Raw genomic sequence first — 106645 nt, forward strand, 5'->3', positions numbered from 1 at the left:
TAACTTGAAGATGACACATAGACATTTTTTATAATATTTGTCTTCCTTTCCAGGAGCATAATATACTATCAATCTTCACTCATTCAAATCTTTTGTTTTAATTTTCCATAAGTTTGTACTGTCTCTTCACAAAGCTCTTGTGTATTTTTCTCTCAAGCACTTTGTGTGTGTGTTTTGCTTTTGGAAATTGGCCTCTATTTGTAGGGTTGGTTTACTATAATTACAGATAAAATGCTATGGACATCACGTGTGTGTGTGCATGTGTGTGTGTGTGTGTGTGTGTTTATGCTTGCACCCATACAGTTTCTTACATTCCATACAATATCCAGCTGTTTCGAGAGCGAAATGCTTGGCTTGCCCAGGTGCATATATAATCATGTTACTGGGAAATAATGGCATTTTTCATTTCTTTATTTGCAATACTTAAATAACCCACATTAAACTAAACTGGTTTAATGGGTCTTGAAACTAGTTACAGCATGGAGTTATCCTACTAAAAATATTATTCTGGCTCCTAGTTAGTACTAAAAATAAACTAAAATCCTCAGAGAAGTCTTTTTTAAGATTACCAAAGGGAGGCTCTCTCCTCCTCCCCACTGGACAGACAGTCTCCTCTTCTGGTGCTTTGCCAGCCACATCCCTGAGACACAACAGGGAAGCTCAGAGTAAACGGATTTGGCCATATCAGGCACCCGGTCATCAGGGCTGCTTTTAACTCTGGCAAAGTGAATACTGTTGCCATCAATGACCCCTTCATTGACTTCAAGTACGTGGTCTGCATGTTCCAGTATTATTCCACCCAGGGCAAATTCAACGGCGCAGTCAAGGCTGAAAACAAAACACTGGTCATCCATGGAAAACCCGTTTTCACCTTCCAGGAGTGAGATCCTGCCAACATCAAATGGGGTAATGCTGGTGCTGAGTATGTTGTCAAGTCCACTGGGGTCTTCACTATCATGTAGAAGGTTGGGCCTCACTTGCAGATGGGCCTCCTTGAAGGTTATCATCCCTGCCCCTTCTACTGGTGCCCCCCACATTTGTGAGGGGTGTGAGCCATGAGAAGTATGGCAACGCCCTCAAGATTGTCAGCAATGTCTCCTGTACCACCAACTGCTTGGCCCCTCTGGCCAAAGTCAACCATGACAACTGTGGCATCATGGGGGTCTCATGGCCACGGTCCATGCCATCACTGCCACCAGAAAACTGTGGACGACCACTCTGGGAAACTGTGGCATGATGGCTGTGGGCTCGCCCAGAACATCGTACTTGTTTCTACTGGCACCAAGGCTGTTTCTCCTGGCACTCAGGCTCAACCCTGAGCTGAAAGGGAAGCTCACTGTCATGGCCTTCTGTGTCCCCACCCCTCCCACGTGTCACTGGTGCATCTGACCTGCTGCCTGGAGAAAGCCGCCATATACAATGATATCAAGAAGGTGGTGAAGTGGGCACCAGAGGATACCTTCAAGGGCATCCTGAGCTACACTGAGGACCAGGTTGCCTTCTGCAACTTCAACAGTAACACTCATTCTTCCACTGTTGACACTTGGGCTGGTATTGCTCTCAATGACCACTTTGTCAAGCTCATTTCCCGCAATGACCACTTTGTCAAGCTCATTTCCTGGTACGACAATGAATTTGGCTATAGCAACCAGGTGGTGGACCATATGGTCCACATGGCCTCCAAGGAGTAAGAGCCCCCTGGACCATCAGCCTCAGTGAGAGCAAGAGGAAGAGAGAAGTCCTCAGCTGCTGGAGATTCCTTGCCCCAACTTATCCCCCAACACACTGAGAATCTCCTGGCCTCTACACAGTTTCCAACCCAGACCCCCCTGAAGAAAGGGAGGGCCTTGGGGAGCCCTCAATGAAGTGTACTGTACCATGTAATCATCCATAAAGTGTACTGTTCCAAGCCCCCCCCAAAAGAATACCAAAGAGAGAATACAAATGTAACAATAATAAAACTTAAAAAGATTGTTTTTCTCTGTTCACTTCCTATCTAATATCATCTTACACAAGGAGCTGCTCTTTTCTTCATCTCCAAACTCCTCTCTCTACCCCAAGTTCTTCAAATCCAGCCCACAGAGAGCTGCATCCTTCCCTTCCTCACCAACCACCTAAACTTTCCTGGGTTTTCTAATAACTCTTGTCATTATGTTTCTATTAATATCCCCTTGCTGGCTTTCCCAGTCGTCTACCTCACCATGACCCTACTCAACACAAAAATCTCCCCAGCAGCAAATATTCAATTGAAATGAACTTAGAATGAGGTGAGGTTGGGGAAAAAGGGATTCAGGACATCTGCACCTACAATTAAGTATATTTATTGAACGAATGACTGAATAATGCTCATTAGCTAAGAAAATCTAAATATTTTCAAATCCTGTGGTTCTCTAAATGCCTAAAAACATTATTTTTATTGCATTTTATAATACATGGAAAATTCTAGAAACCAGTTTCTGTAAAATTGTACACAATTTTTAAACTTAAAAAGTTTGAAAGCGGCTATTCCATGCGTTGCTTGGGGATACTGACTAATGGCCTCCCGGGATCAGGAAAATGCTTTAGCGCCATCTGCTGGCTCCTGGAGATATACCAGGCACTTACTCCAATGGATTGACTGATTATTTTTTTCCCAACTCTTAGCTCCCTACCACTGCATTTCAAAATAACCAGAAAAATAATTGTAACTTCTGGGGACAGCACCACAAGTGCTCAAGTTCATAATAATTTAAATGGCTTTGACTGGGACGTAATGGGAAGAACCAATACTTAACTTCTCAGTCCATTTACCAAGTCATGTGTTTGTTGCCTAAAGTGTCGATTTCCCAGGCCGAATTTACATTGCTCATTTTATACATCTTGTTTCATCTTTCAACAATAGATATATTGTCAAGTATCCCATCAATTGTGACATATGATGCAAATAATGTGCAAACGAAAAAATTTTGAAGTTTCTGAATAGTTTACTTTTGTTATAGTTAGAATATCTCTCAGTCATTCCTGTCACCATACTACTTTCATTCACTTACATTCTGATGTACGTTTCTTGAATAAAAAGAGATACAGACAGAAACAGCTTATACACATTTACATTCGTTCACTTATTTGTTCAGCCAAGAAATATTTATTGTCAACCATGTCCCAGGCACGTTACTTCCCAGCACAGATCCGTTAGTAAGCAGTAGAAAGCCCTGTCTTCAATACCACCCTTGGGCCAGAGTAAGGCCTGAATTCATATCATGAATACATTTAAAAATTTGTTTAAAAATGTGGGAGCCTGTCCCTCAAAGTCTGCCTTTTAGCACTGCTGTAGCATAACTTGAACATCCAGTCTCTGATTTGTGTGTTCAAACATCAGGGAAACAGGTCTCTTGTCCTGTGTCCTCAAATAAAAGCAAACCCTGTTTGAATGCTCTGAAGGTTTATGAGTCGTACTGGCCTTGGACACTGTGTCAGAGCACAAGATTTGTACATAAAAGGGCTTTAGGTGAAAGACAAATTGGTTAACTTGTCACGTTCTTGCTTTCAGACTGCATGAACACAATAGATTTCTGCATGATGTATTGTTATTCCCAAGCAGTTCCAAACACGTACTTTCTCGTTTCCTTTTGTTTCCCAATTTATGGGTTTGGATGTACTCATGAATTAGCAAAGTATTCCCAACAATTGGACATGGTAGCTGAAGATTGTTTCCAATATTAAATAATTCATGTGACTCTTAATTTGAAAATAGATATAGATGTAACATGAATGAAAGGTGATACTGATTCCTTACACTGGCAACTCGATGGACATTGAATGACAAACTTGTGAATAATTTATTTTTTGTGAAAATATTTAATAGGGTAATAACATTTACCAAAAAATAAAAAAGTTCCACTTTAATTTTATTTGAAAGTTTGTCATCAATTATAATCTATTTTGCCTTCCTAAAAGAAAGACAACTGTTGAAAACCAGTGAAAAATAAAACGTATTGACTTTTTAGTTAATTTCCATTTTTATGAAAATATATTCAAGTTTTGTATACTTTGAATATAATTAAATTTTTTTTAATCTTTTTTATCATTTTTGTCAGTGGAATGCCATTGATGAAAATCTGGCTTAAATAACATAACCGGTAATTTTGCTGAAATGAAAGCAGAATTTTTATGGGATAAATATATAGGGAATGTATTAGCTTTATATGTCTTTATTTCTCATCCAAAATCATCAATCAACATTATACCCAGACAGGTGCAATAATTAAGTACTGTCATCTTTTATATTTTGCTGTCTTTCATTCATATAAAAACGTTTTTATTTTATCATAAATGTTTACTTGTCAAAGTTGGAGGTTATCCCTCCAACTTAACGGTAGAGGAAGAGGAGTTAACGGTGTGTTAGGTTGACTCCTAACTATTTAGACTGATAGTAGGTCAGTGTCTATTTGTACACTTGCCCAGCCCCCCTGATCTTAGGGGCAGGCTTCATGCCAGCCTATATGAAGACAGTATTCAGGTGAGAAGACACAAGAAATAAGTAAGCGAACAGATGAGATCGATCAGGTAGTCGTAAGCGCTGTGCAGAAAATAGAAGCTTGGTGTATTTGATGGACAGAAAGAAGCTCTTTCTGTGACTGGAATGGAGTAAATGTCAAGATCAGTCCTGTCGGGGATGATCTCCGTATTGTCAAGAATTTGCAGTCAGGTCTCAGCTTAAATGTTCCCTCCTCAGAGATTTCTTCTCCAACCACTCAAACTAACGATGTCTTTTCTCTGTCACCCCTATCGTATGGCTTTGTAGCAGGATCACTAGAGTCCTTCTCACCTTCCTTGATGCTTTTCTGGTTTATCTTTTTGCTTACAGTTTGTCTGTCTCTTCCTGGTGGTATGTGGGGTCCATAAGAGTAGAAAGGCCAGCTGTCTTATTTACCACTATATGCCTAGCCTGGCTTAAAGGACACATGGAAGGAATCAAAGTATCATTACTACGTATTAAAAGGGGTGGGGTGAAGGAGGGAGACTATCTTTAAAAAAAACAACTCGTGGAGCACCTGGGTGGCATTTAATCCAATTGAGCACTGAAGTCCCCTTTGACAGTTCAGTTTGCAGTGGTCAAAAGCTCTAGGGGTGCCTGGGTGGCTCAGTGGGTTAAGTGTCTAACTTCAGCTCAGGTCATGATCTCATGGTTCGTGGGTTCGAGCCCCGCGTCGGGCTCTGTGCTGACAGCTCAGAGCCTGGATCCTGCTTCGGACTCTGTCTGTCTGTCTGTCTGTCTCTCTCTCTCTCTGCCCTTCCCTGCTCACACACTCTCTCTCAAAAAGAAATAAACATTAAACATTTTTAAGAAAAAAAGAAAAAAACCCAACTCATTTATTCAGAGCACTCTTAGAATTGTGGGGGTGGAAATAAGAGTCCTTGCCCTGAATAGTGATTGAAATGAGGAACAAAATTCATTGCTCTGCCATAATGACATCCCTCATCAGATGAAAGAACATATGGTTAAAATTCCATCTCTGAAAGCCATGTTTATCCTTGCATCAAGAAATACGTATCAGTCATAGCTAAAATTATGGATTTAATGAATGTAAAAGAGCAAAAGCCATGAAAAGAATTTTTAGGTAGAAGCAATGGAGAACAACACACACCGTACAACTGATATTTTAAATTCAAATAACAACTGCAAAAGTAAGTTTGCTCTGTTCCTCAAATGAGTAATCAAACTGGGAGATGGGCATATAGTCACAAAATTCAAGGAAGAGATCATCAGAAAACAATCAGGAATATATCCAGAGAATTCTTCTAAAATGGAGAAAAATATCTAATTCAAAATCACAGTATATTTTAAAGTAAATGCTTTTTAAAAATATATATATGTATATATACATGTTGTGTATATATATCATACATATATATATTTCATATATATATATATATATGAAACTTTGACTTCTTACTTTCCTAGTTTACGTCCAAAGTAAAATTCAACATGGCACCGTATACCGTTGGAACTGACATAAAAAGGCATAAAAGATTTCAACATGGAGCAAGCCAGCCGAGCTAAGCCTAGCTCTTTTAGGCAGGGTCGAGAGGCCAGAAAGGAGGAAGACTTTAGGCACGTCCTCACAGGAGGAACCATGAACTTTTTGCCAGCTTCAAGCCTTCAGCCTGGACTTCACTCCCTCATCACCATGACACCTGGATCTTTCCAATTAAGGAGGCAATTCAATTTGACAAGTTTCAATCCCTCATTTATCTATTAATCCAACCAATCCCAGTTAACCTACTTTTAATTCCTATTTTGCATAGAGGACCTAAATGAAAACTGTACTCGTGACCTTTCACCTTTATATCTCTGCCCCCTCTTTGTCTTCTTCAGAGTGCAATTCAGGTTTCTATCTGACTCTGTCTTCCAAATTGCAATTTTCATTGCCCAAATAAATGCCAAGTTGCTTAAATTCTCAGTGAATTCTTTCTTGGTAGATGAAGAGTTGAACCAAATACCTGTAGCACTTTTTCTTTTTAACATTTTCATTTTGATAAAGCTTTAAAAAAATACTCAGAATTTTTTTTAAAGTGGAAAAGCAAATATGCTTTGTGGATAAACTGGTACTGGTTTTCATTTTTTTACTACTTTAACTTCTCCCTAAGTTGATTGCTCTTGTTAAGCAAAATTCTCTTGACACATTAGAACAAAAAAATTCCTTTGAGAGGTCTGCTTGGTTGGGTGAAATAGATATCACCAGAAGTTAAAAAGATCATGTTATTTTCCTAAGGCAATTAACACCACATAGTTATTATTGTAAAAGATTATTAACTACCTACAGATATTTTGGAGGTTGTTTTGAATGCTGTCAAAGCAAAACAGCAAAAGACTGTGCTAATGGGGCACCTGGGTGGCTCAGCTGGTTAAGAGTCGGACTTTGGCTGAGATCATGACCTCACAGGTTAGTGAGTTTGAGCCCTGCATCTGGCTTGCTGCTGTCAGCAAAGCCAGTTTGGGATCCTCTGTCTCTGTCTCTCTTTCTCTCTCTCCTTTCCTAGCTTGCGCGCCTCTTTCTCAAAACAAAACAAAAACAAACAAACAAAACAAAAACAAAAAACCATTAAAAAAAAAAAGACTGTTAATAAAAGGCAGAGAATACTTGTTAAGTTTATAAGCAGGGAACCCCCAAATTTGTAACTGTGTTTCCAACAATCTTCAGGGAAAAGGGTGACTGAAAGAGTGACATCCTGGTGCGGAAGAAAGTTCCACCTCTTGAGAGTAATGAATGCATCCAGAAAAAGATGTAGGATATCCAATTACTCCAGCGACCTGGGGATAGCTTCTTGGAGAGACCACTCCGCTCCCTTCTGTAGTACCTACCACCTGCTTCGGAAACAGATGGTGGTATAGTCATGTTATTCAGCACCATTAACCTATATATTAAGAATATTATTCAGCAACATTAACCTATAATGATGCCAAGACCAGTGGTTGCCTGCGGCCAGGAGTAGGAGTGGGCATCACAGCAAAGGGGCAAGAGGAAACTTTTGGAGGCAATGGAAACTTCCTATGTCTTGAATGGGGAGAGAGTTACATCTGCATTTGTTAAAACTCATAGAACTGTTGAACTGAGTTGGGCAATTTGGTTTGTATATTGTATCTCAACAGGGTTAACTTTAAAATAAAATTTAAAAAATTAAGTATGCGTTTTCCAGGAATGCAAAGTGGTCGGTGACAAGATGGTCCCCAAGATCCAAGGCGGTGGCAACCACCATTCATAGAGCGGCTCGCTTCGTTCGATCAGCAGCTCACCTCATGAAATTCTCAGCCTTTCCCCACTTCATAGAGAAGGTAACAAACTCAGATGAAATAATTCGGTGGAGCTCAGGGGCGCTAGCGCCGGGATTTGAGCTCACTCAACGTGACTTCATAGCTCACATTTTTAACCGCTGGCTAATCTGCTGGTACACAGTGAAAGCTGGATAAACGTATGTTGAATGAATGGTTCCAGCTACAGATCCCTAACGCTCACAAAAGGCTAGCCCTGAGACTGAAACCCTAAGGCACAAAGCCGGGCGCAGACCCCCAGCCCCAGCACAGGAGCCGGACCCAACCCAGACCCAGAGCCTGAAATCTGGCACGGCGAGGGGGCGGGGCTTCGACGCAGGGAGGCGGAGCCATCGTATCGTACTTCTGGCAAGCTTGTACCTCTTCTCTTGCCGTAGTGCCTGAAACCGGAAGCTCCTGTGAAGCATGCTTTGAATTTCCGGGCGAGAGCCGGCCGCTTTGGTAGCATGTGGGAACTGCCGTGAAGGCTGGTCACTCCGGACTTGCGTCCCGAATTCGAGCTCTCGGTGAGCAGGAGCTGCAGGGGAGTAGACGGTATACCAAGGGAGGGTGAGATGTCCCCGGGTTTTCGAGTCTCTCGTGGTCGGGGCTGAAGAAAGCCACGGCGCGGCCCCAGGAACCTGCGTTAACGCTGTTGCTGTGGCGTCTGTACCCTGGGGTCCGTGAGTCCCGGGGCAGCCGGCTGTGTGTCCGTGACGGCGCTGAGTGCGAAGAAAGTTACTTGTATGCGAGGCATTAGAGGCTCGTGGTTCAGCCACCTGTGGTTTTCTAGAGACTTCTCACAGTGTCTTTGTTTTTTAGCCTGTGTTTTTAGAAATCCGCCTGCGTGGGAGATGACGTCCTTAGCCCAGCAACTCCAACGCCTCGCCCTCCCTCAAAGTGACCGCAGTCTGTTATCGAGAGATGAAGTTGCTTCTTTGTTGTTTGACCCCAAGGAAGCGGCCACCATCGACAGGGACACCGCTTTTGCCATTGGTGAGCTAACCGTTAATTAAGAAAATGTCTTCGAAGCACCTGTTTTGGGGATGTTGCTGTATTGTTTTCTCTTCTGACCCTCCCTCTTCCGTTAAGAGTTTCCAATTTGTTGACTTATGTTGTTCAGAGAAAGAGGATAACAAATAACTATGTGCTTGATGCTTGAAACGTGGCAGTATCTGAATTTCACAGATGAAGAGACAAAGGTTGGGAGGTTAACTAATGTGTGGAGTGGACAGTCAAAAAGAGGCTGGAGGCGTGGCTGGGGTAGAGGAGGCGTCTTCCCAATTCCTATGGGAACTGGCCCTTATTGCAAGGGATTTTTTTTTTTTTTTTTTTTAAAGAATGGTACCTGCCAGGCAGAATTTTCTGTTCTGGTTGGGGAGATGATTTGTTTTTTATGTTGAAAACTAGAAATCTATGTTTGGGACTGTATTACAGGTTATACAAGATTTTTAGGGATAAATAAAACTGTAAAAGAGGGGTGAGAGGAGTTTGCTTGCAAAGAATTGTTAAAAATAAACTGTCCTTTTCCTAGGATGCACTGGCCTGGAAGAGCTGCTCGGGATCGATCCTTCCTTTGAGCAGTTTGAAGCACCGTTGTTCAGCCAGCTGGCAAAAACATTGGAGCGCAGCGTTCAGACCAAAGCTGTGAACAAAGAGCTGGATGAAAACATTTCATTATTCCTTATTCACTTGTCCCCTTACTTCCTGCTGAAGCCAGCACAGAAGTGTCTGGAGTGGTTGATTCACAGGTAGCAAATTAATTTACAGAAATAACTATGGGCTAACAACTGTGATCTTTTTTTAAAAATTAGGTAATGAGAATACAAGCCAATTTAAAGCTGAGAAATTAGGTCTATGAAGAGGTTAACACGATGTCTGTAAGATGACATAAGCTTGCCATTCTGTTAAACTCCTTTTTGTTGACAGAAATACAACTGCTGGAGATCTTGAGTTAATAGACCAACTATATTAGTTCCAACGAGCTCACATCACTTTGCCACTACGAACTGTTACCGCATATTTGGACCAAAGGATATTATTAAACTTCTTTCTTGCCAAAATAACAAAACCAGTGCTTTGGGAAGAAGCAAACAGTATCCTCTAAAATACCGTAACTTAAGAAAAACAACAATAGCTAATGTACATTGAGCATTTACATACCAGGTTCTGTGGTAAGCACTTTGTACGCACCGTCTCAATGCTCACAGCATTCCTACGGGAAGGTACGTGTGTTATCCCCATTGTACACTTTACAAAATTGAGGCATAGAGGGGTTAACTTACCTAGTCACACAACTAGTGATCTGAGATACAAGACTGTTTCCAAGGTTTGACTCTTTGGAAATTGTCTTAGTAAGGATATTCAAGTTTATTTCCTCACTGAATTGGCATCACATCACAGCTTACACACTTTTGTTTATTCTGCCATGTGTTGTATGTTTTAAAAGTAGAAAGAGCTTTATTTCATTAATTGGAGACATGGGGACAAAGTGATTTCCCTTCTGGACGCAAGTGAGTCATTAAGAAAACGTTAAGTTTAACTTGGGTCTTCTGATGATCAGAACACTAGAGTCATCAGACAGAAAACAGCAATTCTGTAATATTTCCCTTTTTCTTCTAGCATTTAATTCCTTCCCCCCAGCATTAGCTGGGATCATTAGCATAAGGAGTACTTTTTTTAATTTATTCATGTAACTTATTTATTAAGTAAACATTAGATTCAACACAAGGTTAAATAGGCTGCCCTTGGTTATTGTTTTGAAGTAAAGGTGTTTGCAAAGTTTGGGGCTGTTGTGCTGCCTGAAGTAGTTGAGGAAAGCTTCACGAAGAAAGTAGCATCTTGGCGAATAAGTTTAACGTGTAATAGAAATAAGAGGAATCACTTCGCTGGGAGAATCAGGAAAAGCATCCTGAACACGGAAGCATTTGAGCTAGGTCTTCAAGGCTAGAAAGGATTTAATGTAACTGATGTGGCTAATGAGCCTGTCTTACTATGGTAGAGGGACCCATACAGAGTTGTGTGAAGTTTAGGGACAAATTATATATAATTGTAATCTGACAATTTATTCTAATTCAGAGAAAGTAATGTGATTTTAGTCTTCTGGTTTTAGAATTCTGATAAGCTGAGGAAGCTGAACTTCAGAGCATGGAGAGGAGCCGAGCATTGCTGCCTAGTTGACCAGTTGGTTTTCTGTTGATTTGACCACAGTGGTCCCACAGTTATGTTAATTTAATAATAGTGTTTTGTTTTTTTTTTAAGTTGAGAGAAAGTGAATGGGATGTAAATTTTTATACTGAGTAGTAAAAACTATTACAGCATAAGAGTTGACGGACCTCTGTTGAGAAGTACTTTAATGCAAAGTAGAGGCTTATCACTTGGTGCTCTTTATCTTGGGTATCGTCATGTACTTGTTTTTACTGATACTTCTGAGTAGTTCTAGCTCGTTGATAGAGAATCTGGACATGGAAGGAAATACGTGCTTGCAGGTTTTGTGTCATTTCAAATTGCTTGCTTTTCTCCCCCCAGGTTCCATATCCATCTTTATAATCAAGATAGCCTCATTGCTTGTGTTCTACCATACCACGAGACCAGAATATTTGTACGGGTTATACAGCTTCTGAAAATTAATAATCCAAAGCACAAATGGTTTTGGTTGTCACCAGTTAAGGTACGATTGTTGAATGACATGTGTCTATAATCATTACAGATCTTGATTAAGGGATACAATTTGGAAAAAATGAAGTCCTTAGTGCTCCTACAGGTAGTCCAAGTATTACCTCCATCACTTTTATTTCGTAACTTCTAGTTGAAATTAGCATTTACTTGGCACCTGACATTAGGCTAGGCAATTCTCATTATATTATCTTGGTTTGTCACAAAACTATTTTTACAGATGAGCACAGGCTAAGAGAATTACTTGCCCGAGTTCAAATAACTATAAAGTGACAGTTAGGATTTGAATTTAGATCTGATTTTAAAGTTTATTATCTTTCCACTACACTACTGTCTGACATTTTAGATCTTGGAACTGAATTGCTTTAAAAAAAAAATTGGAGGTGAAGAAAAGAAAAATACTTCAAAAAATTAAAAGGATAAGGATGATGGACTTAAGGAAATTATTAAAATTGATTAAAAAAAGATGCTATCATTTAGTCTATAGATGATTAAAAGGATGGTTGCCTTACAGGAAGGGTCTGGTAAGGATCAGTTAGCATGGTTTTGTGATAAAATGACTGATTTGGCCGTTTTCACTTTGTTTGCAACATACAGTAGAAGAAAGTACATTTATGTTGACGAGAATTTTACTGAATATTAAGTATGGCAATTCAGGCTAGGAGGAACACAGATGGGGCAAAAGTAGACTAACAGACTGTGGGACCTTGAAAAGAGTTAATTTGATGTGTGATGATAGTGAGTCCAGTGATCAGAATTAGTAAAAAGAAAGGAATGGGAACTTTTAATTGGAAGTACAGTTTAAGAGTTTGGATGTAAAGCACTTGAACCAGCGAGTGTTCAAGAAGAGAAAGACAACCCATAATAAAGCTTACCAAACTACTCCCTCTGCTAATATAACACCAAGGTCATTTTTTTTCCCCTACTCTACACACAGACGCTGATGCTCTCTAGACACATTTGTTTCAGGTATGCAACTCCACTCACCTATTAAAGTTCACTTCAGATTCTCCTTTCTTTCAGTTATTCAGTGTTTATTGAGCACCCCGTACATGCCATGTGTGGTGTAAGCGGTGGGAATAGCAGTATAAGGTTTCTGGGTTCCTAGTCTATTTCTATTACTAGTGTTCTTGTAAAGCCAAGACAACCACAGCACATTGGCTCAAAAACCCAATCTAGGGGCGCCTGGGTGGCTCAGTCGGTTGAGCGTCCGACTTCAGCTCAGGTCATGATCTCACGGTTTGTGATTTCGAGCCCCGCGTCAGGCTCTGGGCTGATGGCTCAGAGCCTGGAGCCTGCTTCCGATTCTGTGTCTCCCTCTCTCTCTGCCCCTCCCCCATTCATGCTCTGTCTTCTCTCTGTCTCAAAAATAAATAAACATTAAAAAAACAAACAAACAAAAAAAAAACCCAATCTAACTAGTAGAGTTCCTAAGAATCTAGAGAATCCAGATTTAGATAAATACATATGAAAATGCAACACATGGTAAGTAGGCAGTATTCACTGAGTACATCTACCCCCATTGCTGACCTCTTTTGGATTTCTAAAGTTTGCACAATTTTATATGTTCATTTCCTCTCTACCACCAGCTATATGGAGAGACTGTATTTTGTATTAACTGCACCAGTACAAAGTTGTACTGTGGTAGGTACTTTAAAAAATGATCAGTTGATCAATATCCCTAATGATGATTGGTTCTTTCTGTCTATAACAGCAACATGGAGTGCCCTTAGCTAGGGGAACTTTGATTACCCACTGCTACAAAGATCTTGGATTCATGGATTTCATTTGTAGTCTGGTGACAAAATCTGTGAAGGTGAGTAGTATCTGGTTCCCTGACTCTCTGATTCCATTAAAAGATTGCTTGCTTTGAGTGAAGAAAGGCATTCCCTGATAACTGTACTTAGAAGAAGTTCCTTTTGTTAAGCGAACTACTGTTCTGGAACATGAGCAGCTTGAATCAGTCTTTCGTCACAAAAGGTGTTTTCCTACAAAAATAAATTACTCTGTTTCTTGTCAAATTCTATTTACAGTGACTGTTTTAGAGGGGATCAGAAGTCAGGATTGTTCATTCTTGTCATATTTAATTGAACCGTTGCATTTGTGTATTTAATGTTGTATATGGTAAACATAAGAATGTCAGTCTGAAGTAGTTGAGGGGAGCTGTAAACATTCTTATATGTTTATCTAATTGGCCTTGCTTTTGTTTTTTTTTTTTTTTTTTAACCTGTGCTCTGTGTTTTTTTGTTGTAGGTTTTTGTTGAGTATCCTGGGAGTTCAGCTCAGTTGAGAGTGCTCTTAACTTTCTATGCTTCTACCATCGTGTCTGCTCTAGTGACTGCTGAGGGCGTATTGGATAATATAGTCGCCAAGCTATTTCCATATATCCAAAAGGTTGGTCCTGCTCGTGTGTAGAGTAGATTATTTTGTACTTGAAGGAATTTCCTGGCTTTATGAAAATTTCACTTAGACATAACTATTTTTAAGTTGACAGCATAGTTCAGATGGTTGGCAAGATTTAATTTTTAGGTAAAAAAATCTGACTTTTTTGTCTTAAAAACTTGCAAAAGTGGGATCTTATTTAGGGCTCATTAAGAATAAATGTTGGCTATTTGGCCCTGACATTACCTTTCAGATTTGTTTTCTTAGCAGTCATCTTGACTCACTGGAAGCAGAATGGATTAGAAAGTCTCCATCAAGGCATATGCTCTTACTCTTTTTACAGTGACTTCCACTTCTCAGTGTTTCTTCTTCCCAGGTGCCTTGTTGCCTACCTACCACCCTCCCAGATTCCCTGTGGAGGTACCGCTTAGGTATTGCTTTCACTTCCTGCTGGTGTCCCAAAATTACTGTCTTTGTTTTTTTTTTTTTTAATGTTTATTTATTTTAGAGAGAGAGAGAAACAGAGCATAAGTGGGGGAGGGGCAGAAAGAGAGGAGGAGACACAGAATCTGAAGCAGGCTCCAGGCTCTGAGCTGTCAGCACAGAGCCCGATGCGGGGCTCGAACTCACAGACCGTGAGATCATGACCTGAGTCAGTCGGACGCTTAACCGACTGAGCCTCCCAGGCGCCCCTATTGTCTTTGTCTCTGAAGTCTCCTTTACACTGGTGGGTGTTTGCCCATAAAAGAAGAGCCTGTTGGGGCGCCTGGGTGGCGCAGTCGGTTAAGCATCCGACTTCAGCCAGGTCACGATCTCGCGGTCCGGGAGTTTGAGCCCCGCGTCAGGCTCTGGGCTGATGGCTCAGAGCCTGGAGCCTGTTTCCGATTCTGTGTCTCTCTCTCTCTGCCCCTCCCCCGTTCATGCTCTGTCTCTCTCTGTCCCAAAAATAAATAAACGTTGAAAAAAAAAAAAGAAGAGCCTGTTGGCCCTTGTTAGCATATGTAGTGGATTTTCAAGTTGGGAGACCTGCTGAGATCCCTCCTCTCATCCAAGAGACTTAACCTCATCTCTGTGTGCTCAGGAAAAGAGGCTAAATTCTGAAGAGTTGTTGACTCTTCAGCGTACGTTAGGTAGTATTAATCTCTCATTTATGGCATTTTTAATTTGTCAAGGTAAAGTAACATTTTAAGTAAAGTTAAAAGATATAGCTTATCATTTTTCCTTGTATCTTAAAAAATATTTAGGGGTTGAGATCATCTTTACCAGATTACAGAGCTGCAACGTACATGATAATATGTCAGATTTCTGTGAAAGTGACAATGGAGGACACCTTCGTCAATTCGTTGGCTTCACAGATCATCAAAACGTTGACCAAAATTCCTTCTTTGATCAAGGATGGATTAGGTTGCTTAATAGTGCTCATGCAGAGACAGAAGCCAGAGAGCCTTGGGAAAAAGTACGTACGATTGAATTGGGAAATGACGATAAATACAGGAGAATGAAAGTATTTTGAATAATTCTTTTCAAAGATAAATTGTATACTTTTTTTCAAATTGCTATATATTATCTGACTTTTGAAGTTAGCATTTTATGTACTTGTTTCTTCAAAGGCCATTTCCTCATTTGTGTAACGTTCCTGATCTTATTACAATACTTCATGGGATTTCTGAAGTCTATGATGTCAGTCCTCTTCTGCGTTACATGCTTCCCCATCTGGTTGTCTCCATCGTTAATCATATTACAGGTTCGTGGTTGTATATTATGTGTCCAGAAGCGTAACGTCTAAGATTTGATTCTCTTAAAATTGTTAATATCTGTAAGATATTTCAAGTTTCTGCTAATTGTTTTTGTGTAATTTTTTTTTTTTTAATGTGAAAAACATTTGAGGTGGGAATACATTGTTTGAAGGAGATATTTGTTAATTGATATGCTCAGAATTCTGGTGTGTCTTTTTAATGTGTGTTCTATTTCAATGTTTATTTATTTTGAGAGAGAGAGTTTGTGCACAAGTAGGGGAGGGACAGAGAGGGAGAGAGAGAGAATCCCAAGCAGGCTCCACACTGTCAGCGCAGAGCCTGACACAGAGCTCCATCCCATAAACTGTGAGCTGTGACCTAAGCCTATACCAAGAGTCAGATGCCTAATCGGCTGAGCCACCCAGGAACCTCTAATGTGTGTTTTTAAACAATCTCTTCGTTAAAAAGGCTATGGAATTATTTTAAAATGATTAACATATGTTACCCAGTAAAACTTTCCCTTCTCATTTAGATATTTAATGAACTTCAGTGACTCATGTACGACAAATACTCAGTTGCCAAAAAAGTTTTTCTCCTTGGAGTCAATGAACATAAAAGTCCTTTGAGTCACTGAACATGAGAGACCAAGAAAATCGTATACATAAAAAACCCAAATTTTGGGGTGCCTGGGTAGCTCAGTCTGACTTAGGCTCAGGTATGATCTCATGGTCCATGAGTTCAAGCCCCATGTCGGGTTCTATGCTGGCAGCTTGGAGCCTGGGGCCTGCTTAGGATTCTGTGTCTCCCTTTCACTCTCTCTGCCCCTCCCCCACTCACGCTCTGTCTCGATCTCTCAAAAATGAATAAATGTTAAAAAACAACCACATTTTTAAGAAGCCATAAAAACGGTTATTAAAAATGATTATTTCCATTATATGCTTTTTATCTTTCAATAAATAGAGAAGTACAAGAAGAAATGTTTGGTCCTGTTGCCACTTAGACTAAGAAAAACATACTAGGGAAGACATCTGTAAAGTGTGTCAGTTTATTGGAAAATGAGCTTTGCCTAACCAGATCTTGGTTTAGATATGTGTCAGAGATATGAGTAGCATGTATAAAAGTATATTTTTCCTATTCTGGTGGTGATGTGGTCCCAATCTTTGAAGGCAGGGCTACCAGCTGATTGATAATATATGTGCAGTAAATGTGGAGTAGAAGATGATGGCTCAGTTCAGTAGGGCGCATCAAGATGCAAGCTGAGCCTGCTTTCAGAGCTAGTTTCCTGGGCTCTAAGCTTGGGTCCCAGCTTCAACCACTTGTAATATGACCTGGCACAACTATGTTTTGGACCTCTGTTTTATAAATAAGTCCTGGAAAACTTGTTTTTAAAAATGTAGAGAATTTCAGGTAAAGCATAAGTGAGGGTAATGTATACAAAAATGTAAAAAATATACATAGCTGAATAGGTGAGATACACTTTTATAAACGGGTAAAAAGCTGGATACCAATATATATGGTTTAAAATGATTCCTGTAGAAGACTTTTCTGCTGTAAGTAAATTTAATAATGTAGGTGCAAAAGAATTTTTCCCCATCAATTTTGATTTATGTTGTATGCTAAGGTGAAGAAACTGAAGGGACAGATGGTCAAATCTACAGGAGACATTTAGAAGCTATACTTACAAATATATCACTGAAGAACAACTTAGACCATTTGCTGGCTAGGTAAGCTGTTATTTCTGACATGCTTTTGATTTGTATCTTTGGGGCTTAGTATACTTTTTAGAGTTGGGTAACAGTCTTCCAGTTTCTCTTTATGACGCATTTCTTGATTTGTCCATATCATTTCATTAATTACTTAGTGCAATAATGATGGCAGTAGAAGGAAAAAGTAATTTGTGTTTAATGCTTAAATGGGATAATGGAAAGTTAATAGTTAAGCTAAATTTGGGTTATAGCTACATGGAACTAGTGGTTGATTTGAGATTCCTATTAATAACTGCGTCAAAATGCCTGAAACAATGCATTGCAGTTAGTATTTAGTAAATATCAATTAGAAACTTAATATTGAGGGTGTGAAGTGAAAATTCTTTCTTTTCTGTAAAGATAGGTCAGTCTCCCATTTTCTTTTTTCACTTAAAGGGCACCTTGATACAGTGAAAAGAATGTAGGCATTACAGTCAGACATGGGCTTGAATCCTTCCTCTCTCATTTCCAGGAGAGTAGAGTAGTAAGTTCTGAAGGTCAGACTGCCTGGATCTGGTTTTGCTGTTGTGTAACATTGGCCTGTCTGCTGCTGTGTGTCATTCGTGCCCCTCGCTCACGGAATTGGCTTGTGGATTAAATGAGAGTAGACGCGGGAAGTACTGTTGAGAGTGTGGGCCCCGGAGTCCAGCAGGCTTTGAGAACCTGCTCTACTGTTGATGGCACAGGAGGGCTCGCTGAGCATTGGCTGCGATGGCTGTCCTCTGATCACAGGCAGATTACAAGAGTTCTCAGCCCTGGTTTTTGCATATGTAAAATAAGAATGACTGGTACCGGGGCGCCTGGGTGGCGCAGTCGGTTAAGCATCCGACTTCAGCCAGGTCACGATCTCGCGGTCCGTGAGTTCGAGCCCCGCGTCGGGCTCTGGGCTGACAGCTTGGAGCCTGCTTCCGATTCTGTGTCTCCCTCTCTCTCTGCCCCTCCCCCATTCATGCTCTGTCTCTCTCTGTCCCAAAAAAAATAAATAAACGTTGAAAAAAAAAATTAAAAAAATAAAAAAATAAATAAAAAATAAAAGAATGACTGGTACCTTGTGGAAATATGGCAGAAGTATTTCTGAAGCATCTGAAATATAATGGGTGCTCAATAAATAGTAGCTCTCATGTCTGCTGATACTTGTTTTGTTTTGCAGCCTTCTTTTTGAAGAGTATATTTCATATAGTTCACAGGAAGAAATCGGTCCTGATAAAGTATCTTTGCTTAACGAACAGTTTCTTCCACTCATCAGACTTTTGGAAAGCAAGTAAGTTGTGTGTTTCTGCCCTTGTTGAATGTGTGTGTCTTGTTTTATTAAAAGAAGATTCACAGGTCACATCATAACATAGGGAATGAATTGTAAAGAGGCTGGTTTTCCCCCCCACCTTTAGGAAGACCGGTATGGGATTAAGTGTGTTTGACCTATACTTTCATATAGGAAATAGGGGCCATTTTTGTATAGAGAGATGTTACTGTTGGAATACTTCTAAGGTTTTATTTGTATCTTTTTTATACACGTATCATGTGTGTGGTTAGTGACTTCGTTAAGAATAACTAGCTCTTTATTTTCTTCCCAGATATCCCCGAACATTAGATGTTGTATTAGAGGAACGCCTAAAAGAAATTACAGATCTAAAAAAACAGGAGCTTTTTCATCAGTTTATCTCTCTTTCTACAAGTGGAGGAAAGTATCAGGTAAGTTTTTCTTCAGAGGAATTACTACAATTATGGGTATATTTGTGTGGTTATTTAAGGAATTCTGGAGATAAATTGGCTAGTTCACTCCTTTCTTTGCAACTTTCGTGGACAGGTGAGATTTAGTACAGTTTCCCTAGTTCCCTGAAGGGAAGCTGTGAGGCCTCAACTCAGTTATGCATTGAATTGTTGGAAAAAGGCATGGCAACGTAAATCACTGCATGTGATAACTTCTTTCAGGAAAAATATGTTTTGGAAATGTTATTAGCAGTCATCAAAAGGGGGCTTCACTCAGGTTTCCAGTGTGTCCTTATTTTTTTTGCTATGTGTGCACTAGCCGCATGAGGCTGTTCAAGTCACTGGTGAGAATAAGGGAGGCAGATTTTAATTTCATGATCATGTTAGAACTTCAGAAATTTCCTGTCAGTTCACCCTAGATCGACTATTTCTACTAGAAGTTAGACATTTGAGCAGTTTTTACAGTGAGCCTTGAAAATAAATGTTATGAGGAGAAATGTGATTGTTTAGGTTTCTCTCTTTTGTAATTAGACCTTCATCTTTAATTAGTTTCATTTCCAAAATTAGGATAATAGATTTCCTTTTTAGTCTTTTTACATAAGTGAGGTAAGTTGTCATTAATTTGACTGTCATTGTTTTATTATTTAGGTGAGTTGCTTTCTGTGTTCAGTGACCAATTTTTTAATTCATATTTTCATTTAGGTGCTAATACACTGATTTATTTCAGGTGTTTCTCAGTCTGAAGTTAGAACCATATAATGAATACAAAGTTACTTCACAGAATTGCTTCACTAAATAAACCTACACATAGACACAAGTGTACTCTCAAAATCACAACATTTACAATGCTCATTTTTTTCATCTATTGTAACTCATTACATTCTAGAGACAAAGATTTTACTTCTTGGTTTCTGGATTTAGATGGTTGTTATCAAATGTGTTGGGCATTTTAGGGCAGTTTTCTCTGGTTTTTATTCTTGATCAGATGCTCATTTAATGGTGAAATCATTTGGTGATTGTGATGAATTCTGTAGTTTTTAGCAGATTCTGATACGTCTTTGATGCTCAGTCTGAACCATCCACTTGCTCCTGTGAGACTTCTGGCTATTAATCATCTGAAAAATATCATGAAGACATCAGAGGTTTGTTTCAGATAGCTTCATTTGTGATATTTTTATCCTTAAAATGCACAGTGTAATTCTAGAAGAGGAAATTGGAACTTACCAACTACAATTGATATTATGTAATTACAGACACAAGGCAAATATCACAGAGAGTACATTGGACCATACATGCCAGTAGCCACCATTTATTAGAGCAACCATGCTCTAATAACCTCTATATTCGTGTTTCCACATTGCAGATTATTACTTCAGTGTTTTTCAGACTATGATTTCTAGATCATTTACAGAGGTTCACCAATTATCTGAGAATGTTGTAGTTTTGAAATTTGACTTTGGTACTCTTAAGTTCAACATGAGTGTATTTGGGGACATTGGAATTACAGCTTTTGGAACACTGTTCCGTGATTTCAGTACCTCCGGTTATATTTGTTTCAGATTTTGGTGGCTGTGAATAGTAAGTACGAAGGCTAACTTAATTTGTAAATAATGTCTTTATACCAAAATGGTATTTTACCAAGACTTTGCAGTAATTGAAATGGAGCAGTATTTTCTGAGCTTCAGCCATTCACACAATTCTGTCACAATTTTTGCTGTTCGAGCTTATCACTAATACTCTGTTTTTAAAATTTTTCTCTGGCTTTCAAATGGACTAATTTTTTTTTTTACATTGTTGTCAAGTCATGAGTTTGAAGGGTTAACTGGTGTAGACATTTAGTGTAGTTACTATAAAGGAAGAGTGTTCATCTGTGTGATAATCTAAATCTTCTCATGTAGTACTATTGCATATTTGGAACATTTCTGGAAGAGAAAAGTCCTAGAGTTGAGTGTCCTCATGGCACACCATAGTATGAAAATGCTGAACTTGAACTTGTGTCATGATAGCTAGAGCCAGATTCATATCACAAATAGAATTTAATTTCAGAGTGCAATCATAATTACCATAGTAAATTCATTTCAATTTGAGTTTTTTGGTTTTGCAGGGCTTTGTGATAGTGGGCTTAAAATTTTTTGGTTTATATTTATATTATTTTTGGTTTACTTTATATTTTTGTGTTACTTCGTTTTAAAATGATATGTAAATAATAATAGCAACAGTAGGATCTGGGAGGATTTTTTTTTTAACATTTATCTTATTTACGTATTTTTTGAGAGAGAGAGAGAGACAGAGACAGAGAGACAGAGCATGAACGGGGGAGAGACAGAGAGAGGGAGACACAGAATCCGAAGCAGACTCCAGGCTCTGAGCTGTCAGCACAGAGCCCGATGCAGGGCATGAACTCATGAGCTGTGAGATGTGACCTGAGCTGAAGCTGGATGCTTAACTAACTGAGCCACCCAGGCACCCCAAGAATGTTTCTTTAAAAATGGTTGATGTAATACTCAAATTTATAATCTGTAGCTTTGATTCATTTCTGATCTGGCATAAATTACGTCTCACAAGGTGTTGATAGGTTTGCGTTAGTGATTTGCTGGATAATTAAACCATAGCATACTGGTCTTCATTGTGATAGGAAGATCCCAGTGTCTAGAATGAAAAAAAGAATTCCTAGAAGCTCCTAATATTATATCTGAAGGTGTTCTTGTCCTTCTTTTAATCCCTTTCTTTTCTGTCCACTTCTGGATTTGGTTAGTGTTTCAATAAAGGCCGTTGTACACATTCACCTTTTAGATTTAAGCATGGTTAACTGTCTTCAGATTGGGATATTTGACTACTTGCTAGCTGTTTAGAAAATTTTGGTGATATTTGCTATGTGAAAGTTGGACTTCAGTTTGTGAATTCTAGAGATTTTAGTTTTATCTCCCAACAGAGTGCCTTATTGTCTTTTGTAGCATTATTTATATTTTTTTCACCACCCATAGATAAGGATATACTTAGGTTGATTTGCGATCTTACCTTTTTGTTACTGTGAATGATTACGTGCTTTATTTTCTTTTGTAAATGAAAAAAAAATAATCTTTTTGGCAGACTGGCTTCGCAGTGCTTGTCCTTACTCTTGTAAAAATCTTGATAATAATAGCTGACTTTAATAGTGTTTACTACGTAAAAGGCCTCGTTCTAAGCACTGATGTGTATTGTTTAATCTTGTAGCAGTTCTTTGGAGTTGGTACTGTTACTAGCTCTGTTCTCTGGAGGAGAATAGTGAGACCTGGAAAGGTTAAATTACCCAGTCGGTCGCACAGCTGGTAGGTGGGTAATGCCAGAATTTAAACCTAGATGTTCTGGTTCTTGAGTCTTTGCACTCTCAATATCCAGGCTCTGATTTAACAAGATGAACTTCTTAATGCAAAAATTATATTTGAATTATATATATTCTATTATATTTTCAGTAGAAACTGGAAAAAGTTTGTACCAAATAATTACTCATCTATAAAGGCCCTTTAGCATTGAGGAGGGCACCTGTTGGGATGAGCACTGGGTGTTGTACGGAAACCAATTTGACAATAAATTTCATATTAAAAAAAAATAATAAAAATAACAAAAAAATAAAAAGGCCTTCCAGAGATTATCTAGTTCAGTGCAGGTATGTTTAGAGTGTTTGAATTTGCATCTGGGCCAGAGCCTGTATTTCTTACTGATAATCTGGAGTGCTTTTCACAAAATCAAGCTTCCTATCTAGGGTAAAATCTTAGGAGGTTTTAGCAGCAACTAAATATATTTTTTTCTTATTTAGGAGAATGTCGATGAGTCTTTCATAAAAGAAGCTGTTTTAACCCGATTAGGTGATGATAGTTTAGATGTTGTTTTGTCGGCTATAAATGCTTTTGAGGTGAGTGAATTTGTTGTTTGTTGAAATACACAATTTGTAAATATTTTCTCCTCATGTGATTCTCTGCTCTAGGCAGGAATACATTGGAAATTATTCCTTCATTGGAAATTTGTTCTCTTGAGAGCATAGACTTAAGCCTGGTTAAGGAAAGCTTATGGGAGAAATCAGACTGCACAACTTCATATTACATAGAAGTTCTTCAAAAGGGAAAAGTGTTTTATAAATTGTTATCGATAGTAAATACCTTGGGATTGTGGAAAATTGGCTCATGAATGCCACTTTTGAGAAATAGCTCTCATAAAGCCTTGAAATAGTTCAAGGACTGTTGGGAGACGAATTCTTTACAATTCATTATTTTTTTTAAGTGTATTTAACAAGTACCGTATGCATTTGAAGCAGGTGAAAATTTACTTATGGCCATTTTTTCCCCTTTAGATTTTTAAACAACACTTTAGTTCAGAAGTGACTGTTTCAAATCTTCTAAATCTCTTTCGAAGAGCAGAACTTTCAAAAAATAGGGGATGGTATGTATTCATACTGTTTTGAATTGACAAAATTCTTATACCTGTTTCATTTTTTGTGTTTACATGTTTGCATTTTCTAATTTAGTTATATGGTCATGGTAGTGGAATGAATCATAATGTAATTCTTGCATTATGTAAAGAATTAGGATTTGTGTGGCTTCATTATACTATTCTCTGAAATTTTTTCTTCATAAAATGGTGAGAGTCTATAATGTGTGACATAATACTGAAATCTGAGAAGTAGGGTAGTAGGGAGTTTTAGTTTTTATTTGAGTTTATTTTTTTTTTAATTTTTTAATGTTATTTTTGAGAGAGACGGAGTGCGAGTGAGAAAGGAGCAGAGAGAGAGGGAGACGCAGAATCGGAAGCAGGCATCAGGGTCTGAGCTGTGAGCACAGAACCCAATGTGGGGCTCAAACCTACGAACTGTGAGATCATGACATGAGCCGAAGTCGGATGCTTAACTGACTAGCCACCCAGGCTCCCCGGAAGTTTTAGTTTTCTACTTTATATAATTCTATTTGATTATTTTTTCCCAGGATAGTGTATTACTTTATAATGAAACACGAACTTATGAAAGGAAGCTCAGAGGCACATGGTTACCTTCTGTACTATTTGATGAGCTCATTTTTGGCATTTAAGCTTTTTTCATGGAAAAATGACTAAGTTCCTTAGAGGAAGAGAGCATGTCTTGCAGGTTTTTGTTTTGTATCCATCATATTTAGTTCTTAGCACATAGTATGTGTTCAGATTTTTTTTAAATTATGAGTGAGTCTGTGATTTCTAGTGGAGTTATATATAGTGTGACGTGTTTTATGTTATTATAGTTAGCCTAATGATTTCTCAAAAAAAAAGATTTGACAGAATTAGTTTAAAATTGCTCTCCCAAATAACTCACCTTTTGGCATGGATTTTAAGTGATTGTGTTGGCTGTGTCTGAATAATATGTTTGTTGAGACCAGGATGATGTCAGCTGAGCAGGGACAACGCAATGATTTGGGGCTGAATTTAAGTTTCCTAATGGGTTTCTCAGCCAAATCTGTTTGTGTCTTAGGTACAAGGTACTTGAGGTAGCAGCAGACATATTAATTAAGGAAGAGCTACTGAAAGAAAATGATCACTTGTCAAATCAGGTGGTGGTACATCTGCTGCCGCTTATGATTATCATCAATGATGACATGGAATCTGCAGAGATGAAAATTGCTATATATTTATCAAAATCAGGAATTTGCTCTCTGCACCCTATATTAAGGGGCTGGAAGGAAGGTAAGAAATTCAGTTGCCTTGTAGAAAAAACACTTTAAATACTTAAAAAAAACAATAGCAAATGTTGGCTGTAACTTATTTGAAATCACATTTGCTCTGTTCTGTGTCAGCAAGATTGTTTAAGATCAAAAATCTAAGATCAAAAACCTGCAATCCTTGAGCAACAACAGATTTGAACTGCACAGATTCACTTAAATGTGGGTATTTTTCAATAAATACTGTACAGTACTCTGCATTTTCTCTTCCTTAGAATTATTTAAATAGTACTTTTTCCCTTCTAGCTTTATTATGAGACTACAGTATGTAATACATATAAGATACAAAATCTGTGTTGTTGATGTTATTAGTAAGACTTCAGGTTAACAGTAGGCTATTAATGGGTTTTTGAGGAATCAAAACTTATATGTATATTTTCAGCTGTGTTGGGAAGTGGGGTTGGTGCCCCTGTTCCCACGGTCCGTGGTCAGCTGGACAGTGGAAAGGAAGCTGACCCACACACAGATTCAGAATTGGACAAAAGGGAAAATACAGAGCAAACCTTCATAGGAAAATTATAAAACTTTTGCCTAAATTTCTTACTCTGTAGAATTCTTTAGGTGAGTATTCATGATATAAGGGCCCTATGTTCATTTTTTTTTTTTTTTAAACAGCTCTTGAAAATGTGATTAAAAGCACAGAGTCAGGAAAGCTAATTGGTGTGGCAAATCAGAAGATGATTGCGTTATTGGCTGACAATATAAGTTCAGGGGATCCTTCTTCAATGTTAAAGATGGTAGGTTTGCTGTCAAAGAACACCCCTGGATTTCTCAGTGTTTGCTTCACTAGATTTTTTTTAAATAATGTTTGCATTTTTGACTAAGTATATTCTGCAGATTGTTTTATATCTTTTACGTTTTATATAAATTTTTTATTGTGGTTTTATATTGGACTAATAAGAATAATATGTACCTTTTTGCCTCCCTGTTTCCTTTTATTTAAAATATGAAAACCTGGGGGCGCCTGGGTGGCTCAGTTGGTTGAGCATCCGACTTTGGCTCAGGTCATGATCTCGCGGTCTGTGAGTTTGAGCCCCGTGTCAGGCTCTGTGCTGACAGCTCAGAGACTGGATCCTGCTTCATATTCTGTGCCTCCCTCTCTCTGCCCCTCCCTCGCTCATGCTCTGTCTCTCTCTCTCTCTCTCTCTCTCTCTCTCTCTCTCTCTGTCAAAAATTAAAAAAATAAATTAAAAAAATAAAATATGAAATCCTGTTTTTTGTTAAAATAGCAAAATATCAAAAAGGTTTTTTTTTGTTTTTGTTTTTTTTGCCTTAGCAAATAAAGCTTTGTCAAGGCATTAGGTGTATAATTTTAAAGCATTTATCTGGTTGCCAAGTGCAGTTATTTATGTTCATTATAATTCTGAATTTTTTCATTTTTTTAATTACTTAGAAGTCAGTGCTTACTACTTTTTAAAGGCTTTGTATTTGTCATCTCACCTTAAATGTAATACCCAGATAGGTCTGGGGTAGAGAAAATTGTTTTATGTGAACTAAGAGCTACCAGTAATGGAGAATGTTTTTGTTTTTCAAGGTGGAGGATTTAATAAGCCTTGGGGAGAAGGACTGCTTTAGTCTGAAGCAGAAAGTGACTTTTCACCTGGTCACGGCTGTGCTGGTTTCTTGCTGTTCATCTTTAAAGGAAACTCACTTTCCATTTGCAATAAGAGTCTTCAGTTTGTTGCAGAAAAAAATAAAGAAGCTTGAAGGTGTCATTACTGCAGTGGTAAGTAGTGCAAAGTGTCTGGAACATTGAGTAAAGTGGCAGTCTGGCTTGTTAATCACAGCAAAACTGAAAATTGGGGGCTGAAACGCTGAATCTTTGGATACTCAGGGCGAAGTGTGAAGCAGCCTTGGGTAGCAATCGATAGTGAATTAGAAAAGTTAATTGAATTACAGAATGTCAAGGTCGTGATGTTTTATACCTAATGGTTGACTGTCCCCTTTATTATCTTTATTGGGTAGTTATCTGAGTTATGCATAACTATCCTTCATGATGAAGAATTCACTAGGTATGTCAGTGCTTGAATAAAATATTACTTCATTCTGTTGTTTCCTAAGAATTGATCTTTTGTCTTTTAATGTTACATCAGATTTGGATCTCACCAGCTTACTCTTTGTCTTTGACAGTATCAGCTAAGAAACGTGTTTCAGTTGTTTATATTTTTACCTAGTAACGTATCTTGAGGTAATAAGATTATTTCTTTTAATATCTGCCCCCTGTAATAGTATTTAGTTTTTATTTGTTCTCCATCATTCAGAGGGCTCTTCATTTTAGGATTTGCAGAATGAGTCAGCATCGTTTTCACATTTACATATACCCTCAGGATTTTACAAGTTCTGGTCATGGTCATTGTTACCTAAAATCATATAAATTTAAAAAGAGTAATAAATTTTTGTATTTTAAAAAAGTAGCCCAGATAAGCCCTTTTTGAATTCTTTCTTTCTTATCTTTTGTGGATTGTGGTAACCTGAAGGGTGTTTGCCCTTGGTGTTAAAAGTGTGAACAATTTGGGTATATATATATGTATACATACACATACACGTATGCAGATAAAATGCTTTATATTTAGTACCCTTTCTGGGAATCATGGGCCTCTTTCTGGCTGTAGCAGCATATTGAGTCAGTGAAATCCCTCCAGAGAGACGTTCTCTTAGAAGTCTGGCTCTTTCTTTCCAGGTTACTGCTGTGTGCTCTCCTGTACAAAGTCTCATAATTTTCCTTCATATTTTCTCCTGCTTTTTAGTATCTGCAGTATAATTTCTAAACACCTCACATTTTGCTGCTTATTTGCAGAATTACCTGCAAGTTTGGAGATTTTACTATGTACCCTCTTCAGATTACCTGTAAAAGCGGGGCATGAGAAAGGTCCCATTAAGGGTCTCTTAGAAATCCAGCTCCTTTCTGTGTAGAAATGTGTCACTTGATAAACACAATATATGTGACTAACGTTTGTTTTTAGATGTGTGTGTTGAGAAAATACAGGTAACATGAAACTGTGGATAACTTGAATCTTTTTTTTTTTTTTTGTAAATAGTGATTGATGGTTGAATCTCTTTACAAATGTGATTAAAGCTTTTAATTCTCTCACATAAATATGCACATAGAGACACAATTTTGCATATTACCCAGACATACACATCCATTGCAGTTCTCCTGTGTATAACCCATGTTCAGAACCCCTTGTTTGTGTTGTCTTTGTCTCTTTTACCATTTCAGGAAATCCCCTCAGAATGGCATTTTGAGCTGATGATGGACAGAGAGATACCAGTGGAACTGTGGACACATTACATAGAACAGCTCAACACCGCCCAGAATATTGCTGTGGAGGATTCAGTTTTACTCATATTTTCACTGAAAAATTTTATTCATGCACTAAAGGCCCCTAAATCCTTTCCTAGAGGTAGGACAGAGTGTGACTTTCGAATGCGATACTCTAGAAATGGAACTAGTGTCTTGAGTGAAAAGTTCGCACCAGTGTGTCCACGTAAGTTTCTTTACCGTCTCTTTGTCTCCATGTCCGTGTAGAGGACGTGTGGTGGGACCCCGAACAGCTGCGAGAAGACAGCAGGGCCTATGTGCGCTTGCTCATTGGGCTCTTTGAGACGATACTCACCGGTGCTGATGCCGTTCATTTCAGGGTCCTGATGAAACTGTTCATAAAGGTACGAAGCTCCTCTTTTTCAGGCATACTCTTCCCTCTAAGAAGATAACGCAGGGCATTTTAGTTATGACGGTTTTAATGAAAATGAAAATAATGTGTGCTGATGATGGGGAAGAGTGTGCGCTGATAAACATGGCCCTGTGAGGTAGCGCTGTCGTGACACCAGTCGGTAGGTAGGACACAGGTGCACTTTGTTGCGTGCCTGCTAGTGTGCTAGACCCGTTAATGTGTTTCGTAATCACAACAGCCCAGGCTGTTTGGTCGATGAGTGCCATTACCAGTGAGAAAGTGCTGTTCACAGGGCTGATTTAGCATATTCTACTCAGCTAAGAAATTTCAGTGACCTCCAGTGGTCGAGGCCTTTGTTCTTGGCTTCTTGCCCCTCCACAGCATTTGACACAGTTGGTGATGCTGACTCCATCTTTGAAGTACTTTCTTAATGAGGCTTCTACAGCATCACTCGTCTTGGTTTTCTGCTTAGTGTTCTCATTTTGTTGTTGTTCGGTGTGTTCAAATGTAGAGTTGTAGCAAGTCCTTTGAATTCATTTGCATCCTTCTCATTGGTTAAGTGTAGAAAATTTTAAGTCATGAGACAAAGCAGCAGAACATTGCAATGAAATATTTGTTTTCTGTAATTACACACTAGTGAAAAGAGGATTTGGAACCAACCGAATGTGAGTAAAAATTAAACTTCCCTGTTGTTGATTTGTTCAATTTAGGTGCATCTACAAGATGTTTTTCAGTTCTTCAAGTTCTTTTCTGTTTTATGGACGTATGGGTCTAGCCTTTCAAATCCACTTAACTGCAGCGTGAAAACAGTGCTGCGGACCCAAGCTCTTTATATAGGGTGTGCGATGCTCTCTTCTCAGAAAGCACAGAATAAACATCAGCTGGCATCTGTCTCTTCTCCAGGTATTGTGAGTAGCCTCTTACGTTCCGTCATGACCAATTTTAATGCTTTCTCTATATGTAGTTTGTGTGGATTGTACTTTGGAGAATTTCTTTTTAATTTGTTTTTAAGTAGAATGCTCATAGGGGCGCCTGGGTGGCTCTGTTGGTTGAGCAACCGACTTCAGCTCAGGTCATGATCTTGTGGTCCATGAATTCGAGCCCCAGGTTGTGCTCTGTGCTGACACCTCAGAGCCTGGAGCCTGCTTCAGATTCTCTGTCTCCATCTTTCTCTGCCCCTCTCCCGCTCAGTCTCTCAAAAATAAAAAAAAAAAAAAAAAAGAGTGCTCACTCACATGTGCATGCACTCTCACTCACGTGCTGTGTATACATGTAATTTATGTAGATGTGTGTGAACTGCTACATGTGTATAATTTTTTTATTAAAAAAAAATTTTTTTTTTAACATTTATTTATTTTTGAGACCGAGAGAGACACAGCATGAACGGGGGAGGGTCAGAGAGAGAGGGAGACACAGAATCCAAAACAGGCTCCAGGCTCTGAGCTGTCAGCCCAGAGCCCGATGCGGGGCTCGAACTCACAGACCGCGAGATCATGACCTGAGCTGAATCGGACACTTAACCGACTGAGCCACCCAGGCGCCCCTACATGTGTATAATTTATATACATATATGTGAACTATATGTGTGTATGTATAAACTACTTCTAATCACCAAAACATAATAAAAATGGCAGATGATTAGTCATAGGTTGTTAATATCCTGCTCATTTTCTGAGTTTCAGCAGTTACAGGGTTATCTGGGGAAGCCAGATCATTTAGTATAGTTCCAATATTCAGCTACTTATAAAAAGGTCTCCACTCTGACAGCCTTCTTGGATTTGTCTCTTCTATCAGGTATAAGTCATTTTTAGGTTGGACACTCACTAATAAAACACTTATATTAAATTTATATTTTGTGATAAAGTGAAATTTGCAAATTTTGTAAAAGATGCAGAATTTCCTGAAGTTGATGAACGTGATACTGAAAAATAGATATTTACAAGCTATTGACAAATGAGAGAATCTGACAGAATTAGACCCTGTAGTGATTAAAGATGAGGAAATTGATGAGGATGATGGATATGATTGATTCTTCAAACCAGAAGGATTTTAATGTCAAAGGAAAAAGAGTGGCTCTTGGGAAATTTGATTATGTTCTTGATTTTTTCTTTTTTTTTTATTCTAAAATCACTCCTTATAAATGTTCTGTGAAAGCAAAATGAACGATATATGCTTTTCCCAGAACAGTTTCTCAGTGTTTCTCTTTCATTAGCTTTGTGAAAGAGCACATAATTAATCATTATAATCAAGGTTTCATTAAATACAAGGTGAAGTATGTATTTAAATTTAAGTTTTTACTTGTAGAATAAAATCCCATGAATTATTTCATTACTACTTATTATAAAATTGCAGTCCCTGATTTTAGGTGGACTTAATTTAAGAAGGCTTTTTCAGGTTTTGTTTTGTTTTGTTTTTTTCCTTTGGATGAGAAAGATTTACTGCACATTTTTAAAAACTTTAATCCTTTAATTAATATGTTATAGGTATTGTTCTATATTATTACTTAGTAAACACAGAAACTTATTTACTTGCAAATGTCTGCAGACTATTCCATTGCATGGAAATAGCCTGATTTATTTAAATGGTTATTTTCTGTTAAAGGTATGTATATTTTATTTAGAGGTCATAACTACTTTGATTTTCTAATTAAGTATAAAATGTCTATTATCTTTTGATATCAAAGGCAGAGGTTCCTGAGGGATAGATGTCTCTTAGTCTATAAATAGCAGGACCAAAAGACTTCACTTTTCCCCAGAATTGCTGCAAGATCGGCTCCCTGTCTGCCCCTCTGCCTTGTCATCTGTCACCTCCATTCTTCCTAAAGAACTTCTGCATTTATGCTGCTTAGAAATGTCCCAGTAGTCCACCGAAACCAGGACAGGTGCACCTAATTCCCCTTGGAAGCTCAAGGCCTATGCACTGGAGTCCTGGAGGGCCAGTGTGGAAGGTCACTCAGTGCCCCCAGCCTCCGGGCACCCACTCCAGTGCACAGGGAGCTTCTGTCTGCACCTGCTCTGTAAGGACTCTGGGAGGTGCTGGTATTTGTTTTAATCTATTAAAAATGTGACACTGTTCAAAAGAAAAAGATACTGCAATATTAAAATATTACAGTACAGTATTTATGAATTTTTGTCAGTGGCTTAGGAATCTAACCAACATTTATTACTTTCTGTGGAGATATGCGTTCCAGCTCAGTCTTGCATATAGCGAGTTTTGTTAAATGAATGAACATTTAACATCATTTGTAAAATGTAGACTGCCTTTGGTTTTTTAATACTTGACCAATATAGTAAATGTATTCATAAGTTTAAAACCAAAGCTCAGTATTTTTTTCAATCTTTATGTAAAATATCCTATTTTAGGGGCGCCTGGGTGGCGCAGTCGATTAAGCGTCCGACTTCAGCCACGTCACGATCTCGCGGTCCATGAGTTCGAGCCCCGCGTCCGGCTCTGGGCTGATGGCTCAGATCCTGGAGCCTGTTTCCGATTCTGTGTCTCCCTCTCTCTCTGCCCCTCCCCCGTTCATGCTCTCTCTCTGTCCCAAAAATAAATAAACGTTGAAAAAAAAAATTTTTTTTTAAATATCCTATTTTAAATCTAAATAAAATGACTTGGGAAAACAGAGTCACATAGACTTTTAAACGGAAGAAAATTCCTAAAAGCTGATAGTTTTAAATATTTTATTTTTTTTTTTATTTTTTTTTTTTTAATTTTTATTTTTGGGACAGAGAGAGACAGAGCATGAACGGGGGAGGGGCAGAGAGAGAGGGAGACACAGAATCGGAAACAGGCTCCAGGCTCTGAGCCATCAGCCCAGAGCCCGACGCGGGGCTCGAACTCACGGACCGCGAGATCGTGACCTGGCTGAAGTCGGACGCTTAACCGACTGCGCCACCCAGGCGCCCCTAAAGCTGATAGTTTTAATAAGGTAGCTTTTGCTTACTGTGAGTTCTAGTATTTAACTTGAAGGTGGTAACTGTAATACTTAGTACTTTGATTTGTTTTTGCATTTGGATTTTTCTGGAAGCTCTGTACCACTATACAGGGAATTATAGCAAATAGTGACTTGGCCTGAAGCTGCCCTTTGTGTGAATTGAAATTTCCAGCTGTTGCTGACTTTATTTTATAAATTAACCTTACAGAGACTAGGAAAGATTGCCAGCCTTTACATGACCTTCTCAGAAAAGTTTGACAGTTTGTTGAGCTCTTTCTTAGCATTCCAGAAATGGAATGTATGGAATGGATCATTAGTAGCAAAATGAAAGTCACCACAGTTTGCCCCAGTAGATAGCATGGAATAAAGCTTAAATAACACTTACCGTGAGAGGAATTTAGGAGTCTTTTTATCCCGGGGACATAGTTTCAAAAGACTTCAATCCAGTTGATCTTACAGATGCATTCTGCCAGATCTTGAAAGCAGGTTTTTCAGTGCTGTTGGACTGAGCAGGGCATAAAACAAAGGAGAGCTTCCAGATTCTTTGTCTAAAATGAGTATAACACTGAAAATTGACAACACTTAGAGACAGAAACAAGACAACAGGCCAAGTTGCTTTGAATAATAATGCAAAATTTCTAAATAAAATATTTGTAAATTGAGTCCAGCATATTCTTAAAAAGCAAGTATCTGCCCAAATAAAGTTCATTCCAACAATATAAAATTGGTTCAAAATAAAGAACTCTCAATTGGCCATATCAGTGTTAAAGGATTATCATTTTCCAAGAGTTTAAAAGGCATTCGATAAAAATCAGTAATTCTAATTTTGTGGCAGCAAAATAGGAGTAATGAGAAAAATACTCAAATCAAAAGCTAGCATCTTCATAGCAGAGTTGGGAAAACAAAAGCATTCCTGTTGAATCCATCACTATACTGGACACGGCGTTAGAAGTAGTAGTTGGCAGAAATAGCTGTTTGAGACACTGATGGAATGTATGAGTGATGAGGCTGTGGGATTCTTAGGTGCGTTATTAGGACATCTGAGGCTAGCTGTTTGAGAACATTTAAATAAAAGTTGACTCCATCCTTATTTCCTTAGACAGAATTTCACATGAATTAAAGATTTCACATTAAAAAAGAACAACGTGGGGCGCCTGGGTGGCGCAGTCGGTTAAGCGCCCGACTTCAGCCAGGTCACGATCTCGCGGTCCGTGAGTTCGAGCCCCGCGTCGGGCTCTGTGCTGACAGCTCAGAGCCTGGAGCCTGTTTCCGATTCTGTGTCTCCCTCTCTCTCTGCCCCTCCCCCGTTCATGCTCTGTCTCTCTCTGTCCCAAAAATAAATAAACGTTGAAAAAAAAAAAAAAAAAAAATTTAAAAAAGAACAACGTAGCTCTAGTGTTAGAAGAAAACATGGAGTGCGTGTGGCCTCTCATATTTAATATAGATTCAGACACTTGAACAGCTCAGAACAGGGACGGCCTCTCTAAGCATCATACAAAATTAGAAGAAAAGTGGGACTGAAACTTCTACATTATAAAAAATTCCAGGGGTGCGTGGGTGGCTCAGTCAGTCAGGTATCTGACTCTCGATTTTGGCTCAGGTCATGATCTCATGGTTTGTGGGATCAGGCCCCACATCAGGCTCTGCGGTGCTTGGGATTCTCTGTCTCCCTGTCTCTCTGCCCCTCCTGTTTGCGTGCGTGTTCTCGCTCAAAAGAAATCAACTTAAAAAAAATTATAAAATACAATTAAGGACAAAGTATTTGCAAAGTATGGTGCACAATGAGAAGTTTCCTCTGCACACTTACCAAGACATATGTATGGAGATGCTTGTCGTAGCAGTTTTAATGCTGAAAGACTGGAAGCAGCTGAACTTACCAGTAAGATAATGGTTTAAATAATACAGAAAATGCTATGGAGAACAGTACAGTTTTAAAAGAATGATTTTATATACATACATAAACACACACACACCCTCGGGTGGCAGTCAGTTCCAAATAAATTTGAAATGTGATAGTTCTTGAAGCAGGGTGTGTGCATATGTACACCCCTGTGCTCTGCTCTCATTTGTGTGTTTTCAAAAGGGTAAGCTCGCATATATCCACGGTAAACATAATTAAACAGTGAATGGTCTTGAGAGAGAATTTCAGTGGGGGGGGGGGGGGGAACTTCAACATATACCCTTAGGTGCTATTTCAGTTTTGTACTGTTTCAGTTTTTTAAATTGCTACTTAAATTGTTTTCCCTTTGGTTTTAGTGGTGACATCTCTACTCATTAATCTGGGAAGCCCCATAAAAGAAGTACGAAGGGCCTCCATTCTTTGTCTCCAGGCCCTCAGTGGAGTGGTGTCTCATTTCCATCTGGTAATAGATCATTTGGTTCCTAAAACAGAGGAGATCACCTCAGATGCCACCTATGTTACTCAGGTAAATTCCTCCACAGAGAAGGTTGAATGTGTGCACTCCTGTATGGACACACGAACAGTTTCCTCCTCCTTTGACGTTTTGCTTTATAGGGATTTTGATTGACTTAAGTCACTGAATTTAGAAACTGATGGCGATATCCGTACATCTTTCTCCTCCCATTTTTAAAAGATAGGAGTACAGTGTTTCATTCGTTTCTGCTCTGCTTTCTTTGGCTAAAAGGCCAGTATTTGGCTTTTAATCATAAGCTAACTGAGAGGTATTGGTACCCTTTCCAGGGGAAATGAAAAATGATAAGTAGCATTGCATCATTTGAGAAAGAATCTGCCATATTTAACACATTTAGCCTTTGTAGTTCCTTCGCTCTTTTTCATCCAATTTTCTTTTTGGTGCCCTAGGATTTGGCTGCTTTATTTGAAGAACTGCGGAGAGAAAAGAAACTAAAATCTCATCAGAAATTATCAGAAACTTTGAAAAACCTACTTAATTGTGTATATAGTTCCCCATCTTATATTGCAAAGGATTTGATGAAAGTACTTCAGGAAGTCAGCAGTGAGGTATGTGCAGTTCAGGCGGCTTGTAGTTTTGTGTTCTTCCTAAGCACTATTGGAGCTGCTCATCGTATCTAGGAAGATGTGTCCAAGAGTTAAGCAGATGTGTGCAGCACACTCAGAAGTGAAAATTCTCTTACTCGTTTGGGAGGGGGAAGCATTATAGTGTAGAAAAAGACACAGGATGCAAAAAGCAAATATTGTGGGGGTTTTTTTCCTTTTTAAAATTGTGTGTTATCCCTACCTAACCAGTTACTTGATTTTAAGTGAATTTAAAAAAACATGGGGGGAAACACTGAAGAGGCACTGCTGAAAAAATTGTTGGTTTGTGTCTTTTCTTCAGGTGAAAATCCTCCACAAGGTAATAGTTTTAGACATAAGCCTGTGAACATTCCAAAATCGTTTGTTCATTTTTTTAAATGTATGTGGTTGACCATTTTTCTGGGGGGAAGGTCCATAGTTTTCATGATGTTGTTAAGGAAGCCTGTGATCCCAGTGAAAGAGGTTGTGAAGCACCTGCTTCTGTGAAGGAGCATGCTGGTCAGCACAGGAGAAGCTCTTCATCCTAGGGTTCCAAAAATGCCTAGATGCTTCGCCAGTCTGGGACTGACGACAACGTGGAGAACTGAAATGGGATAAAGTGGTGTGGAAACCACATGATCAGATTTTCCTGGTGGGAACAAACAGATGGCATTTATCAGCTCTGTGTCATCCCTGGTGTAGTTTAAACTAGGAATTGATGGGGCACCTGGGTAGCTCAGTCGGTTAAGTGCCTGGCTTCTGGTTTCAGCTCAGGTCATAATCTCACCGGTTCGTGAGTTCGAGCCCCACATCAAGCTGTGCCCTGAATCGCCTGCTTGTGATTCTCTGTCTCCCTGTGTCCCTGCCCTTCCCCTGCTTGCTCTCTATCTCTGTCTCTCTCTCAAAATAAATAAATATTTTAAAAATATTAAAATAAATAAACTAGGAATTGACAATTTTGTTCTGTAAAGAACCAAATAGAAATATTTTAGGCACTGTAGGCTACACAGTCTTTCCTGCAGGTGCTTATTAGCTCTGCCATTGTATTGCGAAAGCCATGGTCACTTACATAAACAAATGAGCATAGCTATGTTTCAGTAAATAAAATTTACAAAAATACATGGTCCTCTGGATTTGGCCCACAAGCCATAATTTGCTAGCATTTTGGTTTAGTTTTTAAAGGCTTCACATATATAACATGAATTAATATTATATCAATTTGGAAGCTCTGGGGGAAACATGCAATGTTTTAGAGAAAGCTAAAACTTCTTTTTGTGTCCTAAGACTTTAGTTTGTATTTCCTGTTTTCAGAAAGTCTTGGGACACTCACAAATGATTCATCTCTGAAGGGTTTAGAGCCTTTTTTTTTGTAATGTATTATTTATTTATTTATTTATTTATTTATTTATTTATTTAAATTTACTTATTTTGAGAGAGACTGCGTAAGCGGGGGAAGGGCAGAGAGAGAAGGGATCCAAAGCGGGCTCCTTACTGACAGCAGAGAGCCCAATATGGGACTCGAACCCACAAACCTCTGAGATCATGACCAGAAGTCAGACGCTTAACCAACTGAGCCACCCAGGTGCCCGCCCCTGTAATGTTTAGTTTTGAAAGAGAGAGAGAGACAGACAGACAGAGCATGAGTGGGGGAGGGGCAGAGAGGCAGGGCTCAAACTTATGAACTGTGATCATGGCTTGAGGAGCTGGATGCTTAACCGAGTGAGCCACCCAGGTGCCCCTAGAGCTTTTGGCCATTACAGAATGAACTTCAGGGGAGACTTCAGTGCTTAATTGGATTAAATGCCATTTCTCATGTCTAAGAGATCATCTTTATTGGGGCTTTTTTCTCCAGGCTGTGCTCCCAGTCTTGGAACATCATCTCTTTGGATGTCTTTGTAAAGCAAGCAAAATTATATATCAGTAACTGTTTACTATTGAATTGCCCAAACTTTAGATGGTGCTTTCTCAGCTGTTGCCTATGGCTGAACAACTGTTAGAAAAGATCCAAAAGGACCCAACAGCTGTCCTGAAAGATGAGGCCATTATTTTGCAACTCACTCTGGGAAAATATAATGAATATTCAGCATCCCTTTTACATAAGGACCCAAAGAGCCTAGATATATTTATAAAAGCCGTGCATACAACAAGGGAACTTGGCGCAGGAATGCCAACCGTTCAGATTACAGCCCTTGAAAAGGTCAGTGATTTTTTTCAGAAACTAAAATATGTTCAAGCTTTTAAATTTTGTACTGTTTTACTTGGAGAAGCTTAAGTGGAAATGTTTTAAAAGGAATATATTTGATATGTTTTTGCAAAATTGAGTGATGTACATGTGTGTCGAAAAGAACTGCATTTTAACTGACAAAATGAGTAATGATTTTACGTTGTAAGAGAGAGTGGCTTTAAGGTCATTTTTGGAATTCATGTTTGTTCGTTGAGCTCACTTGCCTTTTTTCTATTCCCTCTAGATTACAAAGCCATTTTTTGCAGCTATAGCAGATGAAAAAGTTCAGCAGAAGCTTTTGCACATGTTGTTTGATTTATTGGTGAACTGTAAAAATTCACATTGTGCTCAGACCGTTAACAGTGTTTTTAAAGGGGTAAGTTGCAAACTTTCTGTAACTTGTTTATTAACGTTTGTTCTCTCCAAGGGACACCATGTTTAACTGTCCTCTGATTTCCACTGCATTTAGGAAGTCAGATGTTAGCGTCAACAAGAATCCTGGACAAGAAGCTCATAGAAAAGTGCAAAATCAAAATATAAGTTTTCATCATGATTTTTATTGTGTGAAATACTTATAGTGTTAAGCAGGTAGGGTATGTATGTTAGGTTGGATCTTACTCATATAAATGGGATCTACCTGGTTTATGCAAGGATGTTCAACTGGGTATAGGCTATACTTAATTTAAATAGTTGTGTAATGACATAATGAGACTAAGAATCTGCTTGTTGATTTATGTGTATATTAAAACATAGCTGTACATCAGAATAACCACCTGGTTATTCTGTGTTTGTTTTGCTGTTAAAAAATAACTTAGAAAACAAGTTCACAAAAATAGGTAGTAATATGGGCAAGTTCTATCCAGTTTTAGCAGTTCTCAGAATTTTGACATATTTTCTTAGATTTCTGAGATGCATTAAATGAAACAAATTAAGGTACAGAGTAGTGTGTATAATACAGTCCTGTTTATGTGTGTGTGTGTGTGTGTGTTTTAATATTTATGCAGGTGTTGGTATGTGGGAAGTACATAAGGTGTTTGCCTTTGGGGATTGATTTGAGCTCTAGAGTCATAGGAAAATGTAAAAGTGACATGGATGTTTTCACTGTAGCTTTTTTTTGTGTGTGTGTTTATTTTGAGAGAAAGAGTGTGAGTGGGGGAGGGCAGTGAGAGGAGGGGAGAGAATCCCAAGCAGGCTCCACACTGTCAGCTCAAAGCCTAATGCAGGGTGCATTCTCATGAACTGTAAGATCATGACCTGAGCTGAAATCCAGAGTAAGTCAGCGTTTATTTCTCTGATGTTATCCCGTGCAAGTGTATCATCGACCATTCTTCCTTCATATTTCAGATTTCTGTTAATGCTGAACAAGTCAGAATAGAACTGGAGCCACCAGATAAAACGAAGTCCTTGGGCACAATTCAGCAAACAAGAAGGCAAAAAATGCAGCAGAAGTAAGAGCTATGTGTTCAGTGAGAAAGTGCCCTTTGTTCCCCAGGCCTTAAATGTTATGAAACCATTACGATTTTTTTGATACCTGTCAGTTTGGCGTATGTGGGTATGATCATTTTTACTTAGCATTCATAATGTTTACTTTTCTAATATTTTCTTACCTGTTTCACAGAAAATCACAAGATCTAGAATCCGTTCAGGAAGTTGGAGGTTCTTACTGGCAAAGAGTAACCCTCATCCTAGAATTACTGCAGCACAAAAAGAAACTCAAAAGTCCTCAGATACTGATACCGACTCTTTTTAACCTGCTAGCAAGGTAATGACACTTGCCTTTGCCTTTGATCTGTGAGAGAATAGGATTCTAATTCCTGCATGTCTTCTCTAACAGTCTGTTTTCAACAGTCTTTTTTTGTTTAACTAGTCTGTAAAATAAAGCAAGTACTGTAGTTGAAAGATGAAAGGTTTTAGGTACCCTTTGCCAGTTCCCCAAATTGTGTAGTAAGTGACCACTCCTCGTATAGCCTACTTTTTAACTTTCAACACCACATCTCTTGGGCATCTTTACTTGTATTAAAAGACACAGGGTGAAACTTGCTATGTTTTTAGGTGTAAATTACTAGATTGATAGTACTGGTATATGCAACTGTAGTGTGGATATTCTCTTTTACTGTCTGAAAAGCAGAGTAATTTGCAAGGTTGTCCTCTAAGGTTTCAAGTAAGTTCATGGAAAATACAACAGAGGGTTTGACATTAAGCACCTACCTGCATGAGAAAAAAATTAGCATTAGAATCTTACATCTTGTTTACAGTCTATGATGTTAATATTTTAGTTATTCCTAATGAAGTATGTGTTGTGGACAATGGTCTTTAATGTATCACTGAAATTGTGTAACTCTTTGATTTCCCATTATGTTTTTTTTCTGGGGGGTCCTGAAGGAGCTTAGAACCTTTGCCACCAGAGCAGGGAAATATGGAATACACCAAACAATTAATACTTAGTTGTTTGCTTAACATCTGCCAGAAGCTCTCTCCAGAAGGTGGCAAAATACCAAAGGGTATGTACTTTGTTGGAAGGAAAGGGTGGAAGGACTCACTGCTCTGCGTGTGAATGTACCTACCACTTAGAGAGTTTTTTCTTTTTCATCACTGTAGATGTTCTAGATGAGGAAAAGTTCAATGTGGAATTGATTGTCCAGTGCATCCGTGTTTCAGAGATGCCTCAGACCCATCACCATGCCCTTTTACTTTTGGGTACTGTGGCTGGAATATTTCCTGTAAGTATTAAGTTTGAGACTTCAGCAGATATTTTAGGTATTTTCTTTCTTCAGTGGAAATAACCTAAGTGCTCACTGGTTTGAAATCAGTGGACTTTGGGTCTCATTGGCGGGACTCTCAGCCCTGTCTCGTAATAGCTGAGACAGTGTGAGCTGTTTGATCTTGCTAAGCTTCGGGTCCTCTTTTTGTAAAGTGGCAGTAATAGTAACCTTCTCGTAGGATTATTGTGAGGATGTGACTGGGTAGTTTATGGTTCGCACAGAACCCAGCACAGTGTAACTGTGTTAGTGTTATTTGAAAAAAGTTAACTGTCCTGTTCTCCTCAGACAGCTTCAACCAGTGACTTGAGAAAAGTAGTTGGATTATAAACTGCCTTAGTTAGAGAAATCATGTCCGTTATAGAAATATATCTTTTGAAGAGATTGAAGTTTTTTCCTATCGGGGATTTAGGTCACGGGTTCTTAACTGGGGTTCTCCATGAGCTTCAGTGGTCTTTCTATACTAACATCATGTGCTAAATTTTATGAGTCTAGGATTTTTTTTTCTTTGAAGAGAGTCAGTAGCCCTCAGAGGAGTTGATAATCCAGCAACAATTAAGAATCATTGATATTTTTTCTTTGTTTTTATTGAAATATAGTTCATACACCATTAAATTCAACCATTTAAATAGTTGTACTATTCACTGGTTTCAGTATGTTCACAAAGTTGTATACCCATCACTATTATCTCCTTCCAGAACATTTTCATCATGCCAAAAGAAACGCCATGCTCATTAACTGTCACTTCTCATTCCATCTGTCAGTACAGTTTCTGCCCTGGCAACCATTAATCTACTTTCTCTCTATAGGTTTGCCTCTTCTGGACATTACCTATAAAAAGAATCCTGTAATATGTGCCCTTTTTAATGTCTGAAACATTAAAGTGAAAACACTTAAGCATCATACTTTCAAGGTTCACCCATGTTGAAGCTTGAATCTATTCCTTTTTATGGCTGAGTAATACTCCACTGTATGCAGATACCATGTTTTGCTTATTTGTTTATCAGTTGATGGATATTTAAGTTGTTTCTACTTTCTGGTGTATACCTAGTAGTGGAATTGCTGGGTCATAAGTTAACTTTAATATTCTAAGAAACTGCCAGACTGTTTCCATAGCATCTATAATATCGTTTTGTAACCACCAGCAGAATATGAGAATCCTAATTTCTCCATATCTTCACTGCTAGTTGGTACTGTCTTTTTTTTTTTTTTTTTTTTTTAAGTTTATTTTTGAGAGAGAAAGAGTGTGTGTGAGCAGGGGAGGGGCGGAGAGGGAGTGAGACACAGAATCTGAAGCAGTCTGCAGGCTCTGAGCTGTCAGTACAGAGCCCGACAGGGGGCTCAAACCCACAAACTGAGATCATGACCTGAGCTGAAATCAGATGCTTAGCTGACTGAGCCACCCAAGCATCCCTTACTTTTTTTTTTTTTTTTTTTTGGTCATCCTAGTCTGTGTGAAGTATCTTATGATATGGAGTTTGCATTTCCCTGAACAACTGATAATGTTGAGCATCTTTTCACGTGCTCAGTGACCATTTGTTTAATCTTTGGAGAAATGTCTTTGGAAATCCTTTGCCTGTTTTTCAGTGGGGTATTTCTTCTTTTATTACTGAGTTATAATGAATCATTAATATTTGGTATGCTTAAAATAGAAAATGCTGAAAGGTGTGTTTCCTTTCAGGATAAAGTTCTACACAATATCATGTCTATTTTCACATTTATGGGAGCCAGTGTCATGCGTCTAGATGATACTTACAGTTTTCAAGTTATTAACAAGACAGTGAAAATGGTTATCCCAGCACTTATTCAGGTAAGCTGTTTTAATACCATTGTTGGTATTTCTTTTAATTTTATAATTGTATATAGTATGAAACCTAAGTGACATTACAAGCCTTTCTGAAATGCTCAAGTGTTTGTGCTTCTGAAATTTTAGAATGATGGAGCTAAGAATGAGTCTTAGTAACAATGTCCTTTCCAAAAACATGAACATGCATCGCTGGTTCTGCTTTGCTGGGAGGGCATAACTGTACACATGTCTTAGCATTAATCTGACAGAGTGAATTTACATTTGCTGTATATTTCAGGACATTGCAGTTGGATAATACCCTTACTCATGTCAGTGAAGATAGGACATTTTAGAGCTCCAGTGGCAAATTTGTGAATACGCAATTTCAACAAACATTTTCCAAATGTTCTCTAAGAGCCAGGTACTCAAAGAGATGATTGGGTCTCTCTGCCAATTTGAAAAGCAGCCTTGAAGGTGAAAGAGCTTGGTCATCTGCTTGAGTTTTCTGTTTACCCCTACTTGTTGTTAATGCCTTTCTCACATTATTGACCGTTCCAGGAATGACAGCACCGTCTCCTTTTAATCTTGGTATTTGGTTGATATTGTCTGTCCAACAGGTCCCAACAAGTAGGGGACACAGATCTAAAAAAAAATAGCTGTGTGCACAGTAGCATGTATGCCGGTAGAATAGATGAGTGGTGAAGGGTTCAGAATAGAGGATGGCACATGTCGGCCCCGAAGACCACAGTTTCAGAAGAAATAGAATTTGAACTGGCATAAATGAAGGGCAGGATTTGCTCGGTAAAAAGGCGAGGTCTGGGAGCATGCACTGTGTGTGTGAAGAAAGTGACGTCAGTCAGTTCGTGGAGTGCAGCGTTGAGACAGGGAGAAGTGGAGGGCATTGGTTCATTTGTTCATTCGTGCAAGAGGTTGTTATTCATTCTTTAATTCAACAGCCGTGTTTGAAGGATCAGTACCAGAGTTAAATGGTTTGAACTTTATTCTGAAAGCAATAGGGAGTTGTTGGCCTTTCTGTACTCTGCTTATGTAGACTGTACCCGTTCTTCTTGGGGCAGAGCACAAGTCCTGCTTGATATGTACAGCCTCCCAGTTGGCCTGAGAGCAGACCTGTTGTAAGTGCCCCATACTTGGCATCTGCCATTCATTGCCTGCTAGTGTTCTCTTCCCACGTGTGAGTCTTGTTTCATACAGATGATGTCTTCGGGGCTGGGCTCACATCCTACACCTTGTATTCTCCTGGGAGCCAACAGTGCCTGGGACACCGTCTGTACTCTTTGAATATTTATTGATAGGTCTTTGATTATTCAGATTCTTTTGATAACTTTTTTTGGCGCATCTGAAGGCCGTGGACATTCCGTGTCCACTTAAAAGCTTCTTTTGTGGAGGGTTGTTTGCTCCTACTCACTGTCCCTGCTTGCTGCTCTGCAGTCTGATGGTGGAGACTCGGTGGAAATCACAAGAAACGTGGAAGAGGTCGTGGTGAAAATCGTGAACGTATTTGTGGATGCGCTGCCCCACGTCCCGGAGCACAGGCGCCTGCCCATCCTCGTTCAGCTTGTCGACACACTGGGTGCAGAAAGATTCCTCTGGGTCCTCCTCGTCCTGCTTTTTGAACAGTATGTCACGAAAACAGTGCTGCTGGCTGCCTGTGGAGAAAAGGTCAGAGTACAGAGTGGGGTGATTAGAAGGAAAATGTTCGTGTTTATGAAGCATGGGGCTGCTGGTGCTCATGTCGATTTAACAGTCCTTGCTCGCAACCGTTTGTAAAGAGGTTTTTGACGTTCTTTACAGCTGCTTTCCGAGGCTGTGGCACTCTGAATATCCTCCATAGCAACTGATATCTGCTGTAGGTGATTCGACCTAAGAACTGGTCTAGTACGATGCTGGGTGGTTCTGTTTTCAGCCTAACAGCACAGCTGAAAAGTGATTAAACTGTGTCTCTTGAAAGTGGTTTTTAAGGCGTTTCTTGGGGGAAGGGGAGGAATGTCTACGTCATCAAAATGGTTACAACATGGTGGTGGTTTTGAAGAGCCCTGTTTGGATGGATGAGGGCAGAACTTACAGGCCGAGGACTGCTTTTAAATGACTTTCTAGACACAGGATCTGGGAATAGAGGTAGACACATTCTGAGTAAAAGGGTATGTTCAGTTCTGCTAAAAATCATAATGCAGATTATCCTGGAATAATGCCAACATTCTCATAAATTGGCATTTTTAGGTAAGAAGCTCAGTAATTCATTCATCTGGTGATACATGTGACTATAAGGAACAGTATGTAATGCCTTTGCATGCCAAGAAATATTTTTCCAATACTTCCATCATTTGTACTTAGTTACATAAATTTGATAGGGATAGTTACATAAATTCAATATCGAATAGGGATAAATTCAATAATTTCTTTTCTCTATACAGGATGCTATTTTAGAGGCAGACACTGAATTTTGGATTTCAGTCTGTTGTGAATTTAGTGTCCAACATCAGATACAAAGCTTGATGAATATTCTTCAGTACTTAATGAAGCTGCCAGAGGAAAAAGAAGGTCAGTCGTAATCAGGTGTTCATTGTTGAATCTGAAAGCTCCACAGGTGCAGAAGACCAGACGGGTCATCCTCAGAGCACATGGTACATCTTAGAAGGGATTTTATAAGTAACTTAATAATTTTTATGTGATGGGGTGCTTTCTCAAATCCTTACAGAAAATGGTAAGTAGGATTTCTCCTTGCCTCTCCTCACACATTGGCATTGACTTTTTTTGTTTAAATTTATTTATTTAAATTCAAGTTAGTTAACATACAGTGTAGTATTGGTTTCAGGAGTAGAACCCAGTGATTCATCACATATATAACACCCAGTGCTTATCCCAACAAGTGCCCTCCTTAGTGCCCATCACCGATTTAACACATTCCTCCTACCCACCTCCCCTCCAGCAACCCTCAGTTTGTTCTCTCTTTAAGAGTCTCTCATGGTTGGTCTCCCTCTCTCTTTTTATCTTATTTTCCCTTCTCATCCCTTTTGTTCACCTGTTTTGTTTCTTAAATTCCACATGTGAGTGAAATCATATGACATATGTCTTTTCTCTGCTTGACTTCCTTCTCTTAGCCTGATACACTCTAGTTCCATCCATGTTGTTGTAAATGGCAAGATTTCATTCTTTTTGATCACCCAGTAGCATTCCATTATGTGTATATCTACATCTTCCTTATCCGTTTGTCAGTTGGACATTTGGGCTCTTTCCATACTTTGGCTACTGTTGATAGTGCTGCTGTGAACATTGGGGTACATGTGCCCCTTCGAATCAGCACATTGGCTTTTATACGTCTGTCCTTTTGTGTGGATGTGTTGGCTGTGGAGTATTACAGGTATATCCAGGATGAACTGTAGTAAAATGACAGCAGGTTAGCAGCAATGTATTAGCTGTGTCTTAACTTCTCATTAGAATATTGGCGAAGACGTTGACAGGAAAAAAAAAAAAACAGGTGCCACAACTTTGGTAACTAAATATTAAATTTTTACCATATATGTGAGTCTTGAAAAAAATTCCACTAATTGCAGCACCAATTAGACTGGTTTAAGAAAGGGTTTGATGTGTTCTTAGTTCTCTGCCCTTTGAAACAGAGCAGCAAGGAGCATTGGAAAGAAGATACTAAGGACCCCATGGAGACTGTTTTCTGTGTGGCCAGCTGTTTGGCCGGGCTTGTGGTCCCACAGCCTGCTTAGGTTTGGCAGGGACAGACCAGGAGCCTGGAGAGCCGTGTGTGGTGACTGCTTACGGGAGAAACCTTCAGTTTGAGTCACTCTCTAGGACAGTGAGTGGTTTTTAAGTGGCCCACTGTGGACTCCCCAATCACTGCACCCTCAAACCCTTTTATATTAGATAAATTTGGATATAGGATTCTACAGAGTTTTAGAACATACATCTTTAAACTTTGAGAATTAAATGTTGAAGGCTAGAGATGACCCTCCTTCAGACTGTTGTGAGCCAACACGTAAATACTTCTGAGGCTTCAGAATTGGGAATGGAGGCAACATTTAAAGGTTCCTTTTTAAATGTCTTTGTCTTTCATTTGCTTGTCTCAGTTGTCCTGTTTTTTGTTTGTTTTTGTCTTATTCTCTTCTCTGGGCTCTTGGATACTTTGTTGGTAAATACGCATCTTTCGCTAATTCAGGAGAGGAAAAGCGGGGTGTGACAGATTCACAAATTCCTCGCAAGATCGTATCCCTTTTACTCTGCTCATTATGTCTGTATCTGTAAAGATTCTGCTTGAAGATGAGTGACGTCACTTGTCCTTGTTGCTCTTTTTCAGAAGCTGTTTCCAAAGCAGCATCAACTAAAAGTGAATCACAAGAAGAGGTGCTACAGATTTTTAATATAGACACTCACACGAGCAAGCAGCTGCGGCATTTCAAATTTTTGTCCGTGTCCTTCATGTCTCAGCTCCTGGCTTCTAATAATTTTATCAGAAAGGTGATGTGTTCTTTTAAATGTGTTTATGACCAGATGATTTTGCTTTTTCTAAAGGAACTATCTTTTAAACTAGTAAAAATAGATTGGCAAATATGAAAACATGAGGCATGCCTTTAAAGATAATAGAAAAAAATCAGGGGTGCCTGGGTGATTCAGTTGGTTAAGTGTCCAACTTCGGCTCAGGTCGTGATCTCACGGTTCTAGCCCCACATCGGGCTCTGCTGACAGCTCAGAGCCTGGAGCCTGCTTCGGATTCTGTGTGTGTCTCTCTCTCTGCCCCTCCCCTGCTCATGCTCTCTCTCTGCCTCAAAAATAAATAGAACATTAAAAAAAAAAAAGATAATAGGAAAAAAACAGAGCGTACCTGAACCATTTGGCATGATCTGGTGAGGCTGTACATGTATCAACCCTGCGACTCAATAATTCCATCTCAAGTGGTACACAGGCATATTGCACGTTTTACTGGGCTTCGCAGATAGTGTGCGTTTTACAAATCATAGGCCTGTAGTAACTCTGCATCAGGCAAGTCTCCCAGCACCATTACTTCAATAGCAGTTAGTCATTTCATGTCTCTCTGTCACCAGATTTTTTCATTATATCTGTTACGGTGATCTGTGGTAACTGATTATGACTTGCTGAAAGCTCGGATGGTGGTTAACATTTTTAGCAATAAGGTATTTTTTAAGGTACATAACATGGGTTTTTTGTTTTTTGTTTTTTTTTGATATAATGCTATTGCACATGTAATAGGCTATAGTTAGTGTAAATACAACTTTTTTTTAAAGTTTATTTTGAGAGAGAGAGAGCGCGAGTCGGGGAGGGGCAGAGAGAGAGGGAGAGAGAGAATCCCAAGCAGGCTCCATAATGTCAGCTCAGAGCCCAACGCGGCGCTCGAATCCACGAACTGTGAGATCGTGACCTGAGTTGAAGTCTTACACTTAACTGACTAAGCTACCCAGGTGCCACTAAATGTAACTTTTGTATGCACTGGGAAACCAAAAAACTTATTTGACTTGCTTTATTGTGATACTCTCTTTATTGTGGTGGTCTTGAACTGAACCTGCAGTGTCTTCAAGGTATGCCTGTATACCCAGCAGAATGTATGAGCATAGGCACTAAAAGACGTCTACAAGAACGTTCATAAAAGCAGTATTTGTGGTAGCCCAGAACTAGCAACAAGCCAAGTGTGTATCAACAGTGGAGTGGATAAAGGGTCTGTCATCAAAAATGGACATGAGTGAATCTCATAAAGGTAATGTTGAAAGAAGACAGGCAGACACAAAAGAATATACCCTCTGATTCTAGTTGTATAAACTTTAAAAACAGGCAGAACAAATCTAGGGTTGTAGAAGTAAGGACAGTGTTTACCTTTGGGAAGGAGGGAATAAGCAATAATGAGGGTCCAATAGAGGAAGGATTCTGGAATGCTTATAAGAGCCTTTAATAGGCTCTTTTCTTTACCTGAATATAATGAGGTCTGTATGTGTGATTTGTATGCCTTCCTGTTTGTGCGTTAAACTTTAAACAGAGAAGAAGGAAATACAGAAAATGAAGACCTAAAGAAACAGAGAAGGATCAGGAACATCAGAATGGTTGAACATTAATAAGAAAGTCTGAGTTGTGGTCTCCTGCGTGAGCAGGTCAACGGGAAACCATGTGATCATTGAAGTATTTGTAGAAAAATAATTAATAAATTCAGTACTTATGATTTAAGGAAAAATCCTCTTAGCAACCAAGATAGATGGGAACTTCCTAATGAAGTTCTGGCCTAATGAAGATACCAGAAACTGCTTTACATCACCTTTCATAATGAGACAGACTTTATAAAGTCTGGAACAAGGATATCCTGTCATTGTTTCTATTCAGCAAAAGAACGATGTGTAAGAATCCAAAAACAATCAGCAAACTCCTAGAACAAATGATTCGTTCAGGTAGCTTGCTTGAAAGGGATAAGTGTAGACCCTGCTCTGTCTCAAGTGAGCTTGCCAAGGACAGTGGTGGTGCCAGGTCAGTCAGGGGGGTCAGTGTGACCGTGTCCGGTCTGTCTAGACGCATACCCTGTGCACATGGAAGAAATGCTTTCATGTGGAAGGGACATTACAGAGTAGTTAGGAAAAGAGAACTGTCCAGTTACTAGAATGGGCTTGATTTGTTTTCCATGTGGGTAAAGACTGGCCTCATACCACATACAAAAGACAATCTTAGGTAGGTTAAAAAATTACTTCAGTGTGATTTTAGATAGATTAAAAAATTACTCTTTCAGTGTGAAAAGGAACACTTAGAAGGAAATGAGAACATTGTTACCAGAGGAACACAGAGGAATTTCTTTAAAAGTGCATTTCAACAAAAAGCCACCATAAACAAAATGAAAAGAAAGCCACAGACATAAATTAAAAAGTATCAGTTCCTATGAGAACATCTGGCAAAGAACATGAATTCACAACAAACGGCTAATATTAACCTACAACAAGGTAACCTCTCTAGTAAGGAAGGGAATTGCAGATTAAATGTGATGCCACTATGATGTCCTATCAAACTGGCAAAAGTTTGAAAGCCCTTAATAGCAGGAAGTGGCAAGGCTGTGGGGACACAGTTATTTGTGTACCCCACTGTGGGTTAGGTCTCCGGATAGCCGCTTCAGAAATCGAGCAGTCAGCGGTCTCCAGTCAGGTTGGAGATGCGCATCTCTTGTGATCTAGCCGTTCCCTTTCTGGGGTATATGCTCTACAGAAAAGTGCCTGCTTGTTCAAGGAGACATATAAAAATGTTCTTTTCTAATGTCTTTACTGACAGAAAAATGGACGTAAACTAAACATCCATAGTAAACAGATGGATGAGCAGATATGCCATGGTGTGTACCATGATGTATGCAAGGAGTGTTAAATGAACACTAGAACGACATACATCTCTGTAGATAGATCTCAGAACTCTGATACTCCCAGAAAAGCATGTTGCTGACTGTGGTGTAAACTCTGACATTTAACGGCAGGTTCAAGTTTGTGGGGCTGGGGGCACTTAACCAAAGGAAGGGATGAGAGAGGTAGGGATTACGCTGGTATCTGTAACGTTCATAATGTCATGCAGTTAGCTAGGAGCTAATGGAAGCATTTCATAAAATTAGTGGGTAAACGAGTGTAGATGGCTGTATTTTTCTGAATCTTTCTAGTACATTTAGAAATCACAGGTATCTATAGAGTATAATCACTCTGAGTAGAATAACGAAAGGGAATAGAGTTACTACAGTTTGATGGGGAAGGTCTCAACCTGATTAAATTATACGGTCAGAAAACCGTCCCTGGGAGGTTTGAATTGAATAGTCTTACAGATGAGTTTCACTGTATATACTTCAAATGATTTTTTTTTATATCTAGCTTGCATACTGCTCTGATGATGTTTTCTTTAAAAATTAGGTGGTTGAAAGTGGTGGTCCTCAGGTTTTAAAAGGCCTTGAACAGAGGTATGTTACTTTTTAAATTTTTTAAAAAATTTTTATTTGGAAATAATTTCCAACTTTTTAACAAAATGCTGGAAGAATAGTGGACAAAACTCTCATATAAGCCTCCTTTGTTTTAGGTTGCTAGAAACAGTTCTTGGCTATATTAATGCTGTAGCACAGTCCATGGAGAAAAATGCAGACAAGCTAACTGTGAAGTTTTGGCGGGCACTGCTTAGTAAAGCTTACGACATGTTAGATAAGGTAGGCTTCCATTTCTCCCCATCCACTGTGTTTTGCTGTTTTTATGTCATCGTGAAACTATTTGATAGAAAGTTTTACTTTAGGAATAAACTTAGTGATAGTTTTTCTTACCATAATGCAGCTCACATTTTTCTCGGAAAAGAGTCTCTTGATGGCTGGAGATAAATTCATCTGAAAATGATTATTTACCTACAAATTATGAGAGCATGTGCTTCACTAAAAATGATACTTTAAGATTGAGTCATCTAATACTGTATAATATTCTACTTTATGCAGTGGAATAGAAGAAAAATAGCTTTTTAGGTAGAGTATGTGGGATATTAGAAATATCACTGGCCTTGACATTAGGATCCCTGTTCAAAAGCTAGCTATAAGACTTTGAGCAGTTCACTTAGTCTTAGCATCGGCGTTTCTTGTTTGTTTGCTTCTTTTGTTTCCCCTTTAAATGTGGTTAGTAATGTCTACCTGAAAGGTTAGTGTAAGAAGTTAAAAGGGCATAAACTGCCTGGAACCTAGAAGGTATGCAGCAAATAGAAATCAGTCTTAATCTGAATGGATCTTCCCTTTTAAAAATTTTCTTTGTTCAATGTAAAACTACTGTCTAGGTCAATGCCTTGCTGCCCACGGAAACCTTCATAGCTGTGATCAGAGGGCTGCTGGGTAACCCGCTACCATCTGTCCGCCGGAAAGCACTGGATCTTTTGAACAACAAGCTACAGCAGCATACATCCTGGAAAAAGACCATTGTAAGTGAAGACCGTCTGTCATACCCACTCACCACTCTGCTTTATCAAAGAGCTGCATTTTAGCTCCCTTGAGTTTGTCGCTTCCCTGAGTGCTACGATTTAAATAAGTATAGTAGTATTTGAATATGATGCCAGTAGACGTGTTTCTAAAATGTGATGTTAATTCTAATAGGAATTGGGATAAGAGTTCTTAGAATGGAATCACAGCCTAATAGAGTTGTTGCTAATTTGGACCCTACGTTGTCTTAGCTTTAGCATGATCTAATCCTCTTTTACTCCAGACCAGTGGATGCGTTACTTAAATACGTCCCAAATGGGTCACAAGCACATACGCTGGCTCAGTGGTGAAGAAGGCAGATAGAGAAACAGTTGCTTGTGTATAATTGTGTGGCACAGGGCCTCAGGCAGTCGCAAGCAGTAAAAAATGGAAAAGACGGACTAGTATGTTTTTTCTGCAGCTCTAATTATTTAAAATTTTTGGCTGACCTCTTCAGGTTTATCGTTTCCTAAAACTGGTTCCAGTCCTTTTGGCCATTGTGCAGCATAAAAAAAAGACGGAAGAACAAGCAATAAACAGACAGACAGCTTTATATACTCTAAAGCTTTTATGTAAGAATTTTGGTGCAGAAAATCGAGAGCCTTTTGTCCCCGTGCTGAGCACTGCTGTGAAACTGATTGCACCAGAAACCAAAGAAGAGAAGAATGTCTTGGGAAGTGCCCTGCTGTGTGTGGCAGAGGTGACCTCCACCCTGGAGGCGCTGGCCATCCCTCAGCTTCCCAGGTATGCTGATTAGGACCTGGAACAAGAGCCATCATGTGGGGTTTCTGGTACAAATTGAAAAATAATACCTTAGCAATTTTTTTTTTTTTTTTTTTTTTTTTTGGCCTCTCAGTAGAGGTTACATAAGATTAGATTTGTTAAAGATTTAATTTTTTCTTCAAACTAAAAACCACTAATTAAAAACTTTCTAATTTCCTTTATGATGTTTGTTGCCTTCCACTTTTCACTCCCCCTTGGCCAGCTGTAACTAGGAAACAAGGGGTGAAGCCCCGCGATGGGTGTTCCATCTGTTTGGGCAAAAGCTGCCTCGTGCAGCCCAGGTTCAGAGTTGAATGCTCCTGACTTTCCCCCTTGGCTTTGGTATTTTCTAGCTGTGCAGCCCTGGGCAGGTTACTTGGTCTGTTAGAGCTTTGCCATCTCTAAAACTGAGACCAGACCGACTTCATGGGATTCCGGTGGGGGGTGCACGTAAGGCTTTTTGCACAGCGCCTAACACGTAGCAAGCATTAAATTGAAAGTCCCTGTTATTTTTTAAAATGACTGAGTAACTATTGCTACTGGGAAGTTTCTTGCTCTGAGTCTCATAAAATGTGTGGACACGTTTTGTCGGCTGTGACATAGCATGATGTAGCGGGCACAGTTATTAGGAGTTTTGCATAGTGACTTCTCCATTCTCTGTTCTTAAAGTTACTCTAAAACTCTTGCTTTTTTATATCTAGCCTGATGCCATCATTGCTGACAACAATGAAAAACACCAGTGAGCTGGTTTCCGGTGAGGTCTATCTGCTTAGTGCTTTGGCGGCCCTGCAGAAGGTTGTGGAGACCCTCCCACATTTCATCAGCCCTTACCTAGAAGGTGTCCTGTCCCAGGTGAGCCACAGTACCTCAACATGCTATGCCCGTTTTCTCTCCCATCATCCCTCCTGCTTGGTCATGACGTTGAAATGGTCATCGCTTTCTTCTTATAAGGCTCATCTCTTTTTTGATTTTGTAGAATGTGTTTTATTGCCTTTCTCTCCCCTCCATGAGATCGTTCGTGTTGGGCTGGAGCTGCCTTTTATTACTTGTAGAAACTTGTGTGTCCTATTTGCTTCTAATGTAAAGGGTTTTTTAATCCTAAGGTGTCTTTCAAAATCAGAATCCCTCTATTGCTGTTCAGTGGTTACTTGGCACATGGGCAGTGGGCAAGGGGCATTTCTAACTGACAGTGCCCAGGAACGATCCTCACTCTGTTCTGTTGTACTGGTCATTTGCCATTATGAGGTTAGGAGCTTCAACTGCCATGATGAAAATAATTTAGCTGATTCACACACTCTTGTAGCCAGGGCTTGAAGGTAGACTTTTTATAGAAAGGGACCCCTACATCTGAGGAGGTTTGTAGATAGATTTTTTAGCAAGAACAAACACACTTGACTCTTCTCATGGTCTCTGGATTCCTGTCCTCTTTAAAAACAAAAAACCCATCAGTCTGAGTGCTCTGTGTTCTTCTGCCTTCCACCATTTACCTGCATCCCTGACTCCACTTGGGGAAGAGGCATCTGTTCATTTGTATCTACAGATGTTCAAGACTGCTTTGAAAGGAATTCTGTGACGCGATAGTGCTCCGAGCTTTCCCCAGCCGCTAGCCTCTGGGTTGACTTCTGTAAGTGTGCAGACATCGTCAGTGAGTTCTCATATTGGCTTTGGTCATGGTTTCTGTATTCCTATAGGTGGTTCATTTGGAGAAAATCACTGGTGGAATGGGTTCTGCCTCACAAGCTAATATCCGCATCACATCCCTTAAAAAGACACTGGCTACCACACTGTCACCCCGAGTCTTACTGCCAGCGATCAACAAAACGTACAAACAAATTGAGAAGAACTGGAAGGTTAGATCATACTGGGTTTTAGACTTTGGAGAGGGGAGATGTGGTACTGAAATTTCTATTAAGTTTTCACTTAAAGAAGAGATGGTTGGGGCGCCTGGGTGGCGCAGTCGGTTAAGCGTCCGACTTCAGCCAGGTCACGATCTCACGGTCCGTGAGTTCGAGCCCCGCGTCAGGCTCTGGGCTGATGGCTCAGAGCCTGGAGCCTGTTTCCGATTCTGTGTCTCCCTCTCTCTCTGCCCCTCCCCCGTTTATGCTCTGTCTCTCTCTGTCCCAAAAATAAATAAACGTTGAAAAAAAAAAATTAAAAAAAAAAAAAAAGAGATGGTTATTTAATTGATAAACGCACTAATGAACTCGGAATATTTAAAATTGGCATGTCTCTTTACTGTGTTACTGGTAGAAGCACATGCGTCCATTTATGAGCATCTTGCAAGAGCACATTGGGGTCATGAAGAAGGAGGAGCTCACCTCCCATCAGGCTCCACTAACCGTGTTTTTTCTGGAAGCCCTGGACTTCCGAGCACAGCACTCTGAAGTAAGCTTATTTCCACTTCCCCAGATTCTAAAGTTATCTACTTGTTTAAGAGCCAGAGAAAAATCTAGCTGTGTAATCTGTTTTACTTGCCAAAGTTATTTAGAGCTACATGTTAGTAATCTGGCTAATCTTCTGTTTTTCAGGATGATCTGGAGGAAATTGGAAAGACCGAAAATTGTATCATTGACTGTCTAGTAGCCATGGTGGTAAAACTTTCTGAAGTCACGTTCAGGCCCTTGTTCTTTAAAGTAAGCTTGCTCCTTCCACGTCTCCTTTGTACCCATACATAAATGTTACAAGATATGTAGAATAAACTAATATTACTTTATCTTTTTAGCTGTTTGATTGGGCTAAAACAGAGGATGCCCCGAAGGACAGACTTTTGACATTTTACAACTTGGCAGATAACATTGCTGAAAAACTTAAAGGGCTTTTTACTCTGTTCGCTGGCCACTTGGTGAAGCCTTTTGCTGACACCTTGAACCAGGTGAACATCTCCAAAACAGGTTGGTAGCTGACTCCAGTCGATACCTTTGCTCTGTGTACCTTACACAAGGCACAGTAGGTACAGTAAGCATAAGGAGGGTGAAGGTTTTACTTCATAATCAGTCAGTAGGCATTGAAGTCTTTGTTTGAGCAGAATGAAAACATGTTAACAACAGTTGACCCACTTAGAAGTAAAAGTAAGGTAAATGGTATGTGCTACTCTAAGTTATTGGAAGTAACTTTAAAATGTTAAGATTTAAGATTGGTGTTTTCTTTACTGCTCATAAGCAACCCACTTGATAAGTGGTAATTTAACTTGCCAAACTAAATGATCTAAACTGAGAATCTTGACTCCTGCAGGAGCCACTTACCCAAGAGCTGCCCATTTTATGTCATGTCTTCATCCTGATTTTCTGTATTGTTTTAGAAATATTCTTCTGACTGTAGTGTCAATAGTGATTTGAATTTAAACATTGGAGGTTAAATTGTGAAAATCAACTGTTTTTTCACTTTTACTCTTCCCATCTACAGATGAAGCGTTTTTTGACTCTGACAATGACCCTGAAAAGTGCTGCTTGCTATTGCAGTTTATTTTGAACTGTTTATATAAAATCTTCCTTTTTGATACTCAGCATTTTCTCAGTAAAGAGAGAGCAGAAGCCTTGATGATGCCCCTGGTGGACCAGGTAACCACATGGAACCCATCTTTTTGGGAAACGATGAGGAAATTGCCATCACTGTTAAATTTTTTTGTTAATTTTATTTAAATCCAAGTTCGTTAACATATAGTGTAATAAGGTTTCAGTAGAATTTAGCGATTCATCACTTACATACAACACCCAGTGCTCATCCCAACAAGTGCCCTCCTCAATGCCCATCACCCATGTAGCCCATCCCTAACCCTCTTTCCCTCCAGCAACCTTCAGTTTGTTCTCTGTATTTAAAAATCTCTTATGGTTTGCATCCCTGTTTTTATCTTGTTCTTCCTTCTCTTCCCCTGTGTTCATCTGTTGTGTTTCTTAAATTACACATGGAGGTGAAATCATATGATACTTACCTTTCTCTGACTTCTTCCGCTTAGCATGATACTCTCTAGTTCCATCCACGTTATTGCAAATGGCAAGATTTCATTCTTTTTGATTCACTGTTAAATTTTTACTAGATTTATATCTACTAAAATTAGAGCTTGCTGGGCTTTCTTCTCCAGGCTTTTTTTTTAATGAAATTTTTATTTCAAAATTTTGTTATTTTTAATGTACAGAACTTATCTTCATAGTGGCATACACCAGGGTTTACTTTTGAAGGTTTCAAATGGAAGGCAGGATATAAGGACTCATGGTTAGATTTTTAATTTTCTAAAATTGGATTTATTGAGAATGTTTTAGGACTGGGCCGCCATCTGGAAGAACGCCTCTCAGCTGTTCTCCTGGAGGGAGGGGTGACGCTAAGGGCCATGACAGTCTGCCTCGGCTCCAAAAGGTGGTAAATTTGCTCTAGAGAGTGTTAGAATTACACACCTGGTCATCGAGCCTGCTGATATGAAAGAGTAAACAAGTTTATTTATACATTGGGAATTTTTCAGACAGACAACTTGTTGCTCAGAGTCCCTGTCTCCCTCATAGCTAGAAAACAGGCTGGGAGGAGAAGAACGGTTCCAGGAGCGAGTGACAAAGCACCTCATCCCGTGCATAGCGCAGTTTTCCGTGGCCGTGGCAGACGACTCTCTTTGGAAACCACTGAACTACCAGATTCTGCTGAAGACGAGAGACTCCTCACCCAAGGTGGGCGCTGTGGTCGACAGGCACTGAAGCTGCGTGCGTTCCCCATATAAACCAAACAGTCCCAAAGCGGTCGTGGCTGTAGGCCCACGGTAAACTAGCTGCTTGTCTTCTAGGACCGGAGGTTGCTCTTTTGGGCAGAAGTTTGAGCCTGAGAAATGTTTGGCTTTTACTTAAAGGCTATTTATAAATAATAGAAGTCCTCTCCCCCACCCCCACGGTGTGTTAGACGCAAGTAGTGACATATTTAAATGTCTTTGTGCTCCCAGAGACTGTCTTTCAGTCTGTTCACAGAACATTCCTTTGAGCTAGAGCAATGGATTATCTCCGTCATGTGTGTCAGGCTTAGGATTTTGTGAAATAATGGAAAATAAGGAGTGGTGGACACTCACTCACGTGGGCGAGGATGAACGAAGTTACAGTCCCCTGCCTGCGTCTCAATTTCCAGTCACCAGTTCTCAGTCTGATTAGCATACGAGAACCTCAGTGAATAAAGCAGACCGAAGCAGAATTTTGTCAAAAGATTTATTACTTGAAATATATAACATTTATTACAGGAGAGAACAACGAGGCTATTTTCATGAACCCCCAGATTTTACATTGTAGGTTCTTACAAGCTTATAGCATTAAATTTGTCTTAATGTTTTGTTTTGAATGTACAATATCAAAAAGTCTGGCTTGAACATAGGTAGTTCATAGGCTTTTTAAAGAAGTCATTTTGCTTTATCCAAATATTTTTTTTTAATTGTCCAAAACCAGAAAGAGGATTAGTACAGCTTTTGTTTCAAAGGGAACCACTAACAGAGCCAGACCACTGCTTGCATTCCATAGACCAGAAATATGAGAGAATATATGAATTAGGTATATGAAATAGGAATAGAGAAACACCCAGACTTTTTTTAAGTTCCCAGATCCGGAAGTCACAATACATTATTTTTAATTCTGTGCTGAATGCCTGGCCCCTCCCACCATTGTAGTCGGGAGGGAGGGGTCCTGCCTGAGGGGGCCAGGCTGGCCTCATCGCCCACAGCCCAGCAAGCCCATGAGCTTCAGTGCACATAAACTTGATGACATGCTTGAGTCTGTGTGTGCCTTTTGATTGTTGTTTTTAAAGGAAAATGTTAGAAAAAGGTATTCACATTAAGCCCTGCAGTACTGTAAGACACTTTAAAAAACACTGGTTTGTATAAGGTTGCCCGTATTATAAACAGACCCCAAGTCGTTAAATAAATTGGTGTTCCAAGATGGAAGTGGAGTGGACAGAGGGGGAACCAATTCGTTTAAAAAGTCAGAGAGCCTGTCTCAAGTTAGACGGTTGTGAGATGTAAATGTAGCAATGCTAGTCTTGGGCGGGGGAGGGGGGGAGGGGTTAAATCCTTTCTTTACCTTTTTCTCTTTCAGGTTCGATTTGCTGCTCTGATTACAGTATTAGCACTGGCTGAAAAACTAAAGGAGAATTACCTTGTCTTGCTACCAGAGTCCATTCCTTTCTTAGCTGAATTGATGGAAGGTAATTCCTAAACTACTAAGAAATAATGGCAGTAAAATTCTGTGAAAATGTGCCCAGTGATCATGGAAATTTGGATAGAACCCCCTCCTCTGCCCCCTCCACATCTCACACTGCAGACAGGAGGCGGGGTGCTTGTTTCGAGTAGGGTTGAGACGCCATATTAGGTGGCCACCCCGCGATCATCTGAAACTTGTCTACAAGGAAATCTCCACCACCTTTACTTTTGTGTTCATTGATGTTTCTCATTATCCTCATACATTTATATGATTATTTTAGTCCCCATAGATTTACTGTGTCAGAAGTGCCAATAAGATCACAGTAGATTAGCTGCCTGTTAATACCAGCCAACATTTCCTCCATGCTCTGCCTGGAGGATCTCATGCAGTCCTCACGATGTGTGTGCCATTATCCCTGTTTTATAAAGGAAGAAACTAGAGGCTTTCAAAGGATTTTGATAAACTAACAAAGTGAGTGTGACGGGTGTTCAGGCCAGGTTTGCAGAGTTCTGGGCGTGGCGAACGCCCTGCCACCAGGCCGCACGAATCAGCAGGGGTGAGGAGGCAAGCAGACAAGTGCTCGTCTACAAGTACATGCCCCGGTGTCTCTTGCGGCCTAGAGCAGGGGCGTCACTAGAAGTTGGGATTCCCACTGTGTACCGCTCTTTCGGGGGCTGCAAGGAGGGTGCCGTGCTTTCTGCTTCGTGGGCAGGTTTCATTTCCGTCCTTTGAACGGTGGCCAGACGATGCAAGAGCTGAAGAATTAGACTAACGGTAACTGAGGCAGTTTTTTTCTTGTGTTTAGATGAATGTGAAGAAGTGGAGCGTCAGTGCCAGAGGACCGTCCAGCAGCTGGAGGCCGTACTGGGGGAGCCACTCCAGAGCTACTTCTAAGACTCCGGGTTTCGGGGCTTTCTTACTCTGTTCAGAGGTCGGATTTATTCATGTTTTTATTTGTGGGTGTTTGGTACCATATTACTTTTGGCGCCCTCACCCCTGCGCGGACTTCTGTATGAAACCAGCTGGCGTGCTGCCCTCCCGCCCCTTGTAGGAACTGCAGGAAGAGTAAACGATGCCTGTTTTTATACAGACTGCTGTTTGCCTAAGCATTTGTCACAGTCCTTTCTGATCGATGTTATGGACCTCACAGACCTGGTTAATTTTAGCACTCAAAGGTAAAAGCACCTCATCTTTAGACAGTCAAAGCCTTACCTTTTCCCGTAAAGGGCTATCTTACGTACGTGGTATCCATGTTGGATTTCATTCAAGGTGGCTCTTCGAGAAAGTGACAGTTACTCAGCACCAATGCTTTGGACTATAAAGCTATTTGGAATACTTTTCACATTTTGGGTAGATGATACTTCAGCCATAATTTTTGTGCGTGGCCACAGTGGGAATTAGTTCTGGAATGCATTTTCTACTTAGGACTGTGATTGTCTTCTGTACCCTTCAGTCTTTGGTGGGGGCAGAGGCAATAGGCTCTCAGAACCCACAGATAGAAAAGGCCCAGAAACACTAGGTGGCATGGCTCCTCCAGAATTAGAAATGGTCAGACTTCCCCTGATGGTAATTCAAGAATTACTTGTATGAGAAAGTATCAAATTTTTTTTTCAAACTTTATAATATATACATATATATATATATATATATATATTTTTAATGTCTACTTTTGAGAGAGACAGACACAGAGTGTGAGTGGAAGAGGGTCAGAGAGAGAGGGAGACACAGAATCTGAAGCAGGCTCCGGGCTCCAAGCTGTCAGCACAGAGCCCAGTGCAGGATTGAACTCACGAATGAGATCATGACCTGAGCCAAAGTCAGACACTTAACCGACTGAGCCACCCAGGCACGTTGGAACTTTGAAGTTTTCTAATCCCTGATGTCATGGTGAAAGTGAAGGCTCAAATAAACTACCTTCAGTAAAGACAGATTTGTCTAATTTGTGCCTTAAAAATAAGTTTAAAATATCTAAAAACTATCCCATGGTTTTAGTTTGAAAGCCTTTGTTCTAATTTAGTACAGAAATTTCATGCCAAATTGTGACAAAGAAGCAAAAGGCTGAATTGTAGCTGTAGAGATATAGCTTGCTAGGAATGCGTACTCCCTTTTAAAAAATGTTTTGATAAGATTAATAAAATGCTAATAGCTTCTTTTCAAATCACATCTTATTTTGTATTCTGTCAAAGAATCAATCTTACGTCTTAGTAATAGCTCCACGTAAAACAAAAAGTGAAGTATGTTTAAGAATTAGAGGAAACAATGTATGTGGGGTTTTCCTGAGTGGCCTATAGTCTCCATCTGAGTCACGCCCTCTGATGGTTTACATGAAGGAAAAAAAAATAACCAAAACCCTGGGGGATTCTTTCTTCAAGTCTCCCAATGAAAGCTGGGACCCCACTCCACCTGCCGTGAGCTTGGCAAGATGTAACATGATAAATTAACATGAATAGAAAAGAATCACGTGCCAGAATCTTCTACACTGAGTACTTTTAAAAAATCAGATTGGTAGTAGTATTCTTTTCAGTATATGGGTACAAATAATATCTAACCAAAATCTGTAATGAAAATAGTCCTAAATCCTGGCAGCATATTCAGCGTAGCAATTTAACATGATAAAATGATCAAACTAATTTAACTTTTTTACCTCCCCACTCCCAAGCCTTTGAAATTTCCTGTGACAAGATCTGACCTGTAAGAATTCTATAAAGAACTTCTGCCAACTCACTTCAAAGAATAATGAAAAAATTACAGAAATGCAACAATTTAACTTGCTGATACAGGTTTGATTTTAATCACTTAAAGTAGAACAATGTTTTGATCTGCCTTGTTAATGATGAGGGACTAATCTTTAGAAGAGCGGAGAGGTGGGGTTTGTTTGCATGCAGACAAGCAACAGATTTTTATACTGCTGCTCTCTACCTCATTGGTCTCAGTGTATTTTATTTTCTGATAGTGTGTGCCTATTTCATGAATAATCATTAAATCTAATGTTGACAATTGCTTTGTTACACCCATAAACGTTTTACAAATTGCAATCATCTACCTTAAACTTTCTAGTGCAGTGTGTGTAGACCTCTAACTCCAAGTGCAAGTACTGTAAGCATTTACTGGTATAGACATCCATGGCCTTCAGACTGACATCAACTTAACTTTCATGCCATTTGTTTTGCTGCGTTTTTTTGACTTTGCGCTGTGTCCGGATAGCAGTGTTATTTCTCTGGCAATGCTTGTAGCTAGCAGAGCTAGATATTTAGCATGTTAAAGAAAATTGCCAAATGTAAGGGCAACGTCGATCCTTTCAGTTACGGGATATGATCGAACTCTGGTTACGAAAGCAATGGCTAGAGAAGGAATAGTGTCTTGTAAATTCGTGCCTAGGTGACTTAACAGTTGAGTAATTCTTCTAAGTCTCTTTATACAATTAATGCCTATAGAAAAATTGGTGACACGAGGGCAGAGCCCAAAAGATTCTGAGCTCAAGAGGGAGCAGAGTGGTATTATGTTCCACTGTATACACATATCCCCAGCTTCTAGCGCAGTGCTGGCAGGAAATAAGTACTCAGTGTGTTAGCTACTGTATTACTAGCTACTTATTGATCTGAATCGCATTTAAAAAAGGAAGCCAAGGTGGGAGAGAGAACTGAAAGGCCTGAATAATGGCTGTCAATTGTTGTTGCCTTGAATTTCCTTACCCTGTGGCTAAAGCCACGCTGCGTGGCAAGACTCAGAACACCTAAGAGGACTTTGTTATGCAAGCGCATTTTAACAATATAGATAAACAAGAATAGTGAGATGCACTTTAGCAAGGCCAGTGTCACATAAGCCATTTTGTATTTCAGTTTTTGTAGCAAGCATGTCGGCTACCAGCTTCTGACTTCCAGTAAGTGAATATCTCCATCAATTTCCAGCGTGTCAATATTGCTAAGCTCTTTAAATCTGTGTTTGTACTCCAGGCTGTGTACACCATTTATGGCAACCTTGAATTCTCTAACGTCACAATAAATTATCATCTGGAAGGAAAGTACACACAACATTAGTGGCTTCCCTCGGTTTAGGCAGTTCTCCCAGCCCGCTGGTGTTAACGTCCCTTCTTACTAAGATTCTAACTAAAATGCATCCAGTAGTGGCACCTTCTGCCTCATCCCACTTGGGGAAGGGACTCTGAGCATGCTTGCAGCTTCACACTGTCCCCAGGGCCCGAGGCCTGCCTTCCCTCAGCACCCTCCATCCAAGGCACCTTCTCCCAGCGAAATGGGAAGTTGTTCCCTCCCCACACCCCCCTCCCTTCCCCGTGTCTGGGAACCGTAATGACGTAGGAAAACAGCCACCTTGACCCTTACAGAGGAGCTGACTGCAAGTAACAGGCTAGAAACCAAGGGACCTGGATCATGACTCTTCGGCCTTAAACCCCAGGATCTTAGACAAATGCCACAGTAGAGAATTTCAGAGCTTTTAGGGCACTCGCTGGGACTGCACAGCCGCGTGGCAACCTTGACTCCATTTCCACCCCAGCTCCGCACATCGTGGTCTCCCATCTGTGTCTCAAGCTCAGGATTCTGTGGCTCTCTGGAGCAACTGGCCTTCTGGCAGAGTGAGTTCACGTCCATGGCCAGTGTCAGCCTTCTGTGCTAGCCTTTCAGAGCTGTCTCTGCCTAACACAAACCCGTGAACATCAAAAGAAACTACAGTCCTTTTAAATCACTTTGACACGTCAGCCACATACTTCCCGCTGCCGGCCTGGCCACCACGCTACCGTGTATTCTCCAGCCACACCGCAAAGACCAGTCTGGTGAACCTGCACCACGAAGCTTCTGAAGAGCAGCTCAGCCTGCCTCGCACCTGGCTCCACCCCCGAGGGCCAGACGGAGGCAGAATCTGAATCTGCAGAGAAACAGGTTATTTATTCTGCTCTGACTGGTGATAAATGGCTGCTGGGGGCGATTCCTTGGATAAAACAGTGAACGGACAGAAACAGGCTCTAGGTCTATGTAGAGAACCGAGGAAAATACCAGTAACTGGAACCACATTATCCTCACAACAGTGCTGGAAATCCCAGTTTCAACCAGGAGGAAGGGACCTTTGGTAACATACATTTAACAGAAATCTCAACACAAAACAACAGCCTCATGCCCAGAAGGGAAAACAAGCTGGCATCAGAGGCATGTAGTGGGAAGGTCCGTCAGTCACCAACGTCGTACGACACAGCAGGTGCGGCGCCCTGCATTACCGATGGAAAGGAAGGGCACGCGGCCTGGAAGATGCACTCCTGCAGGACAGATACTATAACCATGTGCAAAAGACAGTCCCAAACCCCCCCCCCCACCCTCAACTATCCGATGTTACAGAACAGCTCGTAAGAACATGATTTGATTAAAACAAACAAAACTCACAGATGAAGTTACAAGACAAAAGTATTTTTTAAACGACTAGCTGGAACTGATAAATGAATTTGAAACAACAGGGAACAGAAGATAACTGGTTAAAATCAAAGTAATGGCATAATGGGAAAATCCAAGGATCTCAATAAAAGCATATTAAAAAGGCAGGAGTCTGAAGCAGAGAAAAATTGATCACTACAGAAACTTAAAAATAATCCAACATGAGGTAATGACTGTTCCCGAGGTAGAAAACTAAGGAAAAGATTTTAAAGGAATTTTTGTCCTTTTCCATTTTAATCCAGTAGCAAACATGGATGGGGCCCAGATCAAAAAGCAGGTTAGTCACTGCTTTCCTGTCACCAACCACAAGGATCCACTTCCTTCTGGAGCAGTCACTTCTGTCTCCCTCCAGTGAGCCCCAAGTGGCCTCTTATACCTGGATTCTTGCCAAGCCGACAAACCCCTGTGCTGTCCTGTGCTGCCCTCCCCACCTCCAGTGACTTGTTCAAATCATCCCCTCCATCTGGAAAACCCACCTTTAACTTCACCCTCCTGCATGCCTCTGACTTCCAAACCAGTATCCACAATTTCCAGGGACCCTCCTATGATGAGGTCACAACTGTTACCCCACATACCGGAACTTAGGAATACACATTCATGTCCAGCTGCTGTCTTTTATTCAGTCTTGGTGTTCCTGCTTTTTAACAACTGGTTTTGATGAGTGCTCAAAAACTCAACCTACTGGTCCAGAGCAAGTGACAGTTTTAAAATGTAGGAGCAGGACCCTAAATCAGTGACCCTAAATGACCACGGGAGGCAGTACGTCACCTCAACTAGTGACTGAACCTAGCCAACCACCCAGCGTCCGTGTCAAAGAAACTACTGTCTGTGAGCATCCAGAAACGTTTTCGGAAAGGTTGTGTCACCATAATATTCACACGTTTGGGGGACCCGGGACAGTATGTCCTCAAGTCACACAACATGAGGGGCCCTAAAAAAGTTACCTGACCTTCGAGTTCCAGGGCCTAAACATCTCTTTCCTTGAATATATACAAACGGGACAAACTCCCTGTAAGAAAGGACTGCCACCTAAAGCTATCTATAACCAAGACGCCACGTGACGGAGAGTGCAGGCAGTTTTATAGTTCCTGTGTGCTCATGTACACGGGATTATCCTAAACGTGTTTTTCCAGTCCTGAGGCAAGGCTCCTGTTAAAATTCCTATTCCTCAAATTCCTATGAACTAATACGGGCCACACAATAAGAATCCCAGGGCAAATAATACAGTATTCTACTGGCTGTGCCATTTAGACGGATTGTATTTTGAATGCCCCTTTTATAATGCAGACAGTCTCCACATAAACAAAAACTACGTGCTATCTCCACATATTAAGCTAGGACTTGACGTAAGTAGACCATTTATCCCACCCCTCCTCCCAGGATTCTTTTTCCTGTCCCATAAGATCATCTTACCTCAAAGTACATCCCGGGACTAAATGGGAAACAGGTAATATTTCTCTCTTCTTCTCCCCAGGACTCGTGAAGAAAAGAATTTCTTACAAATGCTTTAATATTCAGGCGTGGGTTCAAGTGGAGAGCAATATCCTTGGATTTTCCTGATATTAGGTCAACATTAAAGCTTTTGAGAGAATAAAAAAAAAAAAAAACCCTAATTAACCAAGTAGAAGGAAGTGCAGTTTCTGCCATTTTAAGAATCAGAATTGAACTCTGATCACGACACAAAACACACATATGCACACAGACAGGAATGCAGATGAAGGTAAAATTTTAAATTCAGGTATCGCTCCACTGGTGTAAATACATTCTTTGCAAGATAAAAATATAAAAAAATTTATAGTTCTTTAGCCTCAGTGTTGAGGCCACAGGTCTGGTTGGGAAGCAGCTGAAGAGCAAGTAAACCACACGCCTGTTACTTTAGGCTGCAGGGGGATGGGGTCCTCGCAAGTGTTTTGTTCTTGCAAATGTACTATTTTCTAGGAAATAGCTAATTTCAAGCTTTCAGAAGTCTGAACATCTCTAGGAAAGGTCGTTAAGTCACATGCGGTGAGGGGGCCCTAACCAACATTACCTGACCTCGCAGCTGCCCTGGAGTTCTACAAGGCAGGCGGGGGTGGGGACAAAAATGCCACCCCCTTGTCTGGCCACAAAAAGCCTAGCTCAGAACACTGGGCCTAAGTCCTGGTTCTGCCCCAACCAGCCGTAGACAGTCTGGTTAGCGGCGTGACTTCGAAGCTCTTGCTCTGATGGTCTCGGTTTCCAGGTGAGGACTGGGACACGGCTCCCGCCTGTCCCACAAGACTGTCTGGGGTCTAAGGCAACGAGAGAGACACGTGCAAACTCTTCGCACCATTATTGGTAACAACGGTACTGACCCTTTGGCATTTGTATTCACTTCTCCTTTAATGACGACAGTTCGTCCAGGGCCCATCGAGGAGTTCAACCTCGCAACGAATGGCAGAGTCTGTAAAGAGACCACAAGTCGGCACCAGGAAGCATGCAGAAAGGGGTCTCATGGGACAACTGTCCGAAGACACGTTTTAACGTTTAAAGGCCATGACCCTGTAAAACCCCAGTGGTCGGCGCTGCCTGGCTCACAGCAGAGACTCGCCGAAAACGGTTCACGCGATGAAATGGGTTAACGGGACACGGGACCTGCCTGCGTTGGGGACTGCAGCTGGGCCACACGTCCTGCCTGAGGGGAGACGTTAAGGAAGCACACTGCTGGCTCAGAGACTACGCCCGGCCAACTCTTATCTGTCCAGGATCAGCACAGAAGTGCAAAGTGGCTCCTGTGGGTTTCTACTGAGGGTGGAAGTTACATATACCAGCTAATTAAAACTTAATTTGTTAAACAATTAAGAAAATTTTTGGCTCTTCAAACCTTTGACAAACAGTTGGTAGGTAGTATTTTGGCGCAAGTCAAACTGTGATTGGCAGTCGAACCTTTGCTCTTGGTGTAGACAGTTCTGGGTACGATTTTAGAAATGTCTCCTCTATTACTAGGCTGTTGGGGAAACAGTTCTGCAATAAGGTGTGGAAAAAATGAAGCTGGCTTCCAAGGTTTAAACTATTCATTTCCTGGGCGATTCTATAAAACATTCCATATATTATAATCTAGGCAAAAATACTTACAAACTGTGATGTGCCAGACTTTTGTACCTATTGGAAGAGAAAGTCAAAATGAAGACATCTGAAAGGGAAAAATTACAACACGAGCAGTCAGATCTTACTGGTTGAAATGGCCAGAGCCCGGGGTAGTAGCACCCGCTTGGCCTTGGATGTGACACACAGCGGCCTATGCTTTCTGACGGGTGTGGTATCGGGCTGTGAAGGGTGCTCAGGCTGGGAACACGGTCTGATAGTCCTACAGTCCTAGGACCACACATGAACTTTACACATGTTTTACTTGTTCTTTCCAAGGGGCTCCCAAAATGCTGAAATTATATTCTCTGAGGTCACATGCTCTGAGATCAGTAAGATGTAACTTTTTCCATTAATGACAAAGACTCAGTGTTTAGATTGTACTTGTTCCTACAGGGGAGAAGATACATGTGGAAGTTTGCTTCCCAATGCGCCGACTGTGTTCAACATTTATAAATACTGTGAGACAGTTTACTCAACAGTTAAGAGAGAGGTTTTTTACATAAGAACGGTGGGTGGTGGTCACAGACACTGATGGCTCAACCATCTGCAAAACTTCCAGTGCCTGGTCCCACAGAAGTAGATGCCTTAGTCTGCAAATGATTACTCCCACCTTCTTGATATTAAAAACAATTTTTCACAAGTTAAAAACATAACTTTGGGGGGCGCCTGGATGGCTCAGTTGGTTAAGCGTCCGACTTTGGCTCTGGTCATGATCTCACGGTTCATGAGTTCAAGCTCCATGTCAGGCTCTGTGCTGACAGCTCGGAGCCTGGAGCCTGTTTGGGATTCTGTGTTTCCCTCTCTGTCTGCCCCTCCCCAGCTTGGCGTCTCTCTGTCTCTCTCAAAAATGAACGCTAAAAAAAAAAATTTTTTTTTAACAAAACTTTTAAAAATTCAGCCTGCCTGCCACCTGATTTACTTGACAACTAAAAGAACATTTTTAAACTGGTGGTTATTTAAAAGATTGAATATTTACATTTTCTTTACTTATCTCTGTCAGTTCCAGAGTAGACGTCTGGGTACTTCTTAAATCCTAAAGACAAGATTAATTTTTGACATCCGTCAGAATTCTAAATATAACCTCCCTGACATCTCAAAAAGAATTACAAATAGTGTTAAACGTGAAAATAGGCTTGAGAATCATGATCCAAAAATGCACTTAACATTAGGGTCCTCTGCCCCCTTATCAGATGGGCAGACCTCAAAGAGCCTAAGAACGAGTGTCAAGAGGAATGTGACAAATGGGCACAGCTGCTGAGACTGCACACTGCTAGAATCTTCTTGAAGGGCAAGCTAGCAGTATCTGTCATAACTTAAAATGCAAATACCCTCTCAAGACATTCCGCTTCTAGGAAGTGATCTCAGGAGAAATCCTCCACTGTTCTCCTGTGTCAGGGAATTAGCCCCTGTTCCAAAGGTTTTTGTTTTTTGTAATTACTGTTTGGGGTTTTTTATTGTCATTGTCAGAACCATACTAGATTTAAGATCCTACAGACATTAGAGCGCTAAATGGCGCACTACTAGCCTGAAAGCTTTGTTTCTAGGAAATTAACATACTCATGATGGAGACATTTATAGTATTTTTATCTTAAAGGAAGATGTTAATTAAAGATACTTGCTACCATTTCATCAGAAAACATCATCAAAGACCCCAAGCTATGGAAGGGTACTCACCGAGCTGAAGCTAAAACCAACTGAGTGAATATTCACTTTGCCATAAATGCCCAGAGTGTCTATCTTCCCCGGGCTAATCCTGTGGGCATAGAGCAGGATATGCTTCCCATTTACCGCCACCTAGATGGACACAGAACACCCCGCCACCCCCAGAAAAAAAAAAGTTAATACGTTAACGTGTCCAAATTTAAATCCCGTTTCCTTGGGTTTCATTTTATACCTCTTCCCCCAGGTCTGCACATTACATGTCTGATCAGACTGTGACTGAAAGCATCCATAACACTAGTGGTTCTTAACTTCCTTTGAGCTCTGATCTGATTAGTCACCATGGACCCTCTCCCTCCACACCAATTAGGCATTCATGAATATATACATGCATGTGTGCACCTACGCGTGTACACAAGGCATCCGGGGTTCAGAGGTTCCCCGGATGCACTAGGCCTGTGAACCCAGGTTAGCAATCTGCCCGGCAAGCTTGCCCACCTGCTCTCCTTGAGGACCACACTCTAAGGAAGAGGACGCTGCACGTGGCAGGCTTTCAGTAAATATTTGTTGAATCCTGAACGAACGGACATGGGCAAGCTACTCAATTTATCTGCGATTCCTGCTTAGAGCAGGACAAAGCTCTTCCTGAAGAAAGGGCTGCTGTTGTGATCAAGTCACTCCCGTGAGTGCCCGCAGCACATTGCCTGACGGCAACCCACTCCCTGTCCCTCCCTCCCAAATAGGGAATGTCGGGAAAACAAGCAGGATACGAAACGGTCTCGGACCTCAAGGAGCTTAAAATCCCCTTGGCACGTAAAATAAACACAGGAAAACGCACAACAGGACAGGAACAAGAGTTTTAGAGGAGGATACAGGTACAAGCGCCCAAGAAGCCGGGGAAGGGAGGGAAGAATGGAGTCCGCGCCCGAGATGGGAGGTTTTCACGCTAAATTGTGCGAATCTCTCTCTAGTCTGGGGGGCTCGAGGTTCTACAGGGCTTGCGGGCAGGTGCATCCAAAGCTCTAGGGCCACCCTCTCCGTCACATGTACGCACTATAAGCACTGTGTCTAGACCGCTCGATGAAGCCAGCGGTGGGACTTCTAAGAACTCGGGATCTACAATCTCACGATCCTGAAGGACTTGTGGCAGGATTCCCCATCCATCTGTTAGTTCCAGATTCCCAACCCCCACCCCAGGTGACGGTGACCACAGTTTACTCTCCCACAATTTATACAGCTCTGCGCCAAATCAGAAGTAAGCTCAGCTGTGCAGCAGAAATGCCACACACAAAGAGGTCTGGAGGCCCCGGCCCCACAATTCTGGATGCCACGAGGCGCAGGCAGAAGCTGCGCCCCAGCTCACACTTAGGTATCCGCCGCGCCCCTACTTCAGGGCAAAACGATACGGCCACTCTTTCTCTAGACTTAAGTAACGTAAGGGCGCAAGCCTGACTTGGGTGCCGCTCGCTTCTCATTACCTTCATTCTCCCAAACCTACCTGGAATTTGTCTTTCAACACCATAATCACAATTTCAAAAGATTTTTCTTTTTTGAAAGGCGTGTCGTAGGTGATCTCCTCCCATCCCCATTTTTCATTTTTCAGAGTATTGCAGACGATGCAGTCAGACCACTTGAAGCGTGGATTGAAATGAAAGGCCACGTCGGCGCGGGGCTTCACGCTGCTGCCGCACTGCAGATCCACCTGGAACCTGCGGGAGTGAGGAGGGAGGGTCGCGGGCAGCCAGGGGGCGGGCTGCAGGTGGAGGCCTGGCGAGCTGAGTAACCCGCGACTCACCCCCGCGCACCCTCCCAGCTACCCAAAACATGGAAGCGAGGGCCGGGTTTCTAGCTGCCGCGAGCCAGGAGAAACAGGAAGGACCTCGCCCTGGGGGCAGCAGAACGGTGACCCCGAAGCCTGCTTCTCTAGATGACAGTCACCTGGAAATGTCTGGGCTTTCTCCTTCAGACTTCACTTTCACTTATTTAAACCACTGTTATCCGGGCATCAGCCACAGAGTGCTGGCCCGGCCCTGACACCGCCTAGTCCGCAATTTGTGCCCAAAGCAAGCCTCAGACAAAACAGCCCGAAATCGATCTTCAGAGATGCCGTGGGGGTGTTAGACGGCAACCAGACCTCGTCCCTGGCATCTGACCACAGTCCCTGTCATTAACCGTGTATCTGATCATATTCCAACCACACTTCGAACAGTAAAATGAAAAACTCAAGTTTTTTGATTTCGGTCTTCATTCCAGTCTCCTCGGCACCTTGGCCTCAAGAGTATCAAAATGGTCTCCCCCACGTCAGTTTCTGTGGTTGTTCCACAGTCACGAGAAGACAGCTTAGTCACTTCCTCCATCTCACACCATGGTTTTTACCTGTCCGAATCACAAGGAACATGCCCACGTATCACAATCAAAGTTCCAGGCTCCAACTGCTCAGGAATCGTCCCGACATAGGGGATTACCTAGGAAAAATGATTTTAACAAATGTACGTTTACATAAACAAAACGGTAAGACTACATTTTGAAAGTCTGCATACAAATCTGCTCAGAATCTGGCATTTTCCAAATCACTGTTCAAACAGCTGAGATAGTGACAATATCTATACACCTGAGTTCTGTGGGAAAAGACACAGCTAAAAGTTCACAGAACATTTTATTTGGCCGGGGGCTTTGTGAAATAAAATACTTAATAGGACAATTATGATCTAGAAAAAACAACGTGCTGGAAGTCAGGTCCCCTCCCCTTTTCCTAACATTCCATGGATGATCCCGACGGCAGGACGAGACCGCACCAGGTCCCGTGCCCACACTGATGGAGACTGGGACACTCACCGGGCGCTTGTAGAGGGGCACCAGGTGAGCCCCTCCCCCACACCTGGGATGGGGGTGTCTAACCCCTGCCAGGCCTCCCACCCGCAGCTCACCGGCCCTGCTGGAAACCAGAACCACGAGACCTCAGGGATGACCCTGGGCGCCTGTGGCCTCTCCGGACGCAGCACCCCCCGTGGCCTGACCCGGTCCCGGCCACAGGCTTGGGTTCGACACGGTATCCGTGTCTCCTCTTGCCCCCTCATCACCCGGAGCCCCACCTCTTTGTCTGGGGCCGGACACACCATCAGATCTTGTCGCTCTCCTTCCGCAGGGGTGACCCCACCACGCTCCCCGTCCACCGGCTGCGTCCGCGGCATCACAACCCCCACCCTCTTCCGCTCAGGAGCGTCGGAGCAAGCCAAGCCGGCCGGACCCCATCAGACCTCCCGCCAAGCTCCCCCGAGTTGTGACACGCATGCTAAAACCTCTCCAAGGTAGCCGGTCGCCAAGAGCTGAGGCCTAAAACAAGAGAGGGCACATCCAAGTGGTTGCGGATTAGTCGCTCCTAAGCTGAAATTCTCGCCTCAAGCGCGGTCTCCTCCGAGGAGCCCTTTCCGGACCCTGGGCCGCGGCACCGTACACCCCGCCCGGCCCGTGAGCTGCACGGGGCGGGCCGGCTCCTTTATATCCCTAGGACCGAGGTCAGACGAACGCGCTCCCGCCAGCCCGGTGCCGGGGTTCTGGCAGCCCCACACGCAGGACGAGCAGCGCGGGTCGTGGCCTTAACCAACGAGCAGAGATGAACGAAAACTGGAAGTAACCGAGGCCGGCGGGCATCTGGCATCACGGCAGACGCAGCGGGCAGGGCGGCTGGGATGAGCAGCGCCCGTCACACCCAAGAACACCCCCCAGATGTGCACGGTGTGGCCGCAGCCGCCCGTCAAAGCCGTGGGTTTTGTGCAGAGAACGTGGAAGACCCTCCGCTCGCACACTCATCTTCCGGGCCGCGGCGGATTCCCTTCCTCAGCGTAAGTCTCAATAAACTGAGACCTGCTTTTGTAGCTTCAAGTCTTACGCCTGTTCAAATTCTATTGATGCAGAATGTTTAATAATGCAAAAATGTTAGGGATAATATCAGTGAGAAAAGAGCCTACAAAACTATACACGGTTTGATCCCAACTAAGTTAATAATAAACATTAAAAAAATAAGCCAAAATGTTAATAGTTTTCTTGAGGCACGGGATTGTGTTTTTCATCATGTATTTTTATATTTTCCCGAAAATAAGCGTTTATATTTTTATAACCGCAAGTTTTGTTGCATAATTTTAGGGTTGGAAAGGGCTTTCTGTGACCAATAATCTATTCCCATCACTGTTAATACGTTCTTTGCAATCGTTACTCAGTTGTTCCAGTCTAAGAAACAACAGCGCTGAACATTTTAGTCACTTGCTGTTTTCGGCATCTGGACGAATGCTTTCTGCTTGGGAGAGCACCCTAAATGATGTAACTCTCGAGGGACTTGGGCCACGTAACACAAAATGCCCTGCAGCCCACAGACTCAACTCAAAACTGCTCCTGTGAAAAGCGAGAAGGGCATGATTTTGTAGGCAACTTCAAGCTTTGATGCTTCGCAAATAATTTATGTGGAAAAAAATTAAAACACAGTTACGATCGCTCTGGAGACGATACCAGAAGCTTAAGCCCCACTCGTTGAGTTTAGTGTTTTCTCCCAAAACATCCTGACTCATCCCGCTTCGCCTGTTTCAGGGTTACTTATTCAGTGTCTGCTCCACACGACGGTCGTGGGTGGACTCCAGCTAGAAAGACGCACGACGGCCCATCCGTGAGGCGCTTCTAGTACAGCCGGGAAGAAGTCAGATACCCGTGGAAGGAGTAGAGGAGAAACATGACCTTCTGGCTGTTCAGAATCACAGTCTCCTTCCACGACTGGAAGATCCTCTCCACCTGGCGAACATTCGGCCTCATCCAGACTGCAGCGAGCGGCAAGGGTGTACGACGAAACCCTTGTCACTCAGTAGCCCCGCCTCAGACTCGAAGTTGGAGCCAGGGCCGAGAAGCCGCAATCAGGCGGCGTTCGCTCCGCCAGCGGGCAGCGGCCACGCGCAGGCACAGACGAGGCGCTGGCGGTGTTGCCAGTACCACCTGTGTCCAGGGGTGGCGCCAGAGGTCTCGGCGGAAACACTTCAGGCAGGACTTTGGACTTTGGACGTTGTCCGTGACCAGGCCTTGCAAAGTCCGGTTCTTCAAACCTACCAGCGATCCGGAGAACCACGCAGTATCATTTGATAAATCTTAGTTTAGCAATTAATAAATTAGTCATCTCTGCTTAGAGACTGGCTTTTATGCTCGCAACTACAAACCACGACTGACTCAACGGCTTAAAATATGGGGTGGTAAACCAGTGCCAAATCAGTGCTTCAGAAAAGTGTATAAAGAGTTCCGAGCTGCCCAGAGACACTTTATGGTGGAGGTGTGATTTGAGCTGGGAGCTTAGGAGGAGAAAGCCAGTTCGGGTAGAAAAGTCCATTTACAAAAGCAGAGAGGCAGGAAAAGATAAAACATGTCTGCTAGAGAGTAAGCAGCAAGGGAGCAGTGCCAGACAGGCAGGGTCAGATTTTAGAGAGATACAACGAGGGGTACCTGTGTGGCTCAACTGGTTAAGCCTCGGACTCTTAATTTCCGCTCAGGTCATGATCTCCCGGTTCATGGGCTCGAGCCCCGCCCCAGGCTCTGCGCTGACAGTGGTGGAGCCTGCTTGGGATCCTCTCTCTCTCTCTCTCTGCCCCTCCCCCACTCACACTCACTCTCTAAACAAACATGAAAACAATTTTTTTTAATATGTTAAAAACAAAAAGGATGATATAATGAAAACGGGGTTTAGGAACAACAGTCCAGGGGGGTAAAAATGTGCCGGAGGGCAGGGGTTATCTGGGAGACTGGCTACTTGCAGGAAGCCTGGCATAAGGAGAAAATATAATCCAGGCTGATGGAAGCAGACACTGCATGCGGGGAGAGGAAGAGCGAGGTACGAGAAATATTTCAAAGGAAACCATCTATATCGGGCCACCAACTAAAATGGTGAAACTGGGGAGGAAACTGATTCAGAAGGATGATGAGTTTAGTTCTGAACGCTTCCCGTTCAACGGCTCAGCAGGACATCTAAGAAAGAGCCTGTATGACTGAACAGAGTGGGAGATTCAGCACAAGTTAAGTGAAGGGCCAGAACTCATGCTCTAAAGTCAGAGCAGAGGTGATTATTAAAGATATGCAGGTAGATAAACTGAGAGGAAGGAAAAGTCAGGGGCAAAGCCTCGATGGGTTTGTAAAGCGAGGGAGTGTGCAGAAAAGTGAACAAAGCAGAACTGACTGCTGTCCTTGAAAGGTGGCCTCCTTACGAGGTTGGCCCTTGGCTGGTGTCTAGGAACTTGGATTTGGGGACAGCACCCACCACCCACACGGAAAAGGGTGGTCTCCTGTTCGCAAACTGTGTGCAAACAATCCAGTTTATGCTAAAAACCTGCTCTCCTTCCAGGAGTCTGGAATTTCGGTACGTGCTAGGCAGAAGCAGTCTGCGAGACCGGCTCCAGATACGATCTCCCGGCAGTGAGTCTCTGATGAGCTTCCCCGGTAGGCGACGTTTCACATGCACCGTGACAGCTTGCTGCTGGGGGATTTAAGTCCATCTTGGGTGACTCCACTGAGAGAGGACCCATGGGACCTTGCGCCTGGTCCCCCTTAGACTTTGCCCCAGGTGCCTCTCCCTTTATGACTTTGCTATCACTTCACTACAGTAAGTCACAGCCGTGAGCAGGACTGTGCCAGTGAATCATCACAATGGGGTGTGTGTCGGAGACCTTGATGCAGCCAATGAGAGAGAAAGGAGAGAACGATCGATCGGTCAGGCTGCACAGTCATATCAAGGAAGTCCTTTCGATACGGGAAGAATGTCAACATCTCGGACACGGAAAAATAAGGAAGATTAAAAAAAGATAATGAAATGGCAATCCTATCTTTTGGCCCAGTGATTCCGCTTTTACAGATTTATCCGATAAAATACTAGCACGTATGCTTAAAGACGCATATACTGGGATGTACATCACAGCACTAGATACAATCACAAAAGGAAACAGTCCTTTAATGGAAACTGGTTAAAGGAGTTATAGTATATCCATACAGTGGCCCAATTATGCAGCCATGAAAATAAGTGAGAAGCTGTAAGTGTGCCAGTCTCTCCAAAATGTATCAAATGGAAAAAAGCCGCATACACAACAGTTTATATACAGGCATACCTCGGAGATATCGTGGGTTCAGTTTCTAAACCGCTTCAATAAAGTGAACACTGCAATAAAGCTATTCAGATAAATTTTTTGGTTTCCCAGTGCATAAAAAAGTTGTTTCGGGGTATCCAGGTGGCTCAGTCAGTTAAGTGTCTTTTGATTTCAGCTTGTTCTTGCAGTTCGTGGGTTCGAGCCCCACATCGGGCTCTGAGCTGACTGCACAGAGTCTGCTTGGGATTCTCTCTCTCATCTCCCTGCTCCTCCCCTGCTTGTGCATGCTCGCTCTCTCTCTCTCTCTCTCTCAAAATAAACTTAAAAAAAAAAAGTTATGGTTACATTATACTGCAGTCTGTTAAGTGTGCAATAGCATTATATCTTTAAAAGAGTGCATTCCTTAACTTAAAAATATTGCTTAAAAAAGCAAACCATCATCTGAGCTTTCAGGAAGCTGTCATCACCGATCGCCATAACAAACATGATAATAAAGAAAAAGTCTGAAATATTGCCAGAATCTCCAAACTGTGACACAGAGACATGAAGAGAGCAGAAGAGAGCAAATGCTGTTGGAAAAGCGGGCTGCCACAAGCCCTCGCTCCGTGCGAAGCACTCGGTAAAACGGGGGATCCTATTGTGCGACCCAGATGCGGAAGCAAACAGGATCTATGAAGTGATACACACAACACGCACGCTCGGACACTCACGTGTGTTCTCAGGAAGGATCTACAAAACCTGCTGAATGTGACTGCCCTCAGGGAGGGGAACTGAGCATAGGGTAGATGGCAATTTTATGTGTTCGTGAAACCCTCAAATACTCTTTGAATTCTTGCAAATGGTTTACGCATACTCTCTTCGGATTTTAAAAACGATGATAAAGGAAAAGCCACTGACGTTTGACACAAATGAAATGAAATTCTGAACGCAGCTTCTGTTCAAACTATGCGGGGCTTGGCGGCACAGGAACAGCAGAAGTTAAACAGCAGAAAGACACGGACAGAAACGGAAACAAACCCAAGAGAGGGGAGCTGATCCAGGGAGGAAGACACACGACTTTGGTTTTGAACGAAGTCTAAGAAGCGGGAGCCTCAGGTAAAAGGCCGGAACAATTTATACACTGTGTACACGCTCAAAAGGTCTGACGATGATCAGGAAAGACACAAAGAGAAGGCAAAAGACACGACTAGTGAAGACAAGAAAGAAATTAAGAAAGAGTTGAAAAAAATTTAAGAAAGAGTAAAAAAACAACAAAAACAAAAACCAGAGGGCAGAGCTGTGGTGAGGACATCAAGTCCGCAGAAACAGACGCTGACGCTCTCAGGACGGGGACCAGCAAGGGAAGAACAAGGGAACAGAGGCTGGAAGGGACCTCGGAGGTTAAAAGATTTTACTGTTTTGTTTTAAGGTCAAATGGTAAGGGACAAAGGAGGAAAAGATAATGTGGAAGCCAGCTTCCGAAGGAGAGCGGAATGGTGAGCTTTTGAGCGCCAGGTGGAATGAATGGTTACAAGTGGCCTATTAACTCGCAACAGCCAATCCGAGCCACCGCTAAAATTCCTGAGATTTTAAGGTAATCAGCCGGGACACTGTACGAGCTAGCCTTCAAAAACACTACTTTCTTGCGTTATGGTTATTTTGTTAGTGATCAGTCAAAACCCTGAGGGAGAGCTGGAGCCGAGTGTGCGTGCTCAGTGCTGTGAGTATTTAAGAAATGAAATTTAGGGGCGCCTGGGTGGCGCAGTCGGTTAAGCGTCCGACTTCAGCCAGGTCACGATCTCACGGTCCGTGAGTTCGAGCCCCGCATCAGGCTCTGGGCTGATGGCTCAGAGCCTGGAGCCTGTTTCCGATTCTGTGTCTCCCTCTCTCTCTGACCCTCCCCCGTTCATGCTCTGTCTCTCTCTGTCCCAAAAATAAATAAACGCTGGAAAAAAAATTAAAAAAAAAAAAAAAAAGAAATGAAATTTAAAGACAGACTTCAATGTCATTTTTGCTATTCAGTTCAATCTTTCTACCTCCATCCTTTTCTGCTTGTGAGAAGAGACTATACATATACATATATATACGTACATATACATATGCCATCTGCCAAAATTATTTGCTTTGGGACACTGTCACCACGAACCATGCTCAGAACGGCAGCAAGGCTTTCTGGGAGCCCTGGCTGCGTTTCCTGCCCTGGGGCAGCACCACTTCCCCAGGCCCTTCCTCAGGAAACGAACGTCAGCGTCGATGTGTTTCAACCCGAGAGCTGCCTGTGCTAACCCCAGAAAATCGGGAACTGTCCGTGTGCTCGCATCAAGATGCGCGCGCACGTTAACCTGCAAAACTGCTTTCGGAGTCACGTTCACAGAAGTCATCTTACTGAAGCGCACACCTGAGGAGTGTAACCTGACCGTCCCTCCCCCTCCAGGCCGGAGCCAACACGGTACTTCAGTCACCCTTGACAGGCAGCATTTTTTTTTTTTAAGCTTGGCAGAAAGTCAGTCTACAACCTTGAGATGTTTTGAACTCTGGGATCCAGAAAAGCGTTTTAAATGTCTCACTGACTTCAAATCCAGTAAGTCTTCCTTCTGAAGCCAGTACTATTTAAGGCTATTTCTTCTAAAACTGAGTTTTGCTTGAAGTGGCGATGGTACCTCATTCTGCACAATGACGTCAAAGCTTAGGTTAAGAAAAAGAGTTACAACTACAAAGTAAATAACAAGAAAATGAGACTGGGTCAGGGTCATGCTTCGAGGACCCTCACCATCCCTCTCTTGCCCACGAGTCTCTGGGGACACAGGGTTATTTAAAAAAAAAAAAAAAAAAGTAACTCTATCTTAGACCTAAATTCAGGATCCAGCTTCATATATGTGGAAACTAGACATTTCTAAAGACTCTTAATCACCACGTAAAACTAAAACCAGTTCATTATTTCCAAGGACGTACACTGAAAGTTCCAGCAACTGCAGTCCCTGGGGCCCTTGAACCACAAGACCCTCATTCTTCTCTTTCTCCATCTTGCCACTAGCTTTTGGCCTTTTCCCTGCTCAAGTACGAAGCAGTATTTGAAAGGCAAGGGAAAAGCTGAGACATTTACTTCTCATGACCAGGGTCTAATTAAGAAAGAAAATTAAAAACTTTTAGAGCAATGAATCCATTTTCCTTTAAAATATTGTCTTGTGATGATCTTCCCAGCACCAAAGTCAGCTTCCCTCCACCAGACCCCATGCTCTCCATTCAGAACACGTTCTCACCACCCTGTACGGTCACTGTGACTTTGTCCTCCACCAGACCGAGCTCCGAGGGCTGTATCTGTTTTTCGGTCAGCACCCAGCACAGTCCCTCTCACACAGTGGGTACTTTCCATACACGTTCACTGAATTTGATGGTCTCCCCTCCCCAGGAATGGATAATTACTATCCAATTGGATTTGCTCTACATCCTGCCACAGATAAAAAGTGATTTCATAGGAATCAGTTACCGGGTTATAGATGACATTCTGCAGGTTGTTTAGGGACAACATCATTCTTTTCCACCTTATCGTTGATTGAGGTCTCTATTCTACATATGATCGAAGGTTTTAAGACTTCTCAGATTGAAATGGAGGCACCTGTCCTGGGTAAAATCAAAACAGAGGGAAAGAAAAATTAGCATGCATCGTTTTTCTTCATATCATAACTGTCTCCAAGTTTAAGTTATATTAGTTTACTGGTAGTTACCAAATAACAGGTTGCTATTACCATCAACGATCTGACCCCCAGATCAGATCAGGGAAGTACCTTCCCTTGTGTACTTACACGCCAAACAATTTGGGATGATCAGCAGGAAACAGGAAACAGTGACTTAAAATATACATTAGTAGAGGAGAGGGCTCAAAATGGCCACACGGGAAGATCCTGAGCTCACCCCCTCCCACGGACACAGCGACTCTACTGCTACACACGGACTACCTCCTTTTGAAGGGGACCTGGGATCTGGATGAACAGAGCCTCGGCAAGAAGAGGCAGAGATACAGCCTCACGAATGGAAAAACCACACCCCAGGCAACGGCATTCCACAGTCCAGACAGATCTCAAAGGCATGGAAATTTTCCCAGAGGAGTCAGAGATTCAAGCTCACATCAGGCACCCCAACCAACCCTTCCATCCTGCACAGATGGCCCGGCCCCCAAGACAGCTGGCTTTCAGAACCAACAGGAATCACCCATGAAAACTATAGAACTATAGGGGAAGGAAAACCCATTCTTGAAGGGCCTGTGTGAAGACTCCCTCGGCCCAGAAACCAGTACAAAAATACCAGACCAAAAAACACACAGACCAGAGGTGAAGGAGACCCACTTATTAACCCTGGAGCATCTGTGAGAGAAGCTAGGACAGCTGGGCCTCTCCCCGGGAACCGAGACACCGGCGGCAGTCATTTTGCTCTCTCATTCTGCCATGCTGATCCTGGTGGACACCATTTTGGAATCCGCTTTCTAGACTGCTCATGTCAGGGGGTGCACACTGCTGAGAGCCCCACATAACCTTATGTCTCAGCATGGCCTTGCTGCCAACAGGACAGCGACCCTGCCCAGCAGAGCAACCTGAAGCGGTTCAGCCAGGCCCAACAGCCAGCGGGGCAGGAGGCCAGCCCTGCCCACCAGAGCACGTACACAGTCGTAGCCCTGCTGCAGGGGAGAACCCTGAAGCAGCTGGCTCTGGTGGCCAAGGGGGAGTGCATGTCTGTGCCCCACAGGACATCCACATAAAGCCACTCCTTCAAGAACAAGAAGACCAGGAGACAGAGCTGAACTACCTCATACATACAAACACAGAGTTAGGCAAAACGAGACAGAACAGTATGTTCCAAACACAAGAACAAGACAAAACTTCAGAAAAAGAATGAAACAAAACACAACAATGTACCCAATAAAGAGTTCAAAGTCATGGTCAAAAAGATGCTTACTGAACCAGGGAGAAGAGCGAATGAACAGTGAGAACATCAGCCAAGGGAAAATGCAAGAAATTACAAAAAAAAACCCAGAAAGGAATCTAAACATAACATGAAAGAAAGTCATAAAGTCACAAGAGAAGAGAGCAAGAGAACTGCAAAATTAACCAGAAAACCATCAACAAAATGGCAATAAATACATACCTGTCAATAATTACTTTAAAAAAGTAAATGGACTAAATGCTCATCAAAAGGCTTAGGATGGCTGAATGGATTTCAAAACAAAACACAAAAACAAAAACACACAAGGTAGAGGACTGTGGGAAGATGGTGGAGTAGGAGGACCGTAAGTTCACGGTGTTCCCAGATAACATTCATACCAGCATAAAACAGAAAATGGCCCAAAGGCAGAACAAACTCCACAACTAAATGGAGAAAAAAGACCACATAGAAGAGGGTAGGAAGGGTGGAGACACAGTGGAAAGCTAAACACACAGTCCAGGAGGGAGGAACCCACAGGTGCAGAGAAGGGAAACGGACTATCACACCAAGACCCCACAGGGAAGACAAATCCCCGTAACATCTGGCTTTGAAAACCGGAGGGGCTAGATTTTGTGAGTTCATACAACCAGTGGGATTTAAACCTGGAATTTTAAAAATCAGTGGGCTCAGCTATGGGAAAGCCGGGAGGGAGAGAAGCTGAATCCCTGACCTTAAAGAAATGGCTCAACAAACAGCCCAGAGATACTGCCTAGATAAGCAGCAATTTGAAAAATGCCTGAGGCACATGGGAGATGTATTCACTCATCTCAGAGCACATCCAGCAGGAAGAGAGATCAACAGGGTACTGCTCCAGGAGCAAAGACCCTGGTGAGCACTATTTCCCTCTCCCTACCCTGAATAAACACACAGCCACCTGTGGGAGCCAAAGCTGTGCTGACATTCACCACTTGAGTTGCTTCCACTGCTTCAGGAATCTGCCCCTTCTAGCCAGGCCTGCCTCATTCTGCTTCAGGACCTCTCCTGCGAGAAAACCAGCAGCAGGCAAACCTTACTAAAACCACTGCCCCACCGCACCCCTCTAGCCCCCATGTTGGGGGTCCACCCCCTCCAAAACGCTCTCGGCTGGAGCCCATTCAAACCAGGGCCACAAGCCTGGCCATGTGCAAGCAGCCCCAACCGGGGCCAGCACCACTCCTAGGTGACTCCCGCCCTGGAGAGAGGGGACGATAACCACACACACCAGTCTGACTGTGGACCCACCCAGCAGTGGGCTGGGGGCAGACACCTGCTCTGACTGCAGACCCCACCCACCAACTAAAGCTTCTCAGGGAACAACGCAGACGGCTCACCCTGAAGTTCGGAGCTACTGCGTCTCTGGCAAATGCCTGCTCTGACTCAACTCAAGCCCAAGGCAGCCCGAGACTGGTCCACTAACACCACAGGGACCAAACGCTGTCCGCAACCGGCAAAGACAGCCGCTGCAAATGAATGAGCTGAAGTCAAAAGTGGCTCAGCCACAACAGCAGGGCGCATGCAACACACACCAGATACCCCTCAGGGGACAGGAGCTCCTCTTCATAAAGCCATGATTTTCAAGAGCAGGAAATGCAGGTGACTTTCCTAACACAAAGAAACAGATCCAGAGAGTTAGACAAAATGAGGAGACAGATGAATATGTTCCAAACAAAAGAGTAGGACACAACCACAGAGGAGACCTAAGCAAAAGGGAGACAAGTAATATGCCAGATAGACAATGCAAAGTAATGGCCATAAAGTACACACCTGACTTGAGGAGGAAAGTGGAGGATGTCAGTGAGACACTGAACAGAGATTTAAAAAAAAAAAAAAAAAAAAATCGAAGATGAGGAACACAATAGATGAAATTAAAATACACTAATGGAATAAATAGTAGAGTATCAAAGCAGAAGAATGAATCAATGACCTAGAGGAGAGAGTAATGGAAAGTAATCAAGCTGAGCAGTTGAAAGAAACAAATTATGCAAAATGAGAACAGGGAACTCAGTGACTCCATCAAGCTCAACATTCATACTATAGGAATCCTAGAAGGAAAGCGAGAAAACAGGGGACAGAAGTGTTATTTGAAGACATGATAGCTGAAATCTTCCCAAATCCAGGAAGAAAACAGACATCCAGATCCAGGAGACACAGAGAGCCCCCAAGAAAATCAACCCAAAGTGGTCCACACCAAGACACATAGTAATTAAAATGGCACAAAAGTAGTGACAACAAGAGAATTTTAAAAGCAGCAAGAGAAAAGAAAAGAGTTACATACAAGGGGAACCCCATGAGGCTATCAGCTGATCCTTCAACAGAAACCATGCAGGCCAGAAGGGAGTAGAATGATATATTCAAAGTGCTGAAAGGAAATAAATCTGCAGCCAATAATACTCTATCAAGCAAGGCTATCATTCGGAATAGAAGGAGACACATGCAAGCTAAAAGTAAAGGGATGGAGAAACATCATGCAAACAGATTTAAAAAGAAAGCCAGAGTAGCAATACTTATATTGGTCAAAACAGACTTTAAAACAAAGACTACAAGAGGCAAATAAGGATACTATATAATCATAAAGGGGACAACCCAACAAGAAGATATAACAATTATAAATACTTATGCACCTGATATGGAAGCACCCAGATACATAAAACCATTCATAACAAACATAAAGGAACTAATCAATAGTAATACAATAATAGTAGGGGACGTTAACACCCCACTCATATCAATGGACAGATAATCCAAACAGAAAATCAACAAGAGAACAGTGCTTTGAATGACACTTTGGATCAGATGGATTTAACAGACATCAGAGCATTCCATCCTAAAACAGCAGAAAACACATTCTTTTCAAGTATACATTCTCAACAACAGATCATACGTCAGGCCACAAAACAAGCACCAATGAATTAAAAAAAGATCAAAATCATACCATGCAGCTTTTCTTCTAGTTTCGGTGAAACTAGAAGTTGACCACAAGAAAAAATGTGGAAAGAGCCAAATACATGGAAGTTAAGACATGCTACTAAACAATGGATGGGTCGATCAAAAAAATCAAAGAGGAAATAAAAAAATATATACATGGACACAAATGAAAATGAAAACACAACAGCCCAAAATCTTTGGGATGCAACAAAAGCAGTTATAAAAGTGAAGTTTAGAGCAATACAGGCCTACCTCAGGAAGAAAAATCAAAAATTAAACAATCTAGGGGCACCTGGTGCCTCAGTCAGTTAAATGTCCGACTTTGGCTCAGGTCATGATACTGTGGTCCATGAGTTTGAGCCCTATGTCAGGCTCTGTGCTGACAGCTCAGAGCCTGGAGCCTGCTTTGAATTCTGTGTCTCCCTCTCTCTCTCTGCCCCTCTCCCACTTGCACTTGCTCTCTCTCTCTGTCAAAATAATAAACATTAAAAATAAAAAAACAAACTAAGCAATCTAACCTTAAACCTCAAGGAACTATGAAGAAAAAAAAAACAAAACCAGCAGAAGGAAGGAAACAATAAAGATTAGAGCAGATATAAAGGATACAGAAACTTAAAAAACCAATAGAACAGATTAGTGAAACCAGGAGCTGATCTTTTCTTTGAAAAGATCAACAAAATTGATATGCCTTTACCCAGACTCATTAAATAAGTAAGACCAAAAAAATCAGAAATGAAAGAGGAGAAAGAACAACACAGAAATACAAAGGATTGTAAGACAATGTTATAAAAAACTGTATGCCAACAAATTAGGCAAGCTAGAAGAAATGGATAAATTCCTAGAAACACATATCCTACCTAAATTGAAGAAGAAATAGAAAATTTGAATAGACTGATTACTAGCAATGAAACTGAATCTGAAAATTACAAATGCCCAATAAACAGAAGTCAAGGACCAAACGGCTTCGCAGGTGAATTCTACCAAACATTTAAAGAAGAGTTACTACCTATTCTCAAACTATTCCAAAGAAGATAAAAGGAAGAAAAACTTCCAAATTCATTCTATGAGGTCAGCATTATCCTGATACCAAAACCAAATAAAGGTATCACAAGAAAAGAGAACTACAAGTCAATATCTCTGATGAACACAGATGCAAAAATCTTCAACAAAATATTAGCATATCAAATCCAACAATACATTGAAAAAATCATTCACTACGATCAAATGGAACTTACTTTTGGATACAGGGGTGGTTCAATATTCCCAAGTCAATAAACATGATACACCACATCAATAAGAGAAGGATTAAAACCATACGGTAGTTTCAATGGATGCAGAAAAAATATGTGACAAAGTACAACATCCATTCATGAGAAAAATCTTCAACAAAGTAGGTTTAAATGGAACATATCTCAATATAATAAGAGCCATATATGAAAACCCACAGTTAATACCATCCTAAATGGGGAAAAACTGAAGAGGTTTTCCCCTAACGTCAGGAATAAGACAAGAATGTTCACTCTCACCACTTCTATTCAGCACAGTACTGGAAGTACTAGCCACAGCAGTCGGACAAGAAAAAAGAATAGCAGGGACCCAAATTAGTTAATAAGACCTGTCACCATTTGCAGATGACATAATACTATGCATAGAAAACCCTAAAGACCACACCAAAGAACTACTAGAACTGCTGAAGCAATTCAGTAAGGCCACAGGATACCAAATCAATGTACAAAAATCTACTGCATTTTTATACACTGATAATGAAACAGTAGAAAGAGAAGTTAAGAAAACTCCCATTTCCAATTGCACCAAAAACAGTAAAATATCTAAGGAATAAGGTTAACCAAGGAGGTAAAAGACTTGTACTCTGAAAACTGGTGAAAGAAACTGAAGATGGCACAAATGGAAAGACATTCCAGGCTCGGGGGTTGGAAGAACAAATGTTGTTAAAATGCTGATGCTACCGAAAAACTACGTGTATGCTACCCGAAGCAATCTACACATTCAACACAATCCCTACCAAAATAGCAACAGCATTTTTCACAGAACTATAACAAATAATCCTAAAATTTGTATGAAACCATGAAATATCCTGAATTGCTGAAGCAATCCTGAAAAGGAGAAACAAAGCCAGAGGTATCACAATTCCAGATTTCAAGTTATATTACAAAACTGCAGTATTCGAAACAATATGGTACAAAAATAGACACATAGATCAACTGGACAGAATAGAAATAGAAAATAAACCTGTGATGTTATGGTTAATTAATCTTCAGCAAATGAGGGAATAAGGAATTGGAAAAAAAAAAAAAAACCCATGCAATAAGAAAAAAAACATTCTCTTCAACATCTATATGCTGCCTACAGGAGACTCACTTAAGATCTAAAGACACACACCAACTCCAAGTGAAAGGATAGAAAATACATTCTACACAAATAGGGAAGAAAAGCAAGCTGGTACAGCAATACTTGTACCAGACAAAACAGTTTTTAAAACAAAGACTGAAACAGGAGACAAAGGAGCATTACATAATGATAAATCAACCCAACAAGAAGATGTAACAGTTATAAATATGTATTCACCCAACACAGAAGCACCTAAATATATAAAACAAATACTAACAAACACAAGAGGATAAATTAACAGCAATACAGTAACAGTAGGGAACTTCAACACCCCACTTTACATCATTGTATACATCATCCAGGCAGAAAATTAGTAAGTAAACACTGGCCTTGAAAGGCACATTAGATCAGGTGGACAGAACAGATACATTCAGAACATCCCCTCCAAAAAGAGCAGATTACAAATTCTTCTCAAGTACACATGCAAATTCTCTAGGAAAGATCACATGTTAGGCCACAAAATAAGTCTCAATAAATTTAAGAAGACTGAAATCATATCGAGCAACTTTTCCAACCACAGTGGAATTAGAAATCTAGAAATCAATTACAAAAAGAAAACAAAAAAACCCCCACAAACATGTGGAGACCAAAGAACACGCTACTAAATAACCAAAGGGCCAATGAAAAAAAGTCAAAGGAGAAATAAAAAATACCTTTCAACAAATGAAAACACACCATTCTAAAATCTATGGGATGCAGCAAAACTAGTTCCAAGAGGGAAGTTCATAGCCTACCTCAAGAAGAAAGAAAAAAAAAAGAAAGAAAAAGAAAAAAAATAAACAATCTAATCTTAAACTTCAAGGAAATAGAAAAAAAAGAACACAGTACAAAATTAGTAAAATGAAGGAAATAATAAAAATCAGAACAGAAATAAATGAATAGAGACCAAAAAAGTAAAGATCAATGAAAGGATTCTTTGAGAAGATAAACAATACAGATAAACCTTTAACCAGACTCATCAAGAAAAAGACAGGGGCGCCTGGGTGGCTCAGTCAGTTGAGTGTCTGACTCCTGATTTAGGCTCAGATCATGATCCCAGGGTTGTGGGATTGAGCCCCACACTGGGCTCCACACTAAGCATAGAGCCTGCTTGGAATTCTCTCTCTCTCCCTCTGCCCCTCTCCCCTGCTAGGAAAGAAGGCAGGAAGGCAGGAAAGGAGGGGAAGGAAGGAGGGAGGGGTGGGGAGGGAGAAAGGAAGGAAGAAGACAGGGACCAAAAAATAAAATCATAAATGAAAGAGAAGTTACAACTGATATCCAGAAATACAAAGGATCATAAGACACTACTAGGAATGATCATATGCCAAAAAACTGGACAACCCACATGAAATGGATACAATCTTTCAAGACTGAATCAGGAAGAAACTGAAAACCTGAAGAAACTAATTACTAGTAATGAAATTGAATCAGTAACCAAAAAACTCCTAATAAACAAAAATTCAATATTAGAAAGCTTCACAGGTGAATTCTACCAAACATTTCAAGAATTGGGGTTATTTTATTTATTTATTTATTTTGGGAGAGACAGAGAGAGAGAGAGAGAGAGAGAGAGAGAGAGCGAGCGAGCATGTGCAGGGGAGGGGCAGAGAGAGAGGGAGAGAGAGAATTCCAAGCAGGCTCCACACTGTCAGCACAGAGCGTAACGTGGGGCTCGATCCCACAAACCATGAGATCATAACCCGAGCCGAAATCAACAGTCAGACACTTAACCAACCAAGCCACCCAGGCACCCCAACATTTCAAGAATTGCTAAGACCTGTTCTTCTCTAGGTATTCCAAAAAACTAAAGAGGAAGGAACACTTCCAAACTTATTCTACAAGGCTAACATTACCCTGATACCAAAACCACAGAAAGACACTACACAAAAAGAGAAAATTATAGGCCAATATCCCTGATGAACATAGATGCAAAAATCCACCACAAAACATTTACAAACTGAATTCAGCAGTATGTTACAAGGATCATACACATGATCAAGTGGGATTTATTCTGGGTATTCAAGGTTGTTTCAATATCCACAAATCGACGTCATACACCATATTAATGAAACGAAGAATGAAAATCATATGAACATCTCGATACACAAAAAGCTTACATTCAATATCCACTTAGGATAAAAAATCTCGGGGCGCCTGGGTGGCGCAGTCGGTTAAGCGTCCGACTTCAGCCAGGTCACGATCTCGCGGTCCGTGAGTTCGAGCCCCGCGTCAGACTCTGGGCTGATGGCTCAGAGCCTGGAGCCTGTTTCTGATTCTGTGTCTCCCTCTCTCTCTGCCCCTCCCCTGTTCATGCTCTGTCTCTCTCTGTCCCAAAAATAAATAAACGTTGAGGAAAAAAAAAAAAAATTTTAAAAAAAATCTCTATAAAGTGAGCACAGAGGGAACATACCTAAATGTAATAGAGACCATATACAGGCCTACAGCTAATATCATACTTAACAGCAAAAAGCTCAAAGCTCTTCCTCTCGTATCAGGAACAAGTGTGCCCACCAATACCACTTTTATTCATCACAGTTTTGGAAGCCCTAGTCACAGCAATTAGGCAAGAAAAAATAAATAAAAGGCATCCAAATCGGACAGGAAGAAGTAAAACCGTCAGTATTTCCAGATGACCTACTACATACAAAAGACCCTAAAGCCTCTGCCAAAAAACTATCAGAATAAAAGAATTCAGTAATGTTGCAGGATTGAAAATCAATATGCAGAAATCTGCTGCATTTCTGTACACTAATAATGAACTCTCTGAAACAGAAATTAACAATCCCATTTACAATCGCATCAAGAATAAAGTACCTAGGAATAAATTTAATCATTGAGGTGAAAAACCTGTACTCTCAAAACTACAAGGCACTGATGAAAGAAACTGAAGACAACACAAATAAGTTAAAAGATATGCTGGGGCGCCTGGGTGGCTCAGTCGGTTAAGCGTCAGACTTTGGCTCAGGTCATGATCTCATGGTCCGTGAGTTCGAGCCCCGCGTCGGGCTCTGGGCTGACAGCTCAGAGCCTGGAGCCTGTTTCAGATTCTGTGTCTCCCTCTCTCTGACCCTCCCCCGTTCATGCTCTGTCTCTCTCTGTCTCAAAAATAAATAAACATTAAAAAAAAAAAATTAAAAAAAAAAAAAGATATGTTCACAGACTGGAAGAATTAATGTTATTAAAATGCCCATACTACCCAAAGCAATCTACAGATTCAACGCAATCCCTTTCAAAATACCAATGGCATTCTTCACGTAACTAGAACAAACAATCCTAAAATCTGTATGGAACCACAAACAAAACCAAAAACAAACAGCCAAAGCAATCTTGACAAAGAACAACAAAGCTGGAGGCACCATGCTCCCAGATTTCAAAGTGCACTACAAAGTACATAATCAAAAACAGACACATGGGGGAAAAAAACCGGACACATAGCTCAATAGAACAGAACAGAGAGCGCAGAAATAAACCCACGCTTACACGGTCAATTAATTTATGACAAAGGAGGCAAGAATGGAGAAAAGATAGTCTCTTCAATAAATGATGGTGAGAAAACTGGACAAGCTACATGCCAAAGAATGAAACTGGGCCACTTTCTTATGCCATACACAAAAATAAACTTAAAACAGATTAAAAACTTAAATATAAAACCTGAAACCATAAAACTCTTAAAAGAAAAAACATAGGCAGTAAGCTCTTTGATGCCAATCTTAGTATTTTTTTGGATGTCTCCTCAGGCAAGGACAACAAAAACACATTTTGTTAATAACAAATTAACGAGTGGGTCTACATCAAAATAAAAAGCTTTTGCATAGTGAAGGAAACCATTAACAAAAAGGAAACTTACTGGATGGGAGAATACATTTGCAAATAATGCATCTGATAAGGGGTTAACATTCAAAATACAAAAAAAACTCCTACAACTCAATATCAAACAATCAGATTAAAAAATGAGAAGACACGAATAGACATTTTTCCAAACATAAACCTCATATAACTACTGAATCACAATGTTACAAGTGAAACTAACACAATGTTCTATGTCAACTACTATTCAATAAAAAAAAAAAAAAGAAACAAGTTTATCAGATCATGCAGGCACGTTAATGCAGGAGTAGAGGTTAATTGTGATAAGTAAAAGCACTAACTGTCCTTTATTTTTACCACCAAAATCCCGAGGTTGCTCAAACAGAAATAAACCAAATAATAAACTTAATACACTCCTAGAAATTCTCTAACTTGGAATTACTAAAAATAAAATAATAGCAAATCGTCCTGTACAACTACCAAAGACACTCATTTATCTCATCGGTAAAATGAAAATAATAGCATTCACCTGACACGTTTGTCCTGAGGGTTAAATGAATTAATAAAACAATGGAAAGAAAGTGCTTTATAAATTTGAGCTCTTATTTTAATAGAAGGCATTCCTCTTCCTCCTCCAAAGGAAACTAGTCAAAAAGAAAAAAGTCTAATCCCTTGAATAACAAGGATACAGTTTTCCTTGTGGCTTAAAACTATGGGGGACGGGGGGCAGGGGGGGGTTGCTACGCATTAGCCACAGTTTGAAAGAAGAAAGCACCCCACTGACATAAGTACCCATTTAATAGCTCCAGCGAAGACTTGAAGACATCAAGCACAACTAAAAGAGAAACGAAAGTAAAACTTCCTACATTTTACTTCCGCCAATTCTCTCATCGCACCAAAGCACAATATGCAGTAACCACAACTATGAGTTTCTATTAAGAAAAACAAGAAACTGCATCCTTCTTGGTTTACCACCTGAACGCCCTAAACGGTCATTAATTTAGACGTTAGTCAAAACCTCGAAACTCTTCCTTCTGCTCCGTAAAATTCAGGAAGCGCGAATACGAGCAGAGGGAAAGGATACAGAGATGCCATTGCCAAATTCATAATTTACATCGCGACCAGAGAGTGACCCGATTTAAGCCACAGGCTTGCATGAGACCGGTTGTTCCCAAAGGAGCCACACGGACGGGTCCTGCAGTTTATTCGCTTCACAAAGAGCCATTATTATGTTTTGCGGACAAAGCAATTCAAGTGACCTCCGTTTCCGAACTTTAACACTGCAGTCAAATGACTCGGCATCTTGCACCAACGTGTTCAGGGTCCGGGAGAGCAAAGCAGGTCTGCCACTAAACGCACAGAACTTGTCCTTTTAAAGGTGGCGCAGGAGAACCCCGGGCAATCTGGCTGGGGGCCAGCAGGTGCGAAGGCAGACCTGGTGGGGAGGGTCTGCGGCGGGGCAGCAGGAAGGGCCGCGGCTCCCGATACCCGCTCCCTCCCGGGAGCTTTCCCGCCACCCCGCCCCACGCTGCCGCGGAGAGGACCGGTGGGACGGGGTGCACCCAAGAGGTCCCACCCACCAAACTCCGAAGTGGAGACAGCGATGTCCGCATCCCCTCCTCGGCCGGCGCGCCCACTGCAGCACCCAGCGGCTCCCCGCCCCGGAGAATGGCCGCCGTCCGACTCACCGCGGGATCGGCGTGGCAGCCGCTCCACGCACCCGGCTGTTTCTCCGCCGCCGCGCGTCGTCTGGGATCCCGGGATGCGTGGGCGGCTACGGGAAGCGAGAGGAGTCAGTCCGCTTCCATTTCCCGGTTCGCGCGCCGCGGGGGCGTCGTCGTCGGCCCCGCCTCCGTCTGCTGGGCGTGCTCGGGCCTCTGCTGGCGTGCGGCCACCCCCCAGCCGGGCCTCCTGCACAGCCTCCGGGGATCGGAACGCGACCGGCTTGCTGCGGGACGAACGGAGGGGGAGGAAGGCAGAGTGTGTTTTACAAATTCCCGAGCGCACCCACCTGCCCCTGCCCCTGCCCCGCCCCGTAGTCGGGCTGGGAGTGGACGGAAATGGGTTGGAAAGGAGAAAGCTGATGCTCCCTCGGCCCGGGGCTTTCCGCCGGCTCCGGTGTCCCGGCCTCTGCCGTGGGTCGGAGTCCAGATGGTGCTATGAAAGATAACCCGACGTGGACGCGCCCCTTTTTGCCAGTGCACACCCTGGGGTGTCAGTGAAATGGTGGGGGGATGGGGTCAGTTCGGCTGGACTGCGCCCAGCCGGGGGCGCCCCGTCCGGTTAGTCTAACGGACTTGCCTCCGCTGTGGATCACCCGCCAATTACTTCGTGTGTTGGTGTTTCCTAAATTACACACCTCCCTAGGGGAAAATGTCAGCAGTATGGGGCACAGTAACGAGCAGAGGAGATGTTCAGTAAAGGACCGATTGCTCACCCAAGGACCCACACTGACCACTAGTTTGCTGTAAAAACAGAGAGATACAAATAAAGTCATGTACCTTGGACAGCTGGCTGCTTTCAGTTTGTTTTCTGTTAGGGGCCGCAAAGTTCTCACGTTCCTACTTGTCTCTGCTGGATTTGTATCCACGTTTGTTTTGAAAGACCGTTTTGGTGTCCCGGCTCTGGGCTTTCTTCTCGGTGGCTTTGGTTTTTATTATTTTGTATTTAAATTGAGAAATTCATCACAAATCCCATACCTGTGAACTCACGTTCCGATTTACTATTCCTTTTTGCTCTCTCTCCTCCTACTCATTTTCCAAGTTTGATTCACTCTTTAGGATCCAGTTTCAATAGCTGCATTTAACCCTTGACATGCTCTACCTTGGATTTGTACTTCTGCTTCTGCGGGTTGTGTTTTATGTATCTAATTCGATTTTAAATTGAAAAGAGAAACTTGTCTTGTATGTTCCCCCAATGCCCAGTGTAACGCTTTACGTGAAGTAGACACTGAATATTGAGTTGAAATAATAGGTTATTGACAAGGTGGGGAGCAATTAAATATCTACATAATTTTGCCTGGGTTTAGTACCTCTCCTTTGCAAAAGAAGTTGAACTCAATACACATCAGTGCTCTTTTTCTTTGTTAAGTGCAAATGTGACTAAGTCAACGAGCCAGAAATCCAGTGTTGAAGTAATTCTATATTAAAATATCCGCAAAACCAGAGAACCTATTCTTAGAAATAACCCACTCATTAGTCCCTGTTTTAATGAGCTCAGTATGTTTTTACATCATTTAAAATCTTACAAATATATGCTGAATGCCCACCATGACAAGGCACAGTGATAAGGGGTACAGGTATACTAAAAGGTTTTTGTAGTGTTTGCCTCGTGGGACACTTCTAGACGCAAAGAAGAGACATAGGGGCGCCTGGGTGGCTCAGTGGGTTAAGCGTCCGACTCTGGCTCAGGTCATGATATCGCAATTTGTGAGTTGGAGCCCTGTATCAGGGTCTGTGCTGACAGCCTGGAGCCTGCTTCCGATTCTTTGTCTCCTTCTCTCTCTGCCCCTCCCCCGCTTGTGCTCTGTCTCTCTGTCTCTCAAAAATGAAAAAATGTAAAAAAAAAATTTTTTTTTAAAGAAGAGACATAAATAAATGGAAGTCCCATATCTCTTCCTTGGATTATTGCAGAAGCCTCATAATTGGTCTCCCTGCGTTTGCCCTTGTTCCCCTGCAGTCTGATGTCAACTCAGCAACCAGAGGGATCAGGACAAAACATAATTCAAACAATGTTACCTCTCTGCTAAAACTTGCCACTGACTGATGTTCCTTCTTTGAGTGGATATCCGCATCCTTACATGATCTGCCCACCATCTCCACACACACTCATTTCATTTCCTACTTCATGTTCATGCCTCCTCTCTCATTCTGCAGCAAGCACTGGCCTTCTTCGTATTTTTATGGCACGCTTGTCACACCTCCCCAAACCTTTGCATCTGACATTTCCTTTTCCCCGTAAAGTCCCCCTAAACTCAAATATCAATTTTCAGCGAAGCCTCTCCTGACCACCATATTTAAAATTGCAAACACCCTCCCAACACACACACACACACACACACACAATTCCTATCACTTTTCCTGCCTTTATTTTTCTCTAGAACTTTCCATATGCCAATGTGCTGTATAATTGACCTTTTTATTTTATATGACTTCACCCACCAAATGATGAGCTCCATGAGGACAGAGGGTTTTCACTATTCTTGTTTCCACAGGGTTGACATTCCCATGGGGGACACAGATAGTGATGAGTTTCAGAGAAGACTTAAAAAGGATGGTGTCATTGGGAGCACTTGGGTGGCTACTTCAGTTGGGTGCCAGGGAAAGCCCCTCCGAAGAGGTGATCTTTGAACTGCTGGTGAGTGAAAGAGGAAGCCATGGCAGATCTTGGGAAAGAGCATTCTAGGCAGAGGGAACAGCTCACGCAAGGTCCCTAAGGCTGAGAAATGCATTCAGTGTGTTCAGGAACAGAGAGGCCACAAGCATGGCAGAAGCAAAGCAAAGGAGACAATGATGTGAGATGAAGTCATGGGATTTGATGAGGTCACCTAAGAGCGTAGATAGATGGAGAATCTGATCGAGGACAGAGCCCTGGGGAGATAAGTCAGGAAAAGAAAAGTCCATGAAAGAGACTGAGAAGAGGCAGCCATGCAGCCTTGCCAGGAGTGGTATTCTAGAAGCCAAAGAAAGGAAGTGCTTTAAGGAAGAGCAGCCAGTTGTGTCACATGCTGCGAGAGGTCAAGGAACATAGAAATTTCCAATGGATTTTGCAACATGGAGGTCATCAGTGACTGACTTGGAAGTGGGTTGAGAAATACGAGATGAAGAAGTGGCAGAAATCACGACTAATCAATATTTTAAGTTTCGCTGTGAAAAACAGAGAAACTGCCGTAGCTCAGAAAGCAGTGGGGTAAAAAGAAGATTTTGATTTCGTTTTGTTTCTATCTCCGTGTTTAAAAAGAGAAGCTACTAACTACAGCGGTGCTTGGCAGACTTGGGACAAGCCAGCCACAATAAGAACCACGTTTCCATCGTGACTTGTTACATACATACTGAAAATCAGGAAAACAAAAATTTGCAAAACAATACCCGTGTTATACAACGCGTTCCAATTCTTCATTTAAAAATGCTGCTTATTACCCACTAAAATGTTTGCAAGCCCCACTAATGGATTGGAAACTGAGCTTGAAGAACACTTTCGGGGAGTGTCGGAGCTGGCTCACACTGGCTTGCAGGAGCCAATTTTGCACACCTCTTCCATGTTGATAGCTTGAAAATGGCCAGGAACGGAAGTACTTATACCAGGGACATAGACAACCATGACAACTTAGGGCCACCCCCCACTGCCCCCAGCCCAAAGCCAGGTGTTAAACATTTACCACCACACTACTGACTGTATTCATATGAACGATCCAGTAGAGCGGAAAACACTAACCATGTAGAAGAAAGGGATGGTCACAAGAGTGCTTCTGGACATGATGTTGCCCAAAACACACAGCAATAAAATTTTGGAATATCAGTTCAAAACAACAACATAGAGATTACCAATTATTCGCAGACAATTGTCTTAGAGTTCCAAAGCTGAAGGGATCATTTCTAGTGGGATCAATTTCATCTCTTAATGGCCTTTCCTTAATCAAGAAGACACATTCATATAGTGTCGTGTGGCTGCAGATTTGGAAATAGTATGATATAGAGATATTGTCTTACAAGCAAAATGTGAAATAAAGTATATTTAATGATGTGCATCATGTTGTTTAAAGGTGGGAAGCACTTCTGGTAGTGATTTTGCTTATTATTGTGTTGCTGGCTTTTTGTTATTATAAGTAAATTTTTTTTTTTTCCTCCAAGCATTGATTAAATGGTGGTGCCAGTGCTGGGAAAATACGCCTGAAATTAATAACTGTGGCATACAGGGGCGCCTGAGTGGCTCAGTTAATTAAGCCTCCGACTCTTGATTTCAACTCAGGTCATGATCTCATCGTTGTGAGACGGGGCTCTGAGCTGGGCATAGAGCCTGCTTAAGATTCTCTCTCTCCCTCTCCCTCTGCTCCACCCTGCTCTCCCTCTCTCTTTCTCTCTCTCGTGCTCAAAAAAAAAAGAAAAAAAAAAGTAATAATTTTGGAATACAAGTTAGATGTGCTAAAACACTGTAAAGTACTTTAAATGACTGCTTCGATAATTATTCATGCTGTGAATTTAGAAGTTAAAACTCTAGAACCTTTAGCAAAAATAATCTATAAAAAATTTCAAAACCTTGCGCAATAATTATAGATTTATGAGCTCTGAGACTATATACCCTGCTTTCCCTTTATTTCTATGAGAAAATTGTTCTTGAATTATGCAGATTTTAAATTATTCAGTCTTTAAGACTGCATTCTTTTATTTATTTATTTTTTAAGTAATCTCTACATCCAATGAGGGGCTGGAACTCAACCCCGAGATCAAGACTTGCATGCTCTATGGACTGAGCCAGCCAGGCACCCCAGAAGTGCATTCTTTACAATACCATAGCACTTATATTCCTTAAACTTATGTCTACTTCCCAGGGAAATTTCATGGTTGGTGCCATTGACCTCTTCTGATTGATTATCCTCTCCCACTGTAAATGGACTCATTTCTTCTTTGAATCCTCTTGCTTTGAACAAATTCTCTTACACCTCAATACTAACTAGCACTACCCAAGAGCATTCAACCTTTTTTTCCAAACTTCCGACCCCCCTGTGTTTTGATCCATCCAGCTTACCTCTTATGTTCTACACGATCATGTCCCTGATCCAGTCTTTTCAAGTGTGAGAAACAAGCTTCTAGAACTATGGTTTTGTCATAAAATAAAAGAATCTTGAAGATGTGGAAGATCTTCAGAGGAGTGTAAATTTAATTAATTCATCCCAATGGCTCAAAGAATGAGATACTGTCCTATTTTTAAAATGCTTTCCTTGGGACGCCTGGGTGGCTCAGTCAGTTAAACATTCAACTCTTGATTTGGCTCCGGTCATGATCCCAGGGTCATGGGATCAAGCCCCGAGTTGGGCTCCACGGTGGGCATGGAACCTGCTTGGAATTCTCTCTCTCCCTCTGCCCCTCCCTTTCTCTCTCTCTCTCTCAAAATAAATAAATATTTTTTAAAAATTAAAAATAAAATACTTTTCTTGAAAGTCTTAGCAAACTAAGGTATGTTAACTAGAGAATAATGTATTGTTATTTTATATGAGAATATATCTGAAATTATGTAATTTTAAAAGTAGAAACACAATAAAATACTTAAAGTCACATATATATTATACTAGGTAATATTTTAGGTGCTAGAGATACAATGGGTAAAAAATATAGCTCCCATTGGAGCTTACATCTAATGGGAGTTAGATAATAAGTAATTATACACATGTATTTTAAAATTCAAAAGGATGATGTAAGTAACTGTTAATGCTCATTGTGATCTTTGTTCTTGCAAAGTAGCTGAGATTCTTAATACTATTAAAAGGCTTCCCTCAGCAATGCAATATGAATATTTAACCAATCCTTCTTGTGTATAACTGTCTTCTAGCTTGTATTTACACAGCTCATTAGAATTTCTGTGACAGGTTATTTCCTGCCAAACCTGGAGTTAGCAATTTTTTTAAGCAATTTTTCCAAGAAAATTTTTAGTGGGAAATGGTATATAGAGACCACAGTTTTGACTAGGGATGCTTATGGCCACTGGGTTTGTTTCTAGACTTCCTCAGTAGGTGAAGCCAAGAGGAATGTTTAAAAAAAAAAAAATATATATATATATATGTATACACACATATATAATATAAATAAATTTAAAATAATATATGTTAAGTATATAAAATCTATTTCAAAATATGTATCTTATATATTTAAATATATATTTAATTTAAAATATATAAAATATAAATATCTAAGTTTACACTGATTTCATTCAATTTAGGATTACAATGTTTTCATTTAGCTTTTTTATTTTATATGTATTCCTCATTTTTGAAAATAAAAATCTTGGTTTCTAATAACACTAACATAATTACTTATTTGCTTTATTCTACATATATAATAGTTTGGGGATAAAAAGTTAAATATTGTTATAACAATATGATTACATAACAAAATGAAGGTTTATTTGCATTTATTTTCTGTCTTTAAGCCATATCGCACAGGAGATATACAATAACACTTCTGTGTTTTAAAGTAATTTGATAATACTATCCAAAGCGATCTATAGATCCACTGCAATCCTTACCAAAATTCCAACAGCATTTTTTGCAGAAATAGAAAAAAAATCTTAAAAATAATATAGAATCCCAAGGGACCCTCAATAAGTAAAACAATCTTGAAAAAAAAAGAAAAAAGTTGGAGGTCTTACATTTCCTGATTTTAAAACGTATTACAAAACTAGTAAGCAAACAGTCTGGTGCTGGCAAAAAGGACAGACCTATAGACCAATAGAACAGGAACAGAGAATAGAGAGCCCTGAAATAAATCCTTATGTATATGGTCATATGATCTTCAATAGGGTGCTAAGACCACTCTGTGGGGGAAAAGATAGTCTCTTCAACAAACGATGTTGGAAAAATTAGATATTCACATGCAAAAGTGAACCTTTAGGTTACACCTTAGACAAAAATTAACTCAAAATGGATTAAAAACTTAAACAAAAAATATAAAACTACACAATTCCTAGAAGAAAACAAAGGGCAAAAACTGCATGACATTGGAATTTGGCAATGAGTTTTTGGATATGACACTAAAAGCACAGATAGTAAATTAAGAAATAGACAAACAGAGGGGCACCTGGGTGGCTCAGTCGGTTAAGCGTCCAACTTCAGCTCAAGTCATGATCTCATGGTTGGTGGGTTAGAGCCCCGTGTCAGGCTGTGTGCTGACAGCTCAGAGCCTGGAGCCTGTTTCAGATTCTGTGTCTCCCGTTCTCTTTGCCCCTCCCCTGCTCGCACTCTGTCTCTCTGTCTCGGTCTCTCTCTTTCTCAAAAAAAAAAGAAATAAACAGGGGCGCCTGGGTGGCGCAGTCGGTTAAACATCCGACTTCAGCCAGGTCACGATCTCGCGGTCCGTGAGTTCGAGCCCCGCGTCAGGCTCTGGGCTGATGGCTCAGAGCCTGGAGCCTGTTTCCGATTCTGTGTTTCCCTCTCTCTCTGCCCCTCCCCCGTTCATGCTCTGTCTCTCTCTGTCCCCCCAAAAAAATAAACGTTGAAAAAAAAAATTAAAAAAAAAATAAATAAACATTAAAAAATTTTTTTGTTTTAAGAAATAGACAAATAAGACTGTATCAAACTTAAAAATTCTGTGCACAAAGGTCACAATCAACAGAGTGAAAAGGCAACCCAAGGGAGGGGAAAATATTTGCAAATCATGTATCTGGTAAGGGGTTAATATCCAGAATATTCTGGATATTAACCAGATATAGATTCTAGATATTCTAGATATCCAGCAGTATATGTATATGCATGTATGTGTGTATACACACACACACTATATGATATATATATATATATATTTATATATATATATATATAAATATATATATATATATATATATATATATATAAAACTCCTATAACTCCACAACAAAAAACAAATAACCCAAATCAAAAATGTTCAAAGAATTTGAACAGACATTTCTCCAAAGATGATACACAAATGACCAACAAGTTCAACATCACTAATCATTAGAGAAATGCAAACCAAAACACAGTGAGGGCCGGGCACCTGGGTGGCTCATTTGGTTAAGCTTCTGACTCTTGATCTCAGCTCAGGTCTTGATCTCAGGGTGGTGAGTTCAAGCCCTGTGTGGGGCTCTGCACTGAACATGAAGCCTGCTTAAAAAAAACAAAAACAAAAACAAAAATATACAAAACCACAATGAGACACCACCTCATACTCATTAAGATGGCTTTACTAAAGAAAGGTGGAGGGAAGAGGGAAAGAAAGAAAGAAAGAAAGAAAGAAAGAAAGAAAGAAAGAAAGAAAGACTAACAAGTATTGGCAAGGATGTGGAGAAATTGGAATCCTTATGCACTATTAATGCACCAAAATGGGGGCGCCTGGGTGGCGCAGTCGGTTAAGCGTCCGACTTCAGCCAGGTCACGATCTCGCGGTCCGTGAGTTCGAGCCCCGCGTCGGGCTCTGGGCTGATGGCTCAGAGCCTGGAGCCTGTTTCCGGTTCTGTGTCTCCCTCTCTCTCTGCCCCTCCCCCGTTCATGCTCTGTCTCTCTCTGTCCCAAAAATAAATAAACTTTAAAAAAAAAAAATGCACCAAAATGATGTAGCCTCTATGGAAAATAGTATGACAATTCCTTAAAAAAATTAAAAATAGAATTGCAACATATCCAGCCATCCTGCTTCTGGCTATATATCCAGGAAAACTGAACACATGATCTCAAAGAGATATTTGCACACCTGTGTTCACAACAGCATTATTCACAATCCAAGAAATGGAAACAACTCAAATGTCCTTTGACCAAGGAATGAATAAACAAAATACTATATACTGTACATATATAATACATATAGTGGAATATTATGCAGGCTTTAATATTTTTTTAACATTTATTTTTGAGACAGAGAGAGACAGAGCATGAATGGGGGAGGGTCAGAGAGAGAGGGAGACACAGAATCCTAAACAGGCTCCAGGCTCTGAGCTGTCAGCACAGAGCTCGATGAGGGACTCGAACTCACGAACTGCGAGATCATGACCTGAGCGGGAGTCCAACGTTTAACCGACTGAGCCACCCAGGCGCCCCTATTCAGCCTTTAAAAGGAAGGAAATCCTGTTGCATGTGACAACATGGATGAATCTTGAGGACATTATGCTAAGTGAAATAAACCAGTCACAAAAAGACAGTTACTTACATGAGATATCTAACGAAGTCAAGCTCATGGAAACAGAAAGTATAATGGTAGCCTCCAGGGGCTGGGACAAGGACAAAATGGGGAGGTGTTTGATGGGGATAGAATTTCAGTTTTATAAGATGAAATAGTTCTGGAGATTTGTTGTACAACAATGTGAATATACTTAACACTACTGAACTGTGCACTTAAAATGGTTAAATGGTAACTTCTCTGTTGTGTTAACCACAGTTTAAAAAGCAATAATAACTTGAAATAATTTATCTCTGTGTCAATAAGCCACCAACTCAATACACCATCAGATTCATTGGTTTCATTTTTGTTTTCAATTCTTGAGGCTTGCTTTTAGTTTATTTCACTTCGATTTAATTCTGGATTACAATCTTATGAAATAGTTACACGGTCCCAATGCCAAATTTACAAACAAATTTACGAATAAGACACATTTGGGGTATCTGGGTGGCTCAGTCGGTTAAGTGTCTGACTTCAGCTCAGGTCATGGTCTCACAGTTCGTTGAGTTCAAGCCCCACATTGGGCTTGCTGCTGTTAACCTGTCAGCACGGAGTGGCTTTGGATCCTCTGGCCCCCTCTCTCTGCTCCTCTCCTGCTCGCACTCTCCCCAAAATAAAGATAAATGCAAAACAAAACAAAACAAAACAAATAGAATACATTTGTGGAATCCCAGTTTCCATCCCTGTCCTCTCCATCCTATTCCCTCCCTGACTCTACACATAATACATGTAGATGGTTTTTATATTCACATTCACACTGTAGAGAAAAGATAGCACACTGTGCATAGTTTTGCACTTTGCCCTTTTTACTTCACGTGTAGCCTGATGACCACTCCACAATAGTATACACAAATATTCCTCATTTCTTCTTCAGCTGCATACTGTACTATTGCCTGGATGTAACTGTGATATTGTGATGTATAGTAAGAAATATACATTTGGTATTTGTCCCTTTTACTGACACAGAGCTCCCTGGAATTTCCGAAGCGATGAGAGTCGGAAAGGCACCTTTTGTTATGCTAATGAGGTGACTTTTGGACCGCACTTCAGGGTGGAGGCTGGTTGCCAGCCATCCTAAAGGATGGGGCTAGGGAGCTCCCGGGTTGCTGAACTCCTAGAGATTTAGAAAGAACGGTAGGCTCAGGGAAGACATGGAAACCACACCCTTTCTCCACACCCGCCCTGCGTATCTCTTCCAGCTGCAGTTCTGGAGTTACATCTGTTCAGAATAACCTGGTAAGCTAGTAAAAAATGTTTCTCTGAGCTGTGAGCTGCTGTAGCAAATTGAGCCCAAGGAAGGGTCCTAGGAACATTTAATCTACAGTGGGTCCTTCAGAAGCACGGGTGCCACTGGCATTTGAGGTAGAAAGGTGGTCTTGTAGGACTGAACCCGTAAGGAGTCTGATGCTCTCTCTGGGTAGATATGTCAAAATTGAGTTGAATTGTAGGAACCCTCAGCTGGTGTCAGACAATTGCTTGTTGGTGTGGGGAAACACCCTGCTCCCCCAACACACACTCACACATGTGCGCGCGCGCATACACACACACACACACACACACACACACACACACACACACACACTGGAATTGAATGCAGAATCCTTTAGTACCGTAGTTTGTTCACCCTGTGGACCTTTTGCTATCATAAATGATGCTTCAGAGTATAGGTTTGCACACATCTTTTTGTATATTTGCACACTGTCTCTCTGGGATAGATTCTGAGAAGTGACATTTTTGTGTCAAAGTTAAGCACTATGTAATCTTGCTAGACATGAGTTTAAGTACTTTTGGAGAGTTCATTCAAATCCTTTGTTCCTACTCTACCTTAGGGGAAGGTCCAGGCTACTCTTATGGGAAAGGGGTGTTGGGGGTGACCCCTGAGGGGTTGCAGTGGAGAACCTGTCACCTGAGATGACAGGAGAACCAAAACCAAAGGAGTGAGCAGGACCAGGAACCACAGGGAAGACCAAAGTCAAGAAGCCAGGAAGGAAAGCTGGGAGACTTCAAAGAGGGGCCAGGAGGAAATATGAACGCTTCCGTCCAGGAACAGAAGCATGGGAATAATAAATGCAAGTGGGTTTGGAACAAATTGGGAGAGGTCCAAGGTAATTAACCCAGAACAGCGTTACTCTTCTACATTCTTTTCCTGGCTGGCTGGCAAGGAGTCATTGCATATGTTTATACGAGGGCAACAGCTGAGCTAAGACACAGTAGCTGAAATGCAGTCTCTACTTGACATGCCCAACTGGCATGATGCTGCATCTCCAGGAGGAAGGGGTGAGGGTGGGGTTAGGACCACCTCTTTCTAATATGCACAGAGGTGTCCTATGACCTAACCATACCTTGCTCAGGTTGGCTGGGCTTAAGGGCTCTGCAGAATGGGCAGCAATCATCCAAAACCTCCTTCCCCCTTAGTGGTTATATTCACTTTTTTCTCTATAATTCAGCTATATTTTTGGCTATAATATTGCACTCTAAAACTATCTCTAGTAGAAAGGTGAGGCTGAATTGTATGGTCTTTTGCATTGGAGCCACAGTAAGGAGTTGTTTATTTTAATGAAATTGTTTATTTTCATAAATAAAATGGTCTCTTTTAACAAAAATGGCTTTTAGGTTAAACTGTGACTGCCAACTGATGAACCTTTCATGTTGTGTGAGGTGAGGCATGTTGATACTTTTGTTAATTTGGAAACGGGAGAGTCAGGAAAGCAGCAAGCCAAGCATTACCTGGAGATGATATGGAGCTTTATTTATGAGCTTTGAGCTCTGGAGTTGAGAAAGAAAGGGAACTCAGTGCTGGCTTGACCATATACTACTTTAGATAAGTGGTCTTTAGGGGCGCCTGGGTGGCGCAGTTGGTTAAGCGTCCGACTTCAGCCAGGTCACGATCTCACGGTCCGTGAGTTCGAGCCCCGCGTCGGGCTCTGTGCTGACAGCTCAGAGCCTGGAGCCTGTTTCCGATTCTGTGTCTCCCTCTCTCTCTGCCCCTCCCCCGTTCATGCTCTGTCTCTCTCTGTCCCAAAAATAAATAAACGTTGGGAGAAAAAAAAAAAATCTAGATAAGTGGTCTTTAAACATTTCTACTCACATAACCTGTGATAGAACTTTGAAAAACGATGTAACCTTTCCTCTAACATGGTACTAGAAGTCCTTGCTAATGCAATAAGGCAAGGCAAGGAAAAAAGAGATGTACAGATGGGAAAGTAGATGTAAAACTGCTTCTGTTTACAGATGACATGATCATCTATGTGGAAAATCTGAAAGAATCAACCAAAAAACTCCTGTAACTAATGAGCGATTATTGCAATGTTGTAGGATACAAGGTTAATGTACAAAATTCAATTGCTTTCTTTTATACCAACAATGAATAAGTGGATTTTTTTAATTAAAAACATAATATCATTTATATTAGCGCCCCCCAAAATGAAATACCCAGGTATAAATCTAACAAAATATTTATGAGATAAACTACAAAACTCTCATGAGTGAAAGCAAAGAAGAAATGGGGAGATATTCAATGTTCATGGATAAAAAGACTCAATATTATCAAGATGTAGATTCAATGTATCCTCACTCAAAATCCCAGGAAGCTATCATATGGATATTGCCAAATTGATTCTAAAGTTTATACACCGAGGGAAAAGACCCAGAATAGCCAACATAATATTGAAGATGAACAGAGTTGGAAGACTGATACTAATCGACTTCAAGACTTACTATAAAGCTACAGTAATCAAGTCCGTGTGTTAATTGGTGAAAGAATAGACAAATAGATCAAAGGAAAAGAATAAAGAGCCCAGAAGTAGACTCACATAAATATAGTCAACTAGTCTTTGACAAAGGACCAGAGGCAATAAAATGGAGCAAATACAATTTTTTCAACAAATAGTCCTGGAATAACTGAACGTTCATACACAAAAAAAAATCTGGACACAGACCTTACACCCTTCACAAAAATTTACTCGAAATGGATCATAGACCTAAATGTAAAATGCAAAACTCTAAAACTCCTAGAAAATAACAAAGAAGGGGCACTGGGTGGCTCAGTCAGTTAAGTGTCCAACTTCGGCTCAGGTCATGATCTCACCGAGAGTTTGAGCCCCACGTCGGACTCTGTGCTGACAGCTAGGAGCCTGAAGCCTGCTTCGGATTCTGTGTCTCCCTCTCTCCCTGACCTTCCTCCACTCATGCTCTGTCTCTCTCTCTTAAAAATAAACATCAAAAAAATTTAAAAAACCCAAATATGCTCATAAAAAAAAAGAAACTAACAAAGGAGAAAACCTAGATGACCTTGGTATGGTGATACCTTTTTAGATACCATACCAAAGACATGGCGCATGAGAGAAATAATTGACAACCTGGACTTCATTAAAGTAAAAACATCTGTCTAAAAGATAAAGTCAAGAGAACGAGAGGACAAGATACAGACTGGAAGAAAATACTTGCAAAGGACACTCCCGATAAAGGACTGTCATCCAAAATATACAAAGAACTCTTAAAACAAAACACAACCCAATTTGAAACATGGGCCCAAGTCCTTACAGACACCTTACTGAAGAAGATAGACTGATGGTAGATGAGCATATGAAAAGATGCTTCACATCACATGTCATTAGGGAAATGCAAATTAAAACTACCATGAAATAACATTACACACCTATTAGAATTGCCCGAACCCAGACGCCAAGATGCCAGTCAGGATGTAGAGCAATGGATACTCTTCCTACATTGCTGGTGGGAATGCAAATGGTACAGCTTCTCTGGAAGACAGTTTGGCAGTTTCTTACCAAGTTAAACATACTGTTAACCATATGACCCAGCAATCACATTCCTTGGTATCTACCCAAAGGAATTGAAAGCTTATGCCTGCATAAGATGTTTATGGCAACTTTCTTCATGACTGCCCAAACTTGGAAGCCACCAAAATGTCCTTCAGTAGGTGAATGGACAAATAAACTGTGCTATATCCAGATAATCGGTGCTAAAAACAAATGAGCTATTAAGTTATGAAAAGACATGGAGACACCATAATAGCACATTTTTAAGTGAAAGAAGGCTAAGAAAGCTACCTACTGTAGGATTCCAACTATATGACATTCTGGAAAAGGCAATAAAATGAGAAGTGGTTGCCAGAAGTCAAGGATAGGTGGGGAGCAGGGGGTGGGGGACAGATGAACAGGTAGAACACAGAAGACGTTTAGAGCAGTGAAAATACTCTGTGTAATATTATAATGATGGACATACATCATTACACATTTGTCCAAACCCATTGAATGTACAACACTAAGAATGAACCCTTGGGTAAACTATGGATTCTGGGTGATTATGATGTGTCAATGTTCCTTAGCAAAAAATATACCATTCTGGTGGGTGATGTTGGTAATGGGGAAGGCTGTGTGTGTGCAGGAGGCATGAAAAATCTCTGTACCTTCCTCCCAATTATGTTGTAAACCTAAAACTGCTTTTAAAAAATAAGAAGGTCTGGAAAAAATAGTAAACTATGCAAGCTTTCACATGTTTTACATGGATGTTTTGGCTTAATTGGTTGGAAAGAATGTAACTTCTAGAATACTGCAAATATTGACATTTTATTTTATTTACTTTATTTATTTTAAATGTTTATTTTTTTAATTAAAAAATTTGTTTGACATTTATTCATTTTTGAGAGACACAGAGAGACAGAGCACAAGCACAGTGGGGCAGAGAGAGAGGGAGACACAAATTTGAAGCATGCTCCAGGTTCTGAGTGGTCAGCACACTCAGAATGGGCCTGAGATGCACCATTTCCCTAAGGGGCTCAACGAAAACAAATTATTGTCCTGACCAAGCGAAAGAAAAGCTTAGCAAGCAAAGGAAGACTTCTTCATAAAAAATGTTCGAGAATTAATTTCCTCATGTTGAAGTAAGTGTATTTTATAGAACTGGAAGCTATTACTGTTTCTACAGCTGTAAAACTGGTCTCCTGACAAATTCCAGAAACCCTCTTATTCTAAAATTATGTGTGTGCTTAATTACATGCGTACCATACGCATACTATAGTGGCCAATTTTCACCAGACTACCACATTTTCAGCAGCTCCTTTTTTATTCAAGCATTATTTTCACGATGATGTAGCTAATAGTAATGCATCAAAGGCAGAGAAATAATTTCAATTGGCTGAAATGTTTCCTCATCACAAACTTGTTTCTCTTTGGCTCAAGTCTAATTTCTTTTAGATCTTTTTTTTCTGTGTGTGTCTAATTTTTTCCCTAGTTGTATATACAAAATCTTCACAAGAAAATAAAGTTCTGATTCACCGGAGCGTTAACAAATTTGGTGAATCATGGGGGCACCTGGGTGGCTCAGTCGGTTAAGCCTCCAACTTCAGCTCAGGTCATGATTTCGCGGTTGGTGGGTTCGAGCC

General features: G+C 41.1%; 2 protein-coding genes across 18 annotated transcripts; one reads left to right on the forward strand and one right to left on the reverse strand.

The window, feature by feature from the left end:
* Positions 1-8206: 8206 nt before the first annotated feature.
* On the forward strand, positions 8207-59099 carry HEATR1 (HEAT repeat containing 1). The gene is made up of 45 exons (XM_045437240.1): positions 8207-8319; positions 8615-8788; positions 9327-9543; positions 11321-11462; positions 13182-13283; positions 13721-13861; positions 15094-15305; positions 15460-15593; positions 17207-17309; positions 18481-18591; positions 18902-19019; positions 20072-20179; positions 22834-22929; positions 23365-23453; positions 24508-24719; positions 25370-25491; positions 26289-26480; positions 27975-28158; positions 28284-28420; positions 29139-29331; positions 34619-34788; positions 35184-35342; positions 37312-37554; positions 37826-37957; positions 38926-39029; positions 39200-39343; positions 39964-40082; positions 40180-40301; positions 42022-42150; positions 43576-43806; positions 44559-44685; positions 46451-46611; positions 50022-50068; positions 50185-50308; positions 50914-51054; positions 51549-51835; positions 52555-52705; positions 53545-53703; positions 54104-54238; positions 54382-54486; positions 54576-54744; positions 55256-55410; positions 56347-56505; positions 57904-58012; positions 58814-59099. Exons 2-45 carry the CDS (start codon positions 8647-8649, stop codon positions 58900-58902), a joined length of 6426 nt encoding a protein of 2141 aa, XP_045293196.1. The 5' UTR covers positions 8207-8319; positions 8615-8646; the 3' UTR covers positions 58903-59099.
* Positions 59100-60770: 1671 nt separating this feature from the next.
* LGALS8 (galectin 8) lies at positions 60771-96152 on the reverse strand. 17 transcript variants are annotated; one of them, XM_045437245.1, is made up of 14 exons: positions 96113-96152; positions 91870-92012; positions 91057-91316; positions 81580-81850; positions 78780-78908; positions 70587-70675; positions 69709-69919; positions 68226-68345; positions 67528-67584; positions 66540-66566; positions 66289-66411; positions 65780-65868; positions 64860-65025; positions 60771-62018 (listed from the first exon to the last, which is right to left on the reverse strand). In XM_045437245.1, the coding sequence occupies exons 5-14, from the start codon at positions 78822-78824 to the stop codon at positions 61869-61871; spliced, it is 1077 nt and encodes a 358-aa protein (XP_045293201.1). In that variant the 5' UTR covers positions 78825-78908; positions 81580-81850; positions 91057-91316; positions 91870-92012; positions 96113-96152; the 3' UTR covers positions 60771-61868. The 17 variants fall into 17 exon arrangements, with proteins under 17 accessions (XP_045293201.1, XP_045293199.1, XP_045293198.1 ...); XM_045437243.1 differs by having other exon boundaries at positions 78780-78913; XM_045437242.1 differs by lacking the exon at positions 81580-81850.
* Between the last annotated feature and the right edge of the window lie 10493 nt (positions 96153-106645).

This window comes from Leopardus geoffroyi, chromosome D2 (assembly GCF_018350155.1).
Source record: "Leopardus geoffroyi isolate Oge1 chromosome D2, O.geoffroyi_Oge1_pat1.0, whole genome shotgun sequence".
Classification (NCBI taxonomy): Eukaryota; Metazoa; Chordata; class Mammalia; order Carnivora; family Felidae; genus Leopardus; species Leopardus geoffroyi.

Coding starts and splice junctions, on each gene's coding strand:
- HEATR1 (XM_045437240.1), top strand. CDS start 8,647: ATGACGTCCTTAGCCCAGCAACTCCAACGCCTCGCCCTCCCTCAAAGT. Junction 40,083..40,179: donor AGGTGGCAAAATACCAAAGG/GTATGTACTTTG, acceptor TCATCACTGTAG/ATGTTCTAGATGAGGAAAAG. Junction 58,013..58,813: donor CTTAGCTGAATTGATGGAAG/GTAATTCCTAAA, acceptor TCTTGTGTTTAG/ATGAATGTGAAGAAGTGGAG.
- LGALS8 (XM_045437242.1), bottom strand. CDS start 78,824: ATGATGTTGTCCCTAAACAACCTGCAGAATGTCATCTATAACCCG. Junction 68,346..69,708: donor TGTTGAAAGACAAATTCCAG/GTAGGTTTGGGA, acceptor GTGTCCATCTAG/GTGGCGGTAAATGGGAAGCA. Junction 67,585..68,225: donor TTGGTTTTAGCTTCAGCTCG/GTGAGTACCCTT, acceptor TCTTGTCTTTAG/GATTTAAGAAGTACCCAGAC.